Source organism: Bos indicus x Bos taurus, chromosome 21 (assembly GCF_003369695.1).
Source record: "Bos indicus x Bos taurus breed Angus x Brahman F1 hybrid chromosome 21, Bos_hybrid_MaternalHap_v2.0, whole genome shotgun sequence".
Classification (NCBI taxonomy): domain Eukaryota; kingdom Metazoa; phylum Chordata; class Mammalia; order Artiodactyla; family Bovidae; genus Bos; species Bos indicus x Bos taurus.
In genome coordinates, this window is record NC_040096.1 from 33,690,686 (window position 1) to 33,822,518 (window position 131,833).

A 131,833-nucleotide genomic window follows, 5' to 3' on the forward strand; every position below is an offset into this window, starting at 1 on the left:
TTCAGCTTCATTTTGTTAATAGAGACAGCTTTTCGGAGCTAAATGTGAATATTTTCTTTGCCATCAGGACAAAGCAGGACCTCATAAGGAAATCTACCCCTATGTCATCCAGGAACTTAGACCAACTTTGAATGAACTGGGAATCTCCACTCCAGAGGAACTGGGCCTTGACAAAGTGTAAACCCCATGGGTAAGGTATACCTGAATAAGGCAAGAAAGGATCCAGGGAGGGGTGAGTGAGTGGCATTACAGTATTCTCAGAGAAAGACGTTTTCATGGCTTTGATAGAGGCTGTGAGCTTAGAGAGTACCTGTGATGATTAATTTAAAGAATTAGAATTGTTGTTTCTGGTTGTTATAATTGTTCTTTTATTGGTGTAAAGGCAAGTTAAAGAACCTACTTTAAAATCTATATAATATAAAATATTTCAAAGGTAAAGAATAGCATAGGGAATAAATGTAACCATACCCAAATTTTGAGATACTATTTTTGCCATATTTGCTTTAGTTTCTCCCTCTCCCCCAAGAAATGAGAGGTTTCACATAGAGTTAAAGCCCTCTCTGTACCTTTTTCCTAATTCCAGCTCTTTAACCTCTCCTCAATTAAGGTAATCCACTACATACCAGGTATTCATCATGCATGCTTTTATACATCTTTATTTTTAATATCAGGGTTTTATTAATTTGATGCTTCTGTTATTGTGTGCCCAAGTTGAAATATAATAGGTAATATTCATTGATAATACAAACTTGATACCTTGTGGAAAATACAGACTAGGTAATAAAACCAGTTACAAGATTGCCGGGTAGTGAGCAGTATGCAGAAAATCCTTTGTAAAACAGAAAAAAATACATAAGTAATAACGCTTATATTGATTTTATTTAACAAACACGTATAGTCTGTATAACTCTTATTATGTATGAGGTACTGTTTTATGTGCTTTATAAACTCATTTAATCCTCATGAACAGTCCTGTGAAGTACTTACTATTATTACACTTATTCCCATTTTACTATTTTACTAATGAGGAAAATGAGGCACCTTGTCCAAAGTCGTATAAGTAGTAGAGGAACCCACATTTAAACCAAGGCAGCATGGGGTCGCTAAGAGTCGGACACAACTGAGCGACTTCACTTTCACTTTTCACTTTCATGCATTGGAGAAGGAAATGGCAACCCACTCCAGTGTTCTTGCCTGGAGAATGCCAGGGACGGGGGAGCCTGGTGGGCTGCCGTCCGTGGGGTCACGCAGAGTTGGACACGACTGATGCGACTTAGCAGCAGCAGCAGCAGTCTGGCTCCAGAGTCCATTGTTTTTACTATGCCACACATCCTTTGTAGGCATTGCAATACTAAAGCATTTACTAAGGCCATTGTCTTATTTCTCAGATGTAAATAATGAGGCTTAAATAGAAGATTTGCTTCCTAAGAGTAAGAAGTTTATTTTTAAAAGGTGGAACTAAGCTATCTTAGTTTCAGTAAAAGTGGACCCAAAATTATTTTAAAAGCTAGTATCAGATCCTCACAAGATAAAGAAACCGTGAGCGTGGTTAGGGTACCATTAGTGAACACCTAATTCTACACTCTAAAAATCTTAAAGAATACCTACATTCAATCTTCCTACCACAGACTGAGCAGAAAATGCCTGAGGTTTTGAATTCAATTTTGAGATCTCTTTTTACAGCTTGCTTTGAAAGAAGAGTCTTAATTTTATCTTTGTCCATCTCTGTATCACCACTGTCTTTTCCTCCTCCCTGAAGCCAGATAGCACATCTTTGTGAAATGTGAAAAGGCTTTCATTTATCGAGTATTATTTGAAGGAGTCCAGAAGATCTTTGTTATATAGGATATTTTCTAGCTGCAGTAACATTGTATTTCTTTCACTTAAAAATTTTTAAGAGGGCAGCTCCCCAATACTTTTCTGATTAGAAAAGAATACTACCTCAATAATTACCAGGTGGATAACAACAGAAAAGCCAAAGAGCTAGTAGCTGGTGTGTTGATTTTAGGCAGGATTAAGAAAGGGCACAAGAGACTACACAGAGGCAGCGATTTCCTTGGGCTGTTGCTCTAGAGGTTATTTTTAGTAAGATTTCTATCTTTTCTTTATTTCCCAGCTAATTTTTCATGTTTTCTCTTACAGATGGACTTCCCAAGGACTTATTGATAATGCTACTTGATTATAAAGTCACCTGGAAATACTGATGATAACATATTACCTTATTCGAACAAGTTTTCCTTTGTTGAGTACCAAACCGTGTAATGTAACTTGGACTTTAATAAAAGGGAAATGAGTTTGAACTGAAATTAGGTATTTCATGTGTTTGCATTGAAAGGCAGGGGAAAAAAAAATTATTATAGTGTCATTGATTTCACTGTTTGGTTGCCACATTATATGCTGAGAGAACTGCTTCAGTTTTCTGGAAACCATCCAACATGAGTCAGCTACATTAACATATTTGGATGCACTTGCTGGTAAATTAGCTAAAATTTTTTTAAAAAATAATTTCATATAGAATTTTCTTTTTAAAAAATTATTTATTTGGGTGTGTAAGGTCTTCATTGCTGCGTGCGGGATTTCTCTAGTTGCAGCAAGCAGAGGCTTTTCTCTTGTTGTGGAGCACAGGCTTTAGCAGTTGCAGCATGCTGGCTCAGTAGTTGTGGTGCATGGGCTTAGTTGCTCCACAGCATGTAGGATGGTCCCAGACCAGGGATCGAACCTGTGTCCCCTGCCCTGGCAGGGAGATTCTTAACCACTGAACCACTGGGGAAATCCAGTGTAGAATTTTCTAGTTGACAGGGCCAGCAAGTACTCTGGGCTTAGAGGGTTAGTTGTCTGTGGGTACAGGTCAAATTGTGTACCTTCCCAAAAATGGGTGAAATAAAGTTTTTAAAGTAGTCATTGAGATAATCTTTAGGATGTGCTCTGTAGAAGCCAGCCCCTTAGTGCTTCTCATCTTCCCTACCTTTTCTTCCCTAGCAGTATAGTATTAGCCTTGGACATCAAAGAATTTGCTGTGGTAGATTTGGAGGCTTTCTGCTTAAAGAACTGAGTAAATGGTTTTCCTTCTTGAGAGAATAAAATACACAATCCTGTCTTACTTTGTTGTTGTTGTTTAGTCACTCAGTTGTGTCCGACTTTCTTGTGCCACCATGGACTGTGGTTCGCCAGGCTCCTCTGTCCATGGGATTTCCTAGGCCAGAATACTGGAGTGGGTTGCCATTTCCTTCTCCAGGTATCTTCCTGACCCAGGGGTCAAACCTGAGTGTCCTGCATTGGCAGGCAGATTCTTTACCACTGAGCCACCAGGGAAGCTTTGTCTTACTTTAGATGCCATAATACTGGAAGCCAGCTGCTGGGTAAAGAGGTTCTAGGTTTGAGTGAGTTCTAGTACAGCCAGTTTGACTGCTTCATCAGGTGAACTGGATTAATATTAGGTTGAAATTTTGATGTCTTCTCTCTCTCTTTTTTTTTTTTTTTGATGTCTTCTCTCCTAAAGCCATGTAAGGAAGTGTTAGTAAAATCAGTTTTGGGGAACTTCCCTCGTGGTCTAGCGGTTAAGACTCTGTGCTTCCACTGCAGGGGGCACAGATTCAATCTCTGGTCTCCTCAGTCAAGGAACTAAGATCCTGCATGCTGTGCAGTGCAGCCGAAAAGAAGGAAAAAAGTAAAATCAGTTTTGATAAGGTTTAATACAAATGACCTTTTATGAAAGGCTGATTCCCTACAAGAAAGATCCTTCTTTCCCCCTTTTTTTAAGAAGTAGAGATGTGAAATAAATTAACTATTTATGGTTGTCTTCTTTTAGATGGTGCTAGAATAGGAGAGAGACAACTTGATGACAGGTAGGGCTTCTATCCTAACAGAATGGGATCTTTAGCTTTTTCTTTCCCTACTTTCTGTTTTGAGAATTTTCAAAGCAGTTAATGGTTTGCTACATTTGTTTTGTTCTAGTTTATGTACACTTTTCCCTCAGTCATTTAAAAGTGAGTTGCAGACATGACACTTTAACCCTGAATACTTAAGCAACATCTAAGAGAAATTTCTCTGAAGGAGCTCAGCCCTGGGATTTCTTTGGAAGGAACGATGCTAAAGCTGAAACTCCAGTACTTTGGCCACCTCATGCGAAGAGTTGACTCATTTGAAAAGACTCTGATGCTGGGAGGGATTGGGGGCAGAAGGAGAAGGGGACGACAGAGGATGAGATGGCTGGATGGCATCACTGACTCGATGGACGTTGAGTCTGAGTGAACTCCGGGAGTTGGTGATGGACAGGGAGGCCTGGCGTGCTGCGATTCATGGGGTTGCAAAGAGTCGGACACGACTGAGCAACTGAACTGAAAGATTTCTCCTAAGTAACCACAGTACCATTAATATGCTTCAAGAACTTTGGCATAAAATACATACAATTCATTTTTCTGAAGAGTCCAGGCCAGTTGGAGTAGAATAATGTCCTGCATCTGCATCTTACTGGGTGTTCATTAAAATCTAGTTAAACTTCCCTAGTGGTCCAGTGGTTAAGAATCCACCTTGTAATCAGTGCAAGGGACGTGGGTTCAATACCTGGTTGGGGAGTAAAGATCCAGCACGACATGGAGCAACTAAACTAAGCTGAGCCCCATGGACTCCTGGGCCACAGCGAAAGATCCCGCATGACAGCAAAAGATCCCACGTGCTGCTACTAAGACCCGATGCAGCCAATTAAATATTTTTATTTTTTAAATCCAGTTAAACATTTTTGACAAGAATACAGTAGTATCCCCCACCCCACCCTTTCTATGCAGTTTTGCTTTCTGCAGTTTGTTACTCGTCAACCACAGCCTGAAAATATTAAATGGAACATTTCATAAATAACATAAGTTTTAAATTGAACTCTGCTCTGAGTAGTGTGATGAAATCTCTCACCTTCCCTCTCCATCCCATTAGTCACTTAGAAGCTGTCTTAGTTGTCAGATTGATGGTCATGGTATCATGGTACCTGTGTTCAAGAAATTTTACTTACAATAATATCACCAAAGTGCAAGAGTAGTAATACTGCCAATTTGCATATGTCAAAGAGAACCTATAAAGTGCTTCCTTTTAAGGAAAGAAAAAAACGTCCTGTGCTGAGGTAGCTAAGAGCTAGACAAAGAACTCTTCAATCCGTGATACTGTGAAGAAAGAAAAAAATTGTGTGCTAGTTTTGCTGTTGAACCTCAAACTGCGAAAGTTTAAGCCACAGTGAGAAATTAGTGCTTAGTTAAAATGGAAAAGGCATTAAATTAGTACAATAAAATATTTTAAGGGAGACGGAGACCATGTTCACATAACTTATAGTATATTGTCATTGTTACTATGGCTAATTTATAAATTAAACTTTATCATAGGTATGTATAGGAAGAAACAGTTTTTACAGGGTTTGGTACTATCTGCAGTTTCAGGCATCCACTAGGGGTCCTGGAATGAATCCACCCATGGATAAGGGAGTACTATATAGATGATGTGGAATTCCAATTGTATCCCCTCAAGAAGGATATTATGTTTGTATGTCCTAGCGGTTTTTTTTTTTTAAATTACATTTACCCATCAGCTGATGGAAGGTAACACAATGTAGCAATAGGGTGGGTTTGTATTCAGACTTAATGTTCAAATCTGATTCTACTGTATAGCAGTTATATGACTATGGATAAGTTACGGATAAGCACCTTCCTGTGCTTCTGTTTTATGATCTGAAAATGGGAGCAACTTTGCAGGCTTATAAAGGAAGTTTAGTAAGATTAGGTCTTATTACAGTCATTTTTATAATCATAGTACTTCGGTAAATGGTTTAAGCCTAGCCATCCCTTAGTTTTGCTAGCTACCACTGCAGTTTCTCCTGTTTCTCAGATGCCAGAGCGCTTGTCCTTAGCAGCAAGTGGAGTCCATCTTTGTGTTTTGAAAAGGCAAGTTCATTTGGCCCAATTGCACATCATTTTCCTACGTTTGGAAAGTTTGTTCAGAACAGAAGTGATGACGATTCTGTGCCAGCCTTGGCTCTCCACAGTGGTGCTCATGCTTTTATTTATGACTAGCTTTCTGCCCAGCATTTTAATTCTGAAAGTATCATGTTAGTGGAACTTCCCTGGTAGTCTGGTAGCTAAGCTTCTGAGCTCCCAATTCAGGGGGTCCGGGTTTGATCCCTGGTCAGGGAACTAGACCCCATATGCAACTAACAGTTTGCACACTGCAACTAAAGATCCAGCATGCTACAACGAATATTAAAGATCCTGTGTGCTGCAACTAAGAACCAGTGCAGCCAAATAATAAATGTTTTTAAGAAAACAAGCAGTGTCCCTGGTCATCCGCTAGTTTTAAGAATCCGCCTTGCAACCCAGGGGACACAAGTTCAATCTCAGGTCCAGAAGGACCCCACGTGCTGTGGGGCAGCTGGGCCTGTGTGCCACAGCTATTGAGCCCCACGCTCTGGAGCCCACAGGCTGCAGCTGCTGAGCCCTTGTGCTGCAACTACTGAAGACCATGTGCCCTAGAGCCTGTGCTCTACTGCAGGAGAAGCCACCACAATAAGCCCATGTGCTACAGCTAGAGGGTAGCCTCTGATCTCTGCAAATAGAGAAAACCTGCACACAGCAACGAAGACCCAGTGCAGCCAAAAAAAAAAAAAGTATGTTAGAGCAAGTATTAAGCTCTGGAAGTAGATTCTAAAAATTTGGAGAATGTTATTTGTATCAGTGTGCTAGGGCTGCCAAATCAATATCACAGGCTTAACAGAAGTTTGGGAGAAGGCAATGGCACACCACTCCAGTACTCTTGCCTGGAAAATCCCATGGATGGAGGAGCCTGGAAGGCTGCAATCCATGGGGTCACTGAGGGTCAGACACGACTGACCAACTTCACTTTCACTTTCATGCATTGGAGAAGGAAATGGCAACCCACTCCAGTGTTCTTGCCTGGAGAATCCCAGGGACGGGGGAGCCTGGTGGGCTGCCATCTATGGGGTTGCACAGAGTCGGACACAACTGAAGTGACTTAGCAGCAACAGAAGTTTGGGAGTTCCTGGTGGTCTAGTGGTTGAGATTCAGCACTTTCACTGCTGTGACCCAGGTTCAGTCCCTGGTTGGGAAACAGATCCCATAAGCTGCGTGGCTGAAAAACAAAAACAAAATATATTTTCTCACAGTTCTGGAGGCTGGAATTCCAAGATCAAGGTGCCATTAGTGTTGGTTTCTGATGAGTTCCATCTGCCTGGCTTGCAGATAGCTGCCTTCTCTCAGGGTCCTCAAAAGCCCTTTTTCTTTGTGTGTATACATTGGTGTCTGTCTTTTTTAACCATGCTGTGCAGCATGCAAGATCTTCGTTCTCCAACTAGGGATTGAACCCATACTCCCTTCAATGGAAACAGAGTCCTAACCACTAGACTGCTAGCGAATTCCCTGTTATATTCCCATTATATTTCTTATAATGACATCAGGACTACAGCTCAACCCATAGGACCTCACTTAACCTTAATCACCCCCCTTTTAAGCTGTAGCTCCAAAATAAAGGCACCCTAGGGTTTAGGGCTTCAACATACAAATTTGGGTGGGTGGGGGCACAATTCAGTCCATAACATTAAAGACATACATCTGACCGATATAAAAAGAGGTCAGGCTTTTGAGGCAGATAAGGATTCAATTCTTACCTATAAACTTTGTGGCCTGTTCAAGTCAGTCAGTCCCTGCAGCCTCACTCCTTATACATATGTGAAGTAGGTATGGCGGTACCATATGAGGATGCTATGAGGATTGGCAAATACCTTCCCTAGAGGGAGATGACATGCATTAATGTGGGGATTAAGGTGAGGCTGGTGACCTGAAAACCCAGAAAGACCTGCAGATTCATAGGCTCCATCCGTCACTTACCTGTGCTCCACCAATAGTAGGCCTTTTATCAAAGGTCTACTATTTAACCTTTATCGAAGGTTAAAGTCTGAAACCTGCTGAGATAAGAAAAAAGCCTCAGAAAGAAGTAGCAGGATAAAAAGATCACCCCTGATGAATACAGATGCAAAAATCCTCAACGAAATAGTAGGAAACAATTCAACAATATATTGAAAAGATCATACAACATTATCAAGTGGGATTTATTTCAGGAATACAAAGATGGTTCAATATCCACAAATCAATGAACATGATACAGTAAATTCCCCACATATGAACATTGAAGTTGCACACTTTCAAAGATGTGAACATGCAGTCGCATGTCCAATCAGTAAATTACTTCATGTGTTTGGCATACTTTTTAAGGTACTGTACTGTAAGATTTAAAATGCTTTGTGTGTGTGTTCTTATGTATTATTTGTGTGAAAAGTATTATAAACCTAGGTAGCAGTCCACAACCTTTTGGACACCAGGGACCAGTTTTATGGAAGATAATTTTTTCATGAACTGGGAGTGGAGGGGTGGTTTGGGAATGATTCAGGTGCATTACATTTATTGTGTACTTTATTTCCGTTATTACATCAGCTCCACCTCAGATCATCAAGCATTAGATCCTGGAGATTGGAGACCCCTGTATTACAGTACAGTATTATATAGCTAATTGTGCTAGGTGGGGACCTAGGCTAACTTTGTTGAACTTAAGAACAGATTGGACTTACAAAAGCATTCTCAGAACAGAATTTGTTCACATATAGGGGACTTATTGTACATCACATTAACATAATAAAGGATGAAAACTGCATGATCATGTATAGATGCAGAAAAATCATAGGACAAAATTCAACATCCCCCCCCCCGAAAATTTCAACATACACCTATGATTAAAAAACAAAAATAACTAAGTGGGTATAGAAGAAATGTACCTCAAATGTAATAAAGGCCATGTATGATAAGTTCACAGTTAATATCATATCCAATAATGAAAGCTAAAAGCTTTCTTCTAATATCAGGAACAAGACAATGAAGAAAGGTAAAAAAGTAGCAGGATACAAAATCAATATACAAAATCTTGTATCAGTTCAGTTCAGTTGCTCAGTCATGTCTGACTCTTTGTGACCCCATGGACTGGAGCACACAGTGCTTCCCTGTCCTTCACTATCTCCCCGAGTTTATTCAAACTCATGTCCATCAAGTCAGTGATGCCATCCAACCATCTCATCCTCTGTCATCCCCTTCTCCTGCCTTCAATCTTTCCCAGCATCAGGGTCTTTTCAAATGAGTCAGTTCTTCGCATCAGGTGGCCAAAATACTGGAGCTTCAGGTCCCGAATCAGTCCCTCCAAAGAATATTCAGGATTGATTTCCTTTAGGATTTACTGGTTTGATCTCCTTGAAGTCCAAGGGACTCTCAAGAGTCTTCTCCAATATCACAGTTCAAAAGCATTACTTCGGCACTCAGCCTTCTTTATGGTCTAACTCTCACATCCATACATAACTACTGGAAAAAACATAGCTTTGAGTAGACAGACCTTTGTAAGCAAAGTAATGTCTCTGCTTTTTAATGTGCCATCTAGGTTGGTCATAGCTTTTCTTCCAAGGAGCAAGTATCTTTTAATTTCATGGCTGCAGTCACCATCTGCAGTGATTCTGGAACCCAAGAAAATAAAGTCTGTCACTGTTTCCATTGTTTCCCCATCTGTTTGCCATGTAGTGATGGGACCGAATGCCATGATTTTCATTTTCTGAATGTTGAGTTTTAAGCCAGCTTTTTCACTTTCCTCTTTCACTTTCATCAAGAGGCTCTTAGTTCCTCTTCGCTTTCTGCCATAAGGGTGATATCATCTGCACGAGAAAAAAACTTTTGTATACAAAATACAAAAAAAAAAACAACAACCAACTATCAGAGAAATTAAGAAAACAATCTCATGTACAACTGCATCAAAGAGAATAAAATCCTAGAAATAAATTCAATCAAGGAGGTAAAAGACCTGTACACTGAAAACAAAGATGTTGATTAAAGAATTTGAATAAGACAAAAATAAATGGAAATATATTCCATGTTCATGGATTGAAAGAATTAATATTGTAAAATGTCATAATACCCAAAGCAATCTACAGATTCAATTCTATCCCTATCAAAATTACAATGGCATTTTTCACAGAAAAGAACAAAGAGTTCTAAAATTTGTGTGGAACCACAAAAGACGCCAAACAGCAAAAGCAATCTTGAGAAAGAAGAACAAAGCTGGAGACGTCATGTGCCTTGATTTCAACTATATTACAAGGCTGCTGCTGCTACCGCTGCTAAGTCGCTTCAGTTGTGTCTGACTCTGTGCGACCCCATAGGTGGCAGCCCACCAGGCTCCACCATCCCTGGGATTCTCCAGGCAAGAACACTGGAGTGGGTTGCCATTTCCTTTTCCATATTACAAGGCTATAATAATCAAAACAGAATGGTATTGGTAAACCAACCAGACACAGATCAATGGGACAGAATACAGAGCCCAGAAACAAACCCACACATGTATGGTCAACTAATTTACAACAAAGAAGGCAAGAATATGCAATGGAGAAAGGAAAATCTCTTCAGTAAACGGTTTTGAGAAAACTGAACAACCACACCCAGAAAAATAAAACGTGACTATCTTCCATTATACACAAAAATTAACTAAAATTTGATCAAAGAGTTAAATGTAAGACCTGAAACCATAAAACTCCTAGGAGAAATCATAGGTGGTAAGCGCCTTGACATTCACTTTGGTGATGATTTTTTTATTTAATACCAAAAACAAAGGCAACAAAAACCAATATAAACAAGTGGGATTACATCAAACTAAAAGCTTCTACATAGCAACAGAAACCAACAAAATTAAAAGGCAACCTACTGAATGAAAAGATCTTCACGACCCAGATAATCATGATGGTGTGATCACTCACCTAGAGCCAGATATCCTGGAATGTGAAATCAAGTGGGCCTTAGGAAGCATCACACAAACAAAGCTAGTGGAGGTGATGGAATTCCAGTTGAGCTATTTCAAATCCTGAAAGATGATGCTGTGAAAGTGCTACACTCAATATGCCAGCAAATTTGGAAAACTCAGCAGTGGCCACAGGACTGGAAAAGGTCAGTTTTCATTCCAATCCCAAAGAAGGGCAATGCCAAAGAATGCTCAAACTACCGCACAATTGTACTCATCTCACACACTAGTAAAGTAATGCTCAAAATTCTCCAAGCCAGGCTTCAGAAATATGTGAACTGTGAACTTCTAGATGTTCAAGCTGGTTTTAGAAAAGGCAGAGGAACCAGAGATCAAATTGCCAACATCCGCTGCATCATCGAAAAAGCAAGAGAGTTCCAGAAAAACATCTATTTCTGCTTTATTGACTATGCCAAAGCCTTTGACTGTGTGCATCACAATAAACTGTGGAAAATTCTTCAAGAGATGGGAATACCAGACCACCTGATCTGCCTCTTGAGAAATCTATATGCAGGTCAGGAAGCAACAGTTAGAACTGGACATGGAACAACAGACTGGTTCCAAATAGGAAAAGGAGTACGTCAAGGCTATATATTATCACCCTGCTTATTTAACTTCTATGCAGAGTACATCATGAGAAATGCTGGACTGGAAGAAACACAAGCTGGAATCAAGATTGCTGGGAGAGAAATATCAATAACCTCAGATATGCAGATGACACCACCCTTATGGCAGAAAGTGTAGAGGAACTCAAAAGCCTCTTGATGAAAGTGGAAGTGGAGAGTGAAAAAGTTGGCTTAAAGCTCAACATTCAGAAAACGAAGATCATGGCATCTGGTCCCATCACTTCATGAGAAATAGATGGGGAAACAGTGGAAACAGGGTCAGACTTTATTTTTCTGGGCTCCAAAATCACCGCAGATGGTGACTGCAGCCATGAAATTAAAAGACGCTTACTCCTTGGAAGGAAAGTTATGACCAACCTAGATAGCATATTCAAAAGCAGAGACATTACTTTGCCAACAAAGGTTCATCTAGTCAAGGCTATGGTTTTTCCAGTGGTCATGTATGGATGTGAGAGTTGAACTGTGAAGAAGGCTGAGTGCCGAAGAATTGATGCTTTTGAACTGTGGTGTTGGAAAAGACTCTTGAGAGTCCCATGGACTGCAAGGAGATCCAACCAGTCCATTCTGAAGGAGATCAGCCCTGGGATTTCTTTGGAAGGAATGATGCTGAAGCTGAAACTCCAGTACTTTGGCCACCTCATGCGAAGAGTTGATTCATTGGAAAAGACTCTGATGCTAGGAGGGATTGGGGGCAGGAGGAGAAGGGGGCGACAGAGGATGAGATGGCTGGATGGCATCACTGACTCAATGGATGTGAGTCTGAGTGAACTCCGGGAGTTGGTGATGGACAGGGAGGCCTGGCGTGCTGCGATTCACGGGGTCACAAAGAGTCGGACACAACTGAGCGACTGAACTGAACTGAACTGAAGATGCTAAAATAATAGATCTTAGAAGTCTTAATCATAAGAAAAAAGAGACAAAATATAGCTAGACTAATTGTGGTTATCACAATGTATATAATGTATACACATTGTATACATTCACAATGTGTACAGATTCAGATCAGATCAGTCGCTCAGTCGGTTGGACTCTTTGCGACCCCATGAATCGCAGCACGCCAGGCCTCCCTGTCCATCACCAACTCCCGGAGTTCACTCAGACTCACATCCATCGAGTCAGTGATGCCATCCAGCCATCTCATCCTCTGTCGTCCCCTTCTCCTCTTGCCCCCAATCCCTCCCAGTATCAGAGTCTTTTCCAGTGAGTCAACTCTTCGCATGAAGTGGCCAAAGTACTGGAGTTTCAGCTTCAGCATCATTCCTTCCAAAGAAATCCCAGGGCTGATCTCCTTCAGAATGGACTGGTTGGATCTCCTTGCAGTTCAAGGGACTCTCAAGAATCTTCTCCAACACCACAGTTCAAAAGCATCAATTCTTCAGCGCTCAGCCTTCTTCACAGTCCAACTCTCACATCCATACATGACCACTGGAAAAACCATAGCCTTGACTAGACGGACCTTTGTTGACAAAGTAATGTCTCTGCTTTTGAATATGCTATCTAGGTTGGTCATAACTTTCCTTCCAAGGAGTAAGCGTCTTTTAATTTCATGGCTGCAGTCCCCATCTGCGGTGATTTTGGAGCCCAGAAAAATAAAGTCTGACCCTGTTTCCACTGTTTCCCCATCTATTTCCCATGAAGTGATGGGACCAGATGCCATGATCTTCGTTTTCTGAATGTTGAGCTTTAAGCCAACTTTTTCACTCTCCACTTTCATCAAGAGGCTTTTGAGTTCCTCTACACTTTCTGCCATAAGGGTGGTGTCATCTGCATACCTGAGGTTATTGATATTTCTCCCGGCAATCTTGATTCCAGCTTGTGTTTCTTCCAGTCCAGCGTTTCTCATGATGTACTCTACATATAAGTTAAATAAACAAGTGACAATATACAGCCTTGACGAACTCCTTTTCCTATTTGGAACCAGTCTGTTGTTCCATGTCCAGTTCTAACTCTTGCTTCTTGACCTGCATACAAATTTCTCAAGAGGCAGATCAGGTGGTCTGGTATTCCCATCTCTTGAAGAATTTTCCACAGTTTATTGTGATGCACACAGTCAAAGGCTTTGGCATAGTCAATAAAGCAGAAATAGATGCTTTGCTTTTCTGGAACTCTCTTGCTTTTTCAATGATCCAGCGGATATTGGCAATTTAAAAGTCATTATTTTGTACACCTGAAATCAACACAGTGTTAGAGGTCAATTATACCTCAATAAAAAATAAATTCACCACTGTCTCCCATTCTTTTCTATACCTAATCCCAGATTCTTGTCTAGATGAGGGAATTAAATTTTACTGGACAGCAGAACTAGTATTCTCAACTGATCATAAAGATTCATCTGTTCCAGGACCAGAAAACTTGGGCGATGGGTAGGATTCCCATGATTTGGAGTCAAAAATAAAGAATGTGACTTGGGCTTAACTTAGTGGTACTGTTCATACTCCAGAGCCCCCTGTGGACTCCATCTAAGACCATCTCTTTGCTTCACAATTAAAACTTCTATAAATATTAAAAAAAAAACAAACAAACGTAAATGTGACTGCTCCATGGGGGCATGAATGAGGGTAGGAGTCTTAACTCTGAGTAGCCAGGAATCTCCCCCAACCCACAACAAAGAATAAAAGAAAGAAGACTGAGAATCAGAGACTAAGAGGTACTTTTTTTGTCCTGTTCATCATTAGATCTTCATAGCACCTGACATATAGATGAATAAAGCTTTGCTGACGGAAGAATTACAGATCTCCAGTCCTGCAGGGAAGCCAGCATAGACATTGTAGGTTAGAGTCTGAGCAGCTGGGGTGAGGAAGACAGGCTTTGTGCCCCGTGTGCTGCAGCCGTTCTTGCCCTGGAGACTTACCCCCTTACAACCTAGGTTTTAATCTTTGCTATTCGCTTTGGGCAATGGGAAGTTATTCATTTTTCTTAGGTTCCTAGTGAATACAATATCTTAAGCGGAAAAAGTGAACTGCCACACCCAGATCAAGGCAGTTGGGTAATCACAATTTCTTCATAATAAAATGAATTTAGACTATATAATCTCCAAGATTCCTGCCAGCCCCAAAGTTCTATGATTAAATTGACTAAAAGTTAAGAAGGGAAATAGGACATTCATTCAACAAATATGTAGTACTATGACTTTGTGCTGAAAACAAGGGATAAAAATATCATTAAGGTGGTCTGTCTGGAAGCATGTAAAGCCAACTGAGAAAATAAAACCCTAAATCCTTAAAACACTGTGTAAGCTTCATGAGGTAACATTTCTTGAGCACTTACTATATGCTAATACCGTCCCAAGCACTTTACAATTTAACCTCATAATTCTATTAGATAGGTACTATTATTATCCCATTCCTCAGTTAAAAAAACTGAGACGTAAAGAGTTAACTAACTTACCAATAAATGGCAGAGCAAGTTATCTGTATTCAGGGCCCATATTCAACCACATGGCAATTAGCTGGATTGCCAGGATAGGAGACCCAGGAGTGTCATGGATGAGAGCACTCAGACTCTTTCCCTACAAGTTCCTAGAGATTTTGTGACATCAAGAGGGTTTTGATCACATTTTCTTTGGCCCCTTGGTAGGTCTCCATCAACTTAACAAGACAACTATGAGAAAAACCATCTCTTCAGAGTCCACAGAGAGCTGGGTTCAAATTCTAGGTTTACCGCTTTACTGGTGAACTTGACCAAATCTAATTCTCATTTGCTTAATGGGAGTAACAGTGCTTCACTGGGAGGTCAGGAGGATTAAATATTAAGTCAAACCATATGAAATGATTGTTTCTGGAGGTTAAAAACAGCGGTGGAATCTACCAAAATAGTTACCTTTCCTTTGTGCTTCTCCTAGCCCATCTAGGGCACTCTCCCGCTCCACTCTTTGGGTGGCCCTGGGGATTCGTAAGTTGCACACTGTTGACTTACCCTGTGAAAGCTAGTAAATTAGCCTTGGGACAGCCTCATGAGATTTGGCAATTACTACAAGGATCTAGAGCTACTTTCCAGCCAGCCAAAAGCCCTTGGGGACCAGAGACGTCAAGAGCCATGACAGTCCTGTGCCCCGACACAAACTCAGCGCACTTTCGGTTTTCTTCCCAAGTCCTGTTTTGTCCTTGTTTATCGCTATAAGACAGGTACTGATGTTGGTTGCATTTTGAAACGTGGAAACTGAGGCTTAGGGTCAGGCCTCATCCAAGGTCTCGGGCATTGCGCAGTGCTGGCAATAACGAGGGTTTGGTGTTATATCTATCAGCCAAGGAACTGCCTCTAGTTGTGTAACCTCCACAAGGTCCTTGAACCTTTCCGACCTGTTTCATCTTCTGGAGAAGGGCGTTATTAACTCCCTTTCTCCTACCGCTCGCTTTCCGATTCAATCCAGCCTCTCTCTCGCCCGCCCTTGGGGTGCTCCGGCTGTGGCGAGAGGACCACTGCGGAGACACTGCGGTGAGAGCGCAGGCATCAGGGCTTTGAGTGTGCGGGCGCACACCCGCAGCTCCCCGGAAATACTGATATTTACTTTCGACCAGAGACAGAACTTGGCTTGACATCACCAGTTTCAGGCCGACTGCGAGAGGCGAGCCAGTGCCAGAACGGAGGAACTGAAACAACCCAACCCCCGGAAAGGCGGAACAGTTGAGCCAATCACACAGCAGGAGGGGCCAGAAAGCTCGGGTGGGCACGGCCCACGCCTGCGCGCCGCCATCTTGCTCCAGGAGGGACCGCCTCCCTCCCGTCTGGCGGCTGGTTAGCCAGAAGGCGGGGCTTCGCGACTCGGCGGGGCGTGGCCAGGCGATGGCGACCGCGGATCCCGATGGGCATGCTGCGCCCTCTATCCCGGGACCCCGGCCCAGCGGGACGGGAGCTGCGGGGCTGCCCTCCGGGCGAAGCGGCATTGGAGCCCCCCGGTTGGGAGAGCGGATCCCGGCGGCTGTGGAGAAGCGGGGCCCGTACATGGTGGCGCGTGCGCCTTCCATTCAGGCCAAGCTGAGTGAGTGCGGCCCGATGAGGGAGGGGTCTCTGCTTGGGCGGGCTGCCGCGTTCCCGGGCTGGCTCCGGAGCGCCGCTGGGGCGACCCCGGAGGGGCAACTGCAGCCCGCTCCCGCACCAGAAAATCTGTTCGGAGAGCGGGCTCCTGGCGTTTGGGAGACACGGCGGAATAGGGATGAGCCCGCTGATCTGGGCCCTTTGACTTCCAGAGAAGCACCGGGACCTGGCCAAGGCGGTTCTGCGGAGAAAAGGCATGCTGGGGGCCGCGCCGAACCGCCCCGACTCTTCAGGGAAAAGGTCTCAGCAGGCGCCACCTCCTCTGTGCAAGCGTTTTCACAGTAGGCCCTAGTGCTCAGGCTGGGAGACCGAGTACCCACGTTTAAAGCCGAGCCAGTCATTCCCCTGACGCCGGCCTGTCGGATTCACTGTTTAAAAATGGAAAGAGGAAAGACCTTTTCTTTGCTTTCCAGGATGTGATGGTGTCGAGGAAAGAGCCTTGCTATGAGTTTTGTCAGTTCGTAGGGTCAATCACTGTCTATATTAGGGAGGAGCGTAGTGGCTGGGGTCCCCAGGAGTGAGGATGGAGAGCAGTGTGGGAACAGCTAGGACTGTGATTTTTCCTTAATAGAACGGTAAGCACTGAGGGCTGGATCGGACCTTCACCAGGGCTTGAGCTAAAGCAGGTGAAGGAATTTGCCTAAGGACTTTGATTTTTCTGTCCTCAGGTTAAAAAGGTGGGGAGATCGGGCTTTTCCTGATTCTTAGAAGAGGAGGTGTGCTTATCCTCAGAAGCAGCAGGGAGAGCGGTGTGGGGAAGTGCATGGATACATGGCAGGCAGTGGTGGCTGTCCAGGTAGAAGATAGTCAGGAGTAGTGCAGTCAGTTTTTTTGTTTTCCCCATAAGGGTGAGGACGCTGGCTTTCCTTCTGAAATGCTGGCACTGCATCTATGCTTGGTCTCTCCCCCATCTCCCCTCAGGTCAGTGAAGTTTAACAAGGGCTACACTGCTCTTAGTCAGAGTCCAGATGAAAACCTGGTGTCCCTCGACTCTGACAGGTAAGTGCTGTCCTTGGAAATACCCCTTGGGGAGTGCCTTGGATAAAAATTGCAGACAACTTGCTTTGCTTTTTCCCTGTCTCTTCCAAGACCTTTTGTGCATGTTCCAGGGCTGCTGCTTCAGAGCACTGTCTCTTCCGGGATGGCTTGCTTAGAGGACTCATAGGTGACCTTGCTGCTCTTGGATGTGAAGCACCAACCTTGTCTGGGGGAGTCATCCTGTCCTATTATGTCTGCATTATTAGTGACAGTGACTCTCCCTGCTGGAGCCAAGAAGGAGCCATTGATACTCATGGCAGATTATGGGTTTGAGTTCTGTGGTGTGTGGTCTTTGCTTCACAAGTCCTCCAGACCCCCTTACATGTTGTGCACCTTGCCGCTTGCAGCTGTGCTCCGCAGGCATCTCCCTGAACTGACTGTCTTCCTCTTGTCCTAGTGATGGAGAGCTGGAATCCAGATACTCCTCCGGGTATTCCTCTGCAGAGGCAAGTCCAGAGCACCTTTCTGTGGCGGGGCCAGGCTGCAGGCAGTGTCATAGCCACTGCGAAACGCTTGTCTGGTTCCTGCTATATGCATGGCACTGTACCAGACTTCCCATGTGTTCTCCAGTCTTCTACTCTACCCTGTTCCCCTAGCAGAAGTTTAGGTGTCTGAAGAGGACTGTTGAAAGTCCAGGAGACTATGTGTGTGCTGCATGCTAAGTCTCTTTGTGTCTGACTCTTTGCGACCCTATGGATTATAGCCCACCGGGCTCGTCTGTCCGTGGGATTCTCCAGGCAAGAATACTGCAGTGGGTTGCCATGCCCTCCTCCAGTGGATCTTCCCGACCCAGGGAGTGAACCAGAGTCTCTTATGTCTCCTGCATTGGCAGGCAGGTTCTTTACCACTAGTGTCACCGAGGAGGCCCGCAGGAGACTACAGAACTTTTTTTTTTGGCATATAGGATTTTCATTCCCCAACTAGGGATCAAACTCACACCCCCTGCATTGGAAGTGTAGAGTCTTAACCATTGGACTGACCACCAGGGAAATCCCCAGAGACTCTTAGGGCTGGAAATGACCTCACAAGTCTAAACCAGGCCACCACTTAGAAAAGGAATCCTCTTGATAAATCCCAGCTAAATGCTTATTTGAATGCTTCTTGTAATTGGGTACTACCTCCAAGAAACCTTGCTGCCTGTCTTCCCCTGCAACACACACAATTCAGGTAGCTCATAGAGACGTCTTCCTTGTTAATTGGAAAAGTCTCCTGCAGCTTGGACTTAGTGGTCTTAGTCCTGTCTCCAGTGACAGAGTAATTTTACTCTGCCTCCTTTTGATCATCTTTTACCTGAGATCAGCATTCCTGTCCCTCCCCTTTCCATCCTCAAGCTTGCTTACTTCCAGGCCAGACAAATTCTGTTCCTCCTTTGTTCCATCTGTGGGAACTGTGACTGAGATAGATACTCCTGGGCTGGCCTTTTGGACAAGTGACTGTCCCAGACTAAAACAGAGACCGAAGGTTCTGGCATCTGTGGCTTACTGCTTTTGACAGAGGTGAAGTGCTGGGGACCTGACTATATACCACTGGTATTTCTTCCTCATGTTCCTGGAAACCCTTGGCCACCCCGAGTTTCTGCCAGAGAATACAGTTTGCAAATTGTATCCTCCTTGAATATCTAGGTGCCTAAGATTGTTAGAACAAAGGAAAGAAAAATAAGCCAAGAGCCAGAGAAGTCCTACACTCCCCAGTCTCATTTGGAACTGGTGGAACTGGTGAAGGCAGGCTGACAGGTTCTACTTTGCAAGGAATGAGCTCTGTTGGCATCAAAGAGAAACACTGGCAGTGCAGAAGCAGCTGTTCCCCACCCTATTCTGCTCTAACCCATTTTCCTCCACCCGTCTACCCCATTGTACTGGTACCAATTGTTCCATAATCTTCACCTTCATAGGAACCAATCTGGGTTCACAGTGGTAATGGTCAGGGCTTGACTTTCAGACATAATCTCGAATCTCATATCACCTGCTTTGGGATTCTTGAGTGAGGGCAGCTTCCTTGGGGGCATGTAACAGTGCAGCCTGGACAGTCCTGGCTCAGGTCCCTGGATGTCCCCCAGCCCCTGCTGGGTGAGACAGGTAGGAAAAGGTTAGCACTTCTTCCTGTAGTCCAGGGATGTGCAGGCCTGGCCTGAGGGTGGAGCACGGACAGGAGGAAATGGACAGTAAGCTCCAGTGAGATGTGGGTCTGCTTTGGGGGCAGCAGTTATTTCTGCCTTGTGGCCTGGCTTATAGTTCTCTCTTCTCATGTTCTTAGCAGGTGAACCAGGATGTGAGCCGGCAGCTGCTCCAGGACGGGTATCACTTGGATGAGATTCCAGATGATGAGGACTTGGACCTAATTCCTCCCAAGCCCATGACCTCAACATGCTCCTGCTGCTGGTGCTGTCTTGGGGCCTCTTCATCCTGTACTCTCCAGTAGACATAACCCTCTAGGACAGGTCTTGCTCACCATGCCTGCAGAGTCCTCTTGACCCTGCATTGGTCACAGAGTGCAGTGGGAACCTACTGATGTCAACCCCAGGATCACTGGAGACACTGACCCTCTGGGAAAGGCAGTGACTGCAGTTACCCCAAACCTGGTGCTTCTCAGGCCAGAGGCCCCCATCTGGGTCATAGGGTGACAGGTGGAATTCTGCAGTTCTCTGCTGTTGGAGTAGCATTTGGAGAAACTGCTTTAATAAGGGCAGGAACACAGGAATTCTGTTTCTTATGCTGAGTGACAAAATTGGTGAAGAGAAACTTGCAGACTTCTTGATTGGTATTTGTCATGATGCCCTGTGGAGGGAAAAAGGGAGCTTTTGTGCCCAGGCTGTGCTGGCTGGTGTTGCATGGAGGCAGAAAATAGCACTTTATGGCTTGCAGCTGGGAGTCTGTGGAAAAAGAATTTAACTATTTGGGGCCAGTTCAGTTCAGGAAATTCCATATTCTCTTCTCTTCCAAGCTCCAAGATGGGTTACATGTTTGCCAGTTGTTCCTGTATGACTGTGGCAGAGAGTACGACAAGTTGCTTGATGGCACAGCCTGATCAAGGCTTCCAGAATCCTTGGAAGCTGAGCATTCCCAACTGGTCCATGTGTCTGTGTGAGCTTAGTAACTTGTTTAGTCCAACCCTAGTTAGAGAAAACTAACTCTACTCCACCGGGTAGACAAAATTTCTTTCCTTGGTTGCCATTCTTCACCTTGGTCTTAGCTAATATCTTCACCAGTCTTTGATCTAAGGTTGAATGAAGGTTCTGGAGCTGGCCACAGAAGCCTGCACTTTTTGGTTACCAGCAGAGGGAGCTGCAGGAGCAGTTAAGTGCCTTCCCATTTGGATTTTTTGTTGTTTTGTGAGATCTTGGAGAAGGCAATGGCACCCCACTCCAGTACTCTTGCCTGGAAAATCCCATGGACAGAGGAGCCTGGTAGGCTGCAGACCATGGGGTCGAGAAGAGTCGGACAGGACTGAGCGACTTCACTTTCACTTTTCCCTTTCATGCATTGGAGAAGGAAATGGCAACCCACTCCAGTGTTCTTGCCTGGAGAATCCCAGGGACGGGGGAGCCTGGTGGGCTGCCGTCTATGGAGTCGCACAGAGTCGGACACGACTGAATCGACTTAGCAGCAGCAGCAGCAGTGCCCCAACCAGGGAGGGGTGGAACTCAGGCCCCTGAAGTGGAAGTTCAGAATCCTAACCACTGGACTACCAGGGAATTCCCTCATTTGTTTAACATTTTACACTTGAGAAGCAGCAATGGTGAGATGTATACTGCACAGCTGTGTGGGCCCTGACATAGGCTGACAGGATAAGGAGGAGGGACCTGTGGAAGCTCCCCAGCTATCCCTCCCAACCCAACCTAAGGAGATAATCTTGCCATTGCAGAGGGCCGCCCTCCACCCTAGTGAGAGCCATTCTGTTGCATCCAGATTCCTCTGACCACAGTGGATACTCAAGATTGGGCTTTACAGTCAGCCCCCAGTTTGAACATAGCAAGGACAGGCATAATCTCCCGTGACCCCTACTAGATTGCATCTCTTGCTGTACCAGGCCTCTGAAATTTTTCAGTGGTTCCTTTTTTTTTTTTTTTTTTGCCTTACCTAGAACCAGATGGAGCTGAATGGGAGTGGACAGGGGTAGGGTAGTGAGGATTGAGGTGTGGTCCTGACTTGGGAACTTGCCCGGCCTCTTACTTCATTTCACTGGGACAGAGTATTTGACAGCTGCTGGGGGTGAGGATGGCAGTGGGCCCCCAATACCAAGACCCTCCAATGGCTGTTGTTATAAAGCCACACTGGTGTATTGGCTACACCTCTCCCTGGAATGTTTCAGGGCTGGTTGACCCTGAGGGGGAGGCATTACCTTTGTAGAAAAAGTTGCAGAAACGTCATAGAGCAAGGCAGGGTAGAAATGGTCAATTGCTTGGGGCTAAGAAGCCATGGGCTAGAAAGTCACCAATAAAAGCACCAAGGTGTCTAGAACCAAACTGCCTTAATAAAAGAGTGCTGGGGTGGCGTGCAGGTGATGGCACTCGGGAGATGGCTTACCTCATGCATAGGAGCGGTACTGCGTGGCCTTTACAGAACTCTTGGCTTAGGCTTCTACAGCTTTGTAAGTTTGTAGAAATAAATACCGTCATTCTGTTGAGCTGTCTCTGTGTTGCAACAGGATTTTTAAGAAAAGCCTAGACCATGGCCGTTGCCCCTTCTGAATTCTGAAATGAAGAAGTAGCCTAACAGTTCTAACTGCGACCATTCTGCCAAGGGCCACCCCTCCTTTCTCCTGTTCCCAGGGGGTGCCATTTTCAGTCCTCATTGGAGACCACGGATGGAATCGTTTAGTCGCTAAGTCATGTCTGTTTTGTGACCCCATGGACTGTAGCCCACCAGGCTGCTCTGTCCATGGAATTTCCCAGGCAAGAACACTGGAGTGATTTGCCATTTCCTTCTCCAGGGGATCTTCCCAACCCAGGGATCGAACCCATGTCTCCTGCAGTGGCAGGTGCATTCTTTATCACTGAGCTACCTTATCACTTCTCTTTATGAGTTCCCTTTGGCAGACCCTTCTCAGGTTTTTTTGTTTTCGGTTTATGGGAGGTATTGTTTGCTTGATTTTTTTCAGCTGAAGAAAACTTATTGGAGGCAAAAAACCCCCAAAACAGATAGGCTAAAATTTTTTGTAGGTAGTTTCCTGGAATTCCATTGTACAGGTCTAATGTGGGCAATGGCCCAGAAAGATCCTTTTGTGTGAGACTAATCCCTTACCAACAGGAAGGAGCCACTAGCCTGGGTGTCTGCTTAGTCTGGGATGACAGGAGCTAAGACTGCCAGTCAGAAACCGCAGTGACAAAACACAGAGCTATACAACCCCCTGCAGAGGGTGTCCCACCTCTAGAGGGTAAGCACAGGGAGAGTAGATGCCCGTGTAGGTTCTTCCTGCCATCGTAGGAAAAAAGGAACTAGGTTTCTCTTCACAACACAAGTTGGATTGTCTTGTCCTTCAGTCCCCACTTCTACAGTGACTGACTGTGCTCTAAAGAAGTGGTTGACAACCTTTCTCTGTGAAGGACCAGTGAGTACTTTTGGCTTTGCAGGCCATACAGTCTGGTGCACCGACTCAGCTTTGCCACTGTAGCCTGAAAGCAGCTGAATGGTATGCAAAGAAAGGGCGTGGCCAGATCCAGCCTGCTGATCTTAGTGGATGATCCCTGCTCTATGCTATGCTTAGTCACTCACTCATGTCTGACTTTGGGACCCCATGGACTGCAGCCAGATTCCTCTATCCATGGGGATTCTCCAGGCAATACTGGAGTGGGTTGTCATGCCCTCCTCCAAGAGATATTCCCAACCCAGGGATTGAACATTGCAGGCGGAGTTTTTACTGTCTGAGCCACTAGGGAAGCCCAAGAATACTGGAGTGGGTAGCCTATCCCTTCTTCAGGGGATCTTCCCAATCCAGGAATCGAACTGAGGTCCCCTGCATTATAGGTAGATTCTTTACCAGCTGAGCTACCAGGGAAGCCCAGCCCCTGCCCTCAGTTCAGTTCAGTCGCTCAGTCGTGTCTGACTCTGCGACCCCATGGACTGCAGCACACCAGGGTTCCCTGTCCATCACCAACTCCCAGAGCCTGATCCCCGCCCTAAAGCCAACTAAAACATTGGAGAAGAATCCTGCACTGACAGTTCCTTTCTTTAGACACACCTTCCACTGTCTGCAGGGCTAGAGGGCCTGAGGCCTGCCTGCAAGCTGCCGCTGAGGCTACAGCGGGCTGCCTGTCCCATAGACGCCTCTGCCTACCTCAGGAAGCTGAAACTGGAATACAGCAAAAACTAGACAACATCCAGGGAGGGCTCCTTCAGCCCACTTCAGGGACTGGAATGGCAAAGGCTGAGTGCTCTTTAGCCCACAGACCTCAAACAAGTGATCTTTAATTGCTTTAACAGAGCGGCATCAGGCCACAGGGGCTACGCTTTTCCCTCTGCACTGTGGAACCCTATGTTCTTACAGATTAATTACCTATCTTGCTGTGACTGCTGCTGAGCTAATCCTATATCTCACCAGTCTGCCTAATGCCATAGGCTGGGACAGGGCTGCTGCTCTCCTTGAGCTCTGAGGAGAGCCTGGCTCCAGTGTGGCGAGATCCAAGGGGAGTATCAGCTCTCAGTCCTCACATGGGCCCCTCCTACCAGGAAGAAGACAGTTCAGCCTCGGCCTGCTCGGGAGTCACCACCTTTAAGGTCTTCTCCCCCAGTCTTTCAGGGTGTACCCACAGAGCCCAGAGCAGGGAAGGGATCTGGGCTGGGTCTGCAGCGGTGAGGCTGGCCAGGATGTAGGATTACTAGCAGAGGAGAGCCAGGAAGGCTGTGGCCTCTACAGCAGGCAGCAGGCACGGAACATCAGCAGGTCCTTAGGCACAGTGAGCTTCAGTGAGACACTCTCGTTGGCCCCAATGAAGAGCACCCCACCACGTTTCAGGGGGATTGCTGCCTGGGCTGTGGGGCTGCTGGCTGTCACTGTCCCCTGCACCACCAGGAGGATGCTGGCAGAGTCCAGGGCCAAGACCTTGTATTCAGTGACAGAGCCAGGTACCTGGGCAGGAAGAAACGACACGACGGAGCAGGGTCTGAGCTGCTGTGAGCTGCCAGGGCCCCCAGGACCACCCCAAGGGTAGTGAGAGGGAGAGCTCTGCTGCCTCCTGCCCCGCTGCTCAGGCTTTCACCAGCACGAAGGCCAGTCTGGTCCCTGTACAGAGAGGCACAGGCAGGCCCTGCGGCAGTTGCCCACCACCTGAGCTTGGCAGAAAGGAAGCCCAGCCCCAGGTATACCCCACACGGTGGCCTTGCCAGGGTTCTACATGCCACACAAGAAACACCACAGCCCTCACTCACCTCCACCTTCATAACGGTGAAGTCTGGCACAGGGGGATCATAGATAGAGAGGTAGGGGTCTTCCGGGCTCCGTGCTGGAGGGAAGAGCCTGTCCTGGCTGGGGCTGGGGGTGTAGCTGAGCATTTCACACAGAGTTGGCACATCGATGAACTTGGGTGTCAGGCCAGCACGCACTGTGTTGTCTGAACATGCCATGCACTCCACGCAGTCTGGGGACAGACAGTGGGCATGTGCTAAGGGTGCCTTGGAGTTTGGCTCTCCAGGGCTGGGCTTTCTAACCTGAGTGCCATGAGCTCCCAGCAGCATTAGATGAAACTGTATGAACAGCATCTTCTATGAGAATGGGCTAAGATAACAGATACCCAAAACAGGTGATGTCACCCACCACTCTCAAGGGGAGTCATGTTAACCCCTGGGGGAGCTCCAACCCTCTGGAGACATTGTATTCTCCCCTTTTACTAAAGAACCTTGTCTACAAGTGGATAAGCAGCCAACTATAAAAGTGTGACACCCCTTTGCAGCAATGTGTTTTTTAACAAAATCTCTGCATAGATGCGATAGACGTGTGAAGGCACTATGATGCGGGGGAGAGAACAATGGCCTTGATCCAATATAGGCTTGGATTCAAGTTGCGGTTGGCACACATATTGACAGGGCTTAACATGAGGGTGTCCTGAGCTCACAGGGATGGTGTGAGGATCCAACCAGTGTCCAGCACTGAGCTGGCATTCATCATCCCGACTGGTCACTTCCCTGCTGATCCCAGGAGCCCTGGGAGCTCAGAGCTGGATGGGACTTTAAAGGCAGTCTCCTCAACTACCACCTCCTGTTCTGTCCAGATGGAGAAACAAGGCCTGAGGGGGTGGGCCGTGGGGCTCACTGCTGAAATGCGGCTCACCTCCTTTCAGGTAGGCATGGGGCACGTTAGCCTCCAGAAACATGGCCTCCCCCGGCTTCAGGGTAAGCAGATTCAGGAAGTAGATGGCAAAGCATCCGATATCACCCGGGTACTGCTGGTGCAGCTGCAGCAGGAGCTCCCCACAGATGTCCTCCATGTTGTTTCCAGCAGCCACTGAGGGGCACAGAGCACCCCAAGGCTACTCAGCAACCCTTGAGGGTATTCACGTCTCCCCCCCTGCCCCGCCCCCCCCCCCCCCCCCCCCAGAGAGAGTCCTAGAGAAGACCCTGGTCCAGGAATCCAGGAACGGGTGGGCATGTTCTAGTCACATCCCCCACCCTGTGGGGCCAGCCTTCCTTGCTACTCCAGCCTACACAGATGCCATTTCCCCATTTTGACTATTGATATGCCCACCACTCTACCGGGCACTAAAAGGGCTAGAGTGTAGTCCTTTATACAGCGCTTCTCAGCCTCAGCATTACTGACATTTGAGGCCAGGTAACTGTTGTGGGGGCCGTCCTATGTACTATAGGATGTCTAGTAGCATCCCTGGCCCCCACCTACAAAACACCACTAGCACCCCAAGCCCGGGTTTGACAACCAAAGATACCTCCACACTTCCAGTGTCCCCTGGTTGAGACTGCTCTAGGAGCTTAAAATCTAGTTAGGAGAGAACCCAAGGGTTCTCCGTGGGGTGACCAACTGTCCCACTTAGCCCAGGCCTTTCCGTTTAACACTACAATCTCTCAGTCCCAGGCAAAGAGTGATGGTTGATCACCCCAGAGAGCATGAGGCAGGATGCAAGGGTCGAAATGTGTCCCAGGCTGACCAGGGGAGAAGGAGCTCAGCCTGGGCTAGAGTGGTGAGGGAATGCTTGGGAACTGCGGGAAGGAGGGGAGGGCGGTGAGCTGGGTTTCCTTAACTGTGTGTGTGGTGGGGGTGTCTCTAAAAGCAGAGTGGAGAATGAGCTGGAGCTCATCATGTGTGCCATATAAGCTCCTAGCAGAGTCTTCTGCCTTGCTCTTTACTGCTTGTATTAACTCTCAAACCCAAAGTTGACACAACCACACCCATCAAAGTCATTTCCTGAACTCTCCTTATTAGCACAAGGTTGGGCCCAGAGCAGGTATTTAAGAAAAGATCTACTGATTGAGAACTCAGGAATTCAGGTTTTTGGATCCTTTTATCTCCTTCCTGTTCTCCAGCTCCAAAGTATAAAACCCTTTGGACAGCAGATCTAGGGCTGAGAAATCTCAGAATGCCCAGGTGAGAGACAGCCTAGTACTTTTCCAGACCAGCCTGTCTCCACTCATCTAAAGGAGATTACCAGGTAGGAAGCAGCAGGGCCCTGTTCCATAAAGGCTGGGAAAGAAATGCTAAGTTGCTAACAGGCCATCTAAGTCAGACCGTTTTGGTGTTCTACTTAAGCAAAGGGCTTGAGAACCCTATTCCTACAGCCTAGTAACTGTACCAGGGGCCCAGGAAGGGGCACTGCGTTCAGGCCTAAGACACCCACCTTGCTGCGAGATCCGCTTCACCAACAGGTTCAGCTGCTCCACCACCACCTTCTTCTCGCTCTTCATCAGGTGGGAGAAACAGCTCCGCAGAGCAGAAGTCACAGCCTCGGAGTCCTGGCTCAGGCTCTGCTTCAGCTGCGCTGCTGCGTTGTCTCCAATTAGAAACTGGAATTCCGGCACCTCTGCAGGAAGGTCAGGCCAGGACCCGCATCAGGAATGGTTAAGATGGAACCCGCAAACGGTGGAAAGCTGGAGGAGGCCTCCCCGTCTCATTCCTAACCAAGGAGCCAGGCAAAGCTATGTAAGTTTCGCAGTGAAAATTTACTGCTCATGACCAGCCTTCAGCAACCACACCTGAGCCTGGTCTCATGAGCCTCCCCCAGGAACATCAGGAATTCATGAGGCCATGGGACTTCCCTGGTGGTCCAGTGGTTAAGAATCTGCCTTGCAATGCAGGGGATGCAGGTTCAATACCTGGTTGGGGAACCAAGATCCTACATACGGCAGAGCAACTAAGCCTGAGCACTGCAACTACTGAGCCTGAGCAACCTGGAGCCTGTATGCCACAAACTAGAGCATCCGTGCAACATAATGAAAGGTTCCGCTTGATGCAGTGACGATCCCGCCTGCCACAATAAAGACCTGATGTAACCAAATACATATATAAATCATTTTTTAAAAATTCATGAGGCCAACCAGCCCTTCAGTTCCTGGGATACTCAGCCTCTGTTCTCAGCCTCCAGCTCTGCCCTGGGTTGCCCTTGCATCCTAGGTCCAGTATGCAGGCTCTTAGCATTTTGCCCAACCTTACTTGTTAGAAAGGTCACAATTTCTTCAACTGGCCGGAAGCCACATAAGCCCTGGAAGGGGGTGAGGGCAATTGCCATCTCTGGCTTATGGTTGGCATCAGGGTAGTGCTGTGGAGCCTGGAGGTGCAGCTTCTCTGCCAGCTCCTGTGGGATGGGCAAGGGAGAGGAAGATGTTTAGGTGCAGCCGTCACCCAGCAAGACACCAGTTCCTACCAGCCCTTGTTCTTGACCCTCCCCAGTCAGCTTCCTGCCTCTGGCACTGAGCTCAGTCAAGGCATAATTCAGAAACTCAGGGTTCAGCCAACCCAAGGCAGGCACATGGATCAACTCTGGGGTAGAGCTGGGGCAGACTTTAAGAGGACTATGAACCAGAAGACCCAAATACCAAGCCAAGCTCTGACACTAACAAGCTGTGTAACTTTGGGTAAGTCTCTCTCTTCTCTAGGTCTTCTTTGCTCATGACGTTTGGACAAATGCTTAAGCTAAGACTCACACACAGGCTTGTGTAGAAAGACCACAGGGATGGAATTAAGGCCGTGACTAGGCTGTGCCTTGGAAGGTGAACTCTGAGACAGTCAGGTGGAAATAGGGCAGATATGAATTGGCTGGGTTGGGGTTTGCTGAGGGGAGCGAGGAACAAGCCTGGAGAAGCTGCCATGGCACAGGCTGGTCAGCTGTCCGCTTAGAACTTCGTTGCCACATGTGTCACTGGCAATAGGCCTTGCAGAGCTAAACTGGGAGTTGTCAGGCTCGGATTTAATTCTGGGCTGGAGCCTGGCATGGGCAGGGTAAAAGCAGAAGTAAAAGCTGTACAAGAGTCTGCACTCTTAAGCTCTTCTCTAACCTGACCTCCGTGCCCTACTCTGATGCTGTACCTTGTTCGGGTGTGCCTGGATGGACAGGGCCGTTTCAACTGAAAGCACTTTGAAGAGGAAGGGCAGTTTGCCGTTAAAGGTGTCCTTGACCTTCGAACCCAAGCTGTCCTGATTATCAGCAATCCACTGGCCTAGGGTCTTCTGCGAGATGCGGTTGTCAAGGATCTTGGCATCTCCCCGGGGGTGCGTCCCCATCCACAGCTGTAAAAACAGGAAACTTAAGAGGGACAAAGGCAGAACCTGGCACCACCCATTGGCCTGCCCTGCTCCGTTATCCTGTGCTCCCCATAAGGCAGCCAAGTCCTGAGACAGGCCTCTTGGGACTGGGTATAAATGTTCATACCATCACAGACATACCCAGTGCAGCAGACCACAGAATACCAGGAGTCAGGAGACTCAAGCTCTAGTTGAGGCTCTGCCTCCAACCAGCTGCGGAAGCTTGGGCTAGTTTCAATTTCTTGTCTCTGGGTCTCAGTTTTCTCATCTGTCCAGTGAGGAGAACGAAACCTACACTGTCAAGATCACTGAAAAGCTCTCTCAAATGGCTCTGTGAGGGGTTAACATTCATTTATTCCAATCTCAGAAGTAGAAGCTAATGCTTTCCTGTGTTTTGGCTTTTCCTTTACTAAATGGGCAGGATAACTATGTATTTTAGGTTATTAAAAAAGTCAGTTAGTCAAAGTAAAAATTATAATTGTCAAGGAGGGCTGAATTAAAATTCAGTAAGTGCTAAAAATAGAAAATAAAATAAGAAGCAGCAAGGTCATACTGTATAGCACGTGTGTGTGTGCTAAATCGCTTCAGTCCTGTCAGACTCTTTGTGACCCTATGGACTATAGCCCACCAGGCTCCTCTGTCCATGTGATTCTCCAGGCAAGAACACTGGAGTGGGTTGCCATGCCCTCCTCCAGGGGATCTTACCAACCCAGGGATTGAACCCACATCTCTTATGTCTCCTGCACTGGCAGGAAGGCTGTTTACCACTGGCACCATCTGGGAAGCCCCTCTGTATAGCACAGGAAACTATATTTAATATTCTGTGACAAATCATAATGGAAAAGAATATGGGTCAGGAAGATCCCCTAGAGAAGGAAATGGCAACCCACTCCAGTATTCTTGCCTGGAGAATCCCACAGACAGAGGAGCCTAGCAGGCTACAGTTCATAGGGTTGCAGAGTCAGACACGACTGAAGTGACTTCACACACACACACACATTCACACACAACTGAGTCACTCTGTTGTACAGAAGAAATTAACACAACATTGTAAATCAACTATACTTCAAGAAAATAAAATTCAGTAAGTGCTGAGAGTTCCTTGGGGAAGGAAGGAGGGTACTGGAAATTCCTGTCTATTATGACAAAACCTCACTTCTTTTTGTGCTGCCATCTGGGTTCATCAACCTGCACAGATCTGAAGCCCTAAGAAGGCCTCCTCTCCCTTTGCTGTCTCCCCTTCCCCTCAGATTCACAAGACTTGCCTCAGCCCCTTTGATAGAGGAGTCCCTTCCTCCCACCCGCTGGTCGAGTAGGCTGAAATACAGCCGGGGTCTCACCTCTGCATATGGTCTGTCCTCTGAGATCTGGGCCAGTGGGTCACTGCTGGCCAGCAGCCGGGCCACTTCACTGTTGGAACCCATCTTTCCCCAGGCATATTGCTGCACTACACAGGAAAGTGGGAATACTGGGGGGGTACAGACAGAGCGTTAGTTTCCACTCCACTCCTGAGGCCTGACCCTCCTGTCCCGGGGGAACCAGACCTTAGCTGAGGGTTTTATCTGAGGGATAGAGTCAAATAAGAGGTTTGTATGTTGTGAGTTGAGACCCTTCTCTTCTGCATGCCTCGATGTTCCCGTCTGTAAGACGGGTAGTAAGGATCTCCTGCTGACCTGAGGCAGATAACTGCGTGACGGTGACGCGGAGGTCGTGGGAGGAACCTATTCCACCGCACCCAGTCTAGAAGTAACCCATGCGGAATCGTCTCCCCTCAAAACCCCCTTTCGAGGGCTGGAATAAGGGCTCGATCCCCATCGCGGGTGCCCCCTCCTCTTTCCAGCGCCCATTCATCTTTCCGCAGAGCCCCAAGGGGCTGGGGCGGAGTTCGACCTGCCGTATTAGGTCAGGAAGGGTCGGGCGCAATCCATCCCCACTCTCGCTGGCACCCCAGTCAACTGCCCACCTCGCTGAGCGGCCATCCTTAAGGCCTCCGACAGGTCTTCTCGCACGTATATCTTTCCCGGCAGCACCCTCGGCCTCCCTGCGCCCAGAGCTTCATGGGAAATGTAGTTCTTCCCTCTCCTTCTCGGACGTCTGAATGCCAGGTGTGGCCACTGCTGGCAGGCTGAATCCCTCTCCCACACTCCCGCTCTCGGAAGGAACCCCCACCAGTACAGAGCCTTCCAGCCGGCATTCTGAGGGCTCAGCATTTTTTTTGCTCGTTCCTTCACCGGACACATATTTATTGTTGTTCTTTTTCAGTCTCTTACGTTCTGTCAGACTGTTTGCGACCGCGTGAACTGCAGGACTCCAGGCCTCCTTGTTCATCACAACTCCCTGAGCTTACTCAAACTCATGTCCATTGAGTCAGTGATGCCATCCAACCATCTCATCTTCTGTCGCCCTCCTCTTCTGCCCTCAATCTTTCCCAGCATCACGGTCTTTCAAGTGAGTCAGCTCTTGGCATCAGTTGGCCAAAGTATTGGAATTTCACCTTCAGCATCAGTCCTTTCAATGAATATTTGGGGTTGATTTCCTTTAGGATTAACTGATTTGATCTCCTTGCTGTCCCACGGACTCTCAAGAGTTTTCCCCAAAACCAGAGTTCAAAAGCATCAATTCTTCAGTGCTCAGCCTTCTTTATGGTCCAACTCTCACATGTTATACATGACTACCAGAAAAAGCAGAGCTTTGACCATAGGGACCTTTGTCAGCAAAGTGATGCTCTGCTTTTTAAAATGCTGTCTAGGTTTGTCATTGCTTTTCTTCCAAGGAGCAAGTGTCTTTTAACTTCATGGCTGCAGTCACCATCTGCAGTGATTTTGGAGCCCAAGAAAATAAAATCTGCCACTGTTTCCATTTTTCCCCCATCAATTTGCCATGAAGTGATGGACACTTCGGAGAAGACAATGGCACCCCACTCCAGTACTCTTGCCTGGAAAATCCCATGGATGGAGGAGCCTGGTGGGCTGCAGTCCATGGGGTCGCGAAGAGTCAGACTCGACTGAGCGACTTCACCTTCAGTTTTTACTTTCATGCATTGGAGAAGGAAATGGCAACCCACTCCAGTGTTCTTGCCTGGAGTATCCCAGGGACGGGGGAGCCTGGTGGGCTGCCGTCTATGGGGTCGCACAGAGTCGGACATGACTGAATCGACTTAGCAGAAGTAGCTGATGGACACGTGGAGCGGCTTCGCAGAAATCATGGTGGAGACAAAGGCAGGAACAAAGTAGTGACCAGTTCCTAGCCTGCGGGGCAGGAGGCTGTGAAGTACTGGGTGCCCTGCTCGGGGCTTTCGGGCTTGCCAGGCCTAGATAATAGCATATTTATTGAGAACCTGATAAATGCCACAGACTGTTCTGAGGGCTAGAGACACATGGAAGAGCAAGATAAGAACTATTTTGTCTTTGCAGAGCTTACATTCTGGTGAAGGGAAGACAGCAAACAAGTATGATAAACAAGTAAATCACATAGCAAGTTGAAAAGTCAGTGCTACAAAAAGTAAGGGGTGTGGGTGGAGGCGGAAGGCAGCCAGTAGAATTTAAAAGTTTGCCTAGATAAGCCTCACTGAGGTGAGAATTGACTGTGGACTTGGAAGTGAGGAGGAGAGAATGCTCTGAGCAGAAGATACAGCTATAGCAAAGGCCCTAAGGTGGGAACGTGGAAATGTGCCTGCCATTTTCAGAGTAAATAGCAAAGAGGCCAGACTGGCTGGAGCAGAGTGAGCAGGAAAGGTGGAAGTGTGGTGGTGAGAGAGGAAAGACAGTGGGCAGTTCTTTGTAGACTATTATGAGGATGTCAGGTTTTCATTAGCAGATTTGAGCAAAGCACTGCTATGATCTAAGCAGGAACTCACTGATGCTTGGTGATGATGGTAAATGTCACATGCAAGGCCCTTAATCTGTCTGAGCTTCAGTTTCTTCGTGTGTAAAGTGGGAATAATAATGCTGGACTGAAAGCCTTGTTGGAGGGTTGGATGGGATGATGTGATTCCAGAAGGCAGTCAGTGCTTAGTGCTGTTCTGATTCTCTCCACCCTAAGGACTCCACTGCAGGACTTAGAACCCTAGCTCCTCCTCCAGGTTGAGTTGCTCACAAGCCACATACACAGAAGTCAAGGGAAGTCACCAGGAGCCCTACATGGCAAAGGCTGGGCTGGATCTTGGCTATGGAATAATCTTGCTGTATCCTGTAGACAAAGGCTCTAACATGCAGGCCTCGTCAGTCAACAGCCCAGGAAGAGGGCATCCCAGGAACACAGCAGCTAAAGCACCAGGGGACCTGGAGTGAGGGCCTGTAATCCTGACTCTGCTTTCTCTTCCACCTGCCACCCAACCCGACTGATTCCCATGCCTCTACCATACATGTCCAGGGGAAAGAGAGGCCACTGTTTTCTCTGCAATGTTCTGCCTAGCTATTGATAACGACCTCCCTAAGAGTCCCCTTGGAGAAGGCAATGGCACCCCACTCCAGTACTCTTGCCTGGAAAATCCCATGGACAGAGGAGCCTGGTAGGCTGCGGTCCATGGGGTTGCTAAGAGTCGGACATGACTGAGCGACTTCACTTTCACGCATTGGAGAAAGAAATGGCAACCCACTCCAGTGTTCTTGCCTGAAGAATCCCAGGGATGGGGGAGCCTGGTGGGCTGCCGTCTATGGGGTCGCATAGAGTTGGACACAACTGAAGTGACTTAGCAGCAGCAGCAGCAAGAGTCCCCTGGCTCAGATAAATCTGCCTGCATTTCAAAGAAAGCGTCACCACACACTAAGGAATAATAAAACGAACCATACAAGCAGCACATCTCACCTACCTCCTGACTTTGAATACCTCTCTTCCTCTCATTCCCACTCGCCCAGCCAAATGGACCTTCTCGGGGAAGAATGAGGGATTAGTCTGGGCACAGGGGCTTCTTGGGGCATCTCCTACCACCACCACCACTGAAGTAACGTTAGAGTTCTTTCCTCACAGTATTTTTCACAGGGAAGAGAGAACTTAGATTGTTGGGACAGAGCACCCACCTCACCCCACCCTCCCCACATACAGAAAAATATATCTAGAAGGGAAACTAGGGTGTCTGGAGAACCTAGAACCTTTCACCCTTAACTCTTGCTTGTCTAGATCTAATAGAACTGATCACATATTATTATCTAGTGATAATCTGCTTTCTTCTAGACTATATGTCTAATTCAGCTTCACATTTCTGCCAGTGCTCAGCTGACATTCAAGCAGTAATAGCAGATAACATTTGTTTGTTATATACTAAATACAAAGGGCTTCCCAGGTGGTGCTACTGGTAAAGAACCTGCCTGCCAATGCAGGAGATGTAAGAGATGTGGGTTGAGACGATCCTTGGGTTAAGATCCCCTGGAGGAGGGCATGACAACCCACTCCAGTATTCTTGCCTGGAAAATCCCATGGACAGAGGAGCCTGGCAGGTTACAGTCTGTAGGGTCGCAAAGAGTCAGACACAACTGAAGCAACTTAGCACACATGCACAAATACTAAGCTAACCCTTTGCAAGAATTCTCAAGATAACCCTATGAGATAGTGAAAGTCGCTCAGTCGTGTCTGACTCTTTGCGACCCCATGGACTATACAGTCTATGGAATTCTCCTGGCCAGAATACTGAAGTGGGTAGCCTTTCCCTTCTCCAGGGGATCTTCCCAACCCAGGGATCCAACCCAGGTCTCCCGCATTGCAGGCAGATTCTTCACCAGCTGAGCCACATGGGAAGCAACGCTATGAGATAAGTACTGTCATTAGCCCCATTTTTTGAGATAAGAAGAATGGATGTCCAAAAGGTAACAGGTTCAAGAGCACAGAGTTCCAATCTGCTATACCTCCTCCCTTGTCGAATAAGTTAACGGGTGAATAAATGCTTGATGTCTCTTCCACAGGGAAGCATACAGAACCCAGCGGTCTTCAGAGATAAATGGGTGGACAAGGTTCACATTGGGGATACATTGAATAGAATTCCATTCGTTCTTCCTGGTCCAGCAATGTCCTAGGCTGGGCAGACAAGGTGGTGGCAGGACAGCCCCGTGTTGTGTGGACTGCTCTCCTCTCAGGCTGCAGACGGCAAAGATCTCTGCATGCTGCCTGTCACACTGTCATAGAATCATTGCCTCCTGGCCAGAGCTCCTAAAATCTTGTAATATCCTAAGCAGTGAGACTACTCGGAACATCTTTTGTTCTAATATTTGATCTTTCACCCTGGTTCCTGACACAGAACCCCTAAATCCCTTGGAATTTCCTGGGTGATGGGAGCATCTTTTGTCCTAATGAGGCAACTGTTGGGGGGCTTCTGGATAGCACTGAGATGGGGGCTGGTCACCAGAAAGATGAAGCCACAATTAGAAGCTTTGAATCTTCAGCCACATCTCCTATCTTATAGTGAGAGGAGAGATTGAATTAAGGGTTGATCATGCCTGCATGATGACACCTCCCTGAACTGAAAGTCCCTGAACTGAACTTCCCTAGTGATCCAGGGTAAAGAATCTGCCTGCCACTGTAGGGGACAAGGGTTCGATCCCTCATCCGGAAGGATTCCACATGCTGCGGCACAGCTAAGCCCATGCTCTGCAACAAGAGAAGCCAGAGAAGCCTGCACACCACAAAGAAGAGTAGTCCCCACTTGCCACTACAGAAAGCCCGACTGCAGCAACAAAGAATCAGTGCGGCCAAAATAAATAAATAAATAATTTAAGTCATATTATTTAAAAAAATAATCCTGAACTGCTGGTTTAGAGAGCTTCAGTATTGGTGAATACATCGCCTTATCAGAAGGGTGACAAACCCCAGCTTTACAAGAACAGAAGCTCCTGCACTCAGAACCCAGACCTTGTCTTATGTATCTCTTCAACTAGGCATTCATCTGTATCCTGTATCACCTTCTTTACTATATATTAGGCTGATGCAAATATAATTTGTTTCAGATTGTGAACTCTAAGTCACATTGTTGTTCAGTCACTAAGTCATGTCTGACTCTTTGCAATCCCATGGACTGCAGCATGCCAGACTTCCCTGTCCATCACCAACTCCTGGAGTTTGCTCAAACTCATGTCCATCAAGTCGGTGATGGCATCCAACTATCTCATCCTCTGTCGTCCCCTTCTCCTCCTGCCTTCAATCTTTCCCAGCATCAGCATCTTTGCCAATGAGTCAGTTCTTCACATCAGGTGGCCAAAGTATTAGAGTTTCAGCTTCAGCATCAGTCCTTCCAATGAATATTCAGGATTGATTTCCTTTAGGATGGACTGGTTGGATCTCCTTGCAGTCCAAGCAACTCTCAAGAATCTTCTCCAACACCACAGTTCAAAAGCGTCAATTCTTTGGTGCTCAGCTTTCTTTATAGTTCAACTCTCACATCCATACATGACTACTGGAAAAACCATAGCTTTGACTAGACGGACCTTTGTCAGCAAAGTAATGTCTCTGCTTTTTAATATGCTGTCTAGGTTGGCAATAGCTTTCTTCCAAGGAGCAAGTGTCTTAATTTCATGGCTGCAGTCATCATCTGCAGTGACTTTGGAGCCCAAGAAAATAAAGTCTGTTACTGTTTTCATTGTTTCTCCATCTATTTGCCATGGGATGATGGGACTGGATGCCATGATCTTCATTTTTTGAATGTTGAGTTTTAAGCCAGCTTTTTCACTCTTCTCTTTAATTTTCAGCAAGAGGCTCTTTAGTTCCTCTTCACTTTCTGCCATAAGGGTGGTGTCATCTTCATATCTGAGATTATTGATATTTCTCTCAGTAATCTTGATTCCAGCTTGTGCTTCATCCAGCCTGGCATTTTGCATGATGTACTCTGCATGTAAGTTAAATAAACAAGGTGACAATATACAGCCTTGACGTACTCCTTTCCCAATTTGGAGCCAGTTTACTGCAGCGTAAAAGTCCATGCCTTGGGATTCGATGAACTCTTGGAAAGCATTTTCTGCCTCCTGCTGTTTGTGGAAGCATTTTCCCCTGCAAAAACTTGTCGAGATGCTTGAAGTGGTAGTCGATTGGCAAGAGGTCAGGTGAATATGCCAGATGAGGCAAAACTTCTAGCCCAATTTGTTCAACTTTTGAAGCATTGGTTGTGGGACATGCAGTTGAGTCTTGTCCTGTAGAAGAATTGGCCCTTTTCTGTTGACCAATGCCAGCTGCAGGCATTGCAGCTTTTGGTGCATCTCATTGATTTGCTGAGCATGCTTCTCAGATGTAACGTTTTTACCAGGATTCAGAAAGTTGTTGTGGATCAGATTGGCAGCAGACCACTAATCAGTGACCATAACCTGTTTTTGGTGCAAATTTGGCTTTGGGAAATGCTTTGGAGCTTCTCGGCCCAACCACTGAGTTGGTCGTTGTCAATTGTTCTATAAAATCCACTTTTCGTCATGTCAGAATACAATCAAGAAATGGTTTGCTGTTGTTGAATAAGAGAAGACAACATTTCAAAATGATGATTTTTTTGATTTGTGGTCAGCTCATGAGGCACCCAGTTATTGAGGTTTTTCACCATTCCAATTTGCTTCAAATGCCAAATGACTGGAGAATGGTCAACACTGAGTTCTTTAGCAACTTCTCATGTAGTTGGATGAGCTTTGATAATTGCTTTCAATTGGTTGTTGTCAACTTCCAATGGCCTCCCATTATTTTCCTCATCTTCAAGGCTCTTGTCTCCTATGCAAGACTTCTTGAAACACCACTGCACTGTACATTCTTTAGCAGTTTCTGGGCCAGATGCACGGTTGATGTTGCGAGTTTTAACTGCTACTTTACAACCCATTTTGAACTCAAGTCAGAAAATCACTTAAATTTGCTTTTCCTCTAACAGCATTTCCCTAGTCTAAAATAATAATACATAGCAAGTAATGCGGAGAAGGCAATGGCACCCCACTCCAGTACTCTTGCCTGGAGACTCCCATGGACAGAGGAGCCTGGTGGGCTGCAGTCCATGGGGTCACTAAGAGTTGGACACGACTGAGCGAGTTCACTTTCAATTTTCACTTTCATGCACTGGAGAAGGAAATGGCAACCCACTCAGTGTTCTTGCCTGGAGAATCCCAGGGACGGGGGAGCCTGGTGGGCTGCCGTCTATGGGGTCGCACAGAGTCGGACACGACCGAAGTGATTTAGCAGCAGCAGCAAGTAATGTCATTAGCAAAAAAAAAAAAAAAAAAACCCAACACACACACATACAAACATTAAGCGAGAAAAGCACATTAAAATGATGTAACATAAGCACATTTATTTAAGAATGTATTCCAGTATCAAACGGCAAAGTTCAACAATGCAAAACGGCAATTACTTTTGCACCAACCTAATGATAAGCCAGTAAATGTGTTTCTCTGAGTTCTAGAAGCCATTCTAGCAAATTATTAAAACTAAGGAGGGGGGTGATGGGGACCTTGATTTACAGAAGTACAAGTGATGACAGCCTGGGATTTGCAATTGGTCTCTGGAGTGGGGGCAGTCTTGTGGGACTGAGTGTGTACTTAAGCTGTGGGATCTGATGCAAAATCCAGGTAGATAGTGTCAGAACTGAATTGAATGACATCCAACTGGTGTCAGAAAATTGATTAGTGTGGGGAAAAAAAACCCCTGTATGTCTGATCACAGAACTGTTTTGTGTCACTAGTAAAGATGAAACACAAGTGTGCTTACACTGTGATTGGAGAGGTAGCCATGGGGGGTTAGGGGTAAGAAGTTTCTAAGGGTACACAAACATAAATCCCTCCTGTTCTTCCACTTGAGGATGTTTCCTGGAAAAAAAAAAAAAAAAGTTGAGCTGGACCCTCAGAAAAGTGGATGAGGTAAATAGTAAATATTTCATAATTATGAAATATCTGCTTGGTATCTGCTTGGTACTATGTTAGTGCCAGAAATACAACAGTGAGCAAAACAGATGCTATTCCTGCCCTTGTGGAGATTACAGTCTAGTGGGAGAAACAGACATAAATAACCATCTTTACACATATGTAATTACAAATCTGCTATAGGTATTATGAAGGAAAGGCACAGGGTTTCTGTTGTGGGGGAGGGGCTGGTATAATCTATACTGAAGAGTGGCTACTCCTGAGGAAGAGATCCATAAACCTGGATTTGAAGAATAAGTAGGAGTTAACTAGGGGATGATGAGGGCATGGGCTACGAGCATACCAAGCAGAGGGAGAGTCCAGTACAAAGGTCCTGAGACAGGCAAAGGAACAAATAATTTTGAGGACCTGAAAAGCCACTAGGAGGGCTGGGATGCTCAGGGGTGGGGTGTAGTGGAGGGGAAGGCACAAGAAGGAATGGGAAGGATTGATAGGTGAAGGGCAGATATTACAAGTCTTAGAGGTCAAACTAAGAATGTGGATCTTTATGGAAAATAACTGAAAGATTTTAAACAAAGTTCCGTAGTGATTTTGCCCCATTTGAATGGATCTCTGATTACAATATGAACAACAAAAGACCAATTAGCAGCCCTGTACTCGTCCAGGGGAAGGTATGGAGGAGTGGCTGGACTCAGTTACAGCAGAAATGTACAAAGACATGAATAAATAACTTGAGTTTGTGGGGAATGAGTCAGCCATTTCCCATATACTGATGGCTCTATTGCTGAACTCCCTCATTCATTTAATAAATGCTGGATGCCCAGGTTAATCCCAGCTCAGGCCCTAAACCTGTCTGAGCTCAGGGATCCTCAAGCCTAAGGCGATAAAATTTGACATCGGGGGTCAAGGCCTAAGAGAGGCAGGGCTCAGCTAGTATGGGGGACAGCTGCACAGTCCATTCTTTCGAAAAGATCCTCTCTGCTCGGCCCCTACCAACAGAACCCTTTCCTAGCTTGGTGAAGTCCTCTGGGTCGGGAATTCCACTCCCCACTCCCCCCGTTGGCTGGAACTCCTGTCCCCTACCTGAACCAGAGCGTATTTCCCAAATTTGACCTCCAAGAAAGCTGAAGGGGTTAAGTTTCCATCCCCACTTTTGGGAGTTTACTTTGAGGAGTTTCTAACACAATGTTGTAACCTATCTGAACGAGACGCAGCTGGGAACGGCTCCAGCCACTCTTCCGTCTCCCAAGTTCCTCGGTGACTCGCCGACCACTGGAGCACAGACACAAGGAATAAGCGGACGGAAGCGAATGCCCACCAGGCTCCACAGTGGGTTGGGCAGGAGGGCGGAGCGGACTTCTGTGATGTCATACGACCACGCCCCTCTGGGAGGACGTTGCGCCTGCGCCAGAACGGCTGCCTAGCTCCCGGAAGTGGAGGGCCTGCACGGAGAGCGCCGCTGGGTCTGGGTGCCCGGAGGCAGAAGCGCTCTCGGAGCTCGCTCGTCGGCCCCTGACCGCCATGTCGTCCTTTGACACCAACCCCTTCGCGGACCCAGTGGACGTAAACCCCTTCCAGGTAGAGCCCTCATCTTACAGCTCTGTCCAGTGCCCAAAGGCCGCCGCCCGGGCCTCTTTCGCCAGAGCCGGGAGACGTGGCGTAGGAGGGACGGGCTCTCTGCCCAATGGGAGAGCGGGCTTCTAGGGGTGTCCTATCGTAGCGCCTGGGGGGCGGGACTAGCAGCAGGTGGAACAGCGGAGGGGGCGGGGCGCTGTACTCTGGGAAAAGGGTGGGACTGTCTAGCTCCCGGGAACGTAGCCCTTCTAACTGGATACCGCTGGGGAAGGGGACTGGCGCAGACAGGATCAGGGAAGCCCCCAGCTTCAGGGAGATAAGCGGCTTCACCTGAGGGGAAAGTGTGACTACCACATCCCGCAGTCTTGAGGAGACGCTAGCCTTGAGTCACTTTAGGAGAGAGGGTGACAGCAACGTAATGAGGTGGAAGCCTCTAGAGGGATGGAGAAATGTCAGAAAATCCAAAGACCATCCCCCGCAACACACACACAGCCAACTAGTCTATAAGATATAGGAGAGCCCCTGAGATTTGTCAGAAAGGGAAGGCTGGTAACCCAAGTTGAATTATGGCCTTGATAACAATTTCACACCTTGGCCATGGATCTAGTTTGGACTGGGCTCTGGCTAGATGAGAGAGCCCAGGGTAGAGACGGGGGAGAAATGAGGAGCCTCTGAGGGGCTTGAAGTGCAAGGAATGTTGGTCTGATGGACCTGTGTGTGGTGACAGGGTAGATGAGATGCACTGATCTATGAGCTGGCCAGACCTTTTAACAATTGCCCAAGGAAAAAGAGACTTCCTTTTAAAAGCCGAAACCTTCCCGCCTTTGAGCAAAGAGCATAGGGGTATTCTTTTCCACGATGGAGGGTTGGGACTCCTTTAACTCCAAAGCTCCGGTGCCTCTTGTTTTGTGTATGCTCAAAACCAGTTCTAGGGAAGCTTGCTTGTGCTGACTAGTGATTTATGAGTCTCGAGCTTTCTGCTTTGTCAGGATGTCACCAGGCATGTGAACTCTTCCTGCTTGTTCTTTATTTTGGTCATTGGCAACTTTAAAGTTTCCTGCAGGTGTAGGGGAAGTCCTTGGAGGGGGTCCTTCCTGCAAGACACAGCATGAGCTTTTCCACCTTGAATCCTTTCTTTCAAGGGTCAGAATAAACACAAAGGAGACTAGAATGAATGTCGGTTTACTTCTCTTTCTTGGTTTAAGGTGACTTAGCCAGTGGGAGCCCTTGAGGCAAATTTTGATAGCTTGGTAACATCAGGGAATTCCTAACATTCCTCTAGTAGCTTCATGCTTCTTGACAGAACTGTTTGGAGGACCTTATCTTTTATGTAAGGCAGTAATCTCTATTTGAGTAAAGAAAGAACATTTGCATTTTTTTTTTCTTTTCCTGTGCCATTGTCTTCAGATAACTGTTTTGCTTTAGTTATAAAAATGCTGCATGATACTGGAGTTCGGGTGGCTCGGACGGTAAAGCGTCTGCCTACAATGTGGGAGACCTGGGTTCAGTCCCTGAGTCAGGAAGATCTCCTGGAGAAGGAAATGGTAACCCACTCCAGTATTCTTGCATGGAAAATCCCATGGACGGAGAAGCCTGGTAGGCTACAGTCCCTGGGGTCGCAAAGAGTCAAGGACACGACTGAGCGACTTCACTTTCAGAAGCATTTTGGTATGTGTGCTGTGTAATCATGTGCCTTTTTCTTTCTGTTTTTTGTACTCTCAGAATCAGAAATCAAATATCTGCTGCTATCTGAAAGAGGCAGTCAGATATCCAGAGATGCCGAGAGCTTGTCCTCAGTGCTAGCAGTGGGCTAGATAATTGGCCTGAATTTTGCCCTATATTAGTAGCAGCTTGAAAGTCTTAAACCACATCTCCAACCCCAGAAATGATTGTGCAAACTGTGGAAGAAGTAACTTCTACATTGAAGCAAGACAGTCTGTACATCAGGCAGCCCCAGGGTATGGCAGGACAGGAAGCAGCTGTGGTCCTGTAAAGAGTAACATCTGGTGGGGAAGCCTGTGGGGGAAGGCGAGAGCCGGTTGGCTGCAATTCTGCTCCTCCTGATTCTGGGCTGGGTTTTTCCTCTTGGCACACAGCTGTGGAGGGAGAAGGAGCCTTGGGTGTGAGGCCCCCAAACTTCTTTTCCTGGAGAGCTGCCCTCCCTCTCCTTGTGATGGTGGTTTCTGCTTTTCTGACTGCCAGGGTTGGGACACTGGGAAGGCACAGACCTTGCGGGGCTGGGTGTGAGCCCAGCTTCATTTACTTAGGGTGTTGGCACAGAGCTCAGAAGAGAGAATGTGGAGAGGCTATAGACTCAGAAACTGTCACACCTAACTGGCCTTCAGAAGTCTTTTTTTTCCCCCTTCTCTCCATGGTGGTTTATGAAAATATACTTAGTGTTCGGAGTTCCATGGTGGATTTTTAGAGCTGGGAACATCCTCAGAAATCTCTTCTAACCCTTTCGGTTTAGAGATGAGAAACCAAGAATGCAGTGAGGATGGGACATGGCCAGAGTCACTAGCTAATTGAAGCAGGAAGGGACTCAGATCTGGGCCTTCTTCTCTGGATAGTGCTGTTCTTAAGATTTTTAACTGCCTTGGCAGTTACTTAGGCCAGCTAAGGAAAGAATGTAACATCATCACCACTGTTACCATTCTTAAAATGAGAGTACTGGTAAGGGTGAAAGTAACAAATTAGGTGAGCTTTTTTGTTATTTTTCAGTGTGTGGGGGTGGAATAATATGGATTGTATTTTGCTTTTTTTTCGTTAAGATGTATTTATTTTTGGTTGCTCTGGTCTTTATTGCTGTGTGTTGGCTACTCTTTGTGGTGGTGCTTGGGCTTTTCATTGTGGTGGCTTCTCTTGTTGAGGAGCATGGATTCTAGAGCGCAGACTCAATAGTTGCTTGACACGTGGGCCTGGTTGCCTCATGGCATGTGGTATCTTCCAGATCCAGGGATTGAATCCTTGTCCTCTGCACGGGCAGGTGGGCTCTCCTCCATTGAGCCACCAGGAAATCTCCTGTATTGCATTAGATGATATTTTAACATAGCATGTTTTCTGAGTAATGCCAGTCCTGAAAGGTGCTCAGGGTTCTGTGGTCAAATAAAGTCAGGAATCATTTTCCTGAAGGTTGACCAGGCTTGTTCATTTGTTAAAGGCTCCGAGAAATCCTGCAGTAAAGATATTTGCTCCACTTTGTTTGATCCAGCCTTTCTCAGAGTTTTGCAACCATGGAATCCTTCTTCTAATTCTTGCAATATCCCCTGAAGCTCCTGGTGTGCTTTTAGGTTAACTTCCTTATACATATTTTTTATCTTCACTCTGTTCCATCCCCACCTGAACTGTGGCTGTGGGCTTTTATGACTTCCTCCTTGTGTACAGTTATAGTGGGATTATTAGAAAACTTCCTGCAGAGTCGGACTGTAAGTGGAAAGTTGTCACAAGAGTGCAGCAGAGGTTTTTTACCAAACTCCTAGGAGGAAGCAGGAAAGTGCAAGCCGAGAGTGGCTGGTTTCCCAACCTCCCCTGGCACTCCCTAATCCCTCTGTGCATTATGGTGCATCTGCTGTGTACCATCTGGGTATTCTGCTTTCTACTAATTCCAGTATGTCTGTTCCCAAAAGTTTCTCAGAAAGTCTTGTTGGATGATGAAGAGGTTGAGGGCTCCAGATGGGTGTTGTCCTCCCCATTTTCTCTTTCAGCAGTCCACTGAAAATCAGCGGACCCCAGCAAGTGCCTGGGCTGCTTTGCCGCTTGGTGTTTCTGTTAGGTTACCCCAGGCAGTCGACATTGATCTGGGAGTGGACTAGCTGGTGGTTCCAAACAGAGAAAACCTTTCAGCATTCGTGAGTCGCCAAATCACACCATATCACTTTCACACATTGTCTCCTTGCACTTAAAAGATAATCTTGGTGGTATGGCTGCTTCCCAAGGATTTAAGACATTTCTCTCCTGTGGGAGGAGAAAGTGATGGCAGAAATGTGATTTGGGCATGAACAGTCACATGAAGTTCCCTGCAGAGACACTGAGGGCTGTGTCACTTCCCCTGATAGGGTGGACTTCAGTTTGACTGCAGCTTTGGGAATTCTCAGAACCCCCAGTTGGACCTGGTAGAACTTTCCTGGGGAACAGGAGCATTGTTTCAAGAAACTTGAAAATGGCAAGGTTCATACAGTTTAACTGAGTCCAGGCAGCTGCCCAGGTTGGGGTGGGGAGGGATTTTTGCCTTAATGGTTGGCACCTGGAGGTAGTCTGGGTGTTAGAAAGCCCTTGGCCAGTGATACAGCTGAACTTTGACCCTACTTGTCTATTAAGTTTTCTTTGGAGCCACTTGGAGTAGGACAATCCTGGGTTCAGAGAAACGGTAATATTTAACCAGGACAAACAAGGGGTACTTGCTGCTGGTCCAGAGAAGAGTGCTGTGCACATTAATTCGAAAGGTGTGACCCGTCCAGCAGTGCTCTTATGAGATGCTGACACGTTCATGCACATCACTGAGCCACTGCTGCTCTGAGGGCCTGTGCAGGAGACCAGGATAAATGGGCACATGGCCTGCTAGAGCTTCTAATCTGACAGGAGAGCTAAGAAACGCTCACTGATCATGACAGCATGCCCTGGCATGATAAGGGCAGTCAAAATTTGCCAAAAGGACCTGTGAGGGATCTGAGGGAGAACGGGGCAGAGTCCTATGGTAGGAGGTCCTGGGAGCAGAAAGCCTATGGCACGAGAAGGTATTCCAGGTGAAGGAGCACCAACTTAAGTCACTTCCGCACACTCTCAGCTCCACGCCCCCAGGCGCCACCTCACTGTGGACTCTCTGGGATCTGTGGGTCCGCTGCTTGTGGTGCACCAGCTTTTCTGACCAGTCTCCTGGAAGTTCTCTCTGTCCTTGGCCTCTTTATACTAATAACTCTCACCTCCTTCTGCCTGTTTTCTCTTCTTGTCTCCTGCATTTCAGGGTGTCCTAGAGTTCTGTCCTTGGCTTTGTTCTCAGTGTACCTCTCCGAGTAAGTCCTCCCACTTCCGTGGCCTCAGAGTAGCATCCACATTCCAGTGGGCTCAGATCCAGAGCTCTAGCCCTCATCTTCTGAGCTCCAAACCAGTATTTCCAGCTCTTACCTGGACATTTCCACCCATTCCACCCAGATGCATTTTATCAATCTCTCTGATGCGAATCAATACCTTCCCAGATCCTCTCCCTGCTCCCACACCCCTGCTCCTGAAAATCCTGTTTCTCTTCTCCCATGACTGCCTGTCTTGCTCAGTGGTGGCACTGTTTGCTGGTCCCCCGAGCTGGCAGCCTCAGTCACTCCACCCCTTCCCTTCCCTTCCCCTCCCCTGTGTCCTTGTCTTGCAGTAACTCTATACCCCGACCATCCTGTGGAGTGGTCAAGCCCGTAGCGTCTACCTGAGGAGGGTCTCCGGAGCCCGTTCCCTCTTCTCCATCCTCTGTGTCATCCCTTAGCTCAAGCCTCACTATCACCCATGTGGACTCTGTGTCCCAGGCAGTCTTCCTGCCATCCTCCTTCCATGAGCACTGCAGTCTCCTCACTGCTGGCGGAGATGATCACTGCTCACAATCTCTGAGGGCTTCCCAGGTGGAGTGGTGGTAAAAATCCACCTGCCAGTTTAGGAAACGCAAGAGATACAGGTTCAATCCCAGGGTCGGGTAGATCCCCCAGAGAAGGAAATAGCAACCCACAGGGACAGAGAAGCCTGGTGGGCTACAGTCCACGGGGTCACAAAGAGTTGGATATGACTAAGCACACAGGCTTTGCACAATCTCTTGTTGCCCCCATTGCCACAGCCTGCAGTCTGGCCCAGCCATCTTCAGGCTGGGTCCCTGGTGCTTCTCTCTTTGTATATAACACTTTGCTCTGTAGTCTCCTGATCCTTCTCACTGAATGTATGCAAGGTCTTTTTAAAGACCCCATGTCTTTGCAAATGCTGTTCTCCTCTCCCTCTTGAGTGCTTGCTTAATTTCTTTCCTCTCTCGAGATCCAGCCCAGATGCCACCTCAGAGAAGCCTTCCCTGAGTCTCCGACAGCCTCTTCGCTCCCTCCTCTGTGAGCCCTTTGCCCATGCCCTTGTTCAGCACTGGTCACATGCTGTCACTTCTTGCCCTGGCTTCTGTTGTGTTCTCTGTCCTATTTGCTTCTTGAGGGCAGGAACCAAGGCCTTTTCTTGGTGCCCTCACCCTGCACTGGTTGGAATGGTTTGTGTAGGGAGTAGATAGACCGCGGTGGAAGGAGAGGGCAGAGGGCTCCATTTGATGGGGAACAGGCTGCACCTGGAGGAAAGCTGGTGCCAGGCCATGGAGCGCCTCAACGCCAGGCCAGGGACTTGGCCTCTCTTTCCTGGGAGCCTCTGTACATCACTGCTGTGGCAGGGAGGGAGGCCCCAGGGTGCACCTTGCTCATTTGATGGCTTCTCAGGCTCTCTTCTTAAAAAAGAAGTGTGTATGTATTTGTTTAACATCAGATCAGATCAGTCGCTCAGTCGCTCAGTCGTGTCCGACTCTTTTCGACCCCATGAATCGCAGCACGCCAGGCCTCCCTGTCCATCACCAACTCCCGGAGTTCACTCAGACTCACGTCCATCGAGTCAGTGATGCCATCCAGCCATCTCATCCTCTGTTGTCCCCTTCTCCTCCTGCCCCCAATCCCTCCTAGCATCAGAGTCTTTTCTAATGAATCAACTCTTCGCATGAGGTGGCCAAAGTACTGGAGTTTCGGCTTCAGCATCATTCCTTCCAAAGAAATCCCAGGGCTGATCTCCTTCAGAATGGACTGGTTGGATCTCCTTGCAGTCCAAGGGACTCTCAAGAGTCTTCTCCAACACGACAGCTCAAAAGCATCAATTCTTCGGCACTCAGCCTTCTTCACAGTTCAACTCTCACATCCATACATGACCACAGGAAAAACCATAGCCTTGACTAGACGAACCTTTGTTGGCAAAGTAATGTCTCTGCTTTTGAATATGCTATCTAGGTTGGTCATAACTTTCCTTCCAAGGAGTAAGCGTCTTTTAATTTCATGGCTGCAGTCCCCATCTGTAGTGATTTTGGAGCCCAGAAAAATAAAGTCTGACACTGTCTCCACTGTTTCCCCATCTATTTCCCATGAAGTGGTGGGACCGGATGCCATGATCTTTGTTTTCTGAATGTTGAGCTTTAAGCCAACTTTTTCACTCTCCACTTTCACTTTCATCAAGAGGCTTTTGAGTTCCTCTTCACTTTCTGCCCTATACAGTGGAAGTGAGAAATAGATTTAAGGGCCTAGATCTGATAGATAGAGTGCCTGATGAACTATGGAATGAGGTTCGTGACATTGTTTATTATAAACATAACATAATCACATTATAGAAAATTTGAAAGACAAAATAAACCATCCCTGTTTCTACTAGTGTTTTGCAGCCATTGTTTTGATGTGTGTTGTGTTACGAGTACTTCTGACAGAATCGTCATTTGATACTCGTATAACCGAGCTGTTTCCGTATTGCTGCCCTGTGTTCATAACTGTGATTTTTAGTGACTGTTTCGGCCATTGAGGGGATGTGTACCAAAATGCACTGGAGCTCACTGTCGCTGGGTATTTAAGTTGTCCCCTGCTTTTCTCCCCCCTGTTGTAAATACCAGCGCAGTGGATACTTTCGCAGATGCAGATTTTCACATGTTTTTGTCATGTTTCCTTTGGATGGCTTCTCAGGCTGTCTCAGAGAAACCAAGGTTAACCGTGGCGCCTCGTTTGCCTGGGACCGAGCCGGCCAACGTGGGGGTGACCGCTCCTTCTTGTGCTGTGACACGCAGCCTTGTCACTAAAGCAAACAGGACTTCACAGACGATCCAAAGTAGTGGTGACTCTTGGCCTCTCAGAGGGAGTGGCCAAGTTTTGTTTTTGTTTTTTAGTCTATGAGGTATTTATTTAATGTGTTTGTTTGAAGCCTGAAATAAACCTCACATTGAGAGCCTGGGCGGAGTGGAGGGTGGGAAAGCAAGGAAAAGTCGCAGTAAACTCAAGCACAGCCGAGACCTGGGAGATGCATGGAGAGGGGTTGCCAAACCAGTGAAAACAAGTATGTTTTTCAAGGCCCTCCCCCCGCCGCCGCAGCAGAACTCCAGCCCAGCTGTACCGCCTCATTTTCTCAGCCCCTCACAGCCCAGCTCCACCCAGTGCCCCCTTTCCTGGAGCTGTATGGCCTGAGCTTGCCTGACCAGGCCTGTGCTCGCCTTCCTCCGAGCCCGCCCAGCCTCCTCTCCCCTCCCATGGTCACTCGTGCTGTGTGCTTGTCTCAGCTCCCAGACTGTGGTCTCCTGAAGGGTAGGAGCTGCACTCTGTTCCTCTTGGTGTGTCCCTCACCCTGTGTGTGGCTGCTCACTGCATGAAAGGAACTGAGACCAGGCGCGTTCTTCTTGTTATAAATTCAGGCAAGGGCATGAGCCGGTTGAGTCCTTTGGGCACTGAGGGGGTGTCAGCTTACTTCTTGGTAGGTGAGACTTAGCTTTCACATGCTTTTAAATGCTTGACCCACTTACGAGCTGGCTGAGGCTTGGTGAGTGGGAAGGAAGATTCCTGCTGTTGGCTTATTTGTGACTCGAGGGGAAAGCTGAGGGTCCTCATTCAGGCCAGTCAGTGTGGTCCTTACTCACAAGATTCTCTGCCAGTGTCCTTCCAAGGGTGTTCACCCAGAAGGACTGCTTTGAAGTTCAGGAACAAATAGCCGAGCAGACCCAGTTGTCCTGGTTGACCCCTCAACCCCATGTTGACCGAGCATCTTCCATCGGTCAGCCCCTGAGCTAGGCTTTGGGGAGACTCTGCCCACGCAGGTTTACCACTTGTGTTTTTGGAGAAAGACAGATTTGGATTCAAAATTGGGCTCAACCACTACAGTCCCTGAGGTCTTGGAGGAATTACTTCCTCTCTCTGAGCTGGGCCTTTCTTCATCCTCATACTCCTCCTTCACAGGATGGTTGTAAGGTTGAATGAGGAGGTAGGCTGTAGCTTTTCTCAGCCAGGGCCTCTCAGCTGAGCCGCAGAACACAGAAGCTGATTGGAACTACTGTTTTCTCCATTTTCCCAAGGATGGAACATCACCAGGACTGTTCTGATACACAGGAAAGAAGGCAGGTCGTTGCAGACAGTGGATGGCCTGGGGCAGTGGGGCTTGACTCTCTCGAGGAACCAAGTTGAGAAAGGCTGGTAGAGCCTTCTTTTCTGGTGGTGTGACACAGTGGCTGGTTCTGGGATGACTAGCAGCAGTATCATTGCGTGATGAACCTGTGCGTGGTAGACAGTCTGCGTGTCGGCTCCCGTGTCCGTCCCTCCTCCTCCCTTGCTCTCTCAGTGGGCCTCAGCTTCTCTTGAAACCACACACATCTGTCAGAAAGTGCCTAGTCTCCTCAGATGGAAAGCACCCATGTCTCCCAGTGTTCCAGGCTCCTTTCCCCAAGCAGAGTCCTCCTAGGCCCTGGGGCTGCCGCTCTGATGCAGGCGGCCCTCCCCTTCTCTGTGCCTTGGCACTTGGGTAGCACCTCGTAGAGAAAGCAGAGAAGGGCTGTCCGCCTGCAGTCCTTATTCCAGACATTACCTGAGCTTCTTCTTGCGTCAGGCCCTCCACCAAGCACTAGGAGCCAGAAGTATGAACTAGACACAGAGGCACCTGACTGCAGTTTACAGCCTGCTAGAGGAGACAGGATTTGTTTGTGGTGAGCCTGATCAGGGGTCCAGGGCCAAGTCCTTCAGATTGTTGAGAAAGAAGAGGGGTCAGTTTGGACAGGGTGATCAGTCCACCCACCCTCCGGAATCCTCTTCTGGCTAACCTTGGTAAGAAAATGACATCTCTTCACAGGTATGGAGGCTGCCTATTTAAGGCGTACACCTCAGCCAAGCGGGTATGCTGGCTCCTGACACTGCTACCACGGCCGCCCCTCTGCCCTTGTCCTGTAGTGACAGACTCGAGTAACTCATCCCTTGGATGGTGGATCTGATTTCAGTGACTTCAGCTCACTTACTGGGCTGTGACTTGATGTCTGCGGAGTTTGAAAAGGGAACAGATACTGAGCCCTAGATCCTTCTTGCAGGAAGCCAGCCCAGTAATTCTGGGAGAAATCTGCTAGTCGTTCAGCCAACAAAAAAACCTCAAGGCCAGTTCCTCCAACTGGCCTCTCGAGCCTCACCTTGTCACTTTGTCCAAATTGCAGGAGCCACCTGGCAAGGATGGTGTCCAGCAGAAAGGACGCGAGGGAGACAGGAAGTGGGTTGAGGCTGTGTGTCCAGCTCTGGGCCAGGCCCTGGGGCCCTGCAGACACAGGCTTGCCCTCTAGGGCCTGATGGCCTCAGTGCGAAGATGGCAGAATGTGTGAAAGAGGCACGTTCTGGGACTTCCCAGGTGGTCCAGTGGCTGAGACTGAACTCCCAGTGCAGAGAGCCTGGATTCCATCCCTGGTCAGGGAACTAGATCCCACTTGCCACACCAAAGATCCTGTGTGCCACAACTGAGATCCGGCACAGCCAAATAAATAGATATTAAAAAAAGAGAGAGAGGCATGTTTAGCGCTGACCCTTGGCTGTATAAATGTTCAGATAAGGGAGCCAGACCTGCAGGGTGGCGAATATCCATTTCTATGTTTGAAAATTGAGGACTGGCTCTCTGAGAGTCTGTCTACCATGAATATATGTTTAAGAATCCAATCTGTGGAGGCTTGCTGCTGGAAGGGAAGCTGGGCAAGAAGGCCAGGAGCATCTGGATGAGCCGTGAGAGACTACGGGTGAGGTGTGCCGACAGGGGAGCCTCGCTGAGGCCTTGTAACGGGGCCTTGGCAGAGTCTGGGGGCAGCTGTTTCTCCCAGAGGCATCGCTGTTGGGCTGGACCTGAGCCCCATACCTGTTCTGTGTGGGGAAGGGAAGGGAGTGCGAGTGTGCAGGAGCTGCGTTAGGTGCCCAGCCCGGCCCCAGGCCAGCACTGGCAGAGAGAATGGCAGGGAGCCCTGTGTGAGGCCCTCAGCCTGAAGGGTTGGCCTCTGGGAAACGTAAGGATGAAAACTTGGAGAAAGGCTGTGTTCTGAGGACATTTTTGGATTTTTTTAAAAGAATGGGGGGGGGGAAATCCCAAAACATCATTTTCTTGGCGTTTCAGCTGAGTCCTTCATATCTGTATTCCTTGCAAGTGTGCATGGTTTAATAAAATCAGCACTGGCAGCCAGCAGCATGTTTTTGTTCCAGAACTTTAAATTGTCCTTTAGAAAATGAGAGGAATAAATGCTTTCTGTAAAATAATAAAAATAACTAAACAGTATAGAAAGGTTATAAAGTGAAAAGTATCCATTCATACCACCTTATTTACCCACCCTCCCCCACCCACTTCCCCCACCAAAAAAACAAACCCTCCCGGAAGGTAAATACTTTAAACCAGTTTATTTTACTTTATTTTTTAAAAACATTTTTAACTTTGTTTCAAAGTTAAACTCAAGACACATTGACTTCATAGGAAATCCACTGAGAAATGTGTTTCTAGGCTGAATACCTGTTTCCCCTTAGTCTTCCCTAACAGAGCGTGTACACGTTAATCACTGTCATTTTATAATCACGCTGGTCCACCCCACGTAAACTGCGTGCGGTATTCTGAGTGTTCTTAGTTACACCCTCAGTTTCACTAACTGCACAAGGTTTTCTGGGATAACCTATCATTTGAATTCTTTGGCTATTTTGAGGGTGAAATCCAAAGAACTCTTAAGTGAGTCTCCTCTAGGAGGTGGGGGTTATTTTATAGGTGTTAGCAACTGGTACCTAAGCTGTGCTGATCCCATCTGGCATCTCTGGAAGACCACCTGTAAAACCATAGTATCATTTGATTCATCAGTCAACCAAGTGACTCAAAACTGAAAATTAAATTTAAAGAAAAATAATTTAGAGGAAAAAAGACAATCAAGACAATCCTAGAGGAACTCATTCTAAGCAGTCAGTGTGTGTGTGTGTGTGTGTGTGCCTGCGTGCGCAAGGCACACCAGATCCATTCCCTGCAGGCTGGTGGGTCCCAGATGACTCCCCTTTCCAGGAAACAGTGATCTGAGGGAGCCGAATCTGGCAAGTGGCCAGTACCAGTAAAGAGCAGCCATAAAGTGGTGGGGACATTTATATTCAACCCCCCTCTGGAGTCAAACCTACAGGTGCCAGAATTCCCTGATGGTTCAGTAGTTAGGACGCAGTGCTCTCACTGCCAAGGGGCCAGAGTTCAATCCCTGGTCAGGGATCTAAGATTCTACATGCTGTGTGGGTACAGTTTTCTTTTTTTTTTTCCCCCAAAAAACCAAAAAGACCCTGCTGGCTCCCTTGGGTCCCGCAGAGCAGTCAGGTCCATTCAGAAGCGGACTGTAAGCTAGTAGACTTCCCCACGTGCTAACACATCGTTTCACTTTGCTTTACTTCAGCCTGAATACTGCTTGGACTAGTTTTCAGGCTAAACCATCTTAAATCTCCTTTCTTTTTTGAGGGGGGGCCATACTGCATGGCTTAGGGAATCTTAGTTCCTCAACCAGGGATTGAACCTAGTCCCAGCCTTTGGCCCACCAGGGAATTCCCTAAACATTTTGAATTTCTCAAGGGCTCCAAAGGGAACACCTGTGTTGTCTTTTCCTGGGCCTCAGAATGTAAACCTTGCTCTGGGTCTCTTCTGGCAAGTCATCTGGGCTGCAGCCCTCCTTTTCCAGCAAGGGAGAAATGACTGCAGGTGTGGTATGGCAGGGGCTGGGTACAGGAGCCTTCAGGAGAGGCTCTCCAGGACTCTAGGAAGGGCCATCAACAGCCTTACTTCAGCCAGGTAGCCCTGGGAGGGGCCTAGAGACGGTGGTCTCCCTCCCCATCACCAAGACTCTCCTTTTTCCCCAGCATCTGATGACTCTTTTCTCACCTTCTCAGGATCCCTCTGTGACCCAGCTGACCAATGCCCCACAGGGAGGCCTGGCTGAATTCAACCCTTTCTCAGAGGTTGGTGGGCATGCCCTCTTTTTGAGTCTCTGGGTTCTCTGGGTGGTGCTGGCATCTCTGGGTAAGGTGACTTGGCAGAGACAGAGAAGTTCTGTTCCTCAAAGAGACAGTCCTAATGTGAACTCAGGGGGGTGGGGTACGGAAGAGGAACCCATCCATTGTCCCTTCAGGATCCATGAGCTGGGGCGCTCCCCGAAGAGGAGGGCCGGGCAGTGTTGGGAAGGTCTGGATCCAGGGTCCTGGGTTAGGCCTCACATTGCCCAGAACCTGAGGCTTGTTGGCCACGAAGCTACAAAGGCAGGCGCAGGGCAGGCCCAGAGGGAGCGCCCCTCACAGGCAAGGGCACATCACTCTCCCGGCTGTGAGTCTGTCCCCACGTGGCCAACTGGGGGAGGCCCACTCACCTCCTTCTTCCACTCTGCCCCACGCAGACAAATGCAGCGACGACGGTTCCTGTCTCACAGATGCCCGGGGCCTCGCAGCCGGCAGTTCTCCAACCCTCAGTGGAGCCCACCCAGCCAACCCCCCAGGTACCGTTGACAAGATCCCTTTGGCCTCTCCTTTCCAGAAAGGGACACACCCAGACTGGTGGCTGAGCCCCGAGATTGAGGAGGGGCAGAGGGCTTTCCTCCCGGGCTCCCCTTCCAGGGCCCTCTGGGTCATCTCCTGGGAGCTGGTCACTTGCAGGTGGAGGGTCTGCTCTACCAACTATATCCTCTCCCCCAACCCCATGACCACCACCCAAAATAAGCTGTACTCACCAGGCCAGGCTCCTTGGTGGCAGGAAGAGCATTTACCCCTATTGTGTCCTTCCAGAACCTCCTCCGGCCTTTGGTTCGTTCTCTCTTCCCCAGGGCCCAGAATCTCTCTTCCCCTCGCTCTCCCTTTTTTTTTTAAACCTCATTTATTCCCGCCTGCCTTCCTGCGCTCCTCTGTCCCTCCACCAGTACTCTGAGCCTTGTGTGCTCTGGGCCCGACTCTCCCCTCCGTGCCTCCCAGCCCCACCGCCCGCTCCTCGTGGCCCCTGGTGAGCGTGGCCCACAGTGGAGCTGTGTGTTGCAGCTCCTGCTTAGACAGGCCAGCAGGTTCCTGCCCACCAGATTCCTGGCAGTGAGTGAGCTCTCAGAGAGGCAGATGCTGCTAGGAGGAGATAGTATTCTCAGAGACAGCTACCTGCGAAACCTGCCAAAGGTAGGCGAAGAGTAGATGAGCACGAGGGAGGGCAAGGTGCCCAGAGCCCAGCCAAGCTGGGCTGTGGGCGCCAGTGGGCCCCAGGCTGCTCCTGTCGTCTGACTGGACTTCTCTGAACGTGCGGCCCCTGCCCAGGCCCCTGGGCCCCACCCCTGGCCCTAGAGCTCTGTGGAGGTGAGGCGAGACTCAGAGGCAAGAGTGACTTCTGTCCAGCTGGGTGGTGGGCTATAGGGACCTGGGCCTACTCAGCTGAAGTTGCAGACTTGGGGAGAGGAGGCTGAGACCCCAGTGTGGTCTAGTGTGGCCACTTCTGGTCCTGCTTCTGCCCCCACTGCCTGAAATTTACCTCCTGGGACTTGCCTGGCGGTCCAGTGGTTAGGACTCCACACTTCCACTGTAGGAGGCATGGGTTCAGTCCCTGGCCAGGGAGCCAAGACTCCCCCCGCACCGCCCCCCGCCCCCCCCCCCGCCGCCAAAACAAACAAACAAAAAATTTACCTCTTGAAGGCAGCCGTGGCCCTTTGGAGAATTCCTTTTAAAGAGGGAGAGGTGTGTGTGTGTGTTGCATGTGCTCACACACGCATGCGCAGGAATGCCTGCCTTATTATTCCATGAGATGACCAGTTTGATACCTGTTCCCTAAGGAGGACTGTAGACTTCAGGAGGAACCAGGTCCCAACAAGGGGAGCAGCGCCCTAGGCTGGAACACCGTGCCCAAGCCCAGCTCTGTTCAGCCTTATGTGTAGTCTCCTAGCGCCTTCCCTGCTCTGCCTGGAGAGGGATAAAGCTTGAACTCTGCACATTGTGCAAGCAAGGCCAAGCACAGCCAAGCCTAAAGGGCTGCTGGGTTGTACTGGGGCACACAGTTCAGTTGTGCCTCTGGGCAGCTCCTGGGTGGGAGGACAGTCCTTAAATATAGATCCCGAGGCTCTGGGCGCACAAGGCTGCCCTCAAGTATCTCCCTTCCTCTCTCACTGCTGGCGGGTCTGCACTGTTTCCCCTTCACACACACAGACACACACACCTATGCACGCACATTCCATGTTCTTCAAATGAGGCTTGAGTCTCTGGCTTTCCAGCTATAGGTTGGTCTCTTCTGAAGTCTTTTTCCCTTTGCTGTTACCTCAAAAGTCACTTTGAACTTTGCCTGACTCCAATATGGGGATAGTTCCCATCTCTTTCAAGCTGAGGGATACAAGGGAGAGGAGAACCCTGGTGATGGCTAAGGGGCCAGAGGTGGTGTGGAGGTGGTGGGGGGCAGGTCACCTCGGCCTCTCCATGGTGGTCTTGGGTACCCATGACACCTGGGCCTGGGACTGCCCCTGAGCCCTCCCTGCGTGGGGCACGGCCTCTCTGGCTTCAGCTCAGACCGACACTGTCTCACTGTCTTCTGTGTCTGGCTGCCCTCCACCTCCTCTGCACCCTCCAGGCTGTGGCCTCTGCAGCCCAGGCAAGCCTGCTCCGGCAGCAGGAAGAACTGGACAGGAAAGCGGCCGAGCTGGAACGGAAGGAGCGGGAGCTTCAGAACACGGTGGCCAACTTACATGGTAGGGGAGGCCGTGCTGCCTGGCTTAGGACTTCCCTGAGCCCGCTTGTTCCAGGGCAGCCTCAGAGCTTTGCTGAGCTCTGTCACGGCATTGTCCTGGGGAACGCCAAGTAAGGTGAAGGTCAGGAGACTTGCCATTTGGTCCTAATGGATGTAGGTTATTTCTTCACTCCTTCCCCACTCTGGAATTTACTTCGAGTGGGAGCCTTGGTCCCAGGATTCCTTACCCATGATGATGCCCCCTTGTGCTTACGGTCTGGTGGTTAATAAAAGTAATCACTTAGGCCGTCGAGCTCTGTGTTTCCCAGTGCATCTGGGGTCCATTGTATTGGAGTGAGCTCAGGGGTGTTTGTGTCCGGTCCTCTTTCCCCATCCCACTCCATATCCATACACCCTGAGCCCCGTCTGCTGGCACCCCCCGGGAGCCCTGCTTTGGCCCAGGGACTGGGCCCGCATGTGCACCCCGCCACGCTGCTGCTAAGGCCGGGCTCACCTCCTCACCTCTTCCCATGCAGTGAGAGAGAACAACTGGCCGCCCCTGCCCGTGTGGTGCCCTGTCAAGCCCTGCTTCTATCAGGACTTCTCCACAGAGATCCCTGCCGACTACCAGCGGATATGCAAGATGCTCTACTATCTCTGGATGTGTGAGTCTTGCTCTGCCCCTTCAAGCTCAGGGTGAAGTGGGCTGTGACTCGAGCGTGCTGGCTATGCTCTGGTTGCTCCTCTTGGCAGGCTGCAGCCTCTCTCTGGGCTGGGCTGAGGGGTGTCTCTGCCCACATAACTGGCTCCCCACAGTCTGCTGCCTGTCCTGGGAACCTCCCCACAAGGGCCTGTCCAGACCCCGTATCAGGTAGGGTGGGACTAGCCGGAGGCTTCAGAGTTCCTACAGAGCTCTCTGCACTGAACAGCCCTCCTTAGGGGAAGGCCTCTCCTCCCCATGGTCCTCTCGGTTCCTAGGAATGAGGAGCAAGGAGAGAAGACTTCTTGTAGCTCCACTGGGGGCTGTCCACAACCAGGGGAAAGCCTGCTGAAAGACTTCATTCCCCAAAGCTCAGCCCTTGTATCTGTATCCGCCCCTCCACTGCCACTCCTCAGATACCTGAGTTTTAAGATTCCCTGGTTTTAAGGTCTCAGAACACCCTGCCTGTGTATACACCAAGGTCCTCTAGTATTTCTGCAGCTGCTCTCACAGCGTGGACCTCATTTCCTCTTCAGGGGATGGTTTGCCTCAGTGGGGAGGCCTTCGGTCCCCTTGGCACAAGCCTCTCTCTCCCCACCTCTCCTTCCCCAGTGCATTCAGTGACTCTGTTTCTGAACCTGCTTGCCTGCCTGGCCTGGTTCTTAGTCGACACCTCCAGGGGAGTAGACTTCGGCCTCTCCATCCTGTGGTTTGTGATCTTCACCCCCTGTGCCTTCCTTTGTTGGTATCGACCCATCTATAAGGCTTTCAGGTGAGTGGGGCTGGGCAGGGGTGAGTAGTATATGGCTGGCATCAGGTAGCAGGCCAAAGCCCATCAGCCCTGGGGCCCCCTCCCAGTCTTAGAGCGGAATGGAATGGTGGGGAAATTCACTTTCCGATCCCCACCCTTAGTGAGAACAGGCAGGGATCAGCAGCTGTTTTCTCCTCTGTTGTACCAGAGGTCTGCTCTGGGCCCTGTCCTTGGACCAGGCTCGGGAGACCCAGAGAGGAAATCAAGAGCCTTCCTTGCCTTCCCCCTGCTCCCAGTCTGTCTGGTTCATTGGGATTTTAGTTCCGGGGAGAGGCTGTGTGTCTGTGATAGCCAGACAGAGTCTGATAAGAGTGAGATAAGCTCTCAATAGCTTTACCCCTCCATGCTCATGTCTGCCCCTCCCCCTACCTCCCCAGTAACCCTTGAGCCTCGATGAGTGCCAGTATTTGACCGGTGGCCCTAGAGTCAGTACTGTGGACATGAATGAATCCACCTCACAGACCCCTAGGACTTTTGGAATTGAGACTAGGAGTTGATGCTCAACTCCTAGTTGAGCCCAGCAGGGAGTGAAGAGAGAAGGGAGGAGAGACAGGGAGCCCAGCAGGTCCTGGGAAAGAAGGGGCAGAGCAGTGGCCAAACCCTCCCATGTACTCAGCAGGCAAAACCTGTACCCTCACTGTATTCTAGCCCTCCAGGGCGTGATGGAAGTTCTCAAACACCAGTTTTATCTGGTGTTCCCTACTCCCTAGGTGTCTTTTCTTCCGCCCAGGCCTACAGATTGATTCTTAAAGTTTTATTATCTTTATAACAGTCTTAGATTTTCTTACCTGTTATGAAATGGAGATAACTTCAGGAAATGGACTGTTAGGTTTGTTACATTGTCCGTGGGGTGAGCAACTTTATTTACAAGTTCTGTAAGCACTCAAGCATTGACCCCTTAAATTGGAAGGCAGCGGAAGGCAAGACCTTTTTGATTACGGGGGTGTCTGTGTGTCCCTGTCCTCATGGACAGTGTGGCTGACCCCTGGAGCTCTGTCTGCTCTGGCACCTTCCTCCTGTCTCTTAGCGAGGAAGGTATCCTGGCAAGTGAGAAGGCTGAGGTCTGAGCCCAAAGCCCTTGTGTGACTTCTCATTTCCCCCTCTCTCCACAGGTCTGACAACTCTTTCAGCTTCTTCGTGTTCTTCTTTGTATTTTTCTGTCAAATAGGGATCTACATCATCCAGTTGATCGGCATCCCTAGCCTTGGGGACAGGTGAGACGTGGGGCAGCACAGAGGGGACTAGGCCCTGTTCCCCTGCTCCCAGAAAGACCCCACCGATGACCCGTCTTCCACCATGGCTGGGAGAGGGGTGATGGGTCAGCAGGGGTCTGCCTTCTTCCGCTTCTTCCCCGGTAGCCACTCACTGTTTCGCCTTGCTCACCCCTTTCCAGAGTGCTGTGGGTGGAGTTGGCCTGAATCCTTAGGCTCTCAGGGCTGTGTCCTGCACTGCAGGGCGCCCTTGTCCTTTTCTCCTGCCGGGCCCTCCTAGAGCCTGCGGCTGCTCCCACAGGCCCCGGACGAGCCCCAAGGCTTGGGCGGCTGCCGATGGATGTCTTGGCCTTTACAAACTGTGAGCTGTGACTTTTTCTGGAGGCCCTGTAACCTCAGGAGGTGGAGCCCTCACCCCTGGAGGATCTGCTCCTTCAGGCTGCTCTCCTTGAGCATCCAGTTGGCTTGAGAGTCCCGGCTGCTGCAATTCTCAGCTCAGAATTAGTCTCAAAGAGCAAAGCTGATGGCTGATGTTTTCCTTTCTGCTCCAGTGCACAGGGAACATTACAGAAAGGTCAGGCTGGCACTTGGCTGAAAGCCTGAGCCTGGAAGGGCTGCACTATTTTGGTCCCCGCCCTCCAGTGGAGCTGGCAAGTCCAGAGTGGCGAGGAGGGGTGACTCACCTCACACTCAGTGCATGCTGCCTTCCTCCTCTCCTCTGCCTTCTTGCCTTGCTATTTCTAACCTGGCCCCTTTTCTGTTTGACTGGTGACCCAGTTTCATTACTCATTACCCTCAGTGAGATCCTGGTAGAAGACTGTGATTAACAATTGCTGTTTACACCCTGGACTGGGAGCCAGAAGGCTTGAGTTCTGGTCCTGCTCCGCCCCTCACTGCCCTGCCTGGGTCTGCCTGGTTGAGCTCCGAGGCCTCCAGCCTCCCGGTGACTTTCTCATCTCACCTCAGAACACCCACGATTGGGTGGAAGTCCTCCCGCCTCCCTTTTTTGTTACTGATTATAAAATACACATAACATAAAATCTGTCATTTTGTTTACCACTTAAACCACTTTGTATAATTGAGTGGCATTTAGTTCATTCACAGTGTCTTGCAGACATCAGCACTGTCTAATTCTGTATCACACTGTGACATTTGTATCACATTGTAAGGAAACTCCATGCCCATTAAGCAGTCACTCTTCATTCCCTCATTCACTGAGCCCATAGCAACCATTAAACTGTTTATGCATCTCTGGATTTGCCTATTCTGGACATTTCATTTTAATGAAATCATATGTGGCTTTAAACAAAAAAATTTATTTATTTATTTATTTTTGACTGTGCTGGGTCTTCATTGCTGCATGGGCTTTTCTCTAGTTGCAGCGTGTGTGGGCTTCTCGTTGCAGTGGCTTCTCTTGTTGCAGAGCATGGGCTAGACACACAGGCTTCAGTAGATGTGGCACCTGGACTCTAGAACACAGGCTCAGTAGTTGTGGCGCACACGGGCTTAGTTGCTCCTTAGCGTATGGAATCTTCTTGGACCAGGGATTGAACCTGCGTCCCCTGCATTGGCAGGCAGATTCTTTACCACTGAGCCTAACATTTGGCTTTTGGTGCCTGGCTTCTTTCAGATCAGATCAGTCTCTCAGTCGTGTCCGACTCTTTGCCACCCCATGAATCACAGCACGCCAGGCCTCCCTGTCCATCACCAACTCCCGGAGTTCACTCAGACTCACGTCCATAGAGTCAGCGATGCCATCCAGCCATCTCATCCTCTGTCGTCCCCTTCTCCTCCTGCCCCCAATCCCTCCCAGCATCAGAGTCTTTTCCAATGAGTCAACTCTTCACATGAGGTGGCCAAAGTACTGGAGTTTCAGCTTTAGCATCAGTCCTTCCAAAGAAATCCCAGGGCTGATCTCCTTCAGAATGGACTGGTTGGATCTCCTTGCAGTCCAAGGGACTCTCAAGAGTCTTCTCCAACACCACAGTTCAAAAGCATCAATTCTTTGGCACTCAGCCTTCTTCACAGTCCAACTCTCACATCCATACATGACCACAGGAAAAACCATAGCCTTGACTAGACGGACCTTTGTTGGCAAAGTAATGTCTCTGCTTTTGAATATGCTATCTAGGTTGGTCATAACTTTCCTTCCAAGGAGTAAGCGTCTTTTAATTTCATGGCTGCAGTCCCCATCTGTAGTGATTTTGGAGCCCAGAAAAATAAAGTCTGATGCTGTCTCCACTGTTTCCCCATCTGTTTCCCATAAAGTGGTGGGAGCGGATGCTATGATCTTTGTTTTCTGAATGTTGAGCTTTAAGCCAACTTTTTCACTCTCCACTTTAACTTTCATCAAGAGGCTTTTGAGTTCCTCTTTACTTTCTGCCATAAGGGTGGTGTCATCTGCATATCTGAGGTTATTGATATTTCTCCCGGCAATCTTGATTCCAGCTTGTGTTTCTTCCAATCCAGCGTTTCTCATGATGTACTCTGCATAGAAGTTAAACAAACAGGGTGACAATATACAGCCTTGACGAACTCCTTTTCCTATTTGGAACCAGTCTGTTGTTCCATGTCCAGTTCTAAGTGTTGCTTCCTGACCTGCATACACATTTCTCAAGAGGCAGATCAGGTGGTCTGGTATTCCCATCTCTTTCAGAATTTTCCACAGTTTATTGTGATGCACACAGTCAAAGGCTTTGGCATAGTCAATAAAGCAGAAATAGATGTTTTTCTGGAACTCTCTTGCTTTTTCGATGATCCAGCAGATGTTGGCAATTTGATCTCTGGTTCCTCTGCCTTTTCTAAAACCAGCTTGAACATCAAGAAGTTCACGGTTCACGTATTGCTGAAGCCTGGCTTGGAGAATTTTGAGCATTACTTTACTAGCGTGTGAGATGAGTGCAATTGTACGGTAGTTTGAGCATTCTTTGGCATTGCCTTTCTTTGGGATTGGAATGAAAACTGACCTTTTCCAGTTGTGTGGCCACTGCTGAGTTTTCCAAATTTGCTGGCATATTGAGTGCAGCACTTTCACAGCATCATCTTTCAGGATTTGAAATAGTTCAACTGGAATTCCATCACCTCCACTAGCTTTGTTCATAGTGATGCTTTCTAAGGCCCACTTGACTTCACATTCTTTCACATAGCATATTTTCAAGGTTCATGTTAGTACTTCATTACATTTTATGACTAAATAATATTCCATAGTTCTTGGAGATACTGCATGTTGTTTATCCACTCATCAGCTGATAGACATTTGGGTTTCCACCTTTTTGCTGTTGTGGATAGTGCTGCTGTGAACATTTGTGTATAGGTTTTTGAGTACCTGCTTTCAGTTCTTTAGGGTATGTATCCGAGGGTGGAATTGCTGGGTTGTATGGTGATTCTATGTATAATTTATTAAGGAACTGCCACACTGTCCTGCAGTGGCTGAACCATTGTATTTCTTTCTTTTTGGCTGTGCTGGGTCTTTGTTGCTGCAGGCATTCTCTAGTTGGGCCTGTTGGGGCTGCTCTCTAGTTATGGTGTGTGGACGTCTCGTTGCAGTGGCTGTTTGTTGTGCAGCCTGGGCTCTAGGGCGCTCGGGCTTCAGTAGTTGTGGCGCATAGGCTTTGTTACCCCACAGCATGTGAAATCTTCCTGGACCAGGGATTGAACCTGTGTCCTCTGGGTTGGCAGGTGGATTCTTAACCACTGGACCACCAGGGAAGTGCAGGCCAAACTATTTTACATTCTCAATAGCAGTGTATGAGGATTCCAGTTCCTCCACATCCTCCCTAACACTTACTATTTTCCTTTCTTGTTTTTTTCCTTTTTTCTTTTATAGCCAATCTAGAAGTGTGGTAACTCGTGATTTTGATTGCTCTTTCCTGAACGATTATGATGTTGGCCATCTTTTATGTGCTTGCATATTTTCTTTGGAGAAATGTCTATTCAAATTGTTTTCTAATTTAGTATTTGGATTGTCTGTTGAATTCTTCATATATTCAGGATGCTGCATAGCTACTTGTCAGGTATATAATGTATAAAGTTTCTCCTTTCTGTGTGTTGTTTCTCACTTCTGATAATATCATTTGATGAACAAAGGTTCTTAATTGTAATGAGATCTAATAGTTTTCGTTCTTATTGTTAGGTTTGAGTTAGCTTTTCTATATGGTGGAAATAGGGTGCACCTTCATTGTGTTTTTTTTTTTCCTTTTAATTTTTTTAATGTAATTTTAATTGGAGGATAATTGCTTTACACTATTGTGTTGGTCACCTTCATTATTTTGTATGTGGATATCTAGCCGTCCTGCACCATTTGTTGAAGAGGCCATTCTTCAACATTCAGTGGTTTTGGCACACTTGTCTAAAATCAGTTGATGATAAATATATAGATTTGTTTCTGGACTCTCAGTTCTATTCCATTGATCTATAATATATGTCTATCCTGATGCCAGTACCATACTGTTTCGATAGCTATAGCTTTGTATTAATTTTTAAAATCAAAATGTGAGGCTGTCCCCTTGGTAGATGAGAACACTGGCTCAGGAAGGAGAGGTGACTGGCTGGAGGCAGCAGGGCTGTTCCTGGGCTGCAGGGTGGGGAGCTGAGGTGAGAGGATGAATGAAGTGGGTTGGCTAATGATCCTCCTTCCCAGAGGGACGGCCCTCTGCAGTGAGCAGCCCTAGGCTTTCCATGTCCCCTAAAGGGCTCTACCCACCGTCACTCTTAACAGTGAAAGCAGCAGCCACATCCTCCCTTCCAGGCCTCACATGGCCCATAGATTCCCTATGGGCATTATGGGGCCTGGTGGCCTTTACAGAGGCCTGGCCTCACAGGCCAGGCTTTTGGCCCATAGGGCTCTGTGCTGCCCAGAGATGCCCGGGTGGTGTTCAGCACACAGTGGCCACTTGGAGAAGAGCCCCTCACAGGGAGCTCTGGGGCCCAATCCCACTGTGCTCTCCCCGGCCTCCTCTGCCTTTGCAGTGGTTGGATTGCAGCCCTGTCTACGATGAAGCACAACTTGGCTGTGTCGGTCATCATGATGGTGGTGGCTGGCTTCTTCACCCTCTGTGCCGTGCTCTCACTCTTCCTCCTGAAGCGGGTGAGTGAGTGGTGGGTGCTGGGCCAACTGCAAACCCAAGGAAGCCCCAGCCCCTGGGGTAGGCACCTCTCTCCTGCTTTCTCCATGGGGGATGTTCATCACTACAGCAGTTGTGTCTCCTGGGTCCTCAGAGCTCCAGCAGCTTCCTCCAAGGCTCTGGGTGGGAGGTCAGACAGGCTGGGGTCCGTGGTGGCTGCCTTGGGCCCATGAGCTGGTGGCCCCCAGGCGGGTGGACTTTTCTCACCACAGCCTCTTTCTGCAGGTGCACTCCCTGTACCGCAGGACAGGGGCCAGCTTCCAGCAGGCCCAGGAGGAGTTTTCCCAGGGCATCTTCAGTAGCAGGACCTTCCGCAGTGCCGCCTCATCTGCTGCCCAAGGAGCGTTCCAGGGGAATTAGTCCTCCTGACTCCTCCCTCTGCCCTGGCCTTCTCTCTCTCACCTGCCTTCTGAGCTGCACTTTCCACGGGTGCCTTAAGCATTGGGTATGCCCAGCACAGACCTGGGGAGGGTCTTGCCCATGGCTCTTCTTCCTCCCTCAGCAACCATCTCTCCCTTCCACCTGAGGAAAGGGGAGGGAGGGACAGGGACTTTTTTCTACACAAGAGAAAAAAAAAAAAGCTGTCTTTTCTTCTCTGGTGGTGGTTTGATAGGATTTTTTTGTATCTTTGGAAGCAATGGGACTGAAGTTCTCTTCTTCACAGATACACACATGTACTCACACACATACAAACACAAACACACACACTTGGGATCACTGGCTGTACTGGGCCCAACCACCTTGAGTCCTGAGATTCCACTCCTCCCCAGCAGGCCTGACGGGAATCTGGCTTCATGGACCCAGCCTGTCACTTCCACAGTCCTGCCCTTCCCTCCTGCTCAGACTCTGGGAGCCTCCTAAGGGCTCCCCTTTAGATGAACTGCAGTCTGGGCTCTTCCTCAGATCACTCTAGGGTGAACTCTGGGCTTCCAGCCTCTGTCCTGCCTTATGTTTCTAACAAACAGGCCATGTTTGTTTCGTAGCCCTCTAGGGCCCCTGCATCCTCCCGATGTGGGCAGTACGTGGTGCCCTCTGGGGCCCTTCTTAAGCCCTTCCCTCTTTAGACTTACTGAATGTGCAATGGGGTTGGTTAGGATTTGGGGATGGAGAGGGATAGAGGACACTGACCCGAAGTTGTCTTGCCCAGCTTTTGGCAGTCTTGTATTAGGGTGGGTCTGATTGTCCTGGTGTGGTTTGGCCCTATTCGTTTTGATTTCCTCTTTCTGAGGGACAGCTGCCCTTTAGCTTGGCCTCATATTCTTGCCTATCCCTGCCCCCCACCATCAGTAGTATCTAGCTTGTATGACTCTTAGGGAGGGCAAGGGGAATGAATTCAGAACTTCATTCTTCAGGCCACCTTTTTAAGGGTTCCAGACTAATCCCCCAGGGTTCTCCCGTATTCCCCAAGTAGAGTCTAGATCACCTTCCACTAGTCCTGGGGATTCCCCAGGAGTTGTGTCACTCTAATGGGTGCTTAGGAGTTCAAGGTTAAAACCTGTATCCTGTGCTCCAGAGATGGTAGGAGTGGGTGGGTAGACTGAGGGGACTTCTCAAAAAGCTGTCCAACCCAGGGCATCTGGGGCCTAACCAGAGGCAGCCCCGAAGCTGCCAGCTGACACAGCCCCAGAGCCACTGAATGATGATGGCAGTGACCAAGGTTTTGTAAACTCCTTTCTGGTATTTTTTTTCTCCGTGTACAAATGTATATGTTATGTCTCAATTTTGTCCTTAAATAAAAACAAAAGACATTTTCAGACAATACTGGTCCTGATGTCTGCTGTATTTGGAAAGTTGGGAGTGCCCCGTAGGGTAGGGACTGAGGCAGGCCAGCCGTAGGTGAGAAGATGAAGATGCTGTGTCTGGTCACTCTGCTCCCTGGCCAGTCTGGGCAGGCTCAGTCCCTCACCCCTGGGTGTGAGCCCCTTACTGAGATTGCTTGTCCTCTTCCATGGTACTTTCTTGTTCCAGTACTTCCACATTCACAGTTGCTGGTCTTGGAGGAGAGGGGCCTCTTTGAACACACCCTATCCACGTCTTAGATAGAGCTTCTCTCCTATCCCATTCACATGGGCGATCTAATAAGATGCTGTCTAGCCTGCATGGGATTTCCCGGGTGACCTCTGCTAACTCCCGTTAGGCCCGCGAGGACCTGCGTATCTCCAAATGGATCTTGCGGGTACTGGCGAGTCATCTGATTTCCTGTGCAGGTGAAGGCGGAGGCTCCCAGGAGCCGCACCTGGAGGGGAGGGGCGCCGGGGCGGTCGGGCGCCGGCGCCCCGCCCCGCCTGCCTCGCTGCACTTCCGGCGGGCGCCGCTCGGGGCAGTGTGGAGTCCGGTCCTACCGCGGCGCGCGCGCTCCCCTCTCGGCTCCTGGCCGGAACCCCGGCTCCGGGAACCAGGAAGCGCCCGGCCGCGGGCGCGGGCTGTCGGGATGGCGGGGTCCGGCTGGGGCCCCCCGCGACTGGACGGCTTCATTCTCACTGAGCGCCTGGGCAGTGGCACGTATGCCACGGTGTACAAGGCCTACGCCAAGGTGGGTGCGGGGCGCCTTGGGGCTTCTGTGCGAGGCAGCAATTGGGGGCTCGAGAACTTCTGAGGTTCTGGCCCTGGTGCCCGCCAGACGCTAAGCAAGCCCGGGCCGGGAAACGGGGAGAGGTTGAGACGGCGTGAGCTAAGGGTGCACGGCTTGGCCTGTGCCAGGTTGACCTTCTGTGGAGGAGGTGTGCGGTGACCGCCGCAGATAGGTCTTCAAAGCAAATAAACACCGCTGTTGTGCGGAGAGACGAGTGAAGACCTCGATGGAGCCTCGGCGTTAGTGGCTGAAGACTAGGCTCCAAACAGGGAGGATACCTGTGGGCTAGGAGTCTGGGGCAGGGTTCTAGAAGGCTGGACCCACTTAGGAAGCAGAGTGGGCAGTTTAGAACAGTGAATAACATGCCTTAGCAGGGGCACTCTAGAATACAATGAAAGGGATTGTGAAGCAGAGAGGCTAGTGGGGAAGCCAGGATTCCAGAATCTGGGTGCCTTACTGGCCTGAGAGAGGGCAGCTGGGCAACCTGGATGCTGGTGTGAGTGGGTAGGCCGAGAGAGGAGGAGCAGGGCAGAGGGGACCAGAGCCTTCTGGCCATGCATGGTTCTTGGTCCTCTCAAGGCAGAGCCCTTGAATCTCCTGTCCCCACAGAAGGATACTCGGGAGGTGGTAGCCATAAAGTGTGTGGCCAAGAAGAGTCTGAACAAGGCATCCGTGGAAAACCTCCTGACAGAAATTGAGATCCTCAAGGGCATTCGACACCCCCACATTGTACAGCTGAAAGACTTCCAGGTGTGGGCTTGGGATGGGGTGACCACCGAAGGGGGCTGAGAAGGGCCACTCTCTTCAAGCCTCCTCTCTGCCTCTAACCCCAGTGGGACAGTGACAACATCTACCTCATCATGGAGTTCTGCGCAGGAGGTGACCTGTCTCGCTTCATCCACACCCGCAGGATTCTGCCTGAGAAGGTGGCTAGGGTCTTCATGCAGCAGTTGGGTAAAAGCCTCTGACACCAGCCTGATGCCCCTTCCCATGATCTCTGCTCTCCCACCCCACCCCTGCCCCAGGCTTAGAGTTGTGACACTCTTAGCAGTTGCCTGCTATCCCAGCTTGGATTTGTAGGGCCCACCCTTCGTTTTGCCCATCCCTGGCTTAAGGATGCTGTGAGAGAGATGGAGAGGAGTCCCATCCGTGGGGAGTACCAGCTTCCACACGTGAAACATCTTCAGTAACATAAAGACCTCATGGAGCATTCTGAAGACCCAAGTGTTTTGCCAAGGAGAAGAGCAAGGGCCTAAAGGGCTGGGACATCTAGGGAGGCTTCTAGGAGGAGGGGAGACTTGTGAAGGAGCACAAGGGAGGAAGGAGGTCACTCGAGGTGGGCGTGAGGCAAAGTCTTAGCAGTTGGGGGGGAGCCTGGTGCTTGTATGTAAAGCATTTGGTGTAGGGACTTTGCTGGTGGTTCAGTGGTTAGATCAGACTCTGCGTTCCCAACGCAGGGGGCCCAGATTCAATCCCTGGTCAGAGAACTAGATCCCACATGCTACAGCTGAGATGTAGCACAGGCAAAAAAAAAAAAAAAAAAAAAAAGCATTTGGTAGACCAGGCCAGAACTGGGGTTGGGCAGGCAGGTAAGAGAGGGGATGGGAGAGAGGCTTCTCTGACCTGTCACTCTGCACGGTTCCTACTGCCTAGCCAGCGCCCTGCAGTTCTTACATGAACGGAACATCTCTCACCTGGACCTGAAGCCACAGAACATTCTGCTGAGCTCCCTGGAGAAGCCCCACCTTAAACTGGCAGGTATGAGTCTGGAACGGAAGGTGTGGAGGTTTGGAGGGTGGTGTGCAGAGGGCTCCTTCTGCCTGGGCTCGCTCAGCAGCCCTGGTTCTCATGGAGCCCTCGAGTCATCAGACAGCGACAGGCTGGGATGTCCAGGGACGGGCCCCGTCACCAAAAGGTAGGGCCTTTCTCAGGCTACCGATGCTTGACTCCAGCAATGTGATATCCTGGGTGGGGTCAGGGTTCAAAGTGTGACCAGACTTAGTCCTTTATCCATCACCGACTATGACTCAGTCTGGGGCAGTGTTGGAAAGTGTGGAGTGGGAAAAGGGGTAGTTGTGGCCCCTGATAAAATTTGGAGAACTGACTTGAAGCTGGAGGCCAGAGAGGTCCACTGAGCTGAGTAGGACAGTGAGGGAGAGGTCAACCCCTAGTGAGCCCTTATCCTCATTGGTGTGGGCTTCCTGGGAAAAGGTGTGCAGGGGGCTGTGCAGGATGGGTAGAGTATATGCCCTCAAGGAGGTAGAAGGGTTTGTAGTGAGAGAAACGACATGAGCAAATTAGGGAAGTGGGGTTAATCCTGGTGAGTCTAGAGGGTGGGAGGAATCCCGCCCAGGAACCCACGGGTAGTCTGTAAAGCAGGAGCAGAAACTGAGCCTGCTGCCTGGCCTCTTGCCTGCAGACTTTGGCTTTGCACAGCACATGTCCCCCCGGGATGAGAAGCACGTGCTTCGTGGCTCCCCACTCTATATGGCTCCCGAGATGGTGTGTCAGCGGCAGTACGATGCCCGTGTAGACCTCTGGTCTGTGGGGGTCATCCTGTATGGTGAGAGCTCTGTCCCCTGCCCCCACGTGGAGGCCTGCACTGTCAGAGCATCCTCAGTCAGAGCATCACTGGGCCACTCCTGAAGGGTTTTAATGAAAACACTGACTTGCCTGGTCTGGGGCCCTTCTCCAGGAGTGGGCCAGGCCCAGCTTGACCCTATCCCCTCCCAGCCTGCCCTCTGCCTCCCTTCCACAGAAGCCCTCTTCGGGCAGCCCCCCTTTGCCTCCAGGTCGTTCTCAGAGCTGGAAGAGAAGATCCGGAGCAACCGGGTTATTGAGGTAGGTCTAGCAGGGCCTTCGAAACTGTGAGGCGCAGCGGGAGTCAGGGCCCTGAGGTGGCAGAGCTCACTGCCACCTGCACAGACTGGGGTGTGGGCTCCAGGCCACCACTGTGGAGCTGGGCACGCTCTAGCCTGACAGTTGGCTCCATGCAGTCCCGGTGACCCAGATCAACCAAAGTGGGGAGCAAAAGGCCTGCCCTACAGCCTGTTTCAGGTTCCCCACAGGGAGAAGGGCTTCCCAGGTGGCTCAGTGATAATCTGCCTGCCAATGCAGGAGACACAGGAGATGCGTGTTCATCCCTGTGTTGGGAAGATCCCCTGGAGAGGAAATGGCAACCCACTCCAGTATTCCTGCCTGGAGAATCCCATGGACAGAGGAGCCTAGCAGGCTACAGTCCATAGGACCACAAAGACAGGAGCCTGGGGAGGAGGCTTGGCTCTCACTGGCTGTCACATTCTGACCTGTCACTCTTCCTCCTTGCCTCATATTCTCCATCTGTCAGTGTGTGTCTTGGGGGCCCCCCAGGGCAGGGTGGTCCTGACAGGCCTTGGGGGCTGGGGGCCAGGGTGCCAGAGCTGAGTGTGATCTGTTCCACCCCTACCCCCGCAGCTCCCCCTGCGGCCCCAACTCTCCCACGACTGCCGAGATCTGCTGCAGCGGCTCCTGGAGCGGGACCCCAGCCGCCGCATCTCCTTCCAGGACTTCTTCGCCCACCCTTGGGTAGACCTGGAGCACATGCCCAGTGGGGAGAGCCTGGGACGAGCAGTGAGCAGCCAGTGGAGACGGGTGGGCTGAGGGCAGGTGGGGGGTTTCATCGACCCCTTTCAGTGGTTACCAGGTGACCTGCCCAGCAGGAGGCAGAGGGTGGGCTCAGGGTATGGATGACCCCTTGCGGTGAGTGTGGGGAGTGGGCATGACTCCCGATCTGCCCTCCCGCAGACCGCCCTGGTGGTGCAGGCTGTGAAGAAGGACCAGGAGGGGGACGCTGCGGCCGCCTTGTCTCTCTACTGCAAGGCCCTGGACTTCTTCGTCCCCGCCCTGCACTGTGAGTGCCAGGCGGGTGTGGCAGGACAGGGTCAGCCACAGCCACAGTGGCTGGGTACCAGAAGCAGCTCCTCTTCCAGAATTTTGTGGGAGACAAGACAGTGGAGAAACCTGGAACTCATTTCTTTGGGGGATTCCAGAGGGGTTGGTGTGAGGCAGGGGTCTCCTCGCTTCAGAGGCCTCATTTAAACCCCCATTTTCTGCAGATGAAGTGGATGCCCAGCGGAAGGAGGCAATTAAGGCAAAGGTGATCAGAGTCCCCTGAGGACATGGGGAGGGGTCCCAGGGCCTCTGGGGGTTGGCTCTCCTAGAGGAACCTCCCTCCCCAGGAAGGGGTTCAGGCTGGCCTCAGTTGGCCCCTGCAACTGATGTTGCAGTTTGGGGCAATCACTGAGGACCCAAAGGGAGAACCTGGAGCTGGGTGCTGGCGAGGGAGGCAGTGGGGGACAGCCCTTCCTCAGCCCCTTGCCCTCCAGCAGGTAGGGCAGTATGTATCCCGGGCTGAGGAGCTCAAGGCCATTGTCTCCTCCTCCAATCGGGCCCTGCTGAGGCAAGGGACCTCTGCCCGAGACCTGCTCAGAGGTAGGCCCTGACCCCCACTGACCACCAGTTCCCCGGCCACTTCCCTCCAGCCCAAGGGGGAGGGAGGTGGAGGTAGGTGTCCTGAGGTGAGAAAGCAGACGGCCCCTGTCACAGTGCATCTTTGCCCCTCATCCCAGAGATGGCCCGGGACAAGCCGCGCCTCCTGGCTGCCCTGGAAGTGGCTTCGGCTGCCATGGCCAAGGTTTGGAGCTGCTGGGAGGGGTCTGGGCGGGGCAGGAGGAGTCCAGGTCGTCCCCCTAGACGACCTAGTGTCCATGTGGCTGCAGGAGGAAGAGGCTGGCGGGGAGCAGGACGCACTGGCCCTGTACCAGCACAGTCTGGGGGAGCTGCTGCTGCTGCTGGCAGGTAAGGCCCCAGCCCCACCTCCCCAACGGCCCCTGGCCACCCCGCCCTCACCACGCACCCTCCCTCTCTCTGCAGCGGAGCCCTCAGGCCGGAGGCGGGAGCTGCTTCACACTGAGGTGCCCACTGGGGTTGGGAGGGTCGGTGGGGATGGGGGGGTGGGGTTCCTCTTCCCCATTTGCCCTGCTTCCATGTGTGGGGACCTCCTTGGGTTCCCTCAAGGTGCCCCAGGTCTGGGAGTCAAACCTCACAGACTTGCTAAGTTGGTGACTCCCGTGCACGTCATCAGGGCTCAGGTGCTTGGGTCAGGGCAGAGGGACAGGCAGGGTCTGGGAACTGAGCAGCAGTCAGGAGGCTTCTGGAGGAAGGGGCAGAGAAGGACTCAGGCAAGTTGTTCTGATGAGGCAGAGGATCCCAGGGAGCATTAGGAGTGAGAAGGAGCTTGACTTGAAGGCCTCTCCTCACCCCGCGTCCCTGGGCATGTCTTCCCTTGGCAGGTTCAGAATCTCATGGCTCGGGCTGAGTACCTGAAGGAGCAGGTCAAGGTGGGCATGTGGGGACCCACACTGGGGCGAAGCTTTGTGCGTTCTGTTCCTCTCTGCCCATGGCTGTCTGTCCCCTGCTCCCTGTGCTGTGACTCCCTCTCGTTACTGTCTGAAGGCCTCTTCTCACAGTCTGTCCTTTATGTTCTGCAGATGAAAGAGTCTCACTGGGAAGCCGAGACCCTGGACAAAGAGGGGCTGTCGGAGTCTGTTCGTAGCTGTGAGTCCTGCCCTGGGGTCTGACCCTTCACCTGAGGAGGGATGAAGACTGGGGCAGCCCTAGATTCTGCCTCTCTTGCCGGAGACCCGAGACTGACGCTCCCCACTTCCCCTCCGCAGCTTGTACTCTGCAGTGACCCTGAAGGATGATCGGACAGATCACTGGGAACTGGAGACACACCCCAGCTGGCCCCCAGAATTCTGTGGCCTTCAGCAACACTAAGGAGCAGGCTTCCTGGATGGCCAATTCTGGGACCCCCGCATACCACAGGATCCCCAGCACCCCTGGGCGACTTCTAACTTCCTAGAGAGTCTAAGAGCCCGTGGTGTGTGCCGGGAGCATGGGGCCTTGGCCTGGGGTGGGGAGAACTCTTGGAGAAGTGTGTTTCTGTCACGTGACTTTTGTTTGGTGGTTGCTGGGCGCTGAGCCTGTTGATTTCTGGTTTTGCTCTGAGATGAGGGCCAGGGCCCTCTGCAGGGCACTCCTGCTTTTTTCACTCCCTGCCAGCAGGCAGCTGTACCCACCCCTGTCTTTCCTGGGAGCCTCACCTCCCTCTGTGCACTGGAACAGGGCTTCCAAGACCCCTCAGGGACCATCCATCCCACCATATGCACTCAGCCCTGCAGAGCTCAACCAGTCTTCCGGGAGCTGACCCCGGCCTACCCTCTCGATATTTTAAGATTATCCTTCATGCATGAAAACAATATCTTTGGTAGAGATGGGGCAAATTTGAGAAACCCATGCCTTGTTCTTGCCCTGGTCTGGAGGGCACAAGGGGAGGGGTCCTCAGTCCTCATCCCTCCCACCTTCATCCCTCTGAGGAATGCCGGTACTGACCGCAGAGCTGGTCCAGGCCTGGGACGGGGAGGCATGCGGGCCCCAGGGGAACCAGTGATCCAGGGACCTGGCCCTGGGTCTGACACGGCTGCTCCACCAGTGTGTGACCCCAGGCAAGCTCCTCCCCTTTCCCGGCCTGGGTTCTCCCCATCTCTCCAGTGGCACTGTCGCTCTCTCCTCAAGCCCCTGCGTGGGCTTCCAGGAGAACAAAGTGTCTTTAACCTGGAAAGAATATGTCTACCTGGAGTTATTTAGCCTTTTCTTTTCTAAACAATCAGAGAGGGTGTTAGTGATTTCTAATCCTTCTGTCCTTAAATGCCTCCTTGGGGCAAGAGTTGTCTGCCTTCCCTATAGGAGACTGGGTGTAAAGAATATAATTCATTGTTTTTCTATTAAATTATTTTCTGAATTTCTTCTTCTCTTCTTGCCTTGAGAAAAACAGCAGAGAGAGCCCCAGCTCACAGGCTGGGGCTAGAGGGGCTCCAGGAAAAGCTGGGTGGAGCGGGAGGCTGGGGGAGGTCATAGGCTGGGGGGAGTGAAAGCCACATCTGCCCCCTGCCCTCAGCCCCAGGGTTTCCGGGAGAGCCAGGCTGACCTACTACCAGGCCTCCCACCGTCCAGGAGAGCAGTGGGGAGCTGCAAGCGCAGGCCTCAGAGCCCAGGGAAGGCCCTTCCTGTCTGCACGGGGAGAAGGGCCCAGTGACCACAGTGATTCTGCTGAATGTCTGTGCTGCACACTGCTCGTCCTAGACAGGACCCAGTGTCTCCGCCCCCTCTCACCCTGGGTCAGAGAGCCAGATTAGGGAAAGGGCATCCTCTAGGGTGTGTTGTGCTCATGCTCAGCTCCCAGGGCCCCCCAAGTTGGGGTAGTTTCCAGCAGCCCTCCCCCGACCCTCGGGTGGGAGGAGCATCTTTGGGAACTTAGGGAGATGGAGCTCGCCCCCTTGGGCAGCCACCAAGGCCCGAGTTCCCTTAAAGGGCTAACTTCTCCAGAAGCCTGACCGTTGGGTGGCAGTGTGGAGCAGTGACCTGGAAGGCAGGAAGCAGAGCTAAACTCCTGGCCTTGATCTGTGGCTCTGAAGCTTGGGACCCATTGAGTAGCCTGTTTCTCAGTAAAATGAGGATGAAGGTAAATGCCCCGTGGGAACCTGCGAGGATTAAATGAGCCTGGCACACAGAATTAAAAAAATGTTATTTTCAGAGGAATGCATTCAGATTATTTTTGGGAGTGGGCTGGACAGAAAACCCTCTGAGTAAAATGAGAAGGAGGGAGGAGAATGAATGGATCCAGTTGTGGGGATAAATTGAGAGAAATGGATGGGAGGGAGAGTGGGAATGAGGAAGGATGGGGTTTGTGAAAGACTAATCGAATAGAAGGATAATGGGGTAAAAGCTTGGCCCTGGAGGCCCCAGTTTCTATTTGTGATGTCTGCATTGGCGATCTGAGGACAGGGGTCTGATACTATTCTACATGTGATTGTGGAGGGGAGTGGGCCCCCATGGGGGCACTGGGTATAAGAAAGACCTGAAGCCAGAGGCTGGCGGAGGAGGCCCTGGGGAAGGTGTCTAAGCCACCTGCCAAGGGGGGAGGCGGCCCAGCCAGAGGAGGTGGGGCTCCCCAGGACTTTCTTTAAATGACAGGCCTGTGGGAAATATGCTAATCTTTTTTAATAAGTTTTTTTCCCTAGGAGCAAGAGTTTCCATCTCTCACCTTTAACACTCTGAGAGTGCCCAAGACAGGGCAGGCCACCTCTCCCTCCCAGCCTCTGGGTGCTCACCCTGCCGTGCCCTCACCTCCACTAAGTCCCCCAGCCCAGCCAGCACTGGGCCCTCTGTCACCCAAGGGGCCAGCCCCGGGAGAAGCAGATGGGCCTCTGGAGCAGGTTGAGGGACCCAGGCGTCTGGCCGGCCTGACCAGCTAGGGTGAGGAGGACACAGAACCTCGGCTCCTGAGGGACGCCGTCTAGAAGGTCTGCTGTCCTCAGAGGCCAGCTACCATCCAGGCCCTCCCTAAGAGGGAGGTGGCCTGACCCCGAGGCTGGGGTGTGAAAGAAGGGGGCACTTTCCCCAGAGCAACTCACACCCACCCCCGCCACACATACACAGATACTAACAGGCCACAGGCCACAGACATCTACAAAAACACTCACATACCCATGCAGACCCCACACAGACTTGCAGTCATGATCGAACAGACACAGGCACGGTTCTTGTTGGTTAGAGACAAGGCAGCCTCAGCGTTGCTGCTTCCCCAGACCTAGCCCAGCCTGGCTCCCTTGCTCCAAGCCTCACACGGATTCTGGGAACAGCGATTTCTGGCAGGCACCGGGTGGGAGGCGGGGCAGCAGGCTCCATGGTTCCCTCGTACTCCCCTCATGTGCGGCTCCCCACCCCCAGCCCAGCCTCAGGAGTCAGCTGGGTCAGTAGGCACTGCCAGCAGCTCGGGCTCAGCAAATGGACATCCCCCAGATGTCCCATTGCCTGCCCCTGCCGGGGCCTCCAGTGTTGGAGGAGGGACCATATGGCCACTGGGGGAAGGGAAGAGCCTCTCAACTCCAAACCCATCACCACCCTCTCCAGCTCCTCCCTGGAGATCGACTGGCCTCCAGAAAGTCATTTCTCTCTGTACCCCTCCTCCCTCTGGGAACCAGGCCTGGGCTGTCTGCAGGGGTGAAGGCAGAAGGGGGCTTGAGCCTGGCAGGGGCCAGGGGTCGCCACTTATCTCCCTGAAGTCCCCTGTTTCTGGAGCCAGAGAGCCTGAGGGTGGGGGTGAGAGGGAGCAGGCCGGCCAGCTCTGTTGTCTTCCTCCTGAAAGAGTGAGGGGGTTGGAGGGGTTGTCTTATCACCTGTCAGCATGTCCTGTATCCTCAGACTGCCTGCGGGGTGAGAAGGAAGAAAGGAGAGAACAGGAGGGAGGGGCCGGGAGAAGAATGATACCTTCCCTAAACTATGGTGCCCTAATGGTGGGACTTGCATCGGTCTGGAAATTTTTGGTGGTGAGTGGCTTTGTGGCTGTCACATCACACCCGGAGGATGGACTAGTCATCAAGAAAGTGATGGTCTAAGTGGGAGTAGAAGCAGGATGGGAGGACTGCGGGGCTGAGGGCTGAGCGTGCGGCAGATGCAGGGGGCACTCCAGCTCGGCCAGGTCAGCCTCACGTTGAGGGCATAGGTGTTGGGTGGGTGAGAGCCAGGAAGGAGACTGAGGGTTGGAGATGAGAGGGCCGTGGGCTGACAGGGAAGTTCAGAGAGCAGGGGAAGGAAGAGCGAGGTGGGGAGGCGAGCAGAGCCTGTGCACCCCTCAGCCCACCCTCCTTGCCCATCTCTGCCTGAGCCCCAGAGCCTTCACTGCCCTCTCCACCTCGATTCCAGGGACAGGCAGACAGGTCAGGGCCCCTCAGGGTTCTCAGGCTGTGAGCAAGGAGCCAGAATGGGGGCTCGGCCCCCTCCCACTCCCTAACCCCAGGCCCCAGCCAGCCCATTTTGTGAGGGTTCAGTGAGTGTTCACTCCCCGGCCTCCCCACGGCCCGCATCCCTGCTCTTTCGCTTTGGTCCTGCAAACCACTGAGGGGAAAGGGTCTGTCCAGTCCCATTAGGCAGAAGGCCCCTGGAGGGCGGAGTGCTGACGTGGGCCTTGCTGCTGATGCTGCCGAGGTGGCCCATGCCCCACCCCCCACAACCTGGGGCCAGAACTTGGTCTCCTCCAGCTCCAGGAAGGTCAGGAGGGGTTTTTGTCCCATGACCCTCCTTGGGGGCAGCCCAGGCCCCTTTCCCTGGGGTGTTCAAGAGAGAAGACCCAGCGTGACAGCTGAGCATCACTGCCCAGATCCGGGGCCTGCGTCCCTCCCTGCCCCCACAACCGAAACTGCCAGCTCATGGAGATTGTTGTTATTCCTTGGTGGTTTGATTTGTTCTCTTTGGGCTGGTTAGTTAAAGCTCCATAGGGTCTTCTCCCATCCTAACTCATCGTCCTCTCTTTCTCTCCCACCTCTCCCTCCCCACATTACCTACTGCACAGGTTTTATGTTTCTTGTTCTTATTTTACAAAGGAACCTAATGGAAGCTTTGCCCTTGAAACCAAACCCCAAGATGGCTCTTCTGCCTATAAATCTTGGCTGGCTTCTCTACAGTCCTGTGTGAAACAGGGGCACCAGGATCTGCCTGTAGCACCTTGCTCCTCGCAGGCCTCTGAGATGGCCTGCTTGCAGAGCCTCCTGGTTGGTCTCCTGGATAACCCCCACCCTCGGGACACACACATAGGTGAGCAGGATGAGATTTGGACTCTACACTTTTTTTTTTTTAAGAACAAGTTACCATTTATTGATATGGTCCATGTGCCAAGGGCTTTACAAATGGCCACCCTGTGAAACAGGTGTTGTTATTATTGAGTGGGGCTCTTAATATCACAGCGAGGGAGGAAACAGGCTCAGAGAGGGAAAGGGACCTGCTCAAAGTCACACAGTAGTGCCTGGGCTGGAAGCCAGTTGCCCTGCCTTCGTTTTGTTACACCTTCGATGGCCAAGATGTGGAAGGGGATCGGCACAGGTGCCAGAGACAGCTGTGGTTGAGTCAGCCCCTCCTGCAGGCTCAGGTAATGCCCCAGAGGCCCTGCCTTCCCTGGTGCAGCCCATCTAGGTGACTGCTTGAGTATCTTATAGGAGCTGGCACTCCTATGAAGCTGTGGATGAGGAGGTAGAGAATACCCCTCCAAGGCCAAGGTTAGGGGCCTGTGAAACCTGAGACTCCTGGAGGTCAGTAAGAAGTGAAATAGGCAAGTCATTTGGAATTTTTATTTTTCACTGAACTAAGAGAGGAAATCCAGCTATGGAATCCAGGGAGAGTTCTACAGGAACAGAAAAGAAATTGGCTGGGCCCTGGGCCCAGAGATGGCCTGGAGCCTCCTGGGCTACTGTTCAGTGCCAGCTTCATCCTTGGCACTAAGCCCCTCACATAGCATCACTCAGCTTCCAAGAGCCAGAGCCCACAGTGGCAGCCGCTTGAGACTATGGCTGCAGCTGCTGCTCTACCCAAGGAGGGGTGTGGGACTGACTCTCAAGGGTCAGGGAGGCCAAGCTAGGAAGTCTTAGAAATCACCCAGTCCATTCCAGTTGTATAGACAATGACTTGAGGCCCAGAAAGGGTGGTGGGTTTTAAGGAGAGTAAATGTGGAGACTTGAACTCAGGCCTCCTGTCTGTTGTGAGTGTCTGCTTAAAGCTCCCCTGAGCATATCTGAGTGTTGGTGTCTAGAGGAGCTAGGCACCCAGGGGAGCTGGCCCGTGTTTGTGTCTCTGTGTGCCAGGATGCATCTGTGACATACCCCTCTGAGCACACCAGGATCTCTGTGTCCCTCTGTGTGTCCCTCTATGGGTTCTCCTGTGTGCAGGAACTTGGGGCCATGGTCAGAGAGGGTCAGGTCTATTCCTACAATCCTGGGAGACCTTCCCAGGCTGAGTAGGGATGGTGGGTCCTGAGGGGTAGGGTGAGGAATGGGAACTTTGCTCCCAGTGGAGAGGGTGAGAGCAGAAGGCAGACTGGAGCCCTGGATGAGAAGGGTCCTGGGGCTGGCCTGGGGCAGGGAGACAAAGCCAAGATGGGATATGGGTCCCTGGAAGCTGAGACATGCTCTCAGCGCTTGTGTGGGCCCAGCCCTCTGGTCACCCCCGTGGGTAACCCCAGGGGAAGTAGTCACATGATGTGGCACTTCTCAGCTGATTGCTTGAGGTCCCCCAATGTGCTCTGGGCCTTGTCCTTGAGTGAGCCGAGGTCCAAGCCAGGGAGGCTGGCCAGCTGCCCAAGGACCGAGGCCCTCTCCTCCTCCTCCTCTGTGTCCTCCTCAATCATCTTGGCCAGCTCCCGGGGCAGCTCCACATCTCCACCTGCCATCTGGATCTGGCTCTCGTCTGTCTCGTTCTGAAGGGAAGAGGGAAAGGGGTGCGATGGGGTTGCAGGTCTGTGGGGACTCAGAGTTGAGGGGCAAGGAGGAGCCTGGACTGTGTTCCAGGCCCCAGGATTCTGGAACTCCAGGTTCCAGTGAACTCAGCCCCCCTTCTCCATACCAGAATCAAGCTTTTGACGCTTGGATATGGAGACCTTGCCCTTTCACACGGCCTGACTTCACCCTGAGATACTGAAGGTGAGACACTAGCGCAGTGAGTAATGACAACATAAAAATACTTCGGAGTCAGACTGAGTCAGCTAAGTTGTGTGTTGACTGTCATTAACTACACTGAAGAATGTTACCCATCACAGTGATGGATTCCATTCATCCAACACCTATCACATGGCTGACACTGAGCTGAGTGCTTTTAATGCTCACAACACCACTGTGAGGTAGGTGTTATTTTCTCCATTTTACAAATAAGGAAATTGAGGCTCAGATAACTTTAGTAATTTGCCCAAAGTCACAGCACTAGGAAGTGGGGGAGCTAAATGTAAACCTGTATCCCTCATTCCAACGTCTGTGTCCTCTTTGCACAGCACCTACCTACTGATGTTCATTGCACTTCCCTGTCCCTTTGGGGGCTCTTTGGCTTTCCACTTTATGTCCTACTCAGTTACAGCCAAGTCTTCTCTCTCCTAGGGGACTCAGAGTTCTCTGATGGCAGAGTTGTTTCTCTTATACCCTTAGTGCAAGCATTTGAGGAATGATCCATTCCTAGCTGAGTTTGAGTCTTCCTTTGAGAGATTTTCAAAAGACTAGTGCCCTGTGGGAAATCAGAGGCAGCCAGGGGCTCAGTAAACATGTACTGAATGAGTGAATATGACGTTCACATATCTAATCCTCCAATTCAAGTGGAAGATCAAGTTCAGGTGTAGCCTGTGCTTCCTTTTCTCCTCAGAGTCTAGCTTCTGGGCAGGGGGAGTGGCCTGTGCCTCAGTTCCCTCCTTAGGCAACAGGAACAGAACTCTTACATGATCATCTGATGCTGCAGAGCCTAGAGGAGACATCCTCCTAGCTACTTGGGCAATCAAGGGGGTACTTTACTATCTGCAGACAGACTTCATACTTTGGAAGGAACCAGGGGTCTGGGAGCAAGTGCAGGCTCAGCACGTACGGGCTTGATCTCTTTTCCCACTCCCATCACTCTCTGGCTGTGTATGACCATAGCCAAGTCCCTTAATCTCTCTGAGCCTCAGTTTCCTTATCTGTAGATGTGGGTAGTAGCTACCTGGCAGAGTTACTGAAGGGTTAGGTAAGGGCATGAAGATCAAGCACACAGAAGGTGCTGCCTTCTCTCTGTCCACCTCCCTCCCTGGGTGTTTAGAAGTGCCAAGAGATTTTACCCCTGAGGTAGAATCTACTGCCTTCCAACTCTTCATCTGCCTAGGCCTGACTCTGGGTTGGGTGAGTGGGGGTTGGAGGAGAGAAGGGGCCTGGATTGACTCCAGAAACACAAACCCATCTGGACTGGGCTACCTGTCAGCATCAAGCCCTGGCCCTTGGCAGGCACTAATTAACCGTGAATGAGTGAAGGAGTGAGAGAATCGTTAATTTAATCAAACACTCCTTGAGCGTTGCAGTGCCAGGAGTACGGCAAAGGGGTCCGGAGCCCACAGCTCGGGGTCCCGGATGTGTCTTGCAGCCCAGGGTCCTAAGCTTACCTTGGGCAGCCGATATTTGTCTCGGAAGTGGCTCCGCAGCGTGGCCCGCTCTGCCTTCCTCTGCGTGAACTGCGCGTCCCGCTCCATCCTGTGGGGGCACCGGGGGCGGAATCACCGCCGGGGCTGAGAAAATGGGCGGGGCCTGCGAGGAAGGCGGCGGGAAGGGTCTCTATGTCCTAGCCGAAGTTTACTTGGCTCCCACCCGCGCCGGCCGGTATGTTGGGTGCTCTGACCAGCCAAGATCAATCTTCACTGTCTCTCCCTGGTATCACAGTGCCCTTTATTGCCTCCACACACGTCGCCCGATGCAGCTATCAGGGCACGTCTGTCTGGCTTTCCGGACCTTAACATAGGTGGCATCTGACTCGGTCTGTCTTTTCTTTTTCTGACAGGTTGTGTCAGTGTGGGGAAAAGTATTTGGGACAGACACGGGTTCGCATCCTGGCTCAGCTACCACTTTTTGTCTTTGAGTAAATCATTTATTTTCCCGTTTTGTAAAATGAGGATAAGATTTTGCAGCTCACAAAACTGTTATCATGATTAAGTGAAATAATAGCTAACATTTAATGGTTTGCCATGTGCCAGGTGTCTTGCTAAGGGGTTTATGTGCATTAAGTATTAACCCTCATAAACATATACGGCATGTTTTATCACCACCCACATTTTACAGAAGAAGAAACTGAGGCACAGAAAGGTTAAGGAACTTGCCTAGGGTCACCCAGCAAAAAAGAAGCGAAGCCAGGATCTGACCCAAGCAGCCTAGTGTGGAGCTGAGCCCCTAACTCCACTCCAGGTACATCTCTGTCCCAGCATTGTCCGCACACAAGAGTGCCCTCATCTCAGGATCTGTCTCCATGACTGATTCTCCCTCAGCTGCAGCGCTTTTCTCTGAGCCTCAGGCTGAGAGGAGCTCCAGTTGGAAGACACAGACGGCTGAGACCAGATCGGATTAAGGGATTACTTGTTTCGTCAGAAATGCACGTGCCCCCACATCGTCTCAGGCCCCTGTCGCCCCTGCCCCCACTCCCTCTGGGCCCAAATGTAAAAGTGGAGCGGGGTTCTAGGTTAGACATGGGGTGGCTCTGGGGGCAGCCTAGAGGGCCCGGCCCTTACCTAGTCTGGAAAAGTAGGGGAGGGGCTCGGGGTCTGAGACTGCCCTAAGGGTGGGCCGGGGGCCTCTTGGGGGATGGGGAGGGCCATTGGAGCCAGGAAGGGATGCCACTCACTTCTCTTCCACCAGTTGCTTCTGATACTCCTCATACTCCTCTCGGCTCATGCCCTGCGCTTCGGCGGCCGACTTGTCCCCGTCCCCCTTGTCCTCGCCGCCCCCCAGGCTCCCAGTGAGGTTCTTCAGCTGGCCGCCCACCATGGTCTTCACCATGAACGCCATGGTCTTCGCTGACCCGGGCACCGGGCGCCGGTTACCACGCGGCGGGCACCCAGGCACGTCCGCTCCTACTTCAGCACTAGGTCTCAGGGACAGCTCCCGCCGCAGGCAGGCGCCCCACGCTCTGCACCGCCCACCGCCCGCCCCTGCCCGGGCCCGCCTCCATAGCCCCAAACCCCTCCTCACAGGGGGCGGGGGGCATGCACGGGGCTGAGCAGACTGGACCACGTGTCCGCGCCTCACTCCCGCCTCCCCAACGTGCCTCCTTCCATGCCAAGCTCCGCTGGGCACTGCTGACAACGGATTGGGGCTGCCGTTAAAGGGGGGGGGGTCGCTCCCCAGGGGAATGACTTGTGCTTTTATGCGCCCCAGAACCCTGCTATCCCTACTTCCTTCTCCCCCGGATGGCTGATAACCAGGATTTCAGCTGGGAGGTGTGAGTAGCCCTGGGCTCTGCCCCAACCTTCTTTCCAACCTGCCGCCCTAGCAGCTGCCCAAAGAGCTTGATGCTGAGAAAGGGAGGGAGACCAGAGAGTGGGGAATCCCAATTATGGCTCCATTGGTTGCCTCTCAGAGTTCTCGGTCACGCGCCTGCCCTGCTGACCCCTGGAGCTCCAGGGAGAAGGGAGAGAGTTGTTCATTGGTGATGCTGGCTGGGCTGGACCAGGAAGGGCACTTGGAGGCACCCTTCCTTGTTTTGGGTGAATTTGGGGACAGAATTATACACATTAGTGATGCCATCTCCCACCATAGTCCTGAGTTCAGGCCTATGGGGTATCTGGTTTTTTGGCAGTCAAGCCAGCCCTGGGCCTCCTTGCCTGCTTGGAGCCCACTCCCAGTGACCATCTGGAAGAAGTTGAAGTCTTCAGAGATTAAGGTGATACTGGAAGGTAAATGAGCACATCAAAGCATGGGAAGCGAGAAATTGCCTTTAATAAGGGTGGATGTCCCCAAAAGCTAAGGTGTGGGTAGGAACTAGGTACCCAGAGGCAGAAGACACCAGCCAAACCCTCTACCCCCAGGTACATGTTGACTTCCTAGTGATGAGAAGTGGACATTTCATCAGGGCTTTGAAGGAGGTCACGCCTGTATGCTGGGGGAGAAGGGCTGCCTCCGAAGAGCCCCCAAGACCCTAGGGATTTGTGGTGTAGAACTCAGAGGAAGGCTGCATGTGGACAAATAGTCCTGAAGGCCCTTGTCCAGCTTCTGCTTGCTGCCAGGGAGAGAAGACAGTCACTTGGGCTTCTCCCTTCTGGGTTCTTGAGACCAGGATCTTTATATTTACTGCACTCACCACCCTACACTCCCTGGACCACAGCACCCCCTGCTCTGAGAACTTCTATGACACCTTGGTCTGCTCCATCAGTACCACACTTTCTTCCTGGTATTCAAATTCTGTCCAGGTGGCTCCAGCCTTATGACTACCATCACACTCCTGTGTAACATAAGCCTGTCATCATTTCCACCCTCATACCTTTGCTGTTCTGCACAGCTGCAGGCCATCTCCTCTCCCATTCTGCTTTTGAAATTCAGCATACTCCACTCCTCCTCCAGGACCATCACAGCCTGCACTGATTCCTTGTCTTGAAAAACCACCGACAAGGACTGCCCCATTTCTGAGCTCCTTAGCACATCTTACATCTCTAAATGTCTTACTCGTTTACAAACATTCATCAAGCATAAACTGTGACATGCCCCCAAACTTTTAAATTCTCTTTGCCCAGTTTCACAAACATTTAGCTCTAGCAGTACCGAACTTGCCACTTTTTCTCCAAAATATATATATATATTTTTTCATGCTTCCACGTCTTTTCTCATGATGTTTCCTCTACATCAATGCTTTTACTTATCTTGTTGGGCTTGAAACATTCCTAGTTGCCTTGATGATCCATATGAAATATCCCTTCCATGTGATTACCTGATCTCCCCAAGCTGGCTCTAGTGCTTTTTCAAGCACTTTTTAAGCCCCTGAGCTTCCTGCTATCATGGCCCTGATCACAAAGGATGTGACTGTTAGTTACTTGTCAGTTTCTCACATTAGAGAGTGAATTCTGTGAAGAGAGGACTCAGATGGGACCAGCAGCTGAGCAGGTAGTCCACATCTCTATGGAAAAAATGGGCCCTAACTTGGGCAGTGCTCCTTGCCAGCTGGTAAGTCATGTGGATCTCCCCACTGGAATCTTAGTATCCCCTCTCTCAAACTGAATCTCTGTGGTCCAGACCCAAGAGATGCCAGGTAGGTGTGGGAAGTCCTGCGCATGGGAATGCCCACCTGAAGTGTACATAGCAGAAGAAGCCTACAGTCTGGATGAAGAGGAAGAACAGGAAGATGCCAGGCTGCAGGCACGAGGAAACCCTTGGGGACCTGCCAGGTGAGCGAGGGTCCTTGGCTGCTGCTCTCTGAAAAGAGATGTTCTAAGATCTTAGATCAGCTTCTTACTCAGAAGGAGGGAGGGGACCTGGAATCTGGACCACTGTGGGGTTTTGTTTCCCTCTCTCAGTGTTGGGGTACCCTGGCTCTCATCCAGGGAACTCGCAGAGGGGGCAGGGTACAAAGCTGCTTCCCCACCCCAGGTCTTATGTCCCTATTTGTGGGAACAGCCAGGAGGGCCTGGGACCTGGGATCTTCAGGGGACCGAAGGCTCTAGAGATAAGTGAGAGAGAGAAATACAGAGCAAAAGACAAGGTGATGGAGAGGGCAAGGAAAAGAGCAAGATGGAGTAGGGCACAGGAAAGAGCGGATTTCACCACTAAGCTTTGAATGATCTTGGGCACAGCCTATTCCCATTTATCTTCTGGTCATTGTGGGAGTTGGACCAAGTGATCTCCAGGGCCCTGCTGGTACTGACAGTCTGTGGGACTCTCCAGAGAGCAGAGAAGGCAGAGAGAAGATGCAATCCTTGTGCCTGCATGCCCGTGTGCATGCACACACAGACACGGACACAGGTGTGCCTGACAGGAGTCCCAGGGGGGAAGGGCAAAGGCAGGAGGGGCCTGGGGCTGTGGAAGTGCTAGAAGGAGGCTGAGCCCCGTGGTCCTCGCTCCTGTCCCTCTCACCGCTGGGCCCCGCAGGTCCTTCTGCAGGAGGCTCAGGATCTGGGCCAGCTCTGAGAAATGATGCTTGGTGCCCACAGGCAGGTAGAAGACCTGGGCTCTTGAGGCCATGTGAGCAGCTGCATCCCTGATACAGAGTGGAAACCGAGGGAGAGAACCCATTATCCCTTCTGATTGCACCCAAAGTACCTAATTATGGATTTCCCATAATCCTCAAAGGCAGCACCTGGGTGAGGAACAGGCACCACCCATAAGGCCCCTTTTGGGGACTGGTGGTCCTCCCCCCAACCCAGAGCTTCTCCTTGAGACACTTTAGCTCAGAGAAGCATCTCCCTTAAGCTGTCCATCCCAACCCCAGGCTCCCTGGGCTATGCCTTCCGTCCCTGGCCCCCAGGGATTTAGATTCTCTTCCTCCTCATGTTCCCAGCCCCAGGGAATCTAGATGTAGAGAGGAGGGCTGGGGTTGGGGTGCAGCCACAGCATATGGCCTGAAGCCCCTCTCCTCCCATGGCATCAAGGTGACCCCCTGCCCCTATGGCTCCATGGGTAACTCCAGAGGCCTGGGCCTAGAGTGAGATGCTAAGGGGCCAGAGGGGGGTAAAATGAAGTCAGGGACTGCCCATCCCCCAACTGGGCCTGCTTCTGGTTGTGTTCCCTCCAAGAACCTCCTCAAAATGTCCCCTCCTTCCAGAAGCTATCACTGAAGGAAGGCTCGATTTTACTAACCCTCCCTGGGGTGGGAATGTCTCAGGGAGTTGTGTTTAAACCAGGAGTTTCAAAACTTTAAACTTGATTCAGTTAAATTCAGCTCAGTTCAACAAACCTAACTCTGCCCCACACCCCTCCCTGTTTTCCAGGCTTTGTGCTTGCTGCTCAGGAGATGATGAAAGCATTAAAGGACTGATGGGGGGGTCTTCCGGCAGAGAAGCAAGTTGGTGGGTGGGGACTCCTCTTCCCTCTCCCCCAGGACCCTCCTCTCTGGGTGCCCTTACCTCATCTCTTGCAGGTCTTGCAGCAGAGTCCGCTGTCCAAGGAGTAGGGCGCTGACCTTGGCTGAGTCCTGCAGGGGTACCAGCCTCTTCTCTAGGGCCCAGGGCACAGCCCCTCTGAGAAGGGTTCACCTTCCCTGGGGATTTGCAGCCCTCTTCCTTCTAGAGGCCTCACTCCATTACCTGGGCCCTCATTTGGGATACACTAGGTTTATCTGACCTTTTGCATCTGGGCTTCTGATTTTCCCCTCCTCCCAAACCCTTCTCCCTGAGAAGTCCCCTTTCCCCCTCCCTCCCCATCCCCACCCCCTACCCGGGTCCCAGCCAGTCAACTCCCAGTGCTTGGGCTGGCATCTTGCCCAGTGACCTGGAGAGGGAGCCACCTCTCTCAGGGGTGGGTGGAGCCTGGCAGGGGGAGTCCTGGGCCTGGCAGTAGGATCAGGGAGACGTGGCCTTGGAGGACCTGGTGCCTCCCTTCTGCCCTATTCCAGCAGCCCAGGCTCGGCTGCTCTGGGCTGCTCTGTCCTCAGCTGCTCTGTCCTGAGGACACAATTCAAACCTCGAGCTGCCAGAGCCCAGCTCACAGGAGCCACTGGCCTCTTCTGCCGGGCGTCTAACATCTTGACTGAGCTCAGCTCTCAGGCCCCAGGCTGGGCCTGCCATGGGACGTGATTCCCAGGGGGAGAAGCCAGGATGGCAGTGGAGGGGAAACGAGGCTTCTGGTGCATCTGAGCATTAAGCAAGCGTATGTGAATCAGATCACATGTGGAGCTACATGCAAATAAGCACCCAGTCTATTTTTGTCACTTGTCTAGAGATCCGCATCTAAATACCTGGCAACTCCTTTCCCCAGCCCCAGCCATGGGCTCTGTGGGCCTTTGCTTGTGCCAAGCCCCCCAGCCCCCACCTCACTCCCCTGCCTCGCAGATCCATGCCACCCTGCCAGTTGCAGCATTTCACCCCTGCCCTCCTTTCCCTCCAGGGCTTCCCAGGTGGCACTAGTGGTAAAGAACACACCTGCCAATGCAAAAGACACAAGAGACGCGAGTTCGATCCCTGGGTTGGGAAGATCTAGAGAAGGGCATGGCATCCCACTCCAGTATTCTTGCCCCATGGACAGAGGAGCCTGGTGGGATACAGTCCATGGGGCCACAAAGAGTCAGACACGACTGAAGTGACTAGGCACGCATGCACGCACTCCTATCTCTCCAGACCTTGGGGGAGATGAGTTCCCGGGTAGTGCTTGCCCCTCTTTCTGGACAGAGAGAGCTCACTGGTGCCATCAGATCTGGTGCCTATGGAGCTCGGCTTCTCAGGGCCTGTAGGCAGACCCTTGGGTGCTCGAAGGACCACTCACCCAGCCTCCTTCAGGCCTGATGTGGCCTGGGGACCCCAGCTGCTGCTTCCATTGCCGCTCAGCCTGCATCAAGTGCTTGGAGAGGCCCTGGAGGGCCTGAAGGATCTGGCTGTGTCTGTGCAGTGTCTCCTCCAGGCCGAAGCTTTGTTCCCCTGGGGATCAAGGCAGAGTGGGGGCAGGCAGGCCGCTGGGGTGGGCAACAGAGCCTGTCTTTTGAAGCCACCTTGGAGGGGCAGAAACGTGTGGCTTCTGCCTCCAGGACTCCCCTGGAAAGATGTGTCTGGGTGATGGGGCAGAGCCTGCTTAGATACAGCCTCCTCAGGCGCCCCCTTCCCGCTGGTTAAAGGGCTCTTGGTTTGAACGGAAGAGGATACTGTGACCCTCAGTCGAGTCCCTGGCCCACCTGCCTGTTCTCTGGGTCCCTACCCTCTTCCCAGACTCCATAGTTCAGCTCTGGAGTCATGTCTTCCTTGGTGCCCAGGCCCAGCCTTGCCTGCAGCCCTTCCAGCTGCTTTGCCAGGCGGAGCTGCTCCGTCTCCAGGAAGGGCTGTGAGGGAGGCTGGAGAAAGAAGACACAAACTCAGGCCCCAAACCCAGAGGAGTCTTCCCACAGGGCCTCCCTCAAGCCCTGTCCCCCTCCCTGAGCAAACAGCCACCCTGGCATAGACCCAGTCCTCCCAGCCCTGCCGTACCTCCGCCACACACGCACGCACACACACACACACACACACATGCACACACACTCACACACACACCTAGTTCTCCCTCAGCTCAGCCACCTGGCCCAGTCCTCCCAGCCCTGCTGCACTGCCAATCTTTACACCCGTCTCTCCCACTGTGGCCCAGACCCCAGCAGCTCCCTCAGGCCTGTGTCTATGCTACTCCCTCTGTTCCTTCAAGCTCATCTTTGCCATGCTCCCCTGGCTGGTTAGGACCCCTCAGTGCTCCCACAGCTCTTTGAGGACAGGGCCTGGCTCTGGGTCACCTCTGGCCCCCAGCACTTCCCTGCACAAGGCTTGGCCTGAGTAGAGCTCTGCAAGCAGGTAGAGATAAGCGTTGGAATGACAGGTCTGACAGCTGGACGTGAGCAGAGCATCCGGGAAGGGGAGGGAGCACTGGGCTGCTTCTCCCCCAGCCCTCCCCCCAGGGAAGGCCCAGGTTCGGCGTTACCTCTGGACCCGGTTCCCACAGACTGAAGGTCAGGAAGGACAGGACATCATGGTCATCTAGAAAGCAGGGTAGCGAAGGGAAGGGAACTCACTCCCTCAGCCCTCACCCCCGGCCTCCATTATGTTCCAGGCAGGCAAGAGATCTGGGTGACTTTGAGCAGCTCTGATCCTCATCTTGCGTCTCTTCATAGGAAAGGTGTGAGGATCAGATGAGCAGACGGGTGGGCTGTGAGGGTTGACTCCAACAGAGAGGTAGAGGGGGACCCCCAGTGAATGGGAAAACTGGATGTTCCTGACCTAGAGCCATGGCCACAGGCAAAGCAATACCCTCAGGCCCAGAGCCTGGCTGCTACTGGCAGAAGAACCACACAGGGGCCTCCTCCTCCTCCTCATGACTCTGACCACGTCACTCTCCTCCTTAGAAACCTGCCATGGCTCCCCAGCGCCTGGAGTCTAAACACCGAAGTCCTGGCATTCCAGGACGCCACCTCTGATTGCACCCTGCTCTCTGATTGCAGCCTCCTCCACAGGCTGTCTGTTACATCACATCCTTTTGCTCCATTTCCTAGATGTCCCCCATGGCTGTCCCTCTTCCTCTTGCCCCACAGATCCCAGCTAGGGACCTTTGTGGAGCCAAGAGTGAAATGGAAGTGACTCGTGTTTTACTTCATTTGAGACTTTCATCTAACTCTGCAAGGCAGACACGACCTTCCCCAGATGGTAACAGAGGTCCAGAGAGAGTTTGTGGCTTTCCTGTGTCCCACAGTGAGGAACTGGCTGGCCCACCCTAGTGCTTCTTAGAAGGGGTGTTCAGTGGGCACCACTCCTCTGCCCAGAAGGCCCTCACCTGCCAGGATACTCGTGGCCGCCGAGACCCCAAAGAAACCTCCAGGGGCCAAAAGCAAGGGCCCCACATCGACACAGACCTCCTCTGGGTCACTGGGAGTGAGGCCGCTGTTCAAGGACACCTGAGGGACACAAAGGGCATGAGGCCCTCACAGGGGGAGCCCCGTCTCTCCCCCAGCCCCAGCAGAGGCAGTGTCCCCACCTGACTCACTGGCTCCCTGACCCGGAAGGCGGGCGGGAAGCTTGGAATCAGAGTGATGTGGAGGGGCTCGCACACCTGGGCTTGTGCCAGCTCTCCCAGGAATGTGCTGGGGGCAAGTTAGGAGTCTGTGTAGAGAGCAGGGATCCCTATGGGTGTTGCCTGCATGTGCCAGGGACCACGTGTGCTGTTACAGGTGTGTCTGTGGGATCGTGGGAATCCACAGAACTCTGAGCCCTGTAACCCGCACTTCCTGCCCAGTAGACCCACAAAGGCAGGAGGGACGACTCACACGCAGCCTCTGCCCCCAGTAGGTGATCCGTGCTCTGAAGGGGTACGGCCGGTTCCGGAAGTCCTGGCGGCAGGAGCCCAGCAGCAGGCTGCCTCCATCCCTGTGGGCACTTGGAATCCAGCCAGGCCACACAGGACCCAAGGCCTAACCAGTAGGGGTGGTCCCAGAGGCCGTGCTGCCCAGGCCTGCAGTGCCACCCGCCCCCAGTGGTACTGGTCTAGCTCCAGCCTCCATTGCTGTATTCTGCTCTCGCAGCAGAAGAGAGAGGAGCGGGAAAGCGAGCCTTGCCTGGCAGAACGCTGGGACTTGGAATCCACAGAAGAGGCCGAGGCCCGCCCTGAGACGCTTCCCTAGGGCTCAGCCTGGGCCAACAGTGGGATTTCTACCCACAATTCCCCAGGCCCACCACCGCCTCCACGGTCTCCCACTGGCTTCCCTCTGGGTACGGCTTCTCTTTCTTCTCCTTTCTGCCACTCTTGGCCCATAGCAGGACAGACAGCACGAGACCCACCCTAGCAGCCAAGGACAATATGACCAGCCAGCCTCCCCGCGGGGGTGAAGCAGCTGGTCCAGAGAGTTAGGAGTGCTGAGACATCCTGAGTGTGTCTGGGCTCATGGACACACAGAGGCTCTGATGGCAGCGAGCCCGTCACCACCGCCTTCGGCCGAGAGGGGGCAGCACCAAGCAGGGGACGGGGCCCCGGGGGCGTGTGTTTGCCCTCTGAGCCCCTGTACCCTGGGCAAGTTGCCTCACCTTTCCAAATCCGAGTTCCTCCATCTTTAAAATGAGAATAATAATTGGAACTACCTCATAACCTTGTTATGAGGGTTGTGCTTGGCGCAGTGCCTGGCGTACAGTAAGCTCAGGTCGTAAATGTTAGCAATTATTCTAATTGTTATGAGCTAAGAGGGATGTTTGCTAAGAGACACTGATGAACTGGCCCAGCTACTGAGGAGGCATGCTGGCTACAGAGGGATGGGGAGCCACGTCATCGGAGAGAAAGGGACAGTGCTGGCAGGCAGGCAGGCAGCTGGTGCGGGAAAGGGCGTGGACCCTCGACCGGCAAGCCTGTCCTCAAATCTCAGCTCCGGGCACAGCTGTGTGACCTGGGGCAAATCACTTCTCCTCTCTGGGCTCAACGTCTTCACCTGTAATTGGGGCCTAACAATCCCCACTTCTCAAGAGTGTCAAGAGGAGATGATGGGAGTGAAAACACTGACCACGGGCCTCACTCTGCGTCATTTCACTACCCCCGCTGCCCTGGGGCTGTTGGGTTCAGTGAATTGAGGACTCCGTGGAGTAATTCCCAAGAAGAGCAAGCCAACCCTGGTCCCAGGCCCTGGAGGAGGCTTGGCTGGGACCTAGTGAGAGGGGGGCCCTGGGCAGTGTCATCAGCTCAGATGTGAGGGCAGCAAGGAGGCACTGCCCTAGGAGGGGGGCTCTCTGTGTGTGGACCACCGAGCTCCTCGCAGCCCAGGAATGAGGTAGGGGTCAACCCAGGCGGGCCCTTACCCAAGCGGCTCGTAGAGAGTGTGCCTGTCTCTGGCCAGCACATAGATGGCAGGGCTGTTCTGTGTGGGAGGGGACAAGCAGCCTGAGACCCGGGCACAGGGCGGAGGGTGAGGGTGTGGGCGGGACGACGGGCAGGAGACCACCACTCACCTGGGGATCTTGGGCTGAGGAGTCGAAGAGGATCCCAATGCCGTCCCCCAAGTCTGGCTCCCCCAGTACAGGGCCTACCTGGCCCCTGCCCCGGGTGTACCACACGGCCTGTGGGTCCGCAGCTGCTCAGCTCAGGGGTCGCTGCAGGACCCTGGAACCCCGGGCTCACCACCAGCTCCTCTGACCCACCCTTCTGCCGGACCTTCGTGGGGACCACTTACCATGCCCTGGGCTCCCCAGCGCCCCGGCCCGGTCACCCTCATCTGTATCTCCACCTCCCAGGCAGGGAAGAGGACGGGGTTTGTACTCCACACGGCGCCACTCCGGTTCCGCATGGATGGGGCCAGCCGTACTTCCTCCAGGCCCGGGATGGCATCTGCGGGCCAGGGCAGCTCAGGGCCTGGGCCCCACCAGCCCCTGCTCCCCCATCACTCTCTCTCACTGGTCTAGACTGGGCTCCAGAAGGAGGAAGGAGGGAACATCACAGCCAATAGGTCATAAGCTGGCTGGTCAGACAGTGGAATCCACCGAAGAAGTGGGGATTGGGTCTCTGCCAGGGGGAGGGAAGGTGAATGAAGTCTCCAGACATACATGGGGCTCTTTACCTGCATTCTCACATAAGCCTCATTGCAAGTCTGTGCAGCTTGCTTTTATAGGGCCCCATTTTATCTTTTAATTATTTATTATACTATTTTTGGCCATACGGCACGGGGGATCTTAGTTCCCCAACCAGGGATCGAACCCATGACCCCAGCAGTGGAAGCTTAGAGTCTTAACCATGGGACCATCAGGGAAGTCCCAAGGCCCCATTTTATAGATGAGGAAGCTGAGGCTCAGAAAAATTAAGGAACTAAATGAATGGGAACCCAGCTCCCTCTGACTCCAAAATACAAGTCATTTCCACCATGAGAGAGATTTGTGTCCAAAGGGAATGGCAACCCACTCCAGTATTCCTGCCTGGAGAGTCCCCTGGAGAGAAGAGCCTGGCGGGCTACAGTCCACGGGGTTGCAAAGAGTCAGACATGACTGAGCAAGTGAGCATGGGAGCGTTGTGTTTCTCAGAGGAGGAAAGAGAGGCCTATGAGGGGAAGGACAGGCCGGAGACCACGAACACAGGGGAGCAGCACCCTGAGAGAATAACCAGGCGGAGGGCCAGGACTCCAGGCTGTGGATACACGGGTATGTCCAGACAGAGGTGGGCCTTCCTGGTGGGGGCACCTAGGGGGCATCCCAAGGTGGGGAAAGCACGAAAGCAGAGGTGGGAACTGGCCGTGAGGGACGGAGTGAGTGTGAGAATTACCACTGATGTGAGTGGGATGGGGGGAGAGGGAAGGAAGGAGCGAGAAACTGAGGCAGGTTTGGCAGGAAATGGAGAAGGGAGACCAGAGGCCCTGCCCCAGCTGCCTCCACTCCCCTGCGGCCTGCCAGCCTGGAACCTGGCCCAGGGCCCAGACCCTGCCAGCATGTCCTGGAGACTGCTAATCCAGCCTGTTTGCTCAGCAGCGGCCAGAGCTGGGGGTAGGGAGGCTCAGAGGCTGCAAGGCCAGGAGGGCTGGAGCCCTTGGGAGCCACCACCGCCTCTGAAGTGGCATGCAGGAGGCAGAGGTTGCCCATGTCTGCCCCACTTCTGCGCTGGGCCTCCGGTGGATTGTTCAGGGGACCTCACTGCAGACTGCAGGATCCTCGAAATTGACTCAGCCCTGTGTCTCTGGGCGGGGCACAGAGGACATGGGGGTGAGTCAGATAAAAGGATGAATGAGTGAATGGACAGTGAGCATATCTCTGAGTGACCTTGAAGAATGTGCCTCTGCTCCCCCATATGTCCTGGAACACCCCAGACTTGGCATGGCCCAGAACAATGAGTGTGGTCCTGCCATCCTGGGCCTGAGGCAGGGCCTGCTCTGAGCTATGGGGAACAGCTTCCTCCTTTGTTTACCTCCTGGGGCTTTGTGAGGGAGAACCGGGCCTAGACCTGCTAAGAAGGCCTGTCTTCTTAAAGGGATATTTGCTCTAGTCTCAGGAATGATGCTGTTTTTCAGACATTACATCTCATAGACACAAAAATACACAATGGATCTGCTTTCTCTCTTTGGTTTGGCTGCTAGGAGGCTCTAAACCAGGTTCATGGCTCAACTCTGAAGAGTGGGCAGGCTTAACAGCATATCTTTTGGCAGCAAGCCATGTTCCTGGACTCATTTCATGCCTCAGTCCTAACACTATGTCTCATTCTTCTGGCTCACTCCTAATTTAAATTCCTCTTAGTTGCATAGGTCCATATAAGTCCTCAAAAATCTTTTTAGAACAAGACGGAGTAAAAGACACATTCTTTGTAGGTCTGGGTTTGGAAGGCCTTGAATACAACATATGGGCTAAGATGCTCTCATGCTTGCTTCCGCCCAACACACACACAGGGCAGGGCTGGGGCCTTCTCTGGTGAAACAGCTGGCCACGTGGCTGCCTCCCTCCAGGCTGCCCCAGGTCTCCTGGACAGCCCCAACCTGACAGTGTAGCACCAGAGGATCGGCTGTGCAGATCCAAGCTGCATTGCGTCTGTGAGTCCGAGACTCAGCCTATTAGCATGTGTGTGTATGTGCACAGGTCCATGAGGCAGGGTGGTGAAGGCTTCTCCAAGGAGAGGTAAGAAGAGAAGGAGAGAGAGAAGTCCCAGGGCAGAGAAGGGGAGAGGCAGAGAGGAGAAGCTGAGGCGGACAGGTAGGGGTGGGGCTGTGGAGGTGGAGCAGGAGACAGGTCGGGGTTGGGGGGTCCTGGGGCCCCTGGCACTGTCTGCCCCAGGCCTGGCCCCGTCTTGGGCAGTGGCTGTACTGGCAGGCCCACTCCCCACCCTGTCATGGCCACCCAGAGCCTGTCAGCCTCTCCAGTGTTCTGAGGAACACTGGGAATGGCTGGTCCTCACCCGACATTTTACCTCCGTGATGGCTCCAGAAGGGTATTCCAACCCCAGGCAATGCCAGCCTCGGTCCTTTGAAGCTGAGCTTGTACTCAAATCTTCGCTGAGGCAGATGGCCCATCTCGGGGCTGTGGGGGTCCAGGAGTACAAGGAGGAGAAGGCAGAGCAAGGGATCCAGGCCACGGACCACCCTCATTGCGAAGGGATCTAGTATCCGAGCCCCAGGGTAGATTTGCAGCTGGGAGGATAGGGAGGGGCTCCTGGGCCAGGGCCAGGTGGGGAGGAGCCAGGATGGCCTAGAACCTGGGGTTTTGGCACTGTCCTCTCCCTCCCTCCCCAGCACAGACATCCTGTTCCTTCCAAGCCTGATCTCAGGCCCTGCCCCACCCTTTACCTCCAGCCTGATGAGGCAGCCTGACCTCCTGCCAACCTGAGCTCTGGCCATCCTTCCTCCTTCCTTCTGTCCCTGTGGCTGCAGGGCCTCAGGGGGATCACTGGGATGAGCCACCCCCAGCAGCTCTGACTTTCCTCCCTGCCTGGGGTGGGCCCCGGCGTCCTGGCTCCTTCCCACGGATGGCTGTCCCTGCTGTCTGGCCATCACCGCCCCCATCCTTCCCTGTCCTGCTCTCACTGTCGTGATTCTCAGCTCTCTCCGATATTCCAGACGCTCATGCCTCCGAGCAACCAGGTTTCCTCAACAAAGAAATTATGTGAAAATAAAAAAAAAAGAAAGGAATTATGTGAAAATAGAAAGGGAGTCTTAAGAGACAGAGCAAATAAATGCAATGCATGGACCTTGTAATGGGAAAAATGAGACAGGGAAATTTGATCAATGGATATTTGATTAAGGGATTCTTGTTAGAATTTTTAGGAATAATAATGGGGTTGTGGTAGAATGTCTTTTTAAAGTCTTACATCTTCTGGAGAAATATACTAAAGCTTTATGGATGAATTGATATAACATTAGGATTTACTTCCAAATCTCCTAGAACTTGGGTGGGAGGAGGGGAACAGGGTGTGCATGGCCGAGAATTGGCCTTGAGTTGATAACTGTTAAAGTTGGGTAGTAGGGACGTGAGGGTTCCTTGTATTCTAATCTCTACTTTTATATGTTTGATAATTTCCATAATGAAAGAAGTTTGTAAAAAATTAGAAATCCTAAAAAAAAAAAAAATTAGAAATCCTGGGACTCCCCTTGGTGGTCCAGTGGTTAAGAATCTGCCTAGCAATGCAGGGGACGTGGGTTCGATCTCTGGTCGGAGAACTAAGATCCCACAGGCTGCAGAGCAGCTAAGCCCACGTGCCACAACTAGAGAAGCCTGCATCTTGCAACAAGAGATTCCACGTGGTGCAACTAAGCCCTGAAGCAGCCAAATGATTTTTTTTTTTTTTAAAAGCTAAAAAAAATCCTGTATCTCAAATATTTTCATCCAAATAAATTTTGGTTTTCCAGAGTGGCTCCAAGAATTCTGGATAGCTTAAGTTTTACTGTACTTTGTAAACCCCCAGTAGAATTAAGATACTGAAGCTCTACAAGTTAATTAAAACCATGGCTGCAAATGGAAAATTTTAGGACATGCTAAAAGAAGAACTTCATTTCTCTACACTGAGCCCTCAACCACCTCCACTCGCTTCTCCCCCTTCCTTTTCGCAGCCGAGCTGTGGAAATGTGGGCTCCCCTCCAGCCCTGCTTCCTTGCCGCCCCCTAAGTGCTCCCAGCTCCTGCACGCCCCACCCCGGTGCCCCATGAAAACTGTTCCAGCAAGGCCTGACGATGCCCACTCTCTGCGCCCAGTGGACACTTCTCAAACAGCCTCCGCAACGTGAAACGCTGTGGACACCCCTCCCTTCCCCCTGCTCTGAGAACCCCCACCCCAGCGCTCACCTGCCTCTCTGCTGCCCCCAGCCAGCCCAGGAATTGCTTCTTGGTCACTCTTGTCCCTTCCTGGTCCCTCCCATCTCTCCAAAGGCTCCACATGCTACCTGGCCAAGCTCGTCCACACCATGACACCTTCTCTGTGCCCACGATCCCCAAATCTCTGCTTTCAGCCCAGCTTCTCCTGGAGTCACAGGCCCAAATAAACATTTAACTCTGGAGGGGACCTTTCTGCTTGGATGTCACAAAGGCTCCCAGGCCACAAATCCAAACCAAACTCTTCTGCAACCCCCAGCACATCCTCCTCCAGGGCTGGGGTGTCATGGGTGGCACCACCCACCTTACCAAGCCAGAGACTGGAGTGTCCCCAGAACCCTTCCACGGCCCCTTCTGCTCCTCAGCAGTTGGTAAGCTCTTCAATTGCTCCCACCAGCCTCAAACTGTTACCTGACGCTTTAATCTCTCCAAGCCTCACATACCTTATCTGTAAACTGGAGATAATAATAGTGTCTCTTTCCAAGGGTTGTTTGGAGGGTTACATGAGATAATGCATCCATTAGAACAAAGAGGGGCAGAACTCAGCTCAGTAAACACCACCTGCGTTCATCTTCCTCTCCACCTCCTACCAGGTCCCCCAGCCCAGGCCTCCATCAGTCACCTCCCGCCTGGCCTGTCAGCCTTCCCACCATCTCCCTGTCCCCATTCACTCTAGCCAGACTGCAGCCAGAATCATCTCTCTAAAATGCAGAGCTGGCCAAACTCTGCCTCCAATCCTGTTGTTATTGGTCATCTTTGCATAGAGTTAAACTTCTCACGGGGCCTGCAAAGCCAGCTGGGGTCTAGGCCCCGCTTTCCTTAGCCTCACTTGCTCCCAAACTGCATCCCTTGGCCCCTTAGCCCTGGCCACACTTAAGCCTCTCAACTGCCTCTCAGCTCACTCCCTTTGTCCAGGCAGTGCCCTTCCTTTGGCAGGATCACCCTCCCTCTCTGTCCCCGACGGTCCCCCACTGTCTGAGAAGCTCCCTCTGTCCTCTGCCTCCCTGGCCTGGGTGGCAGTGTGACGCCCACCAGATTTCTGGGTACTGAACTGAGTTCTGAGCAGGTTCCCCCAGGTCCATGAGCGCCTTGGGGGAGAAACCCTCTCACTCGTCTATGATGTGCCAGCGGCCAGGAGAGCACAGCGAAGGGTGAGAGAGAAGAAAGGGGGGGAATTGAACTGTGAAGGGGTGGAGAAGTAATGAAGGACTGGGGGCAGGAGGGGGCTCACCCACCAGGTGGAATCTCTGGCCCCTGCGCCCGCACTCCCACAGGGCCCCATCAGCCGGACCTCGTCCCTTCACTCTTGCTTGTCACACTTGGCACAATTCTCCGTTATGTCATCTGCTTGGCCCCTCTTGTGACCCCATGGCCACGGGCATCTTTGGAGCTTTCTGAACCTGAGCTGGTTTCTGGACCAGTCAGTGAGAGCTGATCATCAAAAGGCACCCAGATCCCCGCTTTCAGCAAAGTCAGGTTGGGAGCGTGAAGTCCACTCTGGTATTGGGCACAGTGGATGCCAGCACACTTTAGATCAGAGCCCCCAGCCCCGACCCCGGCCCTAGGCCTGAGTGACAGTTGTCTACCAGTGTGCCACTGTGTGGTAGCCTCTCCTCGGCAACTCACCAGGACGGTCCCTCTCCCATTGCAGACCCACTGCCCCTCATGCTCTGGATTCCAGCTGCCAACCTCGCCCTTGGCAAGCTCCCACTTGAAATCACTACTGTGCCCTCCCCTCTCTACTGTCCACCTCCCTCTCAGTATGTGGACACGATCCCGAGGTAAACGTCCTTCCCTTTGGCAGTCAGATTTGCTTAAGCCTCTACTGCCTTAAAAATCCTTTCTTCATTACAGCTGGATTCCTTCACAGACTGTCTACCTTCCTGCAGTCCTTGCACCTCCTCTAGCCACTGTGATGGTGATCCGGACTCCACCCCCACCAAACTTCAGTCTTGCCAAAGTCCCCAGTGACCTCCTTGCAGCTAACCCCAACAGCAGACTGTTTTCCTCTCCTGTGTCCTCTGAGAAGCAGGGAAGCTGCTGGCTCCTCCCTCTTGAAATGCTGCTACCCACCCTCTCACTCATCCTTCCCCATCTCAGCTTACATGCTGCCTCTTCCGGGAAGCCCTCCCTGACCTACACATAAGGTCTGATTCCCACGCTACTCGTTTCTTCCACAGCACCTCTCAGTTTGTCTATGTGATCGTCTTCCCAACTGTCAACTCCACAGGGTCCGTTTTGCTCACTGCTGAACCCTAGTCCCACCACACTGCAGGGATCCAAGTGTGTGTTGTTGAGTGAATGGTCTGGCTTTTTAAAAAATGCATCTGGCTGTGTGCAGAGAAAACAAACTGGGGGAGGCGAGGCAGCAGCACTGAGCTGCGGGAGGTGATGGGGCCCGACCACAGTGGGCTGAGGAGCAGCCCCGAGGCGTCCTGTACAGTCAGAACGGCCTGGATTTCAGGTCCTGCAGGCTGGGAGAGGACAGGTCAGAGCCCCAAGGACAAGGGGACACTCCACGAGCTGCCTGTCTCAGTGAATGACGTGAACCCTCAGAGGCTCTGCACTGACCCTGCAGAACCCAGGGCCAGTCTGCCTTCTCCATCTGTGCCCCGCAGGGCTGGGCGCACATGGGGCGGGGTCAGCGATGCCCCGTCTCAGGGGAGCTGTGAGAACGGCCAGCAGCTCAGAGCCTCCCCGTCGCGGTCACGTCTCATCGGCACGAGACGTTTATCCTGCCTCCTACCAAGGGGAGCCCATGTCTGGCACATCAGGCCTGGCTTTCTCCCGCATCCATGCTCCAGCCCTCCCTGTACTGTGGGCCTGAACAACACAGCAGGAGAGGCAGTTGGGATGCCGGCGGGCGGGACCCAAGCCCAGGACGGCCCCAGGGCCAGGCCTGCCTGGCAGCAGGACGTTGAGGGAGGCAGGTGGTGAGAACTCCTTCACGGCAGACACAGGACACTCGCTCGTGCAGCTGACACAAGGCGGTGGCTACATCTCCCCGCAGTGCTCCCCACCCTGCCCCCCTCACAGGGCAAGCACAGCCTCACTCACAAGAGACAGGGGGATGGACAAGATGGCACAGGGATGGGGGGCCGGGTGGGATAGGCAGGCTCGGTGGATGAAGCGCCGAGACCGGGCAGCGGGGTCCTCATGGAGTGGTTTATTACGATTCCATCTCACAAGGCAGGTGGGTGGGCGGCAGCGGCACACGGACTCCAAGCCCCTGACAGACGTCTGCCTCGGGCGCATGCAAACACTGCAACATGGTCAAGCGCAGACACGGGGCGACCGAGGCGACACGGACACGGGACACGGCGGGGGGAACAGGGCCGGGGCGATGGGGCCCTAGAGAGGGGCCTGGTCTCCCCAACCCTCGTGGGCAGGACAGGAAAATAAGATTCGTACTTCTTGTAAAATGCCCATTTGCTGGGTACTTTCTTTCTCCTTATCTTGAAAAATAATAAAAAATAAACACACGGAAAAAAAAAATCTCAAAAAAAGAAAAGGAATAAAACTCTAAGAAGGCGAGAGATGGGAGGCCAGGGGGAGCCTGACCACGGTAGGGCGTCTATCCCCCGGCTCTTCAGCCTCCTCCCATCCGGGCCCGAGGGCAGGGCTCCCAAAGCCCCACAGGTGGGTCCATGAAAGAAGGTGCCAGGCCTAGGCGGGGTCTCCGGGTGCCAGAGGGCGCACGGGCTGGGACAGGAAAGAGGCCCAGCGGCCTCCTGCTGGGCTCAGTTCAGGTTTGGGCCCAGTGAGCGGGGGTGCGAGGTCCGCAGTCTCTCCGGCTCAGTCCCTGCAGGCCCGCAGGCCCTCAGGCCCTCGGCCCGGGCGAGGCCGCAGTCACAGGTGCAGCTCGTGGGTCTTGATGCGCTCGAGCTGCTCGCGGAGCTGCAGGAAGGAGGGCCGCGTGGCGGCATCCAGGTGCCAGCAGTTCTTCATGACCTCGTAGACTGCAGGTGGGCAGCCGTCGGGGGCATCCATCTTGTAGCCCTTCTCCACCCGCGGGACGACGTCCTTCAGGGGCTGTGCAGAGGTGGGGGTGGTGTGAGTCGGTGCGAGGCCTGACCCCGAGGGGACCCCTACTTAGCACCCCTCTCCATGACACCCCTAGTTCTGTCTCAGATCCAGGTCCCGGGGGCACCCTGAGAGGACCCCAGGGCAGGTCTGCAGCTTCCAGGCCTCAGATGGGGGAGGCAGGGCCCAGTGAGGGCCCCCACCCTGCCACCCTCCCCTTTCTCCAAGCCCCAGTCTCAGCCCCAGTGCCCACACTCACAATTCTTGGATAAGGCACTCGCCCGAAAGAGTAGATTTCCCAGAGAAGGATCCCGAAACTCCACACATCAGACTTGGTGGAGAATTTCTGCCATGTGGATGGGAGAGGCGGTGTCAGATCCTGGGAACTGGGGGTGGGGGTGACCAGGAACCCCATCCACCACTGCTCAGGCCCAGAGGAGAAGCCCGCCCACCTTCTCTCTTAGGGCCTCGGGGGCTGTCCACTTGACCGGCAGCTTGCCCGTGTCCTGGGTGCTGGAGGCCTCCTTGGTGAGGCCGAAGTCGCTGACCTTGGCCACATTGTCCTCAGACACCAGCACGTTGCGGGCAGCCAGATCCCGATGCACGAAGTTGTTGCCCTCCAGGTATTCCATGGCCTCACAGACGTCTCTGGGGGTGAGCCACCCACACGTCCCCTCAGGCAGGGGTCCCGTAGCAGGGCAGCTCCCCCCACCCCCAATCAGGTTGCTTCACTCACAGTGAGAACTTGAGGAGACAGTCTCCGCCAAGCACCGACCGACCCCGAGACCGCAGGTAGTCCACTAGACTCCCCTGGGGCAGGACAGACAGACCAACAGGCCGAATAGGTTAGACCTGCCCTCCAGACCTCAGGGTACTTGGGGCTGGGTAAACGGTGACACTCACGGGAGGTGTGAGGAGAGCGAAGGGGCAGGGGAAAGGTCAGGGCATCACTTCTGAAAGATTATCAGATCCTACACGCTGGACACTGCACTCAGCAATTTTCATGCACTGTCTCTTAATTCTCATAAATCTCTGAGGAAAGCTTTGTTACTACCTCCCTTCACAGACGAGGACCTGAAGTTTGGTGAGGTGACAGCTTTTCCATGGTCCTGGAATGGTCATGCCATTGGTCACCTCCAGTGAATAAATGATGAGCCAGGACAAAAGCCAAGCCCCAGTGACTTCAAAGCTCAGTTGGAGAGCAGGGACTGAGGGAGCATGGGCCCAAGGGTATGGTGGGGGGCTTGGGGCAGGCACACACCTTGGCCATGTACTCGGTAACGATGTACAGCCCACTCTTCTCCTCTACGATCACGCCCAGAAGCTGTACCAGGTTGCTATGCCGGAGTTGCCTATGGCGGGACAGGGTGGTCAGAGCCTGCCAAGCCAACCCATCACCTCCCAGCTCCGGGGCGACCTCCCCACCCACCCCCTGTCCCAACTCACGTCATGACGGAGGCTTCAGCCAGGAAGGCCTGTGCAGTGGCATCGTTCTTAATGCACTTGACAGCGACTTTGTTCCCTCGGTAGTCACCCAGCATCACGTCTGCGAAGACAGCTGGGGCTTGTTCCCTGGACTCCCCACAGTCACCAGCCCCTCCCAGGGCTCCCACCCTCTCCGGCTCACCTCCAAACTCCCCCTTCCCTATGGTCTGCAGCAGCTTCAGGTCCTTCATGTTCAGCGCCCAGCCACCTGGGTGGGAGGTGACAGGGGGGCGGGAGGCGGTGGTCAGGGAGCGGGGGTTAAGTCAGAGCAGGGGTCGCAGCAGAGGAAGACTGGACTATGACATGTGGGTTCCCTGGAGGTCTCCAGAGCCTCTGGGATGGGGGTTGTGCCAGGAAGCCTGGGTGGGGGAGGAGGCGGGTGGGCAAGAGAGGGGTGGGTGTGGGGGTGGCACTCACTGCGGAAGAACTCATCCTGGGCGGCCACGGTGCCCTCCATGACCTTTGGCTTGATGAGGCGAGTACAGAGGCCATCTGCATCTGAGGTGTAGTGCTGCAGGGCGCAGGGCAGCCCCTCAGGACCGGGCCCTGTGCACCACCGGTGCACCACTCTGATCTGACCACCAGAGGGCAGCAGAGGCTGGTCCCACCCAGTCGAGTTGCTTTGGGGAGGGAGGGCTCCCCATTTTCTAGCAGGGTTAGGGAGGCCCAGACACACAGCCTGTCTCCCACGCCACCCCACACCCCAGGTGCTGGACGGACACCAGCTGTTGCTATCACTTGGCCTCACCAACAGCCCTGACTCAGCCTCTAGCTAGGTGTGCAGAGGACCCCTGCCCCAAGTCAGGCCAGCAGCGGGGACAGTGCTGAGGGTGGGTGCAGGAGGCATCTGAAGGCTGCCTGGGGCAGAGTCGGCCTTGGGAACTGCCGGACAAGGGGGCCACCAAGGTGGAGCTCGAGGAGACATGCTTATACACACATGGTTGGGCAGACAGTTCTGAGTGGCTGGAGGGAAGCTAGCTCTGGGATCAGAAGACTTAGATCTAGTCCTGGCACCTCCAAATCACAGCAGTGTGACCAGCAGCAGGCCCCTTAACTGCTCTGAACCTTTGTTTCCTGGCCTACATACTGGGGTGCCATCTCCACGTGGAGGCACTGTGGGCTCAGAGATAAACCCCGGCACACGACAGGGGCTCTACAGAGGCGCAGGGAAAGGCAGGCTCGCCGAGGCCGCAGGACCTGCCCAAGGTCACCCTGCCAGTGGCGGTGGGGCTGCAGCCGGAACCCAGCTGGCCCTGGGGCCCCGCTCACCTCCACCAGCTGCATGAGGTTCTCAAAGTACACCTCTTCATCGATGCTGAGCTTGCTGGCGTGGTACATGATGCGGTAATGCTCCACCTTGCCATCACAGCTCACGCACAGCGTGTAGTCCCCGGGGTAGTTGGTGCTCTCCCGCACCAGGAACAGGCCTGTCTCTGGTGGGCACAGGAGCCGCTCTGCCTGTTCCCGCGTGATCTTGCCATGGAACCAGCTGCAGGGAGGCCAAGCCTGGGGTCGTGGCAGCCCAAGGGCAGTGCTGGGTTCCACGTCCTGAAGGCCCTCCCTCTGGCTGGTGCCTCCTCAGAGTTTGTGGCTCAGACAGGCACTGAGGCCCTCGTCCTCTGCTTCCCACCCTTCATCCCCTCTGAGGTCTGCACCCACGCCCTTCCTCTTGAGAGGCCCTCATGGACATCCCAGCTCTTACCCTTGCCTTCATGCTTTCCTGACTCTCTTCCTGGGGACTCAGGGCTCCCATCCTCCTCCCTCCCAGACTGGAGCTTCTGATCGCTCCTTGGAGGTACTCACGGCATGAGGCTGAGCTTGGTGCCTGCCTTCACACCCTCCCGCTTCTGGACATAGTTGGCTGGGATGATGCCCTCACGGCCCACCTTGTTCTTGGCTTTGTACCAATTGGGGTCCTAGGGAGAGGGGAGCCCAGACACTTTCTCAGGCTCACCCACCCCTGCAGGGGAGCAAAAACCCAGAGGTGGGTGGTGGGTGGGGGTGTGAGGTCCCTGGTTACCTTGGTGACAGCCACAATGGTGAGCACATCTCCTTTGCAGAAGGGAAGGTCTTGCTCAGCAGTGCCGTGAAAGTTGTACTTGGCAATACATTCTGTACCGGATGGCCAGGCAGCCTGCAGGGCAGGCAGCAGGTGGGCAGGTGCAGCCCGGGGCAACCCCCACCCACCTGCCTGCACGCCTGCAAGGCCACAGCCTCTCTCCTAGCCTCCACAAGCCTGGGTGAGGCGCCCTTCCTCCACAGAGCGCTGGGCGCCTGCTAGCTGAGTCTCACCCCCTGGGCTCCCATCTTGAGTGCCTGCATCTGAATTCTACTTTGCTAAGAGCCAGGGCTGGGGAGAAGGGGAGAGCATCGACCTGCATTCTCACTCTCTCCCCTCTCGGCACCCCATGGTGCCATGGGGACCCCCGCCACACCAGACCCCCATCGCCGCAGTACCTGAATTGCTGACATCTTCCTAGAAGATCTGGCGTCCCCGTGTCACAGGAAGGCCGACCTGTCACTTGGTACCATGAGAGCTGTGGGGAGAAGTGGGGGCTGAGGGGAAGCTGTGAGAAGAGACGGCGCCTCTGTCACTGAGATCCTGCTCCCTCCCCACAGCAATGTGAACAGATGCCAGTGGCTTCTGGAGCTGGGGTCTGGGGCAAGGGCTGCCCTTTCCACTCTTGGCAGGCTGCGGACACTGGGCAGGAGAGAAGGGCCGAGGACCCCCAACCCTGAGCCCACTGTGGCCTTATAGCCCACAGAATGACCGACAGAGGCCACAAATCACAGCGGGTGAGTAGCACCTGCCCTGCCAGCCCATGGCGGGATATCAGCTAAGCGGTCTGCGAGGGGCCACTGAGGGTGGTCACTGAGGGCGGCTGAGGTCACTGAGGTCCTTGGGATTTGGGGAAAGTCACTCGTCCTCTGTGGGCCTCTCAGTTCTGTCACCTACAGAAACTTGCCCCGGCAGAATCTCTGAAATCAAATGTAAGCCAGCTCCATGGCCTGGCCACCCCACTTCCGGGCACACACCCGAGAGATGGCAGGGCAGGTGTTGCCAAGACAGGCCTGGGAGAGCGCACGGGAGCCTGGTCTGAACAAAGTGCACACTGGGGACTGCCCAGATGCTCGCCGGGAGTGAGAGATAAGCTGTGTGTGTTCACACAACAACGGACAGCAGCAACCGTGAACCAACCGCCACCATGGACCAACACTGACGCGTGCCCAAGCGTCGTGCTGACCAAGACGCCAGGCAGGAAGCACACACGCCGTGTGATCCCATCTGAATCAGGTTCAGAATCAGGGGATTCCCAGGGCAGGATGGAGACCTCGGAGGAGACGGCTAGCTGACTGCAAGGGGGTAAGCTGAGCTCTGGCAACTCACCGAGCTGTGCCCTGAGACTGGTGTAGTTTCTGGTGTACATGTTGACTTCAATACAGTGGACTCCCCCAAGAAAGCGACCCCAGCCAACCTGATGCCCCCAGAGCAGCAAGTCAGCCCCGTCCTGCACACACACTCTCTGCGGCCCCAGCTCAGCACCCCTTCTGCAACCATCATCTTCCCACACAAAGCCCAGAGCTGCCGTGTACCTGTCTCAGGAAGCAGAGGGATGGGACTACTGTTCTTTGCTGACAGATGAGCAATCTGAGGCTTAGGCAGGGCCAGTGGCTCTCCCATGCCTATGGTGTGTCAGAAGAGAAACGCCTCCATGTGCCTTGTTCCCAGGCTCATTCATGTGACGGACAAGGTCTGGGGCCTGGCTGACATTCATGAGCAGTGGAAGAAGACATTTATATGCAAGTGCCTAGGGGTGTGAAGGGAGTGAGGACTGCAGAGCTCAGGTGGGCTTCCTGGAGGAGGGAGCGCTGAGCTGAGCCTGGAAGGTCGCAGGGCTTGGAAAGGCAGGGGCACCCAGGCTGGAAGCCCATCGTGAGGGAGGGTGGGAAACAGATCCTATGGTCTGAGCACCCCGTTGTCCGCTGCAGGGGATGGTGAGTACTGGGCCCGCGGGGCACAGACCCTGCAGGGATGTGGGGCTTCAAATTCCAGGTGAGGAGACAAGCTTGGCTTCTGAGGGCCATGGGACCTGGGGCCTAAGCAGGGGGGGTGTGGTCTGGGCGACCAGAAGGAGCCAGGGGAACCACCACCACTGCTTCCAGGCCCCACTCCTGGGGCAAGGGTCAGGCAGACCAGGCTCTGACGAGTACACAACAGGCGAGAAACTCAACCCTTCTGATCTTCGGATCTCGCACTCCGAAGGCGGGATGGGACACCCCCAAGCAGGCTGTGGAGGGAGTGGATTGAGCCCCCAGACTTGGAAGTGTCTGGCATCAACCTCCTGCGCCTGGGGATGAAGGGCTTCCCTTCCTCCCGGAACACACAGTGCTTCCTGTCCCGAGGCCAGAGCGGCAGCCTCTGCCGTCTGGGCAGGGAGACCGGATCCCCCTAGACACACACACACTGACACGACGGGGCCACCATGAGTACAGGAAGCAACTTCGGGCTCCCGACAACCACCTGTGGGAGCCACGAGCTCCTCGTGCCCCCATTTCATAGAAATGGAAACCGAGGCTCAGGAGCTTGCAACAACTTGCCCTAAGGCACACCACTAGTTAGGGGTGATGGTCTGGAACTTGAATTGGGGTCGCTCTGTGGTTGGCTGGGTCCTCAACCTGCAAGCCCTTCTGCATAGGGGTTCTGCCAGCTCTCCGCATCCCCATGTCTCCCCCTCCCTCCACAGAGGGCGCGGAGGCTGAGGCGCCGTTAGTCACCCTCTCAGCTGTCAGTTTGCAAACACTCTCTCCCCGGCCTGCAGCTGCCGCAGCCGCCACCTCCCCACTGACTTGAGGATAATAATAAAAATAATAATAGGCCATGTTGGCTGAGCACTTACTCTGTGCCAGGCTGTCCTTGACACATTATGGCTCATCAAATCCTCTTAACAACTGAGAGAAAGGCTATTATTATTCCCATTTTACAGGTGAGGATGCCAAGCTAGGCCAAGAGGCAAGTGGCCTTACCTGAGGCTACACCTCCAGTGAGCATCCTGCCTCACACAGGTGTCAGAGGCCTGAGCCAGCAGGCCATCCCACCCCCATGCCTGGTGCCCTCTGCCTAACGTGCCCACACATGTCTATGGAGTTGCTGGCAGGCTGGGACCACCCTGGCCTAGAGAAGAGAGTGCAAGGGAACAGGGAGAAGTGAGCAGTGCTCAGGGGGATGGACGAGCCCAGAGAGGTCAGGGGGGCTTCCTCGAGGGTCTGGCTTTGGAGAGGACAATCAGGAAAGGAGAGGTGTGAGCTAGCCTTCCCCTTGCTCAACTGGCTATGGCTTCAGGACTCCGTTTTCCCACCTGTACAATGGATTGGTGACAACCTTGCAGCTTCCAGGGCTGCTCTGAAGCCTGCTTTCTTCACACAGATATCCTGCTGGAGGGAGCTGCAGATACTCTCTGATGGCTCCTCCCTGGCGAAGTCATGAGGCCAGGACGACCCTGTCCTTAGGGCCCTGAGGGTCCAGATGGGCTATCCCCCTCCAGGTCAGAGGCCAAGAGTCAGCGGCTGGGAGGGGCCGCTAAAAACCGTGGCCTCTGATCCAGCCTTGGTCAGGCACAGAGGGGCCCTGCCAGGGTTATCTGAACCTTGTTTCAGGCAGCTTTGCAGAAGAAGTGCAGGAACAGTGTCCTGGGAGGCATGGGCTCTCAATCTGGTTCCTGCTCTGTCACCAACTTGCTCTGTGACCTTGGGGAAGTCCCTTGAGCTTTCTGGGACTCACTGGCTCTTCAGCACGTGAGCCAGATCCCTTTATCACCTGCAGCTCCTAGGACTCTGCCTCCCTGCCTTGGCATTCCCTCTCCACCCCTCCCCATTCTCTACCCAAGGAACTTCCACTCAACCTTTGGGGTTACACAGGTGCCTAAAAACACGTAGCAGGACAGTCCCTGCGGCACTGATGGGTGTAGCAAGAGGCTGGGAGACAGACTTTATGTCCATTAATAAGGAACCAAGTAAATAAATGACCAGATATCCCCCAAAGGGAAAAAGGCCAGCTGAGACAGGGCCAAGACGGATCTCAAGGTGTTGAAACAGAAGCCTCCCCGTGAGAGAGTAAGTAGAAATGGCAAATAACCAGCTCAGATCATGAAGGACATGTTGCTAGGGGTGCAGGACAGTGACATGGCATCTGGGGACCACGCTCCAGACTAACCAGAGAGAGGAAAGACCACTTCCAGCACAGCGAGATGTGGCCCATGCCTCGTTCACCAAGTGATCAAACGGAGCGGCACCAATGAGGAGAGGAGCATACAGAGTGCCTCCCGCCCTGAGCAGGGCATGGCATCTTCTGTGCCACGGCCGCAGAGCCGCTTAACCTGACTCCAATTAGGGAGCCCAGATATCCGGCCTGCCTTGAGTCAAGGTCATTAAAGACAAAACAAACAAGCACAGGCTGGGGGATGTTCTGGATTAAGCAGGACACCAAAGAAACAGGACACAACAAAATGGTAACTATGGGAGGGGAGGGGTGTGTTAGGGGGTAACCTTACTGTGGTAATCGTATCACAACATACATCTGTATCAAATCTTCACACTGTACACTACTCAAATTCACATAACACTAAATAGCAATTATATCTCAATAAAGCTGAAAAAGAAAAAAAAGACACACGACAGCAAGACTCAATGAGTGATTCTGAATCAGATTCTGGATCAGAGGGAAAAAATAGCTATAAAGGTCACTTGGGGACAACCTTGAAAAATGAAAACGTTAGATAATATGATGGAATTAACGTTAATTTTCTTAACTGTGATCATGGTACTGTGATTATATAATAGATCTGTGCTAAAATACTTAGAAGAGGAAGGTATGATGCCTGCAAACTCACACTCAAATTGGCAAAAAAACAAAGTATATACATATGTCTAGTACACAAAAGAAGAGGTAACGCAAATGTGGCGAACTGTTAAAATCCGGTGCATCTGGGTGAAGTATATATGGGTATTTGTGTGTGTGTGCTAAGTCGCTTCAGTTGTGTCCGATTCTCTGCGACCCCATGGACTGCAGCCTGCCAGGCTCCTTTGTCCATGGGATTCTTCCGGCAAAAAAACTGGAGTGTGTTGTCACACCCTCCGGAGGATCTTCCCTACCCAAGGACTGAACCCACGTCTCCTGCACTGCAGGCAGATTCTTTTTCCATCTGAGCCACCAGGGAAGCCCACATATGGGTATTTATTATACTATTATTTTAGCTTTTTGGTAGGTCTGAAAAACTCAAAGACTGGAGGAAAAAAAAAAAAGCAAGGTGCAGGACATCATCCATGGTATATTACAATCCTTATTTTTCCAAAGGACATACCATTCATCCCTGACCTCAGAAATGCACAGATTATCGCTAAAAGACAAAAGAAGCTGATAACAGAGGTTATCTATCTCTGGGAGGGGGAAGGAGGAGTGAGGATCAAGTTCAGGGCAACTTCCTTTTCATTGTATATCTGCTGTCTGTTCTTTAATTTGTTTTCTTAACAACATGTATCTATTGAGTGAGTGAAAGTCACTTGTCTGTCCTGTCTGACTCTTTGAGACCCCATGGACTACACAGCCCACGGAATTCTCCAGCCCAGAACACTGGAGTGGGTAGCCTTTCCCTTCTCCAAGGGATCTTCCCAACCCAGGGATCGAACCCAGGTCTCCCGCATTGCAGGTGAATTCTTTCAGCTGAGCCACAAGGGAAGCCCATGTATCTATTCAGTTCAGTTCAGTTCAGTTCAGTCGCTCAGTCGTGTCCAACTCTGTGACCCCATGAATCTTAGCACACCAGGCCTCCCTGTCCATCACCAACTCCTGGAGTTCATTCAAACTCATGTCCAATGAGTCGGTGATGCCATCCAGCCATCTCATCCTCTGTCGTCCCCTTCTCCTCCTGCCCCCAATCCCTCCCAGCATCAGAGTCTTTTCCAATGAGTCAACTCTTCACATGAGGTGGCCAAAGTATTGGAGTTTCAGCTTTAGCATCAGTCCTTCCAATGAACACCCAGGACTGATCTCCTTTAGAATGGACTGGTTAGATCTCCTTGCAGTCCAAGGGACTCTCAGGAGTCTTCTCCAACACCACAGTTCAAAAGCATCAATTCTTCGGCGCTCAGCTTTCTTCACAGTCCAACTCTCACATCCATACATGTATCTATTACCTCCCCCCTAAAAATTATGACTGAGTTTCCCAGGTGGCTTAGTGGTACAGAATCCACCTGCCAGTACAGGAAACACAAGAGATATGGTCCAACCCCTGGATCGGGAAGACCCCCTGGTGGAGGAAATGGCAACCCACTCCAGTATTCTTGCCTGGAGAATCTAAATCCCACGAACAAAGGAGCCTGGCAGACTACAGTCCATGGGGTCGAAAAAGAGTCAGACATGACTTAGTGAATTAAAAAACAAGAAAAAAAGCAAAAATTGCGATTAGTAAGAAAATAAACAACTTCTGGAAACTGACTTATGCCAGGAGTCTTCCATGGTCACCTGGCTGTGGTGGCTGGCTGCTCCAGGCCTCCAGAGCCTCTCACGTCTCACGGTCCAGTGAGAACCTCCCCGACCCTGGCCTGGGAGCCCTGCAGGAGTAAAGCCAGGCTGACTCACGTCCTAGCAGGGGCCAGGCCCAGAGCGGCTGGGCCGTGATTGAGTACTGAATGAATGAAGGAACCAACAAACAACAGGGGGAAGCTAGGCTGGCTGCACCACACTGTGGTCCCACAACCGACAGGACTATATTTAACCCCAAAAGGACAGCAGCTGCCACCCCACCCCCACAGAGCTGGGGGACAGGGGGCTTTCACTCCTACTTCCTGCCCCAAACCCTGCTCCCAGCAGTCCTTGTGCTGGGGTCCCGGGAACAGGCTGGGCATTGTGCCCAAGCACTGAGGTCAGTGGCCGCAGCCTCAGGCAGGCTTTCTTGGGAGCCCAGGCTGCCAGGGAGGGGCGAAGCCCAGAAACTGCCCTCTTCCTGCTTTGGGGCAGCTGTAGACCCCAGAGCCAAGCACGTGCTGAGGGCCAGAGTAGGTCAAGGGGCTCCTGCCCTGCCCCCCTCACCAAAACTCCACTGCCTAGTGGGGCGTGGGAGCCTTCAGTAACTGTTTACACCCAGCTAAAAATACCCACTGAAAAGGGAAGTGCACAGGAGACCTGGGGGGGACTCGGGGGCCACGGTCCCCAGAGACTCTGGTCCAGCCATAGGACCCGGCTGGAGTCGCTGCAGGGCGGGGGCAGCCCGCTGGAGGCAACAAGCCGGTCCACCTTGCCCTCTCGTTCTTCGAGCCATCGTTTCAAGAGCCTCCCTGTATGCCCAGCCCCACGTGTGGTGGGTCAGTATGGCCAGGAAGGGGAAGGGCCCAGGAGGGTCCTGCCCTTGGGACCCCAAGAATGCTACTCGGCTTCTCTCCCTGGTGCCCAGCCCTGCTGCTGATCTCCGAGCTGCCAGGTGGTCAGTCAATGACGGCCAGGTGTGCAAGGGATGCCTCAGCAGGCGAGAGAGACAGGGGGCGGGGCCACTGGGGAAGCGGAGTGTTGGGGGGGTGGTGTTAGCAGGGGACTGGGAGGATCTCAGGTGATCTCAGGTAGAAGCGACTGTGCTAGATCAGGCCAGGATTCGGATTTCAAACCGTGGTACGCAGAGGGTTAGCTGAGAATGAAGAAGCGCGGGGTGGGGTCTACAGGGGCTCTGAACCCAGGCAGTTTGGAAGCCGCTGACAGGTATGGGGCAGACACAAGCAGCGCTGTTTCTGACTGGGCGCGACCCTCCACCCCCCCACCCCCCACCCCAGCAAAGGACAGCACCTGAGGAGGGCGGGGCACGCCAGCAGCTGAGCTGGTTTGGCAGCTGCACAATCAGCCCCGCCTCTGGTTTTGCAAGGGGCACCCAGGCTGACGGCACTGTGATGCCCCTGGCCACACACCAGGGTGGAGGTAGGGGCTGGTTCCCACTAAGCTGGACGGGTGGTCCCAGAGCCCTCAGCATACCCACTACACAAAATGTCTCAGGGCCGGGTAGCAGCAGAACTGGGCACAAGACCCCTGAAAGGCCTGAACCTCCCTGGGGGTCAGGAGAGGACTGGAAGGAGGGTCCCACTCACTTTGCCTCTGGTGTGTGCGGTCCACCCCCCACCCCAGGGCTCCCTCAGCCTTCAGCTCCCCAGTCCTAAAGGGAGGGGTGAGACGAATGGCTAAAAAATGTTAAAAACCAAACTACAGCAACTCACAGGCTTTTTTCCTGCCCCCCAGTGGCTCAGTGGGACCGGAAATCCCGTCTAGCGGTTTGGGAGAGGCGGGGGCTGGAGGAGAGAAGCCTAATGGGGTGCCTCCTCCCCCAGGCACTGCTGTGGCTGGAGGCTGTCACTCCTGGCCCAGAAAGGTTTCTAATTACCGCTCAGGAGCCTAATTACCTACATGCGCTGGGCAGGGGGGGACTCCAGGGCTCCCCAGGGCCCTAACCCAGACCTCAGTTCCGCCACACCCCTCGGCACAGCCTGTGGTCTTTGCATCTTCATTTGACTACATTTACATATGGCCTCTCAGCACTGGTCTCCAACGAACCCTTGAAAACCAGACTGTCCTTGTCCCTCACCCTAGTCACCTTACACGTGGGGAGACTGTGGCCCAGTGGCCGGTGAGTGGCCTAGAACTTTGACCCCCAGATTCCCGTCTCTGGTCTCCCCGTCTCAGAGAACATACAGCCATGCTGCCCAGGGGAAGGAGAAGAAGGGCTACCAACACCCTCCCCCACGGGATGGACTGTAAAAGTGAAAGCACGGAGCGAGAGCCTGCTGACCCAAGCCTGCCCTCGTTACTTCACCCTCAGAAAACCCCTCATCTGCTTGACAGAGGAGGCACCCAGCTGAGGACGATCACCCAGCTTCCAAGGGGGAGAGTGAGGGTTTGAGTTCAGGCCTGCCTGAACTTGGTCAGCAAACCCTCCACCCTCTCCTTGGGCAGGACCGATGACGTCCTGGACAGACAGGTGCGGGAGGGCAGCTGAGGGGGGACCGGCCGGCCCTCCTGTTCTGGGAAGCACGGGTTACATCTGTGCCATATCCTGCCTTGCAGAGACAGGCCAAGAGTTTGTCCAGGGCCACACAGCAGCTAGAGAAGTCAGCAGCCCTAGAGAGTAAGGGCTCTGGCCAAGGACCTCTGCCCCCACCCACCTCTTTCTCAAATGCTTCTTGATTTTCATGGCCCTGCCCCTCCAGGAAGTCCTCCTGGCTGCTCCAGCCTACGCAGATCCCCAGCTTCTGAGCTCCCCCCAGCCCTGCCAGGAAGTTAGAACCACAGGCCTCCCCCAGCTGACTCCTCTCTGAGCCTGGGCTCCTATACTGGTTGGCAGGGGGCTCTGACGGTTCCCTCTCCCCTCCACTCTCCCTGTGGCATGGCCAGCACAGGCCAGGCCCACAGATGTCCGGGCCTGGGTGAGGAGCAGAGGTTGGGCTGAGAAGCAGCAGCCAGGGGGTGCAGGTGTCAGGTGACACCCAGGTCTTCACCCACCGGGGCAGGGCTTCCAATCATGTGGAGAGCAGACCGGCAGGGGGTGGGGGGTGCGCCAGGCAGCCTCTCTTTTGTGTCTGGAGGCCCAGGGCACGGAAGGGGAGGGGGAGGCGGAGGGAAGCTGCGGTTGGAGGCCCAGCCCCACCGAGGCGTTCAGAGCTGGTGTGTGATGAGAAGCCACGTTCATCACAGGACCTCAAAACCAGGAAGAGAAACTGAGCAGGCAGAAGGGTGAGCTGGGCTGCACAGGGGGGCCCCCAGCTTCCCGGGGCCTGCCAAGGGGAGCTCCTGGACAGTCAGTGGACAAACCACTTGGCCCTCCTGGGCCTCAGTTTGCCCATGGGAAAAATGGGATTTCTCTCCCTGGTTCTGCCACTATGGCCCTGACTGGTATGGGCTGCGGTATGCCTGAAGCCAGGGACCCTCCCCCAATTAGTGGAGTACTCCTGGTCCCGCAGCGGGCTCTGGCCTCTCCTGGGAAGAAGGGCTTGGCCCTCTGCAGCCAGCCTTGCCCTGCTTGCTTCTCCCCTAAGCCACACAGGGAGCACACTAGCTCTTCCTCACCAGCTCTTTATTTTTAGGTCTGAATTTGACTTTAATCATTACTTAGCGGATTCTATTTCCAGCCCTTGGATGAAGGGACCCAGAGGAGAGGAGGAGGGGAGGCGGTGCTCCCTGCCTGGGATGGAGGGGTGGCCTGCTCCTCCACCCATCCTGTCCCCAACCAAGAAACAGGGGCACTGAGAAACACCCAAAGTGCTCACGCCAGCCAGGCCAGCATCGTGGAGAGGACCGCACCCTGTGACCTCATCCCAGCCCGGGCTGTGGGACAGGAGGGCAGCTGTAATGCCCACTTCCCCTGCGCCAAGACCAGGCAGGAGGCAGACACTCCAAAGGCAAAAGTCTGGCGGCCGGAGCCTGAGGTCAGGCACCAGGGAGCCCTCTGCATTGAAGGAGCCACCTCGGGAAGGGCCCTCTGCCTACGTTGTTCCTGAGCCATGCTGGTCATCTGGGCTATGGTCTCATAGGCCCCGGGGGTGCCGATCTGAGACTGGTTTCCTCCTAGTGTCCCTGGGGTGGCGCTAGGAAGGCACACCCCCACCCCCGTTCTACAGAAGCAGAACAAGAGGAAGCAAGTAATGTCACAGCAGTACACACTCAGGTTAGACCTGGGCAGCATCTGCCAGAGAGAGGGCTGCCAACACCCGAGATTTCCCAGTGATCTGTGGACCATCTATGTTCTCTTCAGCTCCCAGCTGGGAGGCTCTGGAGTCTGTGGCCCCTGGCCCCGGCTTTCTTCCCTCCTTCAGCTGCTTGGTGGGAGGATGCAGCTGGCATGGCTGTCCCTGGCTTGAGGCTCAGGATGCCTGGAGTTCCTTGCCCAGTACTCAAGTTTTCCTAGGGAGTAGGTCCCTGTCTCTACAGGGGAAATGTGGGGCTAGCCTAGGAAGTAGCTGAAGCTGAGGGACAGGAGGCAGCCAGGCTTTCAGAGAAGAGGCCTCATTCATTCAGCTCTGATGCTGGAAGAACAGAAGGAGAAGGGGTAAGGCCAGGCCCCAGAAACCAACCCATAGCCCATCTTCCACATGGTGATGGGGCGGGTGGAAGGCAGAGAGGGGCGACAGGACACTGGCCAGAGCAGTTTCTGAACACAGGGTTTCAGAAGGGCTCCCTGGGCAGAGACCACCCTCGGTTAGGTGAGCCATCAGCCAACCCTGGCCCTGGCGTCTTCTGCACATGCCGAGGCAGCCGGCTGTGGGCACTCTCTCAACAACACCTACCCTTCTTACAGAGCATCTAGTGGACGCCAGGGGCTGTGCCAGGCACCTTCCAGTCCCTGGGTTAGTTAGTTCAGTGTCCGCACACTACCCTCTGAAGTAGGGATTGCTGTTGTGTATATAAAGGAAATCTGGCTCCAAGGATGACCTGCCCAAGATCCCTCTACCCCGGCCTCAATGGCACAGCTGGGCCTGGAGTCACTTGTTGGCTGGGTGCCAAGTTGCCTACTCTCTCCAATACCCTCGGCGGCTATGGGGGCCTGTAGTAACAACAGTTACAGCAGCGACAGACGGGCAACAACAGTGCACAAACCTGGGAACAGGGTTGGAGTATCGCCGCTATGGCAGAGCCGTCCGGAATATTCCGTAGCCTTTTAGAGGCAAAGTTACAGACTGTGTAGCAACATGAGAAAATGCCCAGATACAGTATTAAATGAAAAAAGGTGTGAAGGCACACACACCCAAATGACAACAGCGACGAAGGAAAAAAAGATCAGCGAAAGATGGGCTGGGAACTCCAAGATACTAACAGCCACAGCACTGGGGAAGAAACAGTGGGTGAGTTTTTCGTTCTCTAAATGGTCTGTAGTGCTGTTTTGTTACTTTCTAAATTAAGCACCCCAACACTACATACCTACACACTTAGTTTTCTCATAAGCAACTCAGGCTTTGCGTTCTGGGGACCTGCCTGTCCCCTAGCTCTGGTCCTGGTGTCTGGGATTTCAAGGAATGGCCTTTCTGATTTGGGACAGCCCCTGAGACACACGAGGGTCCTTCCCTACCTTCTCTTTCGCAGATCAAGCACCTTTGGGTTATTTCTTTGAAGCCAAGGCCCAAAGATGGAGCCAAGAGGTGGACCTCAGCCGTCTTGGACGATCAGGGGGCAGCCACGTCACACTGTGGGCCCTGGGGCTGTCTCTGCCCGAACTCTTGTCTGTTCTGGGATGGTTCAACCCCTAGGAGCCTGGTACCCTCAGCAGTGATGCTGGAGACCCTCTCTCGGTCCTTCTCAGTCCCAGGTCCAACGCAGACAGAAGAGCAGGGAGGAAGACACCAAGCTCGCCAGAGAAAAAGTGAATCCCTGCACACACGCTTCCTGAAGCCAGACCCTTTCTACGAGGGCCTCGGGACCCTGGGCTGCCCCTGACAGCTCACAGGCATCCAACCAGGTCAGGTTTCAGCCCTAGGCCTTCGGGTTGGAAAGGAAGTTAGGGCTGGGTGAGGGGAACCTCACAGACCCACCACATTTGTGAACCCTCCACTGTGCCTGTCAGGGCAACCGGAAACAGCAGCAATCAAGGGCAGAGACCTGAGCAGGATAAACCTGCCGGTGGCCCCCGGGGCCCCAAACACCACCCTGTATCCTCCAGGGGACCCCCACACCTCTAGGAGCAAGAGGATCCTGCCACACTCCCAATCTCCCTCCTTTCACCTTCGCCCTGTTCCTGCTGGGGCCCCTACCAAGAAAGATACTGGGACCATTAGGGTGTGGGGAGCTTGGAAGAGACCATCTGGATGTCCCCACTCTGACAATGCTCTGATGCCAAGGCGGTAGCGTGATCCCTACAGGGTTTTTGTCTTTCCCTCCAGATCCTAGTCACTAGCTAAGCCAAAGGTGTACAGGAGGGCTGAGTCAGGACAGCCCACTGGACTGCTTGAGCTCAGAAGCAGGGGTACACCCCACGGGTGCCCCCACGCACTCGCCACATCCCATGAGTGGGACCCAGCCTCAGACAGCAGGGGGAAACCCCATAGGCAGAGCCGATGCTGCCTGAGCCCAGACAAGGCAGTGCTGAGGCCGGAAGCCCTCTCGCTTCTCTCCAGCCCTCTATAAGGGAGCACGTGCTCATCCCACAAGGTCCCATGGCCAGGTTGGGGGGCTTATGTCCCTCATGGATAAAGGTACCTGTATCGTTTCCCTCTGCCCATAGCAGTCCAGCCCTGCAGAGTGGGGGGAATGAGAGGACCGACAACCTAACTCTGCCAGAGGCCGGGGACAGCAACTTCCCCCTTTAAGCCTCAGTTCCCTGGTCTACAGAAAGGGAGGGGAAAGGAACCCCTAGTTAAGCTTCAAGAATCCGATGGCTGGGCACGCCCCTTCCTGACACCTGGCCTGGGCCCTGAGGAGCCTGGGAGAATGGGCTGACAAGGCTGCCAGCAGGTGGGGGCATGGTCCTAATAATGCCCAGTGTCACCTCCACACAAGACACAGGCCCTGCCCAGTTTCCCCACCCTAGGGTCAGAGGTCCCTTGGCTTAGGCCTAGTCTTCTGGGAGGCTCAGGGTGACAGGCTCAACCTCTGGCAGAGGCTCAAGGAAGGTGGCTGGGCCCTGGGCTTCCTGGAGACAGCAGGGCCTCCGCGGGGGGGAATGAGGGAGGGGTCAGAACCAGGCAGGCCGAGGAACCTGCAGGGAGGCCCGGGGCAGGGAATGGCAAACCGCCCATTCTCCGAGGGCCCTGGTCCATGCTGACCCCCTCCCTCCAGGCTCCAGCCAGCACCCACGAAGCGGGTGGGGGGAAGACAGACTCGGGGTGGCCTGAGACAAGTCTGTGGGGCTGGAAAGGCAGTACCTCCCTCGTGCGCTCCCCTCCCAGTCCGGCTGACAGGGACTCCCGGGAGATTTCGAACCCGGGAAGGAGGGGGGGGTAAGGGAGGTGGGGGATGGGTGTGGACGCCACGGCAGCTGCAAGAGAAGCGGGACGAGCGACCTCCGCCCGCCTCCCTCCGGGAAGCACCCGGACGCCCACCTCCCCTCCCGGCCCGCCAGGCACTCACCTCTCTCGGGGCACTGCGGTCCGGGCCACCTCGCTGCGGGCAGCATCAGCGGCCTGCCGGACGGTCCATGCGGCCAGGGGGGAGGGGAGGGGCGCAGGGGTCCCCGGGTGGTGAGGTACAAAGAGGTCTGGGTGCGAGAGGAGGGGGAGGAGGGACGGCCAGACAGAGGCAGGGGGATGGCCGCGCGGCCCGGGTCGGGGAGGGAAGAAAGGCGGGGGAGAGGGGGCGGGAGGGAGTCGGGGGGGAGGAAACAATGTAGCCGGCGCAGCCCCGGCAGAGTTCCGCTTCCGAACGCCGCCACCGAGGCTCGATGCGGGGACGTCGCGCCGGCTGCCCGGGGCGGCCCCGGACGCTGGTTCGGGGCGCCGCAGAAGGTCCCCGCGTTCCACGCCCCGGAGGCTCCGGCGGCCACAGGCTGGCTGGGGCGGGAGGGACCGCTGGCCGGGGGGGTGGCCCCGACGGCGGCGCGGCCGGGAGACCGCCCCGCTCGGACCCCACCCCAGCAAGACCTCCGCGCGGGGTGCGGGGTGGGGCGAGACCGGGAGGGCGGCGGCGGTCGCGGCGGCGGCGACGGCGGCAGCGGCCAAGCTCGGCTGGCCCTGGGCTCCGCTGGGAGGAAGCTCGCAGGCCTGGCGAGAGGAAGCGCGGCCCGGATCCTCCACCCGCGGCACCGCGCCTGCGCGAGGGAGCCGGCCCGGCGCGCGGCGGGGCGTGGGCCGACGGAGCAGCGCCCCCTGCCGGGCGCCGGGGACACTGCGGGGGGTGTGTCCGCGCGCACGCCCTGCCCCCGCCTGCCCGCCCGCGTTGAGGCTCCCGAAGGTCCCTCAGGGAGGTCCGGCCAGCCAGCCTTAGAGCAACCTCCAAGCCTTCCCCAGTGTAGGAGCGACGGAGGCCAGGCCTCGGCCCCTCTGCTCGGATCTGTTTGTGCACAGGGGCCCTCACCCGCAGGAGCATTCATCCGTTCACAAGCATTTCCTGGCGCTGCCAATGTGACAGGCCCTGTTCTGGAGTCTACCCGCAGGGCCGCTTGGTGGCTGTCAAGGAGTTCCCAGGGCCGACAGGCCAACAGACAAGCGCTAGGAAATAATTGATAAAAGTGAAGGAGTGGTGTACAAGGCTCACAGGAAGCAGAAAAGAGGGGAGGGCTAACGGGGAGACTTGATAGAGCTGGGACTTTAGGCAGAAGGAATAAGCATGGGCAAAGGTCGGGAGAGGTGAAAGCACTTGACATCTCTGTGCTGCGCTGTGCTGTCTTGTCGACTCTTCGCGACCTGTGGAGTGTAGCCCACCAGACTCCTCTGTCCATGGGGATTCTCCAGGCAAGAATGCTGGAGAGGGGTTGCCGTGCCCTCCTCCAGGGCATCTTCCCAACCCAGGGATGGAACCCAGGTCTCCTGCATTGCAGGCAGATTCTTTACTGTCTGAGCCACCAGGGAAGCCCCCTGACGGCTCTGGGAACTGTAAATGGCTTAGCATGGCTGCAAGTTTGCAGGGTAGGTCCTGTAAAGTCGTGGGAGATGGGGTCCCCTCAAGCCACTAAAGTCGTGGGAGATGGGGTCCCCTCAAGCCACAGAGCACAGAGATCCAAAAGGCCTTATGGGACTTTCTTGGACTTTGTTTTCAGCCTGGAGGCAATGAGGAAGTTGTCAGTGACTATGTGACCTTGGGAAAGTTACTTAACCTCTCTGTGCTCTAGTTTACCAAATGGGGAAAGTAATAGCACCAACTTCTTAAGGTTCCATGGGGAGGAAATGAGTTAATATGCCTAAAGTGCTTAGTGTGCAGTGGCAGGCACTTACTCAGCCCTTAGCTAGGTTTCATTTCTTCCTATATATTATTGTTAATGAAGGACAGGGTGTGATGGGCTCTGAGCTCAGGAGCAGACAGTGAGTGTGTGGGGGGGGGGGGAGTGTAGAGTTGGGGGTGAGGGGGGGCGGTCTGGATGGAGGAGAGACCAGAGACTCCAGTGTAGGTGGGAGGCAGGGCACTTCCTAGGGACTGGCTCCTGAAGGTAGGTTGAGGGTTGGATGGGCGCAGGAGAAGGTCATTCTGTGATGGGGAAAGGAGGTGTACAGGAGGTGAAATTCAAGAGAAGTGAGGGATTCGGGAGTGAGAGGGACAGTCAAGGGCCTTGTGGGAGAGCCAGCTGAGAAGACACTGCAGAGCTGAGTTGGGTGTGCCTCCCCGGACAAACCACAGGATGGCCCTCTGACCCAATGCACCCCTGGGCCAGTTTCCAGTAAGAAGCCAGCCCTGCAAGGAGGGAAGTAAGTGTAGTCACACCACTGCCCTTTGAGATGTCCAGTAAGTCTTAGAGACAGCTGTGGTGTAATAGAAAAAAAGCATGGATTTGGGGTTCTCACAGTAAAGTTAAATCTCAGCTGAACCACTTCCTAGTTGTGTGACCTTGGTCTAGTTACTTAATGTCTCTGAGCTCAGTTTCCTCCTCCATAAGATCAAGTTCAAAATGCACCTCTCTTGCAAGAGATGGTGCAAAAAAAAAAAAAAGAGAGAGAGATGGTGCAGATTCAGCAAGATAAAGGCCTTGGGGTGGGGGGTGGGGAGGGCACTCAATTTGGTTGGTTTCCCTTTCTTTCCTCTGAGGTCAAGATGGAATGATAAAGTGGGACCGGATGGGGCCACCCCTCAGCCTAAAGGAAAGCACTTCGACAGCTCTGCAAAAGCTTTGGGAAGGGTCAACCTGACTGACATCTCCCCTCCCCCAATTGAATCAGCTGGCAAAATGGGAAAGGGCTGTGAGGATCCCTCATTCCAGTTTCGTCACCAGTCTCTCTTCCTTTCCGCCAAACATGTTTGACTTCTTCCCGTGGATTTGCTGTGGCCTGAGTGTGAACTTTGGAGTCAAATAAACTTGTATTTGCATCCTGGCTCCACCTCTTCAGAGCAGAAATGAAATAGATTTGTTAACTTCCCTGAATCCTGGCCCAGGAGGCAAATCCATACACGAGCACAGGCCCCACAGAGCTATCCTATGGCGGAAGAGCCAGTTCACTTTCAAGTTCAACAGCATTCGTTCATTCATTCCCTCACTCAAATAGTTACTGAGCACCTACTAAGTGCTTGGCACCCTTCTGGATGCAGGAGTTGAAGGGGTGAGGAGACCACCTTGGTTCTTGCCTGGTGGGATCAATAAATAAGCAGGATAATTTGACACTGGCTTAAGGGCAATGAATGTTTGATGGAGGAGACAGCGTGGTTTGGGGATGATGGAGAGACACAGAGGGCCCAACGGCTTAAGGGACAGCCAGAAGATCAAGGTGACAAGACCAGTGAGGAGGGTTGTATGAGAGGAAGGGGCCCGATTTGGTAGGGTGTTGTAGGGAAGAGGTTTTATTACATGAGTTTGGATTTTATTATATGAGCAATGTGGACCCAATGATAGATTTTAAAGTAGGGGAGTAACACGACTGAGCAAAAGTCAAGAGACCAGTGCAGAGGCTTTGTACAGTGGGGCCATTGATGATGGGCCTGGGCCCCAGCGGACAAGGGACAGCCACGTGGCAGTTTTGGTGATGGCGCTGTTTGGGGAGAGCAGAGGCCCCAGGGGAAAATGGACCTGATCATCAAGTACAGCTGAAACACGGGGAAATGCTGGTGCTCTGCTGAGGTAGGGAGGGCCAGGGAGAGGGGCAGACTGGGGGTGGCGCTCAGGAGCTGTATTTTGGACAAGCTGAGGTTAGGACATCCATGAGATGGGGAGATGTCAAGTTGGCGTTTGGAGCCATGTTTTAAAGACAAAGCCACTGAGGCTCAACCCTGAAGAACTTTCCCAGAGTCTGACCCCCAGTACTGGGGTTCCAGTCTGAGGACCTCCAAAGCCTTGGGCACCAGACAGCCTCCCCTTTCAGCAGACTCTAGGGAAGGAACTGATGAGAGAAGAATCTGCGGGTTTTAGGATGGGGGGAAATTTAGGAGGAGCCCCCTCCCTGCCAGGTAGGCTCAAGTGCCAGCTTTGCCAGGCTGGGCTACTTGTCCCTACCTTGGGAAAATGGAGAAAAGAAGGCAGGCTGGAGACCCCTGGATGTGGGGAACAGGGCTCAGGATTTCTGGCTGCGTTCGATGACACAAGACCACCACACTAGCTCAATGCAAAGTTGGGTTAGTCACCAGAAGTCCCAAGCTTAAGCAAATTTATGGGTAGAACGAGCTCTGCTCCCAGGATCCAGGATCCGCTGGGAGAGGAAGGGCCTCTCCTCCCTCCACCCTGCTTCCTCCCCTCCCCCAGCCTCTCTACTTTGAGCTGACAGTTTAGAGAAGCTGGTGTGAAATAGTTTGAAACTCAGAGGTCTGGGCGGTCCCCCAGGGCAGAAAACAGGAAGCCAAGATTAAAGGCAGATTTCCAGCAAAGTCCCCTTCGACTTCCTGCAGAGCAGGTGCTCAGGCTGAGCTCACTGACAGCAGCTTCCCTTGCTGGCAGCACCTCTGGGTGGCTCTGCAGAGGCTGGCCCTCCTGCTTTAGGAGCCCATCTTCAGTCTTATCATCACCATCCCCACTGGGAGCTAGGAATTCCCGCCAGGCCCTTGGGGGAGTGAGCATCCTCTGAAAGAGGCTGTGGACGAGTGGTCACTGGTGAGGACGCCTGGTGGTGGCACCAACAGGAACCGGCACCTAAGGACATGGGGGAGGCAGGGAGACCAGGTGGAGAGGACATGGGCTTTGGTATCACTCAGGCCTGGTGTGAATGCCACTTCCTTGTTGTAGGGTGGATCAAGAGGTAGATGCAATGGAAAAAGGGCCTCCCTGGAAGGTGGCTGGGGAGACTGAATCAGCACTAGGGGCTGAGAGGCCTAGGGAAGGGCAGGACCAGGAGAAAGCAAGTGACCACAGTGGCTATCTCAACATCAGGGACCACTTGGTAGGGTGGCCCGGCTGATAGCCATAGCTGCTAAAGGCTCAGGGGACCAGGGGCCAGGATGGGCCTCCCCTGAGACCTCTTTCCCTTCCTGACCCACAGCGGCTTTTGTGGGCTCTATCAAGCAAGAAGCTATACCTACCTCATGCAGAGGCAAAGCCTTGACCTTCCAGATAAGCCCTATGCTCTCCTCAAGGGGCCTGAGTCCCCACCCTCACAAAGCTGTCCTTGAGCGAAAGCATTACCCACCTGAACCTAGAGTCATCACATATTGCAAATCTCCCTCTTTCGGCTTGTTTATCCAGAATAGGTGGCACTGGCCCGGGAGATCCAGTTTCCAGGGACAGACTGGCTCCTGACTTTGGACAAGTTCTCCCCTTGTCCTCGGTTCCCCCTCTTATCTGTACTAAAGGGTTGCACCTGATGATCTCCTGTAGCTCTGATTCCTTGTGAACAGGTGGAGGCCCTGGGCATGAGCGGGGTGGGCAGCTGCCAATGGCCTCCAACTTCCGTCCCCCTGGGACCAGGGAACTACCATTTCTGAGCATCCACAATGTTGCTGTTGTTCAGTTGCTAAGTAGTGTCTGACTCCTTACAATCCCATGGACTGCAGCCCACCAGGCTTCCCTGTCCTTCACTGTCTCCTGGAATTTGCTCAGATTCATGTCCATTGGGTTGGTGATGCCATCCAACCATCTCATCCTCTGTTGCCTCCTTTTCTTCCTGCCTTCAATCTTTCCCAGCATCAGGGTCTTTTCCAATGAGTTGACTCTTCACATCAGGAGGCCCAAGTATTGGAACTTCCACTTCAGCATCAGTCCTTCTAATGACTATTCAGGGTTGATTTCCTTTAGGATTGACTGGTTTGATCTCCTTGCTGTCCAAGGGACTCTCAATAGTCTTCTCCAGCACCACAGTTTGAAAGCATCAACTCTTTGGCACTCAGCCTTCTTTATGGTCAAACTCTCACATCCATACATGACTACTGGAAAAACCATAGATTTGACTATATGGACCATTGTCTGCAAAGTGATGTCTTTGCTTTTTAATACATTGTCTAGGTTTGTCATAGCTTTTCTTCCAAGGAGCAAGCATCTTTTAATTTCATGACTGCTGTCACATGTGCCTGATACTTTGTTATTATTATTGATGATGATGCTAACATTTACTGGACACTTACTATGCACAAGCATTTAAAATGTCAGATTAATGTCTCTTCTCTACTGTAATAGTTTGCTTTAGGGGAATTTTTAAGGAAGCTTCTTTATTTCTACTATGATAGTAGCAGAAATCTTGGTAGTGATGATTTGGTGGCTTTTTGGCTTTAGTGGTATTAGCGGTGGTGGTGACCCAACCAAAGGCCACTGGAAGCTGGAGGACCTCTCTCTTGTGGCCTGAGGCAGCCTGTATATAGGGCCTCCCCAACCACAACACAGGAGTTAATTGGCTGGTCTCCTGACCTCGAAGGTCATGGGTCTGGGCTCCCCAGTTCATAGTCCCTCTGGAGTAGGCAGATGCAGAGCTAAGTTCATGGCATGAATTGGTCAAGGAACCTGGGATTTCTGCAAATTGTCTGGTGTCCTCCCCATGGCACGTGTTTCTTTTCTCTGGGGTCCCTGGCTTTGGAATGTTCTGTCCACAGATGCTAAACAGGGTGATGAGAGTTATTGCTGCTAGGAGGGATGTGCAGGTGTATGCAGGTACATAGCAGAGAAGCCCTCCTCACCTGAGCTCTCAGGTGAGCTCTGCAGGAAGAGAGGTGCTTGGAAGGCAGGCCGAGGGAATAATAGAAGCAGAGGCTCTGCAGCTGGAAGGGGCTGAGCTTTGGGAGAAGCAGAAAGAGGCCAGGATGGGCTGAGGGGCAGGGTATGGGGGGCTGCATCAGGAGGAGAGGCCAGTGACCAGAGTCTGCAGGGCCTCCTGTGTCCACCTTGGGGCAGAGGGACCCTGCTCTTTGAGGGTTTCCTCATAGCCTCAGCTGTGTGTTTGCATTTTTAAAAGGTCACTTCTGCTCGTGGATGGAGAACTGACTGACTTATTGTCCTCCAGGAAGCGGCACTAGCCTTCCCCAAATCCCAAGCCTGGACTGCTCCCCTCTGCAGGGCCCCTCAGTGGGCCCTCTTCTCAGCTTTGTAGCCTTGACTGCTCGCTTTGTGTGGGTTTTCTGGTCTGCCGCTGGAGGCTGCAACATGGTGCTCAGATGTTGGCTGCATGAATGAGTGACACGAATTTTTTGGGGGGGGACAGCCACACCCCATGTCATGTGGGACCTTAGTTCTCCCACCAGGATGGAACCCATGCTCCCTGCAGTGGAAGGCAGAGTCTTAACCACTGGACTGCTGAGGAAGCCCATGACATGAATTTTAATAAGTAGCAATAATAGTTAACACTAATGTAAGGGTTACAATAAGCCAGACACTGTCCAAAGCATTTTACATATCTTGAAAGTGTGAAATTGTTAGTCATTCAGCTGTGTCCGACTCTTTGCAATCCCATGGACTGTTGTAGCCTGCCAGGCGCTCTCTGTCCATGGAATTCTCCAGGCTAGGATATTGGAGTCGGTTGCCACTTCCTATATTTCAGGGGGTCTTCCTGACCTAGGGATCCAACCTGGGTCTCCTGCATTGCAGGTGGGTTCTTTACCATCTGAGCCACCAGGGAAGCCCCTTTTAAAGATTATCCTGGATTACCCAAGTGGGAGCAATGCAAGAACACTGGAGTGAGTTGCCATTTCCTACTCTAGGGGATCTTTCCAACCCAGGGATTGAACCAGCATCTCTTATGTCTTCTGCATCGGCAGGTGGGTTCTTCATCACTAGCACCAGCTGGGAAGCCTCTTTACGTGTCTTAAGTGTCAATTAATCCTTGTGATGTATTCGAGAAGTAGGTACCATTACTCTCTCCATTTTGCAGAAAAGAAAACTGAAGGGAATTCCATGAGTGAACTTAGTCACCAGACCCTGGGTAGGGGACAGAGAATTCGGGATGCCATTGTGCCTTTCTAACCCAATTGACTTAAACAGCTTCTCCGTTAGAGTCCTGGTCACACTCCCGCCCAGCGGTGTGACCTAAAGGAAAGGTCACAGAAACTTTCTGAGCCTCACTTCCCTCATCGCTAAGATGAGAGGCTCACCTCCCTTGTGATGCTAAATAGGGATGAAGGAGAGTTCACCACTTAGCGCAGTGCTGTGGCCCCAGGCACTCTTGCACTCACTGGTGGTGAGATGAATATTTTTCTCTGATTCAGGAAACAAGCTGTGTAGTCCCGGCTGTCTCCTGCTGCCCTCTGAGTGTTCAATCCAGCTTCCCGAGGCTTTTGTCTATTCCCGAGCCTACAGTTTCAAAATGGCTCATGAACCGTAACCCTCCTGCATCCATTCATCAAATACTGGAGATGTATGTACTTACTACTTCTCAGGTACCAGGGCTTCCCAGGTGGCACTAGTGGTAAAAACCCGCCTGCCAATGCGGGAGATATAAGAGATGAGGGTTTGATCTCTGGATCGGAAAGATCCCCTGAAGAAGGAAATGGCAAACCAGTCCAGTATTCTTGCCTGGAAAATCTCATGGACAGAGGATGGTCCATAGGGTGGCAAAGAGTCCATAGGGTGGCAAAGAGTCGGAACAAGAGTCTCTTGGTAACCGGAGTCCTAAGAAAGCCTCTTAAAGTTTGGTGTTTCCCCTTCAAGGCTATCTTTGAAGCCCTTCACCTGACAAGTGTCGTCTTTGAGCTGGACCAACCTCCACCCAGAGGTTCCCAGGCTCAGCCTCATGGATTGGAAGCCCAGTTGGTGTTGTTTTGGCTTCCTCCTGGGAACTGTTTGGGGAAAGCTGAAAAGGGGTTTTGGGTCTTCACAGTATAAAAGTTGGAAACTTGGCCTAGATTGAGGGTGGGCAAGGAGTTGGAGCAGGAGGCTGGCCTGGCTGGGGCTGCAAACAGCTGGGTGCTGGTGAGCCTCAGGTCAAGCTTTTGCAAATCACATGCAAATCTTGCCAGGTGCTGTACCTGTAAATAAACCACTGTGTGTGTGTCTGAGATCAGGGAGCTGACTAAAGGGTGTGGTGAAACTGGGCAGCGAGGAGATTCTCCTCGAGCTGAGGAGGTTTTAGAAGCTGAGACCGAGATGGGGCCCCAGGGGACCTGGAGGGACATGTCCCTATCCTTTGGCTTTTCTGCAGAGTGGGTGGCTAGGTGGGGAGTCCCTGTCCTGCCTCTCCATGGGGCACACAGAGCTTGTAGCAGTAAATGCATGTTGAATGAGTAAATGGGCAACTGAATTCTCCGTGGGGTCTCTGGCTACCATTCCTGCTGGAGGTCTCAGGGTTCCAGTCCCAAGAAGAAGGCTCTTGCTTGCCTCCCTGTTGTCCTTCCCCTAAGCCCATCTTCTTAGACCCCAGCTCTTAACCACTGGGTCTCCAGGGGTACTCTTCTGACATAGAGGTAGCCCCCTGGAGCTCCAGGTCACATCTCTTTCCAGCTGAAGCCAGTTCAGCTGGTAGAGATAGTCCTCTTGTCTTCAGAGACTCCTCTCCCCCTGTCTGAGGCCATGGAACTCCAATCTCAGCTACAGGCAGGATGGCTGGCCCTGCCCGCCTCCCCCAGTCCTCCACCCATGTGGCCAGTCAGCGGTGAGTGTGGCAATCTCAGAGGAAAGGCAGCCTGTCTGAGTCTTGAGTGCCTGATGGAGGTTGGAGCGATAGGACCAAAACTTGAGAGGAGCTGGCTACATCCTTCATGGTGCAGAAAGAATGTGAGGCTTCAGGTCAGCTAGGGCGAGGGTGTGGCAGAAAGGGGAGCAGTACCACAAATACCAGGGACCCTTGGAGGTTATTTTCAGTTGCAGCTGGGAGCCAAGAGGCTGGGGACAGCATCCTGTTCAAACCGCACTGGAGGCCTGATGCTGGCTGTCTCCTTGTGGTTATCTTCTTTGAGATTCTGTTATTTTGGTGAACACGTTTATTTTTTGCTTGTTAGCCGGAGGACGGTTTTTGTTGTTTGTGACTCAGAACCCTGCCCCGTGCCCCCTGACCCCGCCCTCATCGTGGCGGCTGGAGGATGAGGTAAGGTCCTGCGTGGGAAGTGCCAGATTCATAGCAGCGATTAGACAAAGGCCATTGTCTTCCCCACGCATTCCCCGCCATGACTACTTGCCTTCTGCCCTCTTGTAGAATTTGGTCTCTAATGATGCTGGCCTGTGGTCTTATCCGGTCTGAGGGGGAATAGCGCCTCCTGGTGGCCAGAGTGCAGATCCCAAGGGGAAGGGAAAGGGGACAGGGCTTCAGGCAGAGCAAAGTCTCAAGGTTCTGGCCGACAGCCCCAGGGCAGCCCGTAGAGCAGGAGTCTGCTATGGAAAAGCTGGCTGCTCGAAGCCTGGGCTGGACACTGTCCCGGGTTCAACTGGCGCCATAGCCACAGCTGACCCCTACCAACTGAGAGTGTCACAGGGCGGGCTCTGAGTAGGGCAGGCCAGAGTAGATGAGGACAGATGACCCATAGCGACTAGAAATGGAGGAGAAAAAGCCATGTCTGGAAAGCATGGACGGGTTGGTTATCTCTTCACAGAGGGGCAGAATCCAGCTGTTCCAGAAACCTCCTCCGGTGGTTGTTGTCTGGCTTTTTCACATGGGGTGCTGGTGGGGGACAGCTAGTTCTGGCTGCCGGAATTCTCCAGGGCCACCCCCATCTGGAGTGTTCTGTGATTCTGAGGCCATGACCACGCTGGCCCCAGGGGCCTGGACTGGCTTGAGCATTGCTGATGCCCCTGGGATTCTCCCAAATACCAGGAGGAAGGGATGCCTTGTTGAACATGTACTGTATTCTGGGTGTTCGTACACTGGATTTCATTTGATCCTTATCCTTAAGGAAAATAGTGTCTAGATCTTATCCGAATGGCAAGGGAGGCCTGCAGAAGGTGATTTGCAGAACCACCCCAAAGCCTGGGCTTTCTATCCTGCCCCATGAGGGAGCTCTCTGACAGCAGTTCCAGAGTCCCCAGGCGTCTGTTTAGCAGTGAAGGCGTAGAGAGCTGTGGGCGGGGGGATGGTTGCATCCTGCCTGCCAGTCCACCCTCGAGGTACGGAGGAGCTGGTAGTGCAGAGCAGGATGGTCTGGGTGGGATGGCCTTGGGCTCCAAGATGGGGGCACTGTTGGAGGTAGGGCTGGAAGGGAGGAGCATGAGGGGGCAGGCTGGGATCGAACTTTTGGCTTCGGCATACAGTATACCATAGATATTCAACAAAGCATGCCTTCCTTCCTGACCTTGCGTTGCTCCTGTTATTTGGGAGAATTTCAGGGGCATCAGCAATGACCAGGTCAGTCCAGGCAGCTGGGGCCAACATGGTCATGGCCTTGGAATCACAGAACACTCTAGGTGGGGGGCTCTGGAGAATTCTGGCAGCCAGAAGTGGCTGTCACCCAGAAGCACCAGATCTGACTGTCCCCCACCTGCACCAGATTTGGCTGTCCCTTACCAGCACCCCACGTGAAAAAGCCAGACAGCAGCCACTGGCCCAAACCTTCTCAGCAGGCCTGGCTTGGGTCCAGGTGTCATGCGTTGGAAGCTGGGTCTTCTGCAGGAGCCACCAGCAAGGCCGAGGTCAAGTCTGGACTCTGCAAATCACTAGCCGTGTTGTCCTGGGTAGGTAACCTCTGGCTCTGCTCCCCACCGCCATCTGCCCGGTGAACACACGTGCTCTGACCTCACAGTGTCATAAGCACTAAGCAGGGCAGAGCCTCAGGAGGGACCTGGCAGAGAGCGAGTGCTCAGGGGGCTTCGGCTGATTCTCAAGCAGAATTAGGAGAGCAGTTAGCCTCCAGATTCAGATGTCTCCAAGGTTCCGGGCCTAAATTCCTTAGACCACCAGACCCCTGAGAAGAGGTAGGGGGTGTGCAGGTCCTTGTAGCACTGGGCATGCCCATCTCTGTGCACCTGAGGTCCTTGTTTGCTCACCTGTGGCTCCAGGGGGGTGGGCAGTGTGAGTCCTGGGAGGTCAGGGGTGGGTCTACACCATCAGTGTTCCTGGGGCTCCAGATCAGAAAAGATGAGTCAGCCTTGGAGAAGTGAGTTCCCTGTCTCTGGAAGTAAGAGAACAGAGGTGCACTCCCATCAGGAAGCTGGACAAGGAATTTCTACTTTAGGTGTCTCTGAAGACCGGGCCAGGGAGTGATGGGGAAGTGGTGGGGAGGAGAATCCTCTGGCCATTCTCGGTGGATCCTCCACAAGTTCTGGGAAGGAAGGACTTGAGGGTTGTCTTGAAGCTGTGTTTGTGAAATAAACTCACTTTTCCCTACTTGGTTAGTTAGTGTTAATTGCTCAGTTGTGTCTGGCTGTTTGTGACTCTGTGGACTGTAGCCTTCCAGGATCCTCTGTCCATGGGATTCTCCAGGCAAGAATCCTGGAGTGGGTAGCCATACCCTTCTCCAGGGGATCTTCCCAACCCAGGGATTGGGTCTGGGTCTCCTGCATTGCAGGCAGATTCTTTCCCCGTCTGAACTACCAGAGAGATTCTATTTGTTTGGCATGGGGTTTCCCAGGACTGCAGGTGAGGGTCAGTGGCTTCGGGAAGCATGTGCTTCTCAGAGTGGCCACGAGGGGTCAGGCCAGAATGCATTATTGCTGCTCCAGCTCCAAGCAGGAACATGGGGCCAGAACCCGATCTAACATCTGGGGGGCAGGAAGAGGGATGCAGAACTGGACAGCTGTGAGATGGGTGGAGAACTTTCTTCCCAATGGATCACAAGCCTGACTTTGTTTGGTGGGGATGGGGAGATGGGGAAGCGTAAGAAGCTTTCCTTTGAACAGTAAGTCCAGCTACTGGGGAGAAAAGTGCAGAATTTGATGAAAACAGTTGTAGCAAGTGTCTAGGAAGCCTTCCAGCTTGGCATTAGAGACGCATTTCTCCCGTGAGGCAAAGACAATGTAAGCATACGGGTGCTGGGAGGAGCACAGGAGGAGGGGAACCCAGGGGGGCAGTGCTGACCTCAGATGGTTCAGGCACCGGATTGAGCTGTGGGCTGTAGCCTGTCCTGGGTCCCTCACATCATCCCCTGGGAGGGCAGATCATGGTACAGGCTTTCCAGTATCTCGGGCTTACACACCTCTCCTTGCAGGGAAACAGGCCTTTTTTTGAGGGGGGGCGGTGCGGTATGGAGGCTAAAAGGGGACGCTGGTGTGGGAGGGAGCAGGCCTGTGTGTGATGAGTGTGCGAATTTCAGAGCTCCTGGCCTCTTCCCAGGTCAGCTGCTCCCCTGGGCTCTGCAGGGGCTTAGCACGGGCTTAGCACAGGCACAGCTGTGGGGAAGCACAGGGACTTCCACCTGCCCTCAGGGTGGGGCCTGGGGCCTGTGGCCCTCTCTGGGCGAGGAGGGGGGAGAGGGTCACACTTGTGACACATCATTGGTACATCCCTGGGGGTGCAGGGCAGACACGGCCAGGACTCCCTTGGGCTGCAGGTCCAGGAGAGGGACTGGAGAGCTCAGACACATCCCAGGATGACAAAGAGGAGATCCTGCCCATTCCCACCTCCTGCCTGCTGGACTATTTTGGAACCTGGCAGGAGCGAGACACTATCTTGCAGTCCTGAGGGAGGTGGCTCCTGTGGGGGGTGATTGCACCTGGGAAGGTGATGGCTAGGTTTCTAGCCTTGCACACATCAGCTTGCTAGGTGCTCATCTAGACCTCAGTTTTCCCTTCTGTGCCATAAGGCTCACTTATTCATTTATTCATTGCACATTTATCTACTGTTGAACTAACAGCACGGGCTTTGCCATCCCACACCCCTGGGTTTCAGTCTTTGTCACTTACTTGCTG

General features: G+C 52.5%; 7 protein-coding genes across 19 annotated transcripts in view; 4 read left to right on the top strand and 3 right to left on the bottom strand.

Moving 5' to 3' along the window:
- The window catches only part of LOC113879686 (cytochrome c oxidase subunit 5A, mitochondrial), an 11,047-nt gene extending 8,741 nt beyond the window's left edge, over positions 1–2,306 (top strand). Inside the window, exons 4-5 of one of the 2 annotated variants that reach the window (XR_003507425.1) lie at positions 68–232; positions 2,143–2,306. Coding sequence is in view for 1 of the 2 variants with exons in the window: in XM_027521353.1 (XP_027377154.1) it covers positions 68–181 (114 nt within the window). In the remaining variant the exon portion in view is untranslated. The remainder of the gene's footprint in view (positions 1–67; positions 233–2,142) is intronic. The other variant, XM_027521353.1, reaches the window with a different exon arrangement.
- A 13,920-nt stretch (positions 2,307–16,226) lies between these two features.
- On the top strand, positions 16,227–22,193 carry FAM219B (family with sequence similarity 219 member B). 7 transcript variants are annotated; one of them, XM_027521164.1, is made up of 6 exons: positions 16,227–16,476; positions 16,685–16,772; positions 17,454–17,531; positions 17,642–17,697; positions 17,968–18,016; positions 19,827–19,910. In XM_027521164.1, the coding sequence occupies exons 1-6, from the start codon at positions 16,281–16,283 to the stop codon at positions 19,828–19,830; spliced, it is 471 nt and encodes a 156-aa protein (XP_027376965.1). In that variant the 5' UTR covers positions 16,227–16,280; the 3' UTR covers positions 19,831–19,910. The 7 variants fall into 7 exon arrangements, 4 of the variants coding, with proteins under 4 accessions (XP_027376965.1, XP_027376964.1, XP_027376963.1 ...); XR_003507389.1 differs by having other exon boundaries at positions 16,228–16,476; positions 17,642–17,851; positions 19,824–19,867; XR_003507390.1 differs by having other exon boundaries at positions 16,228–16,476; positions 17,642–17,851; positions 19,827–19,845.
- Positions 22,194–23,954: 1,761 nt separating this feature from the next.
- Positions 23,955–31,313, bottom strand: MPI (mannose phosphate isomerase). 2 transcript variants are annotated; one of them, XM_027521485.1, is made up of 8 exons: positions 31,213–31,312; positions 30,590–30,717; positions 29,034–29,234; positions 28,161–28,302; positions 27,349–27,531; positions 25,833–26,006; positions 24,935–25,143; positions 23,955–24,635 (listed from the first exon to the last, which is right to left on the bottom strand). In XM_027521485.1, the coding sequence occupies exons 1-8, from the start codon at positions 31,226–31,228 to the stop codon at positions 24,417–24,419; spliced, it is 1,272 nt and encodes a 423-aa protein (XP_027377286.1). In that variant the 5' UTR covers positions 31,229–31,312; the 3' UTR covers positions 23,955–24,416. The 2 variants fall into 2 exon arrangements, with proteins under 2 accessions (XP_027377286.1, XP_027377287.1); XM_027521486.1 differs by lacking the exon at positions 24,935–25,143 and having other exon boundaries at positions 31,213–31,313.
- A 9,154-nt stretch (positions 31,314–40,467) lies between these two features.
- Positions 40,468–65,935, top strand: SCAMP2 (secretory carrier membrane protein 2). Of its 2 annotated transcripts, XM_027522061.1 has the most exons (10): positions 40,476–40,633; positions 53,545–53,613; positions 54,045–54,143; positions 54,676–54,804; positions 56,234–56,351; positions 56,866–56,994; positions 57,642–57,801; positions 58,953–59,054; positions 64,020–64,137; positions 64,400–65,935. In XM_027522061.1, the coding sequence occupies exons 1-10, from the start codon at positions 40,577–40,579 to the stop codon at positions 64,532–64,534; spliced, it is 1,116 nt and encodes a 371-aa protein (XP_027377862.1). In that variant the 5' UTR covers positions 40,476–40,576; the 3' UTR covers positions 64,535–65,935. The 2 variants fall into 2 exon arrangements, with proteins under 2 accessions (XP_027377861.1, XP_027377862.1); XM_027522060.1 differs by lacking the exon at positions 54,676–54,804 and having other exon boundaries at positions 40,468–40,633.
- A 597-nt stretch (positions 65,936–66,532) lies between these two features.
- ULK3 (unc-51 like kinase 3) lies at positions 66,533–73,587 on the top strand. 2 transcript variants are annotated; one of them, XM_027522058.1, is made up of 16 exons: positions 66,571–66,707; positions 67,356–67,496; positions 67,580–67,700; positions 68,400–68,504; positions 69,166–69,309; positions 69,505–69,587; positions 70,200–70,355; positions 70,530–70,635; positions 70,841–70,881; positions 71,114–71,216; positions 71,354–71,418; positions 71,504–71,582; positions 71,658–71,698; positions 72,077–72,124; positions 72,275–72,341; positions 72,461–73,584. In XM_027522058.1, exons 1-16 carry the CDS (start codon positions 66,606–66,608, stop codon positions 72,475–72,477), a joined length of 1,419 nt encoding a protein of 472 aa, XP_027377859.1. In that variant the 5' UTR covers positions 66,571–66,605; the 3' UTR covers positions 72,478–73,584. The 2 variants fall into 2 exon arrangements, with proteins under 2 accessions (XP_027377858.1, XP_027377859.1); XM_027522057.1 differs by having other exon boundaries at positions 66,533–66,707; positions 71,504–71,698; positions 72,461–73,587.
- Positions 73,588–77,467: 3,880 nt separating this feature from the next.
- LOC113879805 (complexin-3) lies at positions 77,468–94,976 on the bottom strand. 3 transcript variants are annotated; one of them, XM_027521608.1, is made up of 13 exons: positions 94,664–94,976; positions 91,959–92,113; positions 91,738–91,845; positions 91,588–91,646; positions 90,075–90,174; positions 89,585–89,705; positions 88,739–88,794; positions 87,995–88,127; positions 87,569–87,720; positions 86,215–86,282; positions 85,226–85,349; positions 84,441–84,568; positions 83,064–83,381 (listed from the first exon to the last, which is right to left on the bottom strand). In XM_027521608.1, the coding sequence occupies exons 1-13, from the start codon at positions 94,839–94,841 to the stop codon at positions 83,249–83,251; spliced, it is 1,515 nt and encodes a 504-aa protein (XP_027377409.1). In that variant the 5' UTR covers positions 94,842–94,976; the 3' UTR covers positions 83,064–83,248. The 3 variants fall into 3 exon arrangements, with proteins under 3 accessions (XP_027377411.1, XP_027377410.1, XP_027377409.1); XM_027521609.1 differs by lacking the exons at positions 83,064–83,381; positions 84,441–84,568; positions 85,226–85,349 and adding exons at positions 77,955–79,089; positions 80,782–80,869 and having other exon boundaries at positions 94,664–94,969; XM_027521610.1 differs by lacking the exons at positions 83,064–83,381; positions 84,441–84,568; positions 85,226–85,349; ... (8 more) ...; positions 91,959–92,113; positions 94,664–94,976 and adding exons at positions 77,468–79,089; positions 80,782–80,869; positions 82,008–82,298.
- Positions 94,977–99,701: 4,725 nt separating this feature from the next.
- On the bottom strand, positions 99,702–118,369 carry CSK (C-terminal Src kinase). The gene is made up of 13 exons (XM_027521117.1): positions 118,150–118,369; positions 104,523–104,602; positions 104,086–104,199; positions 103,869–103,981; positions 103,335–103,554; positions 102,483–102,576; positions 102,208–102,273; positions 102,027–102,126; positions 101,842–101,932; positions 101,317–101,390; positions 101,033–101,228; positions 100,840–100,926; positions 99,702–100,589 (listed from the first exon to the last, which is right to left on the bottom strand). Exons 2-13 carry the CDS (start codon positions 104,535–104,537, stop codon positions 100,407–100,409), a joined length of 1,353 nt encoding a protein of 450 aa, XP_027376918.1. The 5' UTR covers positions 104,538–104,602; positions 118,150–118,369; the 3' UTR covers positions 99,702–100,406.
- Positions 118,370–131,833: the final 13,464 nt, after the last annotated feature.

Excerpts from the sequence above, each read along its gene's own strand:
- SCAMP2 (XM_027522061.1), top strand. The coding sequence starts at position 40,577 with ATGTCGTCCTTTGACACCAACCCCTTCGCGGACCCAGTGGACGTAAAC. Across the intron at positions 56,352-56,865 it reads CACGGTGGCCAACTTACATG|TGAGAGAGAACAACTGGCCG; the intron begins GTAGGGGAGGCC and ends CTTCCCATGCAG. Across the intron at positions 56,995-57,641 it reads GCTCTACTATCTCTGGATGT|TGCATTCAGTGACTCTGTTT; the intron begins GTGAGTCTTGCT and ends CTCCTTCCCCAG.
- CSK (XM_027521117.1), bottom strand. Across the intron at positions 101,933-102,026 it reads GCTGAAGCCTCCGTCATGAC|GCAACTCCGGCATAGCAACC; the intron begins GTGAGTTGGGAC and ends GTCCCGCCATAG. Across the intron at positions 101,391-101,841 it reads TTACCGAGTACATGGCCAAG|GGGAGTCTAGTGGACTACCT; the intron begins GTGTGTGCCTGC and ends GTCCTGCCCCAG.
- ULK3 (XM_027522057.1), top strand. The coding sequence starts at position 66,606 with ATGGCGGGGTCCGGCTGGGGCCCCCCGCGACTGGACGGCTTCATTCTC. Across the intron at positions 67,701-68,399 it reads GGTCTTCATGCAGCAGTTGG|CCAGCGCCCTGCAGTTCTTA; the intron begins GTAAAAGCCTCT and ends CCTACTGCCTAG. Across the intron at positions 71,419-71,503 it reads CTTCGGCTGCCATGGCCAAG|GAGGAAGAGGCTGGCGGGGA; the intron begins GTTTGGAGCTGC and ends ATGTGGCTGCAG.
- MPI (XM_027521485.1), bottom strand. Across the intron at positions 29,235-30,589 it reads AGGACAGACCATATGCAGAG|CTGTGGATGGGGACGCACCC; the intron begins GTGAGACCCCGG and ends CTGTTTTTACAG. Across the intron at positions 24,636-24,934 it reads TCACCGTTATGAAGGTGGAG|GTACCTGGCTCTGTCACTGA; the intron begins GTGAGTGAGGGC and ends CTTCCTGCCCAG.
- FAM219B (XM_027521161.1), top strand. The coding sequence starts at position 16,281 with ATGGCGACCGCGGATCCCGATGGGCATGCTGCGCCCTCTATCCCGGGA. Across the intron at positions 17,532-17,967 it reads GTGTCCCTCGACTCTGACAG|TGATGGAGAGCTGGAATCCA; the intron begins GTAAGTGCTGTC and ends CTCTTGTCCTAG. Across the intron at positions 18,017-19,823 it reads CCGGGTATTCCTCTGCAGAG|CAGGTGAACCAGGATGTGAG; the intron begins GCAAGTCCAGAG and ends TCATGTTCTTAG.
- LOC113879805 (XM_027521608.1), bottom strand. The coding sequence starts at position 94,841 with ATGAGGGTGGTCCGTGGCCTGGATCCCTTGCTCTGCCTTCTCCTCCTT. Across the intron at positions 87,721-87,994 it reads CTATGGAGTCTGGGAAGAGG|GGGAACAAAGCTTCGGCCTG; the intron begins GTAGGGACCCAG and ends CTTGATCCCCAG. Across the intron at positions 86,283-87,568 it reads TCAGGCCTGAAGGAGGCTGG|GACTCAGCCAAGGTCAGCGC; the intron begins GTGAGTGGTCCT and ends GTACCCCTGCAG.